This window comes from Puntigrus tetrazona, chromosome 7, assembly GCF_018831695.1.
Source record: "Puntigrus tetrazona isolate hp1 chromosome 7, ASM1883169v1, whole genome shotgun sequence".
Taxonomy (NCBI): Eukaryota; Metazoa; Chordata; class Actinopteri; order Cypriniformes; family Cyprinidae; genus Puntigrus; species Puntigrus tetrazona.
The window spans coordinates 22,154,838-22,276,733 of NC_056705.1; the positions used below are offsets into that span (position 1 = coordinate 22,154,838).

Below are 121,896 nucleotides of genomic sequence, written 5' to 3' on the forward strand. Positions count from 1 at the left end.
GGGGTTTAACCTCTCACCTGAAAGGAGCTCTTGATTATTCTATCATCTGCATAACTGAGTGACTATGCTGTGTTTAGAGTGACACAGGTGCAAAGAGTTCTTACCCTCATCCATAACACACACACACACACAGAAACACAGAGAGTAATGCTATAATCACATCCCACTCAGAGTGTGCACTGTAGTCTGTAATTATGGAGCGAAGGCTCAACGGTGCTTTTTGAAAAAGGGATGATCATCTCTGCTTCCTTCACTTTGCGGTGTGCGTTGCAGTGTCACCCGTGCCCTCTGGATAGCAGTGCGTGTGAGCATAAATGGCTGTGCGTGATTAGTAAAGAATATGAAGAACGGAGGAAGTGGAGATAATGAATGAATAAGATGAAGCGGTGAGAAACGAGAGCAGAGATGTCACACACTGATGCCACCGTCAGCTGTATTGTACTCTCAAAGCCTTTCATCAACACACCCCTCACAGACCTGCAAACAGTGCACAACCATAACCTTACACCTCGGCCACATTAGCATTAGCGGAGCAGCAAGCGTATTAGTCAGACATCTAATTGGTTAATTAGGAGAAAAGAAAGCTTGAGTGGATTATACATCGACTGTTATGTCCTATTCCCACATTCACCTGTGTCCCCCAGTAGCACTGCAGACATCACCATCACCTCAAATTTATCCGATTAGCTAAAGCAGTACAGTGATGCATTAATACGTTTTTAGTGTGTGCATGTATTAGCTAGTATAGTGCTCATAAATACTGTTGTACGCTAAAGTGTAGATATTGTTTTCTAAGCAGTGAAAATTAAGCTTTTTCAACAACCTGTTCTGAATTTCTCTTCCTCATCCTTTTTCTTATTCACACGTATCTCTGTTACACAGCTGAAATGCCATTATCACCCTTATGATAACAGGATAGCAAAACTCCATCAAACCTTCGATAAAAGTGGACTGTGTGCATTTTTGGCACCATTTTTGATGCCAAACGGAATGTCACAAAATTATGCATTTTCAAACAGGTTTCCCAAGCAGGTTTGAAGAATGTTTCAACTGTTGTTTTTCCATACAATGAAAGATAATAAAGACAAATTACAGACTTTTGCTGCATCAACATTTTTAGTTTTAGAATATTTTGGTGACCCAGTTGAAGACTGACTTGGAAGTGAAGAATTGTTGAATAAAGTTTTTTTGTTTGTTTGTTTTCTTTGCACACAGAAAGTATTCTTGTAGCTTCATAAAATTACGGTGAAACCACACTACCTTTCTGTCCCTTGGGAGTATGGAGGGCCAGAAAGCTTGTGGATTTCATCAAAAATATCTTAACTTGTGCTCCAAAGGTGAACAAAGGTCTAAAAGGACAAAATTTGCAATTTTGGGTGAATTATCCCTTTAAGCTTTGAGTTAGGAGAAAATATTTTGAAATGAAATACACACTTTGAAAATTTTTAGAGTGAAAATGGGAAACACTTTTGAGAGTGGAGAGTGGATGATCTGTTCAAAACTGTAGTTAAAGGGATTTCACTCTTTTCCTTCTATTTAACCATATACTTAACCCAAAGGGTAATTTTACTCTCTGATACCATGATGTCATTTTAGTGCTTTCCCTAGGATTGTAATTGGAGCTGGCTTGTATGACACTTTTGGCATCATTTTAGTATATTTAACAGTATTGTACACAGCAAACATCACAGTGTGACTAAAAAGCTGCTGATCGGAGAGGCGTGTGTGGGGATGTGGATGGGGGGTTGGAATTTGCAGACCATGTGGAGACACAAGGCAGTAAATAAAGTGAAACCTCATGGTTGCTTTGCTTTATGGTGTTTTTCCAGCATGTCACCTTCTACATACTGTTTATGGGATGTATGTATGTGTGTGTGTGTGTGTGTGTGTGTGTGTGTGTGTGTGTTTATTGCACAGGGGGAGGACGGAAGCTTCACATGACCATAAAAACCATACGGACAGGAGAGCTGACCAGGTGTGAGGGTTACCACGACAACTACAAAGAGACAGAGAGCTCTCCAGTGTTTACAGGCTGTTTGACGTCAGAGAGATTCTTAATCTGTGGAAATAAGGAGGATGCAGTTTAGCTCAAAATATCACCGCTTCGCCTGCATCACATGCACATTTTAGAGGACTGTGGTGTGGTAGGTTATTGGTCATCGATCACACACTATGGGACTCTTTCACTGACATTTCTATGTGAATCATTTATAAATTTCTCCTGGAGATGAGTGAAAGCGGGTAAAACGGTATTGATGTTTTTGGTGTCAGTCAGGGTGTTAGTCAAACATGAACCAAGATTCTGGCTGATCATCAGCGTCAGTAACATTTGTGTCTGTCTCATCACATCCTTTGATGACTCTTTAGTGTTTGCTCTATAAAAAATAAATGGCCTTTGAAAAGATTCATTAATTAGCTGACTTTGTCACACATCCCAATTTCTAAAGTATAAATATATACGTGTTTTGATACCACAACCCCATAACATGTAACCCTGCACCACAAAACCAGGCTGAGGTCGCACAGGTATATTTGTAGCAATAGCCCAACAATACATTGCATGGGTCTAAATTATACATTTTTCTTGTTTACCAAAAAACATTAGCATATAAAGTGACAAATCATGTTACATGAAGATATTTTGTACATTTTCTTCTGTAAATATATAAAAACAACATAAAAAAGTTGTACCTCAGCCAAATGTTGCCCTATCCTGACAAACCAAACATCATTGGAAATCTTATTTATTAAACTTTGTATAGATGTCTTAATTTCAAACATTGGCCCTTATGACTGGTTTTGCGGTCCATGGCCGTATATAATGGTTAAGCCCTTGGACTGGAGTAAACAGGACTCAGGTACAATCCCAGGTAAGGTAAACCTGTAAACTAGAGACTTGCTGAGACAACCGTATCACCATTATATCCTTGAGCTACCATCAACTTGGTCCATAAACCTAAACCATAACAGCCTTGAGTAATTCATAACAGGTAATGGATATTTCCACTTTTGCTGGGCAAACCCCCAACAACAACTGGACTGCTTGGAGTTACATAACAAAATTATTTTGTAATCGTATGTAATGTGTAGAAGGTAGGATGTGAATTGAAAAATGACACCCTTCACTGCAAATAGAAATTCCATTATTGAGGAGCAGGTTTCTATAAAACTAGGGCACCTTGAATAAAAGAGAAAGACAGAGAAAAAGCAGGAAAGAGAGCTGTAACAGTACCTGAGGTAAAGTTACTGGTGAGAAAACTGCCAATGAGGAAAGAATTGCTAAGTATTAGGTTGCATCCTTATAAACTCTTGTGTATCCTGCACACTTGATCTGAAATGATTTTTCATCTCTTGAACTGACTTAGCACTCCACAGACAAGAGCAAATAATCTAAAAGAGATGGGTGAGGAGCCAAATTAGTGAAATGATTCAATGGAATCAATCTGTAATCAGACACTGAATCATCTTCCACTCATGTGTGTGTCTTATCCCCCTATAGTGAATTGATTTACTGCAATTATATAAAAGGAAAGTTAGCCAGACAAATATTATCAGACAGAGATCATTTGTCATTCAAAATGATGAAAAAGAGGTTGCATGAAGAATGCACGCTTTAAAGGTTAAATCGATCTGGTCCACTGCCTTTTAATGGTTCAAATTTCATAAACAAACCTTCTGTAATTTATAATCCAAAAGAGTACACTAACAGAAGACATCACACTCTCTATGTGGGGTCTTAGCACATCACCACATATTTAGATTTATCTGTTCTTATATGATTTGGTTTTAATGTCAACACCTAAATGTCCTCTTTATTCTCGTATGACAAAAATGAGATCATTGAGGCCAGTTCACGTTGGAGGGGAGAATTTAACAAATTCATCAAAACCTATGAGGTTATTCAGTGATCGCATTTTTGCCCTTTGTAATTAACTTGGAGAGTATTTGAGATCCATTATAATCTCCTCCATTAAAGCATCTTACATGAATTCCACATGACTAAATTAGTTTCTGTTTCATCCTGAAGGATTTCTAGCTATTTTGTGGTCATGAACATTGTACTATTACTTTCAAAAGTGGAATTCAGGTTTGCGTAACAGGCAGCCAAGGCTGTTACAGTAATGGATTCAGTCTTTCGTGTGCGTCAATGGCTGAAGCGCTCGGAAATCAATGCGCTGTCGCTTTAAACGAAGTGAAAGGTGGGTGTTACCATTGGCCAAAGAGCGAGAGAAGGGCGGGGACAACATTAATATGTATCAGTCTAGTTACCCCTTAGAGACTCAACGCAGATGAATGAGACAGATTTTGAAGAAACACGCACGGCCACTTCGCTTTAATCACGTCCAATTTATCCGACACTTCCAGAGAAGTGTAAATGGGCAGACTATAGACGATCAGTGGATGAAGGCGACTTGACAGTGCAGACGAGCGCGCGTCGCTTAAGCCACAACACATTACTGGTTGCGAATTTTGAATTGGATTTCAACAGTTTTGCAACCTATCTCACCTTTGAGATATTGTTATTTTTACAAGCCTTTTTAACTCACAGCCGATATGGACACCATATTGGACAACTTCGCCTCGGACAAACTTTTTCCCAATTCCAACCTGTTGGACCTAGAGGATCTGAATGAGAGTGATTTCTTATCCAATGTGGTACGTCAAACCTACGCATCTTTCATCATTATGAACAGTAGCAGAGAGGTTAAATGTGCACAATCTGTCTTAAATTGTGAATGTCTTAAGAATTTTCGAATACTTTTTCCTGTCCTAATATTATGGCATTTAAACAATATTCTCTCACGAAACTATAAATATTTATGATCGTATTGTTATTATTACTAGAGAAGATAAATATATGTCTATACTATATATATATATATATATATATATATATATATATATATATATATATATATATATATATATATATATATGCATGTATAGAATAATATAATATGCATGTATGCCCTATGCATATATGAAGGTGATTGTTCAGTTTATTTGTCACACATCGTCTGGGGTGTTGTGCTGCAAATTAAAAATAAACAAGGGCAGGAGTTCTCAAACTGTGAAGTTTGCCCAGCTGCACACAGATAGGGGCACTTTCCAACTTGAACCGGACCTTTGGGGAACGGGGGGGAGGTCTTCGTTAATGTTGTTTATTTAAGCCACGCCCACACGCCGCATCGTTGTTTAACCAAACCACGCCTACACAACGCTTCCAAGCCACGCCCACGGATCGCTTCATCCTGTTTCTCGTGTCCGGCCTGAGCCGGCGAAGCAAGATGCTTAAGTTATTGGACTTCGTGGTATATTTGCTGTTTGGAGGCCAGAGACGCAATCTACGAGTTTACCTGGCACAGAAAGTGGGGAACCGGTACTGTCATGCTGTGTTTGTTGTTTGTTCTGAAAGCATCTGAATAATCAAATCATGCCATCAAAAACACTACCTCATCTTAGGTGATATTGACAGTTAATCATATAGGTCTATATGTGGCTATATGTGACATGCAAAAATAAACAAAATAAGTATAAAATTTATAACTAAAATGTACCATATCATGTTGTTCCAAACCAAAAACTTGGTTTTCCATGGAAAACTGAAGGTGAAAATAATGAAAGTAAATGACTGCCTACTGGAGCAGTTGAATTCTAAAATTAAAATGAAAGGTGAAAAAAAGTATACTATTATTAAACGTGGTCTCACATATACAGACTTCATTCAGTTCATGGAAATTGCATTATTCCTAAAGTGTTCCACATAAGAAAGTAAGGTTTGGAGTGCTGTGAGTGGTAAATGAAGACTTTATTTTCATTTTTGCATTACATATTCCTTTAATTAGGTCAGTAGGAAAGAAATGTTTTGGTTGTTAATGCATTTCACTTGAAGCTAGCATAGTGTTCCATGTGCATATGATCCATTAGGAGCCCAGGACACTTCTGCAGTTTCCACAGTGATTCAAACAGTCCTGTGGCATATGCTTCTACTGACACACATTCATGATGAGGTCCTTTTAATCCCATCGCAGAGACACAGAAAGAGATGGAAGGAGACATCACAAATACCACTATTATGAGACTCAGACGAGATGGAACAGTTTTGACCTTTATTTTAACAGAGAAGCTGCAGCGTCATCTTAAGATCTTTTGTGGATAGACAGACAGGAGACGCATTCTGTAGCTTCTTATGAGCAACCTCACTATACAAAATATATATAACTATAATTTAATGAAGATGCAGTTGTCAGATAGATTCACTTAGCCTGACATAGCCATAACTGTATGGCTGACTTTCTTCTGCGGAATAGAAAAAGAAGACCAAATGGACATGTTTGGGTGAAATATCCCTTTAAATAATGTTTTCACTTTCTTACTTGGTTATACATTTATGATTGTTTGAACATTTTGTGTCCTCATATTAATTAAGAGTAAAAATACATGTCTCACCACAGGACCTTTTAATATTAACTTGTGTATTTGTTTAATATCAGTGAAAATCTTTAGATGAGTAAAGTTACAGGACCCAAAATATACACTTCGTACATGTAAACTGAACTTACAATCTAAGAGAAAAAAAGCTAAGAAAAATGGATAGCTAGATAATGTTAGTCACCGTCTGGCTGTGTATCTCTACTGAAATCTTAGTCTTGTCTTATAAGGATTAGAGTCTTAGGGTTTCTTATGAAGATTTTGCTTTAGTCCCTCTCTATTTTTTTTTCTGCTGGTCTGTTGGTTGCTGAGGGTATTTATTGGGTAGTATTCAATCCAGATGTCCCTCATTGAGTACCAGCTGTGTTCCAGTTTGCTCTGTAAGGACCTGACTAAGGGGAGAGTGATGATAGAGAAAAGAGAGAGAGAGGCTTGTGAGTGAAGGGGGCTCATTCACGGCTCCTGATAGCTGTCTGTGTATGTGTGCATGAGCGTATGCATGCCACTGTGCTCCTGTGTGGGTGTGTGAATGGACGTCTGTAAAAGACCACTCCAGACCCTCCATGGTCCCCCACTCTACCCCTCGGCATATGTGTGTGTGTGTGTTTGTATGTGTGTTAGAGAGACACTGGCCCTTGAAGGCTCAGTGAATAACTGCCTTGTGCCCTCGCAGAGGAAACTGCTCCTGGGTTACACACACCGGTTTCTGACCTCCTGTGTGTTTTTGTTCATTCATTCTGCCATTATGTTTATAAATGTTAGCGGGTCAATCCAGCAGTGTTGCAGTAAGATATATTTATAACCTGGAATTCCTCCAGAGTGTAAATTTGTGTGCGGGGGACCAAATATCCCTATAAGGATAATGGCAACTTAAATCATGTTTAAATGCAAAACAGTTTGAACTGATCATTTATCAAAAAATGAGCATTTGTGGTCACTGCAAATCAGAATGAATTTCCAATAGTGCAGTCTTAAAACAGTTGAGTATCATAAAAGTGGTTCATATAGGCCTATGCTCATGCACTGTATAACAAGTCTTCTTTTGCAGTGAACAGAGATTCATTTAAGTCATTATACATTGTTCCCTCCAGTGATGATTAATTCAGTGACAATTCGTTCAGACCGCTTATGTGAACTGGATTAACCAAATAATTGAAAAAGTCTGGTTTTAAAAGAATTGTCAAAGTTTTCAGTGACTTAAAGGTTTATTGTCTAGAAATTATGACTTTTAAGATCTGGTATGTAGTTTGCTTTGGGCCATCATATTGTTTTGCTTTTGCATCCTTTTTGTCACTAGGATGCTTAATTTTCCTTTTGTGTTCCACGAAACAAAGGAAATCATATGGGATTAAATGATAAAAAGATTAGAGGAGTAGATTATTTAAATTTTTGTGCAAACTGTGTAAAATTGCCTTTGGAAATAGGGGAGAGAAAATATTACTATCTCAGAATAGGAACTATAGAAGGCAATGGAAAATCCCTACAGTGATAGAAGAACGCATGTGTGTGTGTGTGTGTGTGTGTGTGTGTGTGTGTGTGTGCACGTCTGGCTGTTTAATTCACGGCTTTAGCGTAATTGCATGGCTTGCGCTAAAGGGTGGAAATCAGCACGTCTAACTCAGCTGTGTGTTAAAGGTAAGATCACAGAGAGGATCTGTGAACCACAACAGTGCAGAAAAACCTCAGGCTTATTTCAGTGACTTTATATTATATATCTGCTGTATTTCTTTAGTGCATCCTTCATACAAAGGGAACTGTTGTGATTCTGTCTTTTGATTTATATTGTTGGTATTATACTGCTGTTTTTTGCCCAATTTCATAAACTGAAAATGGTTTTGGTGACAGAGAATGATTCACCGTGTTAATCTCATAAACGGGATACTGTGATCTGTTTCTTTCGCAGTAAAAAAGAGAAGCCATTATTAATATGGAAATAAAATTCTAACAAAAAAACGATTAATGTGCATCTGCTGATTATATGAATGCCATTTGATCTCAGCTGACGTAGCTATATCTGAGCTATATCTGTGATGAGCTACAGAAAGATGAAATATCTTTCTGAAATAATTTTTTACGTTTATGCATCATACCAACATTCTGACTGTTCGTATTGCTTAATCACTGACGCAGAGGACGTCATACTACAATATTGTGAATGTATGCAAAACATTCTGAAAGGAAATTTGTAAAGTACAAAGTCATTTAGCAGTCTGACATCTTTTACCTGTTTAGTCACTTCCCACACGTGAGGAAAAACAGAAACCTGAATATCAAGGGTGGTCTGATGCTTTCTCTCCATCTTCAGTATTCTGAAGAGAAGATGATGAGTCAGATTCAAGACCATTCTTTAGAAGCACATAGCGTGTCTGAACCCTAGAAGAAGACTGGAGATGATATCTACAGGTTTGGCAGGTCCCACCTGTCTAAAAAATAGTTTCTGCTTTGCTTGTACGTATAGTACACTGAAGGGTTAGGCGGCAGAGACGCCACATGTAATATCTGAAGCAAAGCATTATGCATTTCATTTGTATCCTAGCAGGCAGGGGAGTTCTCTCAGCCATGTTCTTTTTATTGGAACTGAAATAAAAAATGATGGTCTTTGATTAGTAGAGGCAGAAAACTTCTACCAAGAGTCTGAGGTGAATGTTGAGGGTAGGGGGAGGTGAGGAGCATCTGGAGGGGAGGATACACAGCACATTCTTCCAGAGTTTTCTCTCAGATGTAGTGGATGCTTCTGTTGACATAAAAAAAGAGAAATAGAGAAAAATAAAGAGAAGGAAAGTCAGAAAAGAGGGGTTGCATAATCTTCAGAACGACTGGGCCAACGATAAAGATAGTAGTGATACAGCTCTAACTGTTATTCTCATCCTAACTCTCAACATCTGTGAGCTACAATTAAGATGACTGTAAAGAATGAAGAAGTTATGACACTCTCTGGGTGTGATACAGAAATAGAAGTTTGACTCTGTGATCATGGAGTTTGATTCATCAGGCAGCCACATGATTTAAGCCAGTCTGCCACTGAAATAAAGCTTTTAATCAGTCAGTTTTCCCAGTCTTTGTGAATATAGAAGACTAATCCATCACCTGATCTAAATTCAACCACTCTGTAATTTTCATTATGCTTAGTTTTCACGCACATCTTTTCTCCGTTCTGAACAGGACGATGTATGGCGATCACTCCCATGCATTGCGTAATTTTGTCATGTATAGCTCGGTAAAGGTTAAGTATGGCTGCTATTGTCATACCTTTGGCTTGTGTTTTAAATCTGTTCACATGATGCACATAAATAGAGAAAAAGAGTTCACTGAGGTGTGTTCTTACGTGAGCGTACAAAATAACTAAATCAGCAGTTAGTGTGTAGAGACTTAAGGGTGTGTTTGCTTTGGTCCTGTCAAACCAGATCCTTTCATTTTTTTCTAATTGCTAGATGCTTTGAATAGTTTTAAAGCATTTGTAAAATACATTATAGACAAGCAATTGCTCACCGATAATAGTGGGTGCTGATTCTTTTCACCCGCCTACACTATTATTGTGAAAGACATTGTAATATGTCTGATAACAAATAAAACAAACCCGAATTAGTATCTCTGTCACCACTGATTATTATTTGATCTCTTGCGCAAAAATGAATTAATTATTTCCAGCACTGTCCTTGCATTCAATAGTGGGTCCTTGGCCTAAAAAAGGGCTAAAATCTACAATTTATACATATTTTAGTGCTATAACTCCGTGCCTGTGTTTGAAGTGCAGTCAGTTGTCATTTTAAGGTCAATTGTCATTTAACTTGATAACTCAAATACCCCAGATCATTTTTTTCTTCTTGCATTCCTTTCCTCAGCTGATGTTTTAGCAGGAGTTCCCTGACATGCCAGAACTCCTCCTGCTCTCCAGGCACTCTCTCTATCTTTCACTCTCTCTGTCTTTCTCCCGAGGGGCTGCCGTGAACAGAACTGTGGATGTTGTAGAGATGTCAGCCAACTGCTCTGCTCAGTGACCCCCTGAAGTGTACTAGATTTAACCTCCAAAGAGAGTCCTATCTTGAATTATAGAAGCAAACTGCAAACTGCCATCACAATGGAAGAAACATTGCTATATATCCAGTTTAGAGTGTCTCTGTCTTTCCCTTCATTGAGAAAATGACCAGCAGTGGTCGGAAGCAAGTCAGGTTAATGTCTGATTTGTATCTGGTGCACTCGTCTAGCTTTGGTCAAATCCTATCAGATTGTTATTTGCGACTCAGATGTTGGTCTGAATTGCTGCCAACTACTTGATCAAACAAGAAAGTCTGAGCTAGAACACATTAGGTTACAAAGGTACAAGGCCTCGGAGGAAAGATGGGCAAGAGTTTCCAGAACTTTTTAAACTGTGTCTGCACTCTTGGGTTGTGTTTTGACTCCTAACCTTTGCGCTAGAGGATGCATAACTTATTCTTCACATGTGGAAGACATATTCTTAGCCCCTTTCTAAGGCAGTGAGCCCTGCAGAGACATATGTGTACCCACCCTTAGCTCTGTTTCACCCCTCAGGCTCTGAATAAACATGTCAGGTGGGTGTCAGTGTTTGCGGGAACATGTCGTCAGCTTACCTTGAGGTCCCCAACTCAGATATCTAGCATTGTTTTCCCAGGCTCCCTCTCTACTGAGGATCAAAGACCCAGCTGAGTATGTTAATTACATAATGACTTTTAATTCTAGGGAACAGTTTTGAATATGCAGCATAACAGAGATGCTAATGAAAGTTAATGTATTTTATTATAACCGCAATGGATAATATATTTAATTTATATCAAAGCTACAGTGAAGCATGTTTCTACCTTAGAGTAAAAAGTAAAATGTAATTGTGATTTTGTAGTTGCAACACTACATTGCAGTTCTCATAATTGCAACTTTATATTTCACAATTGTGACATATTTATTGTCTCACAGTGCCACTTTGATTGTAGCTTTATATTTCATTATATATGATAGTCTCACATATATTACTACTTTTAATATTTACTTTACTCGTAAAATGTATATCTCATCATTGTGACTAATCACGATATGACTAATATATTAGATTTTCACATAGTTGTGACTTCTCAACATTATGAATATTTCAAATTCTTCCAATTTTATTTCAAAGTCTCAATTTTTTTCCCAAACTGTACTTCATTTCTTGCAATCATCACTATATCTCATAATTGCAACTTTATTTAGTTAACAGTTGTGACTTTGGGTCTCTTTATTGTGACTTCATATCTCACATCGTGACTGTGATTTGGGACTATATCTTTTAAACTTTTCAAATTTTTTTCATTTATTTTTCACAGTGTGAATGCCAAATTGAACTGTTTCTTGTAGTTATAGTTCTATCTCACACTTACAAATATTCGTCTTTATTGTGATTTACAATTTCACAATGTGACTGTCTTGCAAATATATTTTATACATGCCACAGTTGTGACTTACTGTCAATAGTCATTTTAATGATATATTAAAAGAGAACATCGAAAAATCGAAGCCTCATCTTTTCCTCTCTGTGGTCAGACAGGAACAGACTAGACTAACACAGTTATTTGCTCTGTATACAGGATATTCTTCTGCCCAGGGCTGTGTTGCCACAGGCTCTTTTGAGAGAGCCAATTTAGCCTGGCAAAATTACAGAGTACAGGGAGTCCTCTGAGGGAGGGGGATGGGGAACACATCTGGAGACCCCATCCCCTCCTGAAATGCACCAGTAGCAGAAAATAGAGGATGGTTATGGGGATTCCTCCCTCCTTAGGATATCCCTCTAGTTCAGTTGTGTACTTGGATCCTTTTCACTCTTCCTATAAAAGTTGCAGTGTCTGTAACTCACTGTCTTTCAGTTTCTTTTTCACCCCTTCATGAAAATCTAGTTCAGATATGTCTATATTTCTCCCACCCACTGTTTCACCTCCAGAAGAGCTCGTCTGGTTTGTGGCCCTCAGTGGCTCCCGTCTGGAGGTGGGGCTGAAGCCCAACTGCCTTCTGTGGTCGTGGTTCTCTTGCTCTGCGGCTGACAGCAAAACGTAAGAAAAATCTGGAACTGGAATTAAGAAACCAGAGGAAAGCAAGAGGGGGAAGGGACCTAAGAGTTGTATTTGGAAAGTTAGAATGGGAGGAAGAAGAAATGACAAAGAAAGAAAGGAAAAAAGAGGGTGAAGGGAGTGAGGGAGCAGGAGGAGAGCAGGGACTAGAATAAAACCTCTCATGCAGACTTTAGATACATCGCCTCATTCTCCATACTATCAGTACTGCAATCAAAAAGTCCTCTGCTTTTTAAACACAAAAACTGGCTTCTTTGAAATCCTTTTGGTGAGAAACCCGTGTGACCCGATCTCCAGAGAGGTGGGTCGGATGGTGGTGTCTGTGTCTGGTGGCAAGTTTACAAAAGTCGTAGACTGCAGCTGTGAACTTGACGCCATGCCTGTAATCTAAATCAGCCCTCACCTGCGAACACCTGCAGAGGCCTGGCTCCCTCACCTGCAAGCGCCCCCCCGCCCCCCTGCCTCTCTCACGCGCCTGGCTCATCATGCATGCTGAACGGATCATAATGAGCGTTAGTTCATGACTATCCTCCCTGACCCATCTCTGATCTTTCACAGCTGCCAGCTGGAATCCGAAACTGAGAATATGAACAGACTTAAAAGTGCAGATGTGCTGGTTTGGAGACAATATGATAAAATGCTAAAATGCTGAAATGCATCTTCACCCTACGTTCACACATTAATGCCCTTTATATTTAGGTACAAAATGTCAGATCCAGTCCAGATGAGTTAGAATAGTTCATGCATGCCTATTACCTAAATATTTAGATATGTAAATAAATAAAGCTGATCAGATCATGCTGTGGCTGAAGCTGATGCTCATGCCTCACATGAGGGAAACATATTTTAACCACATTTGCATCAAACGTTAACTAGTGTAAACACAAAACATCTGCAAAGTCCGTCTTCAGATCAAGAACTTCTCTCCTTCTCTCGTTTTTGCCACTCTAAGAATGAATCTTTTTGCTGTGACTCATTGTTCTCAGAAATAACTCCTTTGCTCAGCGAGAGGCACATATATTCCCAAACATTGTGGGTTTGGATGTATTCCCAATTCCACTGCTGCTGAATGATTTTTATCAGCGTATTTATTTTTCCAAAGACTATTTTCTTGTGCACCGATCTGCTCCGTGCGCACCCTGCACTCCAGCTCCAAAATGACAAGCTCCCCTCTCCTCATTTGCATACTGAGCTCTGATTGGCTGGAGTGCAGCTGGAGGTCTGGAATAAGGGAATGGAATGCGATGAGTCGAGCAGCCGTGCAGTTTACCAGCCCGCTTAGACCCGGACATGACCCAAACGTTACTTCAAGAAAATGGATCAGATGGAAAAATAGGGCATTGCTCAGCCTGCGCACACATGCTTTGCACTGCTGCAGCTGTGGTCCATTTTTTAACATTTTAGGAAGAGCGCCCAAGTGACAAACCAGAAATATTTTAAATGACAGTATTGGCTAAGCTGAAGAAGTGTATTAAGAATTGATTTATACTACATTGTGTGTGTACATACATGCATATATAGATATATATATATATATATATATATATATATATATATATATATATATATATATATATATATATATACTGCTTGCATGCACTTGTCTTTTCTCTTTGATATGTGATAGCTTTGAATGACATGAGATGCCTGCTGGTATGTGCTTCTTGTTTCAATAACTTTTGAACCAGAAGTACTGTTGGAGTATTTCTTCTAGTTAGAAAATGCAGAAATATACGACTCTCTCTTCCTTGTAGTCAGTACAACATAGATAAAATCATTCTGTGTGTTTATTACACAAGACTAATGGATGTCGTAGAAATTAGCTCAAAAGCCCCAGCTGCAGTAATCATTGTGAAATGTCAACAGAAATGTATAGTGTACTTTAGTATGGTAAACGTGTGCAGGACCTGATAGGTCTGCCTGATCCAATAAGGCTGCTTGAACAAACCACCTGATGGGATAGCTAAAAACATTTTTTCATCATTTACTCAACTGTGGGGGAGTTTCTTTCTTCTGCTTAACACAAAAGAAGATATTTTGAAGAATGTTGGTAATCAAAAAGGTTGACAGTAGACATTGACTAGTATTGTTTTCTAAAAACAATGAAAGAAATTCATACAGACAGGTTTGGAACAGCATAAAGGTGAACAAACGTTGACAGAATTTTCATCCTACTTTTTATAAAGGTTTACCTGTAAGCCTGAGATATGACTTGTTTTCATTTCTCCTCAAATTTGACCCTAATGACAGAGGCTCACGCTTCCATTTCTTCCAAGCTCTTCTGGAATTCTTCCTCTGAAGAGTCTTCCAGATGTGGAATTTCAGGTCTCTTGCATCAGCACCCCAGCATTGCATCATTACCGTTGGCCCCTGTAAGGTCAACCAAAAACCAGACAGACACCACATAAGAAACTCTTAACTGACACTTGTCAAAACAGGAAAGAACATTACTGAGAGATAAAACCGATTAGAGAAGCATTCTGACTGTCTGCTCTGATAACAGATGTACAAAGACCACACAGACAGGGAAGTTGCATATGTGAATGCAGGTTTCCATCGAATCCCACTCATAACAGGCATCATTTAAAATTGCATTTAGTGTTAAGCTAATGGTTTACTTGACAAAATTGTCAAAGCGCTGTATGCAAATTAAAACACACGTGCAGCTTGCAAGCATACCGATTCCCTACGGTCCAGATTAATCAAGTTTGTAAATATTTCCACCCCACACATCCAGGAGCAGGAACATTTAACAAACTTCAAAGTTTTAGGGTGGAATTGTTTATACTGCCATGTTCAACCGTGGTGATTAGCCCAGAACTGACAGCAGGAGAGCTGCGTCATTTCACAAACTCAATAATCAGGGTGTTCCCAGGATGTCATTCATCAAACAATACGGATAACTGCCATTGCAGGGTTTGTTTCCTGTTCCTCTGCTTGTGCATCCATATGGTGAGAGCAACAAGTTTGACCAGATACTGCGAACTCAGGCATTTTGCTTTGAAAGCTTTTTGGTCGAAAATGGACAGCCAGAGTAAACATTCATAACAGCACTGCTTTCCCATTCCCCTCTTCAGAGAGGTCTTGCGGTGGTTAGGGGTTTGTGTGGGAACTCATACAGGTGCTGCGAGTCTGGATGTGTGCACGTGTCCTTATGTGTGATATGTGCATAGCGGCTGGTTTACATGCTCTCTGCGCTACAGGTGTGTCATTCACACACCTGTCCCCGTTCACCAGGATGTAAACACGATCAGGTCCTCTCACACCTTCGTCACACCCTGGCTCAGCAAACACACATTCGCATACCCCTACAGCAGAGACGCACACACACGTCCTTCCATCCGCAAAATGACGACATGCATTCTAAACGCACTCATGCATGGAAGAATGTGTGTCTTTTTTTCCATCCACATGCACCTCAGGCTAAATAACAGAAGGGTTTTATCAGTGTTCCTCTGAATTTCAATTGTGACTATTTAAATGATCATTTGTAAAATGGCTTTATATCAACTGAGCATCTCAAGATGTTATTTGAGTTGATCTTTGCTTATAATAACAAAATCAGGGAGTGGGGTGAATTCAGCCAAATAATTATTTGTTCACGCATTATGGTTAGATAGGCTTTGAAAGTTTATGGTTGGTAAGGTGTTACTGAAAGTGCTCACCAAGGTTCCAAAAATACAGTAAAACAGTAATTATGTTATTACAATTTAAAATTACTGTTTTTTAATATGCTGGCAAATGTTTATTCCCAGTCTTTAGTTCCACATGATCCTTCGGAAATCATGCTAATATTGATAATATCTTTGCTGTTGATTTTGCTCAACTGATTGTATCTTTGCTTAAAGTATTCATTTCATTTAAATAAAAAAATGTCTTTATGGTCTCTTCCCAGCATTTCTCAGAGCAGATGGAGGATTTCTCCAATGACCTTTTCAACAGTTTCTTTGATGATCATCTGTTGGCGGAGAGGAACCCATTGTTGGATATGGATCTGGACCCTCCAAACCCTGACATCCAGGCAGAACACAGCTACTCTCTCAGCGGGGATTCTGCCCCCCAGAGCCCCTCCATGCCCATCAAATCAGATGATGATGCAGGTTAGCGAGCAGCTCTTTTAATACCTCTTCTTACATGTCATCCATTCACGCAGAAAATCAGCTCTCTGTCTTAGATTTTACACTCCTGATAAACGCCATAGTTCAAAGCATCATCTATCAGCAGCTCTGCTTTTCTGTAAAGTCTCTTTCTTTTCTCTGCGTCTCTCCTCCTTATCTCCCGGAGCACCCGTGCAGCACAGGGTTCCTTGACAAAGCTCTAGCCAAGAGCTCAGTCTACCATTGGAAGCTGGGAATTCCAGGAAGACAGCCAACACTCACACTCGCTCACTCATTCTGTCAGTTCATCCGTCTGTCTCTCTCGCTCTCTCTCTTTCTCACACACGCCACGATCGGTCCAGGGAGCTGTAGACATCCATAAAATAAAAAGGGATCTGGTTTCCAGCTTCGGATGGAGAATTTGGTGGGGGTGGCTAAGAGAGTTGCATCATCCTGAACTTAGGTTGACTATGCTAGGAGTGTGTGCGCAGACTGCAGCTTCTTTCCAGTCAGGCTTTAAATCAACAAATCCTTAAAGAAGCATGAAGGTACTGCAGGATTTCTCGATCCATTTAGCCAGGCTACAATGCCCTGAGCATCCAAAATGAAGGTCTTTCGGAAGACATTCATGCTATTGTTTCTTTCTCTCTCTGTGCTTTCTAGCTCAGAGAACTGAATTTTCTGAGAAATGTGAATATGTAGGGTTGCAAAAAGGTGCATATTAGCAAGGTGTGATTTGTTAAAAATGAGTGTAAAATAAATAGTGACATGCAGGATATAATATTCGAATTAACAATTAACTTACTGACAGTGTATTTATTTATACAGTTTTCAGGCCTCACGAGATATTGAGCTGTCAGACATTTCAAATATATTTCAACCATCTATACCCTGCCATCTGTACCATTAACATGCTATTTTAGAGGTAATTTTAGAGGTAAACAGGTTACAAAGGTGTCCTTGTATTATCCCTGTGACAATATGTTGTACCCCTAAAAGTATAGCTTTTGCTCATTTTTTCCCCCTGACAGTCTATAGAGTTCAGATGACCACAGTGGGTTCAGGTGTTTCAGCTATGTGTGATATCCCCTCTGATCCATAAACCTGCCCCTATAAAGACTGTGAGCGGCTTTAGGGGGCAGTTAAAGTAAGCACTGGCTGGTTCACTACTTTGTCTCCTGTTGCTCTGTAGTAACTTTAAACCTGCTAATGAGCATCACTTTTCCGTCTCCGCCGGCCTGGAGTCACCCCACTATGATACCTGCTGTCCTGAGAGACATCAAAGCCTTACAGTGCCCTGTGGGCAGGACCCAGTAGCTTCTGTAGAGTATAAGGAGGGACTTTTGCATGTAAAATTAAAACATCTTTTGTACAGTAATATTAGCTCTAAGCTACCACATGGAAAAACGGAGAGAAGAAAGTTTAAATGTGCTAATATAATCAAACTGCTACAGGTTTTTGTCTTGTCTTTATTTATCTGTTCGAGTACACGACACAGTACACTGTGTGTCCCCTCAGTCTTTCAGATCAAGCACACAACACAGAGGCTAGTTGTAGTCTGATTAACATGTACTTGTGCTGAACAAAGCTAACCTATTGTGACGTTATCTAGGTCTTTTCAGTCTGATAAAATTGGCTGTTAGAATTTTAATCAAATTTTAAAGGACATGTTAAGAAAGATGATTTACTGCTTTAGGCGGGCTGAGAGCAAAAAAAACGCATGTTAAACTTAAAGTGAAAGTCTATTTTTGAATCCAAAAAATGTTGGTCACCTGCTTCACAAGGAAACAATCAATCCATCTAGGTTTATACTGGTTAGTGCTGATTTGGTTCAGCAGGGTCCATAACTCATCCTGATTTAAAAAATAGAGATATAGGCAGTGAGAACGAGAGGTACCTTTATAGATCCGAGAAACACAGATGACCCCTCTGGTATACCAGATCCTTCAGAAAGTGTATACTTTTGGTTTAATCATGCTTGAAAATCTGTAAAGACGACTAATCCTTTATTCACAATAGAGGTTGTGCATGAGAGTGTGTTTGCTTTAATGCACCCTGGTGAAGGACAGACTCTTATGGTCTAATCTGGTGTACTAAACTGAAGGGTTAGGCGCTTTTACAGAGGTTCCCCACAGACCGAGAGCTATGAAGTATAAAACCCAGCGCTCTCCACCGAACAGCAAAACTCCTAAAGAGCTTTGCTCTCCTGTTGTAATCAAACTCCTGCTGATGTCCTTCCCTTACAGAGGACTAACATGAAAAACCTGCCATCCTTCTTTTACAAGGCCGCATAATGTTTTATCGATCCTGCAGTGGAGCCTGCACACGAATGCTACCGAGGGCGATGTGATAACGAGGGCTCCCACTATACACTGTGCTTTCCTTCCCTTTGAAGCGTCCAGACATGTCGAGCTGTTCTCTAGCCACCCTATATGCCCCCAATCTCTCACCTGCCCCTCCCACACCGTAGGCTTTTGTGTTAACAGCATAAAGAGAAGCTGGTTTGCTTTACCCTTCCGGTCATTAACCGAGTCTGTCTTCCTCACCTGCATCTGTATGAAACCCCCTCCATGGGGTCCGGAGTGTGAAAGTTGTCACTTTCTTGGAAATATCAGTCATTGATTGCAATGTCCTTCATTGTGTAAACATCCTGCATGATATTTGCCTGTACGGCCCTTAAAAACAAACACACACACACACAGATGCCATTACATTATTAATTATTGTCTAATATACAGTGATTTCTAAAAAAATATTAATTTACATAATCTTTTTTTGCTGTGAATAGATATTTTTTAATTTGTTAATTCCTGTAAACATGCACGTCAACTGTCGACTTCAACTGTGTTTTGAGAAACCTGCGTTCAGTTTTATTCAGTAGCTCTGCTTTTAACATCTGATTGATTGAGTCTTTCGAGAGGCTTAATCATTATCATTCCATGTGTCGCTCCCCAAAGCTTTTTTAACAAAACGTTTCAAATGTAACAGTAAGTCCTTTTTCTCTGTTTTCTGTTAGTTTGAGCCTGTTGTTTGTTTCCTCAGACTCCGAAGGGATGTGGTCGTTCAGTCAGGATCTCACAGCCATTCTAGTGAAGCAGGAGCCCAGCCTGATGTCAGAAAACTGCCCTGATACATCGCCTCCTCTGGCCAACACCAGCACCTGCACACACCCCCTCACTCTCGCCCCTCCGCCACAGAGAAACCACACAGGGGAGAAGGTAAAAATGGCCAATCTTACACTGAAATGTGTTTTTTTAGTCAGGTAGTTGTTATTTTACAATGGATACCAACAGATGCAAGCGAGCTAATGATGGTGAACCTTACACACACTGCACACCAAAGGGACCATTGTATTAGTATGACAATAAAAAACATGCGCGCGCACGTGCTTCTTGTGCTCTTTTGCTCAGCTGGCAGCTTGCTCCACTTCTCTGCCCAGTGAACATGTTCACAGTATGAGTGCGAGTGTGAGGAGTTGAACTTACTGAGGCATGGGAATCGGCTCCAGCAGCATCAGTGCTGAGCTGAGAGTAGATTAGTTCTTTGTGGCTGCTGAGGCCTCTCGAATCTGGCACCGGACTCTCTGAGCATCGGAGCCATGGAACTGTTCTCTTCTCCCTGACTTGACACTAACTCAGGCCAGACTTTCCGCCAGCTCCCATAAACTCTGCCCTCTCCGGGGAGCCGGACTGTGCTGTGTGAAGATACCTGTCAACAAAATAAGCAAACTCACAGAACAAGGTTTGAACATTTTTGCTAGAAGTTAACGAGTGAGAAGCGCTGTCAAGAATAACTTGGCTAGATGAAATAATATTCAGGATGGATGGGGTTATATAAGCACATGTCCTTTATTTAAGAAGGGCAGCAAGACACGCACATGGTGCAAAGCTGTTCTGACATCCCACTGGGTTCTTCTGTCAGAGTGCAGCTGTACTGGAGAGCGTCCTCATGGAGACACTGTGACCATGTGCCACAGGAAGAGCAGCTCTCACCAGATAAACACAAACCATAAATAACATGGCGTTAAGACATGGAGCACCATAATAACTATAATTCATGATCTGCATATATTGCATAATATTCAGGCAGCTTTTTGGAACCTTTTGAGGCCACCTTGGAATGTTGAATTAGTCCAACTTATTGGTCCAACTAAAACAGAATATGACCTGATTTTGCTGTAGTTTAATTTTAATGAAGCTTGACTAGAAGAGGAGAAAGTGAGCAACTGACTCAACTGATTCAATAAAGGTTAAGCTTGCTGATTTTTAACCAGCTTTGTATTGTTATAATGTTTGCAGTGTATATAAATGAACAGTCTGTACTCTTGCTCAGTGTTACCTGCACCCAGATATCCCATTTATTTGTCAGCAAAAGTTGCATTTTGCATAATCTTGCAGAGTTTTGCTGACAAATAAACAGGGATGTCTGGTTGCAGATAACAGTACATTTTAAATGGTGCTGTTGCGTCTAAAATCCACATTTTTCTATGTCAACTCGCATCTAATAATATCACATTCGCACTTTTGCAATAGCATATCAATAGCATATCAACGGTACTCTTGCTTGTTTGATTCTGTGTAATGGTCAGTCTCATGATACAGAAACCCTGAACACAACAGTAAAGTGCAAGTTATAATACAGCCTGACAACTTTCCAGCTAATAGCTCACCTCGGAAATTTTTACAGAACAGTATTTCAGTCCCTTTCTTTTGCCAGCTCAAGTTAGTGGGGAATACCGTTCACTGACCCAGAAAATAATAAGAGGGAGGCATGAGGAAAAGTGAAGGGAACAACAGCCCCTCTGATCTGAGGCTCATGTCACCTCACTTTGTACATGATGCTTGGTCGCTGACCAGACTGTGTGTGGTTAGCAAGCGGGTAGCCTTTGCTCTGTCAGTGTAAACAGTTTGAGTCTGCCTTCAGCTGTGTTTACTGTTTTAGACATCCAGCATGGAGCACGTTTAGTCCAGTACCCTAACAGTTGAGTACCATCAGAAATCATCAGATACTACAGACCACTGCAGCCTGATATCATCAAAGGCTCTCAGATAAAGCTGAATGATGTCTCTGTGCCTCATATTGCTGTAACGTGCATTGAGAAATCACGGATGAGATGCTTTTTTCACAAATAATTCAGTGAATAAGCATCTGTTGCATGTTGTAATGAATGAGCATTTAATTTTACTTTCCCTTCTTGTGCCATATTTGTGAGTGATACAAAAAATGTTGGGTGAGACCTGACTTCATCAGCAGAGCCAGAAAGTAATTTTGGTAGTAAGAAAATTTTGAATGAATATTAAAATATAGTATAAAGACCAGGAAAGTGCATTCAATTTTGATGTCACGTTGATTTTTTTGTTTTGCTCTTTGTTTTTGTTGTGATAGAGTTCCAAAGGCTTGAGCTCAAACTCTGTTCCTGCCATCAAAGCAGAGCCCAGAGAGGTGAACCAGTTCCTCAGTGTGCCCTCAGGTGGGTGTGAAATTTCTCTTCAGTCCTGCTCCTAAACAGCGCGGTCTTTGTGATGAGACAGTCTGACCAAGTCCTGTGGGTTTAGCTAGTTAACATGCCTAGTAGTGACACTAGCATTCAAGCAACCTATTCTAGGGCCTAGCACTGAAGGCATATCAGTTCTGGCCTTTTAACTATGACTGTCCTCTTAAAGTAGTTACTTTAGATACACAACAACAAACTAATGTACTGAACATATAGCACTTAGTTGCCACATATTGCCAGTGCAGTTCTCCCGCACTAGTTTAAGGATGGCAAAACTAAGCAAATTAGCCCTCTTTTATTCTGCTCCCTCACTCTACGGTCAGTTCAGGGTTATAAATACTCTAATGGTGTGTTCCTTTTCCAGAGGAAATGAGGCTTAGTGTGAGTGTTTCTTTATTTAACTTTTGCATGTGTTTGACAATCTCTCAGATCTCAACTTTAGCCCTTTCTGAATGGCCCATTGATGAAAACCAAGTCTGATGTAACCTCTGAGCATTTTAGCCCGTTGTATAGAGTGAATTGTTTGCACATTGTTTTCAGTTGTATTTTAAAATTGTAATATTTTTAAACATTGAAGATTAGAGACGTTTTCTATTTTGATGTATTTTAAAAAAACTTTGGTGTTGGGATGGAAAAACAGAATTTTCTGCATCATTACTTCAGTCTCACATGACCCTTCAGAAATCACACTGAAATGCTTATCGTGGTGCTTATAAACACTTCTTGTCATTATGTTGAGAACAGCAGTGCTGCTTAATGTTTGTGGAATCTTCAAAACATTTTCAGGATTCTTTGATGAATAAGCAGTGCATATTTTTGCTGAATACAAGTATTAATTTCTTTAAAAAAAGACTGAAAAAATTTGGAACGGTAAAGTAACTGGATGGTCATTTTTATTGATAAGTCTTATGACATACACTTTGCTGGTATATAATACAGTCATTATTGTTTGATGTTGGTTTTAGACAGTTTTCAGGATATGAGCTCGTAAGACTTAGATTACAGGTTTAAGTTAAGTCATGCTCTATCACTGTTGTGCTGCTGAAAAGAGACCCATGACCTGTCGTTTCTCCAGGGTGACTGTCCCCTCAGTATGCCACACTTAATTTTGGATAAAAATCTGCTAATGGCAAGCGACCTATAGCAGCTGCATGTGTTGTGTGTGCGCCATATGACGTCCTTTCATTCTGCTCATCCAGAAACAACAGCATTAAACCAGTTCTGTGTATATAATGGATCATGGCCAGACCAAACACATGATGAGTCCAAAACTCACCACACTCAGAAGCATTGTTCATGCATGTGCTGTGTGCGAAATGCCTAAAAGCTTCCAACGGATTAGGCTTTATTGGCTTTTCCTGATGACAGGTGAATAGGCTGAATTTTTTGGCCTGGTTCTGCTCAAAAAAACCATTTAACTCTATTTTAATGGGTCGTTGTGTTTGTGTAGCATATGTACTGAATCAAACCAGATCATTAAGATGTGAATGTCACCAGTGAACGAGTCACAGGTGTTTGTCTCATTTGTCTCAAGCTTGTCTCGTGTCTTTTTTTCCCCAACAGATGAGCATCTGCGGTTGCCGCCCACTCCTCCCAGCAGCCATGGCAGCGACAGCGACGGATCCCAGAGCCCACATTCACTGCCACCGTTAAGCCCTGGCCACCTGCAGAGCCCCCATTCACTGCCACCGTCCAGCCCTGCCCGGCTACAGGCCCGAACCTCCACAGCCATCTCCTCGTCCCCTCTCCTCACTGCCCCGCATGTGAGTCAAACGCAGTATCATTACATTCATTACAGTATATACAGTCCAAATGGATATCCTTACATACATACAGAGAGTAAAACGCTGACCTGTGTTGTAATGCAGAAGCTGCAGGGAACATCAGGCCCTTTGATGCTGACAGAGGAAGAGAAGAGGACTTTGATCGCTGAGGGATATCCAGTCCCCAACAAACTACCGCTCACCAAAACTGAAGAGAAAGCCCTCAAACGGGTGCGCAGGAAAATCAAAAACAAGGTATTACTTATGATCACATGCTATTAATATCGAATACGTTCAGTTAGAATCCTTCTCTCATATAATATTGGTGCATATACATATATAGACATAATACTTCAATGCTAAAGTATATGCATTTTTTTCTTAGATCTCTGCGCAGGAAAGCCGCAGGAAGAAGAAGGAATACGTGGAGTGTTTGGAGAAAAAGTAATTGCCTCCTCTACTCTGCCCCTTTGTTCTCTCTACCTCTTCTACTCCCTCTCTCCCTTTCTGACAGCTCTTCTTTTCTCTCCTGCTCTTATTTTCTCTCCCCCCGCCTTGCATTGTTTGTCTAGCATCCACTGTCCTCTGTGTTTTCTTGGTGCCTTCATCCCTCTTTCTCTTCGTTGACCTCCTCTCCTTTAATCCCCTCTTCTCTCTCACTCCTCGCAAAATACTCTATATCCTGCTTGCTATTTTATGGCTTTTGTTGTGTGAATGCGGCCAATGGCTACTGTCCATGCGCTCATTGGGGTGTGTGTGCGTTCGCATGAGTCATTTTCCCTTTTATGCTGCTGTTAGGCTCTCAGGGTTTGGATAATGTGCTGGAGAGACTGGACTCACACTGGACACACACACACTGTTTTTTCCACCGTGCTTTAGTCAGTCAAGCCGACAGGGTTATGTATGGTCATATGTATGGAAGCGATTTATTTATGTGTTTCCATCTGTCATTGATACTGTGTGCAATAACACATTTTCTCTCTCCTCCTCAGAGTTGAGAACTACACTTCAGAGAACAATGAACTGTGGAAAAAAGTAGAGACTCTCGAGAATGCCAACAGGTGAGATACCATATGTGTGTGTTTGTGTTTAATCAAAGTGAATATTTTATAGGTGGATTTTAATAAATGTAATTGTAACCGTACTTGCGGTAAGCAGCCTCTTCGCAGTCAGCAGGTGTTGCTAAGTCAGACCAGATGCACGCAGGTCTTAACCTTCTCTTCCGATCATATAGAGCAGCACCTTTTCATTCTCTCCTGGGTGGCCTAGTTAGAACATAGGCGCTGCCGACAGGGTGCTGTCTGTTCCTACTGTTTAGAGAGACAGAAAGAGAGAGCACCATGGGGGATTGTGTGTTATCAAAGTCAGCTCTTTTTCTGTGGATTAACTGTAAAACCTTATTGAAGAGAACAGCTCTTAAAGGGGTAGTTCACCCTAGATGCAAATTCAGTCGTATAATTCATATTATTGAATTATCTTCATATTGTTCCAAGCCTGTATCGGTTTCTCTCTTTAGTTAATAAAATAAGTTATTTTGAAAAATGTGTGTTTTTGAAAAATCTGTGTTTTTTTTTTATTTTGGAGTATGCCATATTGTGTGCTATTTTTGGAATAAGCTTTATAGGTTTGAAAATGTTTACATTTTTGGAATTCTCTATTAAAACAAACTAAATTTTTTTTTAAGAAATTAAGAAAGAGATCGGAAATTAGGATGCACCGTAAAGTGATAGTAAAGACATCTATAATGTAATAATGTTTATAGATCTATTACAAATAACCACTGTTAATCTTTCTTTTAAGGAAGAATACAAAAAAGTATTCTAGTAATACTTCACACTATCACTTATCACTAGTTACTGTTACTGTATTTATGATCAGATGTATGCAGCTTTGGTGAGCATAATAAAGAGTCTAATACACACAAAGAAATCTTACTGACTTTGAACTTCTGCGCTGTTTATATTTCACCATTATTTCAGGTTTTGAAGCGTTATTGTACCACGCTACCGTCATCAGTGCTTTTAGTATGTAGGTAAGAGTGACATAAGTATGTGTGCAAGTATATAGTAATGCTTTTTATGGAGGACTGGCACAGGCCCCTTATTAACAACACACTTAAAGTAGCACGCAGCACGGTGCCGGCCTGCCCCTCATTACAGGATAAAGAGACTGTGTGTGTTGGCGCTCTGCCGATTCTTATTAGGATAGAGCCTTCTAGAGTTATCTAAGAGAATTCAAAGAGACAGCAGGAGGGAGTTTGTGTTTGTGTGTTAGTGGGTGGGTTGTATATTAATCTGAAGAAAACCACTGTTTAAACAATCAAATTGAGATGATTATTGCTAGGTTAGTAGGGCGGTCTGAGCCCCTCTCAGTGCTGAAAACATACTGTCTAGAGAGCTAGACTAGTCTACAGCACTCATTATGAGTGATTCTGTATGCGTATGTTTAGATGAAAACTAATATATAGGTTTGTTTCGGGGTGATCTAGTCAAGTGGAACAGCACTTAACTCCAGGGGTCCAGGGGCACTGTCTCTGTTATAAGTGTACTGTATGTCGCTTTGGATAAAAGAGTCTGCTAAATGATGAAATAGCGAAGTAGTATTTTTTTGTTTTGTTTTGTTTTCCAACATGTTCCAATGGCTCTCTCTAGTGGTGGTGGTGGTGGTGGTGTTCTTCATCACTGCATGTGATGTTGCTTCTTAGTTACTCCACTAGAGGGAGCTCGATGTCGTTTTATATTACAACTGAATCATTTATTTTGAGAAAGTATGCTGTTGAGATATCATGCACAGGTTCAGATGTTGCTGCTTGTCTACGGTATCCTGTGGGGAATATAAACGTTTATCGGTTCAGTTAATAAACAGAGTTATTATACATTTCCTGCGTCATTTTATGTATGATTGTGATCGTGTAATCAATAAACACATTTTTGTACTAGGTCATCAAAGTATTCCATACATAGCCTACTATATATAAAAAAATATATATGTGTAGAATGGCAGGCATTATATCATACCCACAGATCCTGTGGCCGTAAGAGTTGCAGTTTTTTGACTTTGTTGCTCTCTCACACACTTGTTAATGTGACCCAAAACAACACAGAGGAAGCGCATTGATTGGCTGCTGAAGAATGACATAATTGAAGGGGAAAAAAATTAACACCCACTGCACGTATGCAGCAGTGTTGAGGAGGAGGTGGAAAACGAGAGACTGTGAGTGGTGTGAAGGGGAGTTCAGTTTATGTAACACCGTGGCGAGTAAGAACTGTATTATCCTCGTATGCTCTCTGAGTTTAAGAATAAGATCCCGCTGTTACAAAACGGCTCAGAGAAGAACACGCATAGCCTGCAGACAAATATGCTGCCTACAGCCTGATCTAAAGAATTTACTAATCAGTCTTCTTTTTTAATGTGTTTTCTCTATCATCTTTAGGTCCCTACTACAACAGCTACAAAGACTTCAGGCTCTAGTGAGTGGAAAAGTGCCTCGATCCTGCAAAATCGCCTCCACGCAGACCGGAACCTGTCTCATGGTATATACACACAGGCCATTTATGTTCATTTATTTCAACCTGCTCGTATTCACACACACACACACACACACACTTTCTAACGAACCAGAGCCTTAGAAAAGTTCATCCAAAAATTAACATTCAGGCCATCCAAGATGTAGACGACTTTGTTTCATTATCAGAACAGAATTGAAGAAATTTAGCAATACATCAACTGCTCAGCAATTGATGCCCTGTAGGGAATAGGTGCCATTAGAATGAAATGAAAGAATGAAAGCTGAATAAAAGCATTAGAATAGTCCACAACACGACTCCAGCCCATCGTTTAACATCCTGCGAGGAGAAGAGCTGCAATTTGCAAGAAATAAATCTTTATTAAAACTTTTTAACTTCAAACGGAGTCCGCTATCCGTAATACAGACATATGCACAGATCAAGTCCAAAACTCTCATAAACAAATATGTTAGTGGATTCTAATTTCAGGGGACAACAGGGTCATTTTTTTTTCATTGGAAGAAGCGATATTATGGATTGCTATTTTTTACAGAAGCAACATTTTAAAGTTATAACTTAATGAATTTGTTTCTTATAAACATGCAGTGTTTCGCTTCACAAAATGCTAGTTGATGGAGTTGAGTCGTGTGGATTGCTGGATCATTGTGATGTTTTTATTAGCTTTTTTAACTCTAATGTTGATGGGACCCATTCACTGCAGTGGATACACTGTTGGGCAAGTGATGTAATTCTAAATTTTTCCGATGCGGAAAACAAACTCACTTACATTTTGGATGGCCCGAGGAGAGTAATCTTATCATGTTTGGTTGAACTATTCCTTTAGTGAAATATCTTAAATGTCTGTTTAGTTTAGTGCTTTAATCCTATGCATGTAAAGGCAGGTCAGTGCTGCTCTGAGAGCTGTAGTGCAAGTAGATTACAGTGGGGCGGTGTGCTCACCGTGTGTGTGGTTCCTCCTCCTGGCCAGGTGGTGGCGCTGTGTTTTGTGTTGGTGCTGGGCTCGCTGGCTCCCTGCCTGCCCGAGCTCTCCCTCTACTCTTCCTCCTTATCCTCATCATCCTCACACACGGTGAAGTCCGCACCGCTGCCCTCAGGTGACCTCTACACCACCAGCCAGGGTATGTTTCATCCCTGTGTAAACCGAGATCAGCTTTCATTGTGTACATTGCATGCCATGACAACATTTCTCTGCACATGCGCAAAGAAGCATTTATTTGTAGGTCATCCGGCTTTCAGACACATTGAATTATCCAGGCAGTTAATAGCGGTGTGTCTTTGACAGCACTTATTTCACTCCCCCCTCCCACGAGAGACTGAAAGAGCGCCATCTCTCTTCTAAAGGTTATTAACGAAGCTCCTGGGCCGACAGTGCCCATTCTCACCCTCAAATTACTGCCAGACAACCCAGAGAGTTTTAGATTGAAATCATTACTTCCCTTTGAGCAGATTTTACAATCCTCTTTCAACTTTACAACACACAGCGAGCCTCATCTCTTTCGGATCTATCAAAGCTGCGCTTGAAAGGGGCTTCAAATGCCTCATCCATTTTCACAAGGGCCCTACAGGCTCGGCCCTTGGATGATGGTGGCGGGGTTGCTGTAGCAACCGAAAATGCATGTTGTTTCGCCTAAGAGAGTGGCCCACTCCAGATCTTGCTCTTTCTTTCTCCCACTCTCCACAAAACTCTTCACTCTGCAAATCTCATGAAAGTCAAAACAAGCATACAGTATCATGCAAGACACGCGAGATAGGTAACGCTGTTCTCTGTGTGTGTGTAGTCCGCTCCCGCAGCCTGCTCTTCTATGACGAGGGTGCCCCAGTGGAGGACGGCCACAGGGGCTTGTTGAGTGTGGAGAGGATGGAGGGGGTGCCGCGACATGTGCAGGACCTGAAAGACAGCCACGAGCAGGATCATTCTGCTCTTGTGAGCAGGTACTTGAGCCAGGCACAGCCAGAGCCTACAAGCTACAGCAACACATCCGCGGCCCCACTCCGTCCCCCTGAACCACACTACCACTCGAGGTGAGACACGCTTTTAATCCATTCAGTTTGCGTCATCTTAATTATTAAAGATGTGCTGATATTAAAAATCTGGTGATATAGATGGGCTGTATCTGGTGTTTGAATTTTATACCATTCTGTCTATAGACAGAAAAATAGATACTGAAAACTAAAAACAATGATTTGTTAAAGAATTTAGGCATCATAACATTAAAATGTACGGTACAGCATTAAAAAAATATACATTTTGAGATTATGAGATTTGCCAAATATTATATGAATACATGTTATTTAATTTTTGTGTTTTTAAAGATTAACCTAACATGTTTTTTGTTCACTAAGATTTTTTGTGAAAGCAAAGACGTGCTAAATTGTTCAAAACTGACAGTAAAGACTTGTACATACACTGAAAAAAAATTGATATACAGTATATATTGTTTAAGATAATTGATTGCAAATGGTTGCAAATTTATATTTAACTACACATAAAAAAAAAACATGTTGAAAATTATATACTACTTACCTTAAAAAATGTAGTGAATTCAATTAATCTTTTTCATTGTAGTTTAAGATATTAAAAATAATGCTGCTCCTCGGAGCTTTCAGCACACTGTTTTCAACAATAATAACTTCTTTCTTGAGCCCCAAATCATAAGAATTATCATATGACACTGAAAGGCTGTTCAAAATTCAGCTTTGCCATCACAGGAATAAACTAAATTTAAATATATTAAAATACAAAGCAGTCATTTTAAAATGTAATATTACAGTTTTACTCCATTTTTGATCAAATAAATGCAGTCTTGATGAGCATAAGAAACTAAATAATAAGTCTCTTTTTCTGTCAGAAAGCGGGATCCTGAGGGAGGAGCTGAATATTTCTAACCCCTCTGGGTGGAGCTGCCTCATCACGCAGGCCTCCACTGACGTCCGACGATCCTGCACTACTCGGCCCTCGACCCTGACCGTTACAGACCCTGAGTCTCCTGACCACACCCTCAAAAAACCAACAAGCCTCATGACCACCAACCACTTGACACACATTCCAATGACATTTAGCCCCAGAACTGTGAGAGAGATATGGGTCCATCCATACACTGAAACTCCCCTTTACCAGCAAGCACTGAGTTTAAGGACTAAGAGAGAGAAGAGAGGATGTGGGCGGTGGTAGATGCTGCTCTGTTTTAGATGGATGTGAGCCTGCGGCTCTTAATTCACTAAACACTTCACACGCAGGGTGTGGGAGGGAAAGTTCATGAGTGTTTGCTTTGATTTTCTTAAAATGCCATGAGACTGTCCATTTACTACATGACCCTACTTAAACCCCAAAGAACTTGTTTTTCTTCTTACGACTTCTTTTTAAATCTCTGAATGTTTTCCAGCAGGTGTAATCACAGGTGCCTGACGTACTTTGCAGTTTTGCAAAGCTTGCTTCGACAGGATTTTCTTCCTCTGCCGTCTTGGCTCGTTTCTCCCTAATAAGTTTAAGCTGGATTGCACTTGTTTTGCACTAGGAAAACTAATTGATTTAAGTGCCTTCTCATTCTTTTTCATGTAATCATATTTAAAAAGCTCCTAACCGCATAGTTCCCTCTTCAAACCTCTTTTACTCTGCTTCCTTTTTATTAATGCATTTTATTTTTGTTTTCTACTTTTAAAAGGCAGAGGCTTTTGTACTGAATTACAAATTTTATCCATAATATATTCTAGTATTTGCAGCATCCAAAAAAAGAGCATATTTATTTTATGCACAAAAAAATTATGAAAGTTATTGTTTTTTTAAATGAAAGATGATGTAAGGTTTACATGATCTTGTTGTCATAACTGTTAAACAGTTTTTTTCTGTTATCTTTATTTCTGTGTAAAGAAAGTTTTGTATATATAGAGAAAAATGAACAGGGAAGATCAAATCCTGTGTGTGTTTAACCGTGTTCAATCTCCGAAGAATTCTGCACAATCCACATCAATCCATTAAAAACATTGGCTATAATGCATAAAAAAAAGTGAAAACGAACAGTTATTGCCATTAAGAAAAGGGAACCTCTTTAAAAAATAATGTTATTTAAACATTTTTCTGATAATGGAATGCATCTTTTTATTGTTAGTATAGACTGTCTATATTCTGTTCATGAGAGAACTGTTTGACCACTGTAAAAGTCACCACAAATATCTGGGACTTGATAGTGCAGTTGTGTAAATATGCTTTACAAATGTCTTTTTTTTTTCTTAAAGGAGAGAATTTTTTTCTATGTCACTGTTCGGAAACAATTTGTTAATCACAAAATCTTTTGTTTTTGATTTTTTTGTCCTTTTGTTAAATCATTTTTCACGATGTCCTCTAATGCTACAGCCACAATATTAATTTCTATTGTACAGCTAGAGATAACCACTGATTTTAATGCATATTTTCCCGCTCTGATTAAATTATAGTAATGAAAGTGGTTGTCACCAAGTAATCTGTCACTGTCCGTTTTCATAAATAACTGTGGTATATGTGCCATAACATGATGAAACGTTGTAGGTAACATCCTGTTATCAGTGTAAAACTGAATACACCATAGATTTAAAGAGCCATAAGTTTAGTGGCAGAGCAGTCCTCATCATGGCCTCTGTCTCACCCATCAATATGTATTTCTGTAGTGTAATAATATTGAACTGGAAAAAACATTTTGTTGATTTGTGTATTTTTAAGACGTTAAATTGAAACGTTACGAATTCATTGCACATAATTTTCACCGAAAATGAGTCTCAAACTTGGAACTCCAGAATATCTGAACGCTCTGGATTGAACCTAATGCCCAGTCTGACGATGGAGTTTATGCTTTAAATGTAATTGTTGCTGGTATTACCTGTATCTTTGCCCTTTTTGCCCCTTGTACATATGACTGATGAAAAATGTTGGTTGTAAATATGGAGGACGTATTTTTATATTTCCAATGCGTTTTGGTAATCACCGTGCGGCTTGGGTTGATTTGTATCCTTGTATGGATCTGGCTCTGTATGCATCTATGCTCTGAACTTCTTGCTATTTCTGTCTTATCTAAAGTAGAGTTAGAATGAAGCAAAATACAAAATTTGCAGATGCAACAATGACTCCTGTCTTATTTTCTGTTTTACACTATCTTATGCATAATTATTATTACTGTTATTATTATATTCGATTTCTTTATTGTCCACAAACAATTACATTTTTCACAGACTGTACCAGAGCAGTACACCTAATGCACCACCAATTCATAATATACACTAATTTACACCAACTTTATATATATTTAATTATATAATTATTAATATTCCAAAAGGTTGGGTGTGAAGTGATTTTGTCTGCCTGTCTCATCTGTTCATTGTACTTTTAAATGATGACCACCAGGTGTCAGGCCTGATGTCTGTTCCGTACCATGTACATTAGTGCAGGATATTCGTTTTTTTCTTGTTTCACGGGGCTGTGACAATATAACATATAGTTCATATAGTTGAAATATATAATTGTAATATTTAATAAAATATATAATAACAAAATGTCCGTGAAATGTCATTAAAGTTGGCAAGCGGCACTAAAAGCGAACATTATCTCACACACTGTGCTCTTGCTCAGCTGCGCTGTACAACGTGCGGGGAAACCAGACCGAACAAATATGATTTCAAACTGGAACATCAGGTTTAAAATTCATTCGGTCATAAACAGCGAGGTGCCTTTTAATGATTGCGTAGGACTACTAGAAATAGGTCTGCTGCTTGTAAGATGTAGAGGTCACATTAAAAGATTACAACATTTGAAAAAAAAAAAAATAATAATAATAATATATATATATATATATATATATATATATATATATATATATATATATATATATATATATATATATATATATATATATATATATACTGAATTGTTGAAAATGTGCAAGTAAACACTTGACCAGATGCAGAGGCCAGAGGCATTCAAACACTGTTAAAATGAATCTTCATATAAATGGGATTCATACAGTCGACTCTTGTACATTTCGAACTGTCTAGCAGTGCCGCATTTCACAGTGGTGTAACGGTGTGAAAGATTAGCCAACAACATTAAATTTTAAAATATACAGCACAAGACATCAATGAATATTTTTACATTTTAATGCAGTTCCTGCAGACTTGTTATACGCAGAGAATTTGTTCTGTGGTTTGTAGACATTTTGCTGTGTGGTTTTCATATCGATTCATCCACTTGATGACTTCAGGCCTCATCCAGTAATCTGACCCCGCAAAACTCTGCAGTCCTCAATCCTACAGTATTCATTCTGACATCAAATTATTACGAAAGTAAAAGTAAAAGTAAAAGTAAGTCACTCATTTTGTGTGATTAATCATTATGTGGGGTTACATTGGACTTTCTGATGATAGGTGAAGTTTATGCCTTTTCTATGATCTTATAACATCATCAATTTTGTGCCATAAAGGTACTTACTTTAAGAACACTTAAACACTTCTCATAGAGGTTGTGATTTAGACCCAAAGAGAGAGCAACCGAGTGAGAAAGAGATGGAGGATAAAGAAATGGAGCGAGGAGGAGGACAAAAAGAGCATGGCTGTGTTCTGCCCACACAAATATCCATAGCTCCCCATACCAGTATACAGCATGTGTGTGTGTGTGTGTGTGTGTGTGTGTGTGTGTGTGTGTGTGTGTGTGTGTGTGTGTGTGTGTGTGTGTGTGTGTGTGTGTGTGTGTGTATGTGTATACGTATGTGTGTGTGTGTGTATGTGTGTGTGGAGGTTATTTATTCTAAAACTGATATTGTTTTGGCAACAGTCTGGTTTTAATATGAGCTCTAAGTTGTTAATTGAAGAAACTGCAGGTGTAAACTCATTTTCAAGAAGACAACATCTGTGGCTGTAACCCCACAGGCCCGCACTGTGAGAATCATTACATGATAGCATTTTTGTTCAAACAAGTAATTAATGATGTTGATTCTTAAAGGAGAATGGGGTCTTGTATTGTGAGCTTGTTTAGAGATCCTCTGTTTTTCTTTCAGAAGGGTTCCTTTTGATTTAATTTATCATTTAAAAATCATGTTGCAACAAAATGAACTTTCAATAAAATTCTATCAAAAGAAAAAAATAATAAATAAAAAAAAATATATATATATATATATATATATATATATATATATATATATATATATTTTTTTTAAAAAAATAAAACAAATGAGTAAATAAAAAAACTTTAATGGCAAGAAAACAAATAAAAAATCTCATTATTTTTTTTAGTTTGCACAAATTGCTTACTCACTATGTGTTTTCAGATGGAATATCTGAACATTGCAGAAGTTACAGCAGGGGGTCTTGCAATGGATGTTAGATCATTAGTGCTTAAAACTTGATGCAAGCCACAACTGGGCAGCCAGTGAAGTGCGACATTTACATACCCAGAAATGCTGATGCATTAGAATGCATTAGAATTCCTGCAGACAGTGAGGAGTTCAGAGCTGAAGGTGGTTGGTTGAACTAAATATAATTTTTATTCAGTGTGACAACGTTCAGGTTACTCATTTGATTGTCTAATTTCCTGGATTCGAATCCACACAAATTAATGTTCTAGTGAAATTGCAACCAGTGATTTGTGTGTTGTGTGGTAGTGGCTGTAAAAATGACCTTACATGACTCAACAACACTGTAATATAATTGTCTGTGGAAAAAAAAAAGGTTTTGATTTATTGCACTGAACTGAGTTTCACATCACAAGCAGTTCACACGCATACACACTACTCAAATAGAAAACAATGCTCTACAAAAAGTCACCCTTCCTTCTTCCACAAACAGGCCTAAACAAATTGTCAATTTGTCAACAAACGAATAACGTTGACAAGTTTTTTTCTAACTCAATATTGCTATAATGGTCAAATCTGATAGCGAAAGGAATTTCCTTTTCCCGAGGTTTGTTTGGAGTGCTGTGGTCCCGTGCCAGTCTGAGCCTGTTGTTTAGGATTAGCGCATTAAAGTATGTGTGACAAGGCAAGAGAGAGAGAACTCTTTCTTGTGATTGGATGATTCCGCGGCTGTGGTTCTAATGGGCGGGGTTTATCGGTCTTCTCACGCCTGATTGGCTCATCGTGAATCGGTAGTACATGTGGGCGGGGCCTCGTGACACAGTCAGCTGTGTGTTTGGAGAGGGTTGTTGTCTGCTCCGCTGATTCAACCGTAACTGAAGGTGATGACCAAACCGATGGTAAACTGCATCGAAACAACAATTTCGTTGCTATTTAACTCGTGCGACTTAACGGAAAGCACATACAGCCTCTCAACTCCAGCTATACCTCTTAGTGCAACACTTTGCGCCGTTAGTAAGTTAGTTTAATAAATGGCAGAAGCATCAGTCGCGAGCGTTGACGGTTCGTCTCGCGCCGCGCACAGCTCGGCGGACTCTCCGGTCACGGTCGTGATACCCCCGAGCTTGGAGGACGTGGTGGAGGAGGAGGACGTGTTCCTCTCTGAAAGCGGAGCAACTTTTAAGCAGCATGAGTGTCCGGGGAACGGCACCGAGCGACTGGCGGCGGGGAGAGAAGCGGAGCTGTCTGCTGAAAGCCAAGCGGAGAGCAGCGAGTTCCTTCACCTCACCATCCGGAAACAGGTGTCTTACAGGTAAGTCTCACTCACGGTAAACAGCTAGAGCCGGGGAAGTGAGGTAACGTCGAGCTTTTTGCTTGATTTCAGACTTCAAACCAACTCCCACCTATCTCGACTGGCCTTTGACCAGCTGCAATTACGTTTTAATTGTTCCTTTAGCGTAGTACAGTCAGAGAGCAGTTTCACTTGCAGCTAGTTGAATGTATTCATTTTCTGAAGAACTGTATCTCGTGATACAGGATGATCTTGTCTGCTTCCAGCATAAACTGAAACGGCACATTCTTGTAACTACCAGTCTAACAGTATTAAGGTTTCTCTGAATTGTGTCGAATTTCCATAGACTTCTATTACTTTTATACTAAACCAGACGATGTTTCTATCCCCTAACCCTAAACATTTCGGCCCCACAATATACCATAAACACGAACACACAAACACACACACACACACACACACACACACACACACACACACACACACATTATATGAACGTTTCCATTTGCTGTGGTTCGTTTTGACAGGTAGTGTGGTAGTCTATTAGAAAATAGTGACTAATTATAGTTCATCAAGCCGAACAACATGGCTCTCCTGTCCTCAGTTTGTTATGACTGTAAATTGAATTATGCCAGAATCTCTTTGCACATTATCCGTATCATCATCATCATTAGCACAGCTATCTTAGGCCTCGTTCAGTGTAACTTGTTTTGTGCAAAATGGCATGTCTGTCAATGTATGTAATTATTTACAGTGTTATTTTATTTGAGGTTGCAGTGTGTTTTGCTTTACTGGTCTATTTGCTGTGCCTTGTTGCCCAAAAAACGTGTTAATAAAATGTGATTTATGTGATTGTTTGTAGTGGACACTTTGCTCTTTTCGAGTTTTCTGTGTCATTTTAGTTGACGTACTGCGTTACACGGGCTAAGCAATTGGACTTCTCGTTTCCTTGAATAATAACTGAAAATATTTGTGACCGTAATGTAGGACATATACATATATTGGACATAACAATACTTTTTAATGGAGTCAAATATTTGTATATTAGAAAGTGTAATACATTTGCAGATTTTCTTGTGCAACACTTGCTTTTGTGTTTGATATTGGATAAGGATTATTCTACAGATAAGGATTATGACCTGCTACTTTTTTCATTTTTAGTTGTCCCACAAACGTGTTTTTTCCTTTTGCATTTCTGTAGGACAAGGTAATGTTGTTGTGCTACTGAAAGTCTTGACCTTCGGTGCTCTAAAAAAGAGGAAGTACAGGTTCCTCAGTTTTTCTCTGCCATTGTAAATGGATCTTTGGGAAATAATACAGCAGATTTGCTCTCCTCTCTTGGTTTAATCTCAGATGAAACCAGCAGCAGCTGTGCTGATTATGTAATAATGTTCAGGGTTTTTATACTACGCAAGAGTAAAGTGATGGAACTGCATATGTGTTTGTGGGTCTGATGGTGAATGGGTTCTTCTTTGCTCTGAGTGTGTTATATAAGTGGATGATGGACACTGTGAAATCACAGGTGGTTTTGCATCGGTGAAAGTAGTCAACCAGAGTCGATGCCTGTCTGACCCTGATGCATGGCGGGCAGATGCTGATATAACTACGAAATCCTTGTTACATTTTTCTGTCTAATGATTGAAATCATGAAACTGATACAATTTAAGAAATATTTATTGAAAGTATAAAAAGTATTTTTTATAGGAGAAATTTTTATATATATATATATATATATATATATGAGAGAATATTGTGAAAAACAATATTGTGAAAATTTCATGTATATTTTATATTTGTTACATTTACATTAGATTCAAACATTTAAATGATCATTTTTTTTTGCTCTTGATCAGAGCTCATTAAAAGTCAAAAATCCAGTATCTCAGAATAGTCTAATATTTTGTAAGATCAATCCAAAGAAAAAAAAAAAGTATTTGCAAATCATCACTGACTTCACCCTGGACTTCAAGCAGCTTGGATTCTGTGCCTCAACAGTCTTCCTCCAGACCTTGATTTCCAAATGAAATGCAAAAATGTACTTTTATCTAAAAATAAGACTTTAGACCACTGAGCAACAGTCCAGTTCTTTTTCTTCTTAGCCCAGTTAAGATGTTTCTGACATTTTGTTTCTGGTTTAGGAGTTGCTTGGTAGCCTTTTTCCTGAAGACATCTGAGCATGTTGAATCTTGTGAAGCTCTTCCAAGTGTTTGAATCAGCTTTGCTTGACAGTATTCTCAAGCTTGCGGTCATCCCTCTCGCTTTTGCATCTTTTCCTACCCAGTTTCTTCCTTCCAGTCAATTTTGCTTTTAATATGCTTTGAGCAATCTGTGAACAGGCACCCCTTTCTGTAATGACCTTCTCTGAATGACTTTCTTTGTGGAGGGTGTCAGTGTTTGTCTTCTGGACCACTGCCAAGTCTTCCCTATTATTGCAGTTTCAAACCATAAATGTTCATTTGCGTTTTCGTTTTGCAGAATTTATTGTATAATACAAATTTATTTACAGTAGTGGGGATTAATATTCAAAAATGTAATTAAAAGAAACTTGGCACTTTCATTGTGGAATTTTGCTAACAACTAAATGTAATTATTTTATTGTTATTATTATTATTATGAAGTACATGCGCGCATATATATATATATATATATCTCACAGTGTCTTTAACTTAAACCTTTTGAGTTTCTGTACAAATGATGATAGTTTTTATCAAATGAAATGTTGAAATGCTTGTGAAGTGTCTCTCAGTGCAGCTCTGGAAGTGAAGTTCATGTGTTCATGTTCATGCAGTCAGACAGCAGATACCCGCTTCAGTATGTGTAGTGGATGAAACTGCGCTATTCATTAACACAGAGACATGAAGAACATGAAGAACTGCACAGAACATGCAGATTTCATATTCTTTTTGCAGTTAAATATGTACACTAGTCCATGGTGAGATCTGAAAAGTAGATAACAACCCTACTTTTGATCCAAAATTCCAAATTCCACAACATTCCGTTGGATTCTAAGATTCCTTCAAATTATAAGGATCAACCCTAAAAGGGTTGAACAACATCCTACACCAGCAGCGGCGGGACAGACAGAGGAAATCAATGCTTGGTTTAGAGTTAGAAAGAAAGAGGATCTCCATTGAAACAGTCAATAACAGGCGGAAACACAATAGCAACCAATCTGTCCCTGTAGCCCTCCACCTCAGTGCTGTTGTTGTGACCTCAGTAATGTGTTTGGGGCAGTCAGCCGTGGATCATCATCATTCTAGCTCTGATTAGAGTGGGAGTCAATTAGCAGCTAAAAAAGACTGAAATATGTGGACGGCTACCTGTGGGAATATTAACAAAGCAAAAACAATGCGATGCATGACCATGTAGTCAACCGTCTAGAGTTTGTTGCGCTTGCTGTGTTTTGATGTAATATCTAGGATGTTATATTGTAGGACTAAAACCATAATATTGATCTGATCTCAGTGCCTCTGCAGTCACAACTTGCTTCTTTCAGCTTTGTATTCTGGTATTTGCATTTAAAAGAGCCTTTTATGAGTAGGATAGTATGTACATGTCGAGAAGTCTTTGTGCTAGACAGATATAGGTTTAGATTATAGACAGTTGCAAAGCAGCCTCACCTTTAACTTTAGTTCAGCTTCAATTCTTTTGAATGTCTGCGATTGTGAGACGTAGTACATGTTTTATCAGTAAGAGATTTATTGTTTTCGTATTCCACAAATACCAAAAAGCATGTTTCTAACACACATCAAGGTCATTTTCTTTTTTGCTGGGAAAAAAATATTTTATATCTACCCCAGGACGTCTTTGGATGCTACATGCACTTTTACAAGTAGTTTGAAATTAAATGTATGTTGGCAGTGTCTGTACACAACCACCCAATAATGACAAAATCAGTGTTTTTTTGTTTTTTTTATATATATAAATCCACTAAAATCTTTACCCCTTTCTTAAATCACAGCTGTCATTAGTCTGTCATTATTTCATGAATGGAGCACATGTAGACAAGAATGACTCCTGAGCGATTGAGGTTCTGTTGTTGGATGTAATAATGAACATAGCAGTAGTCATTTAATCCTGACATCTGAGTGGTTAAAGATGTGGAAGGACTATGCTTGTTTTTGAAGGGAATGCACCCCCATCTACCTAAATTCATCTACAGTATGTTTACGCAACTCTCATGCTTCAGCTTAATTCTCACGCAACACATCCATTTTTTATGCAGAATTCACTATTTATTTTCTGCTGTGTTTGTTGTTAGGGTGATTTCTAAAAAAAAAAAAATACCCTCCAGACAGCGCTTGTCAATGTCAGAATGATATAGATGACCAATCAAATCAATGAAGGGCAGGGCTTTACTGTTCCAGCGCAACACCTTTGCATTAATTTAACTGTGAAAGAGTGTGTAATTACGTGCTGTAATTAAGCCCTGTCATGTAGCAATAAGTTATTTGTTAGTTATTAACTACGAGACAAATATCTGGGCATGTTTAGGTAATGTATGTTTAGTTATTTATTTTTTTTACAAATCACCAACCCCCACAACCGCCAGGGTAAAAAAAGAAATTTTAGCCAAACTAACTTTTCATCAAGGCCCTAAAGAATCGTATCAACTAAGCTTATATATATATTGGATGGCCATTTTGCACAAGTTGATACGATTCTTTAGGGCCTTGATGAAAAGTTAGTTTGGCTAAAATTTCTTTTTGTTACTATATATATATATATATATATATATATATATATATATATATATATATATATATATATATATATATATATATATATATATATATATATATATATATATATATCTCCATGGGCCATAATAGAGAAGTCATGAATTGCAGGGAAACTAGACAACATGACAGATAGAATGGTCTATAATCAAATTTGATTTATGCTACTCTCATGTGTTCGCATCGCATGTAGTATTATGCAGTACTTCATTGTCAAAACCTTTCCTCTCGCTATACATGTTGTTTATGTATGCAATAAAGTAAGAACACATTTTTAGAGATGCAAATGTTTTGGCCATAAATAAGAAATCAGTTTTTTTTTTTTTTCCCAGTCTCCCTTCTGGACCTGCAAACACACTGCATCGCAATGTCATATGTTTCAAAATATTACAAAATCTGTAAATGGGACGTTAACAGGCTAGAAACATATAAACAAAACACCCATCAACATTCTGAGTCAGTGGTATTTCTGTTGCACATTGTAGGCTATATATATATATATATATATATATATATATATATATATATATATATTGTGACACATATCCTAGAGGAAATTCATGAACAAGCAACAGTGATTCAGCATAATTTACTGCTTCTCTAAGAGCAATATTCAGATAATTCACTGCTCTGTCTGACAATCAGAGCCTTAGATCACTGACAAGCTACTCAATATCGGATTCAGAATTGCAAATGAATCACTTGTGAAACTTACAGTGATATTGCGTAGCTTGTCAGTGATCTGCGGCTCTGTGTATTAACGGCCACTCCATTTGAAAACAGCTAATGGAGATGTACTGCTGTTCAAAGAACCGCCTTTACTGATGAGATGTGCATGAATATATGGTCCGATATATGGCCCGTCCCTATCTAGTAATACATCACATTTTAGGGGAAATCAGCAGTTATCTTTAACATTATCAGAGCTCAACTTTACACACTGGTGGTGGTTGAGGAGAGATCCCCTCCTGTCAGTGTGAAACGCTGCGTGCGTATAGCAATACACATTAAAGTGCTAGCTTTACATTTTTATTTATTTTTTGGTTTTCTAAGGAAGGAATTCTAATCAGATCTAATGCTCAATATGTTTAATTAAACATTTTCTGTTAAGTAGATGTTGTAGAACATGCAGTATTTAATCTTGTGTAAGGTTTTCAGTTTTTTTGTGTGTTAGTTTTATGAGGTCTGGTCAGGACAAACAGAGGAAGTTTTATGTGTTATCCTCTGTGTAGATTTACACAGATGACTAATCCAACTCTGGATTACTATCACAAGAGCACACGCACACATAGCTTCACATCAACATATCACTTAGAGATAGGCGGCTAGCCTAAATAAAATTAAAAAAAAACTAAAGATATTTTTTGTGTATTACTATTTGCTTCATATGTTTTCAAACATTTTTGTTAAAAAAGGAAGAGGCTGGCATTGATGTGCATGCTTTTCCATAAAGAATAGTTATAATAAAACAAACTCAAAACAGTTAAAACAGCCAGTTTCACATTTATAACATTCAGTTCATGCAAATTGGATAATTGTATTACTTTCACATCATTGTTAATGTCATGTGTTGAGACTCATTGTTTTTGACAATTTCAGATCGAGCACATGAAGTATTTCAGGGAATTGAATATTTGTCATTATTCATTAGCCTTGGCCAGTTTAACACACCAGTATCACAGGCTGTACAGTCTCATTGTCTTTAGACTCAATCCTTAAATTTAGCTTACAGATTCCTATATGGGCACCTGCTTATGCATGCGTCATCATGGTTCATCATGTTGATTTATAAAACTGTAGAATCATTGCTTTGTGCCCATCACAGCTCTTGCATCTAACAGCACTTTTTACAAGATGTAATAATTTGAGTATCACTAGAATGTGTCTGTGGAGTTTCTAAATTACAGCTAGTGCCTAGTTTAGTAAGGCAGCATAATACATATAAAATTTGTTTGTTTTTGATTATCATCTCTATCGCTCTCATGCTCACATGACATTGCAGTTCTTAGGCGGTATTAAAAAAAAGTTTACTTTTTGCATGTTTAACAAGAATTGTGTTTTTTTTTTTTTTTGATATCTGGTTTTCTAAGTTTACGGACATGTTTGTTTGTGTGTGAGACTAAAGTCTCTTGGACACAACTATTGGTACTTATTTTTATTTAGTTATTTTTTTGGATGGCGATAGACAGACATGCTATTGGTATTTCATGCATTCTGATAGGCAGAGCGAGAACAACAACATACCCATCAATGTGCTTCATTCTGGTTACAGAAGTCATCGGAAGCACTTCACATGACTTGCTTGAGAAGGATTTGTCATTTTGTTTTTAGACCATGAAATCAATAATGTCATAAAAAAAGTGTTTTTTGGCTGTGAGGGAAAGATAACCCTGTTCAGTTTCTCAAAGAATTGGATACACTTTGTTTCTCTGGGCAGCAACAGAGTTGTTCAAGTGTGTTCGTTTATTCCTAGCATTTTGGTGACACACATTTTTTTATGAACAACTTAAATTTGAAGTAAATGTTTCTGTTTTATATCGATGTCTGAGCTTGCAGGCGAGTGCCAAGCAAAAGCTGCATATCATTAATGACTCTTTGCTTTAACTATGGTAAAACCACTATAACATTTAAGCCTTTTCAAATAAATTATGTAACACAAATGTTTTAACATTTATAGTTTTACCTGAATGCGTGGATTACACGATGAGCAGATGATTACAATATATTATTATAGTGGTCTTGGAAAAGTGTTTGCCACCAGAGAACAAAAGAACTGTAGGAGGGCTGACTTAACAAATGGAACATCATGCACAAAAATGTGTTATTGTTCTTTTTATTTTCGAGAGAGCCTATCTTGTTAATCAAAGCTCAATGGCATGGGACACAATCCAGTACGTCTGTCAGATGGCTCAGACCTTGTTTTTGAGATGTACGCGGAAACTGTGCAGATCTGTCTTTTTACAGATGACACACCACCAGCTGGTCTTTTATGAAATCACACATGGCCCATTGAAACAGTCTAATGACATTAAAACCACCAGACCTACATGAATTATGAATAATGGGCTTTGTAGTCTACCAGGCCTGATTAAGATGAAGGAGATGGTGATATGGTTGAAGAAGAGTTACTCATGTCTATATCAGATTTGTCTTTGATGAAGTGGGGGGGGGAGGGCTGTTGCTGGCCCTGCATGAACTCTGTATGCTATGCGTTGCATTGATTTTTCCAAAGCAGTTGTCTGTTTTACCAGGGCTGTGTTTTGTATAAAGGGATTGAATTCACCACATTATTCAATATGTAATAGTATTATCAGAAACCTCATGTCCATTCATACGACACATACCCTGTTTGATTGTTGAACTTCCAGTCCGTATCTTTGCTAATTAATAGGTAAAAAAAGTCAAATTGGGCCAAATCAAAGATCATAATGGGTCGACTTTGCCCTGCGGGTCCTGGTTTTTACACCAGTCTTACACCATTAAAACACTAAGTGTAACATACTAAAACATTAATATCTGGAGAAATTAGTAAGCCATTTGTAGGTTATAATCACTGCAGTCTGTAGATTTTAACTGGTTTGTTTTATATTTAATATAATAAAAATTTTAGTAAATGCTGTTGTAAAAGACTATCGGCCAAATAGAGGAGGAGGGATGACCGCGTTAAGCGGCAGAGTGTACGTGACCTTTGAGACCATGAATCTCCAAACTGAAGATGTTCTCAGAACTACAGCCACAGTGGGGATTTTTGGTTTCCCAGAAACCAGAACGCGCAAGACTAGGGCTCATTAAAGCCAGATAATGACCCAGGTTTTTCTGTACTGCTGAGCAGTAAGAGGATCAAAATGGGAAGAAAATCTGTTCTTCTGCAGAATAGGCCGCCGCTGCAGTAATGAGATACCTGAAAGGTCAGGTCATAAAGGGGAATGATGCGGTAATATAAGGATAATGACTGGCAGGAAAGCCTGTTGCTGTAAAAACATTACGGTTCTGGTTAGAGACAAGTACATGTTTCCTAAAGTGGAGTACAGATCCTATATGACAGGTTTTTCATTTTAAGTAATGCGACCGAACCATGTTTCTGTCTCAGTCTGTCCTGTTTCTCTTCCTTAAAGTGAGAGTTTTTTCCTGTCCTTTCTGTCAGTGTGCTTCTGTGGCCTTGAACAGTGCACTGAAATGTCACTTCTCAACTGTGACGGAAAGTGAAAGTGCTGTTGTTTAGGTCAACGCTGAGCATGTAGTTGAAAATCAGGCACACCTGGCCGGAACAATACCCACCAAAGTTTCATTGTAAGCCCTGCTTTGTTTGTGTGTGTCCAATTATATTATAATGCAATTATATTACACCATTAAAATAGAGATTGATGTAGGCCTGTGTAGACCTATTTTTTGATGGTAAGCTCAAACTAATAAGCAGAGTTTTGACCGATTAAGTGCAGTCACTTTAGATTGTAGCCAGACGTCTGTTTGCTTATGAAACCAGACACAGTGAGACCCTTGAGTTTTCACTTCATGTATGTGTGTCTGTTCTTATTCATCTGTAAATACCAAGCCTCATGCAGAGCAACACATTAAATATAAGCGATATAATCACAATAGCTTTGATGCATTGTACATATACAATGGAAATATTGTAATTATAATGATAATGAGTATAACTGCTGCTTTCAAATGCTCCTGTGCTCCTGTGCCGTGTCAAAAGTTTCAGATTACAGCATGTTTTTACAGCATTGTTCGTTGTGGCCAATCAAAGACACACAAGCACAATGGCCACTCACAGTTTTTTTTCTGGGTGTAAACAAGTGAGCATAGTCACATGTTTTTACCGATCAGATATCTGTCCAATGTGTTAAAATTCCAGCACTATATGCTAATTGAGTTGTCACCAGTGAAAATAACTGATACAAGCAAGCAGCATTTTATTTATCAGCTAAGCTCAAGATAAAAGACTGCAGTTGGAGAGAGCGGCATAAGCATTGGTAAAATAATTCAGTTTTACTACTTTTAATGAAGATAGTTTTCACCTGGTCTGATCAGTAGAAATACATGAAGTGACCAGGAGTAAAGAGGTCTTTACACATTTGCCCACCGGTTTGATTAAAAAAAAAAAAAAACTCCATAAAAACACAAAGTACTAAAGTACTGAGACAGTAATATTTAAAGACCAAATTGACTAAGCACCTATTTTAGATTTGATTAGAATTCTGCAGCCGAATGATGTGTTAGATCACAAGTAACAACAATGTGTAGTATAGTATATTTTTGTATGTTGTTCTTTTGAGATGAGGTCTAAATATTAATGGAAAACTGAGGCCTGTGCTGGATGTTTTGCCCTTTGACACACAGGTATAGACAGCCTTAAACTGCCTTAAGCCTTAAGTGTGACACAACAATGCTTGAACCGCTGATGATGTAAGAGTCATGCATGAACATTTAGATAGAAGCTACACAGACCAGATAATGTATGCAGTGTGCCCTTGTATTAGCCTCATGTTTGTACTGTTCTTCAGACAGAAGCACCCAAGTTTTTATCAGCATTGGTCTGCCAGTTTTTCTGTTTGGCCAATTTATTTTTATCTTGACAGCACAAAGGACTTTTATTTTAGTTTTTAATGCACTGAAAACACCAGCATCTGAAGACATGGAGCTACTATTATCCACCTTTATTAGTTTACTAATAAATGATTTAATGACGGATCTTTTATTTACAGAACTGTTAAACCAAGAAAGTAAACGGCATATGGAAAAGTACTATAGCATTTTCTTTTTCCAGTAACCACCATTTATGTTCACATTTAGCAAATATGTATTAATATCGTTTAAAGTGTTATGTCTTTAAGTGTTTAAATATGTAACACTTTGTTCAAGTGTTCATTTGTCATCTGTCTGTGTGAAATGGATGCAGACAAGAGAATTCAACTGATTTGAAACAGTGTTCCTTGTCTTATATAAAGAAATGAATTCAAATTCAGCAGTTGTTTCTGCTACTTTTAAATCAAATAATGTGGTATACTAGTGACTAGTGGCTTTATATTGGCCATCAGGCCACCATACTTGCTAAAATATCAGCATTAGCCACCAAAAATCCACATTAGTCGACCACTACTCGAGTCTTAAAAGGCTGGATAAAGCGTTGTTTCGACAGCATCACTATAAGAGCTTCACTTTTATGCTGCTCCATCTCTTAAATCTCTTTCAGACGCTGCTCTTTCTCTCTCTTTACAAAATCTGGCCATTGTAACCCTAGAGTGTGAGATTGGCAAAAATAATATTCACACCATGTGCATGTTCTTCTGAAAAGAATTGTAAACGAGACTACTTCAAAAAGGTGATTTTAAATAAGGGGTCATCTCGACAGTGATGTGGTCCTTGGGATGTGGGAAAACATGTTTTAATAAAAAGAGAGGGAGTGTTTGTCATATAGTTAGTTCCAAATAGAAAATAATGGAAATCGAGAGCCTCTGCAGCCATTCCTCTGATAAGATTGATGGAGAGGACGTCCATTTATGACCAAGTAAGAAAATAAATAAGCACAGATCTCCACAGATAATCTCAGTAGAGATTATTTTAGCCATCAGATTAGTGAGCATTTGATCGTGTCTGACAGTCATCTGTGTGGGCTTGTGGGCTGCTCCAGAGGATAATGCTGCAACCACAGACAGTAAGGAAGTGGGCGTTTGTTAATTGAGTCTCTCTTATTCTCTTTATTCCTCCCCCGCCTTTCTATTCCTCCTTTCTCTGTATAACTCCCTGTCTGTCTTCATCTTTCTCAACCTCCATCCATTTCTAATTATTGTCACTCTGTTTCTCTCAGAGGAAATCTGTGTGCAGACTAGGAGCAGATACTTTTATTTTTCTGTTGACAGAGGTATAAATACACCCCCCCCCCCTCTCCCCTGACCCTCATATTTTCATTATATTTTATAGAAATATGCCATGCCAGTCACTAGACAACTATGTTCAAGTTATTTTTTTATGATGATACATCAACAAAATCCTATTACTAATAATAACAACTTGATGTTTGACTGATTTTTATGTTTTTTTACAACTTATAATGGGATATGCCATATACAACTTATAATTGGATATGTCAAAAGCGTATTTGTTGTTATTTATTATTCTACTTTTTATTGCTTTCAGCAGTCAAAACACATTCCAATCATTTCAGTGCAACAAACAAGACTACTAGCATCCTACTAGAATAAATCATTTATTACTTCAAGTTAAACTGTTATCTCATTCTTGCATACGCATGAACATGTTAGATGTTTTTCTGACACTGTTTATATCAGATGCAAAGACTAAGGATAATAAAGATTATTAGAAATTATGATTCTGAAACTGCATGTGCACAATTTGTTGTCTCTTGAAAGTAAACTGACATTTCTGACATTTTTGTGTTTCCTCAAAGTACAGCGATTTGTGTGATTTGTGTCACATGTGGTGGCCTATATATTAATCATTGCCTTTTTTTGGTAAATAGTGTCACAGTATATAATAAGTCCCATTTTTTTGAAAATGTTCAAATGTATATCTAGACTAATCTGAAATCAATTTCTCATCGGATACAGTATAAAGTATTGCTGGACATGTGCTGTACGAGTGTGTACGGCCTTCTGTGTCTGTCTGTTGTGTGTAAGAGTGAGTTAGAGGGTCCCAGCTGTACTGAAGGGTGTGTATAATGGCTGCAGATTGGAGTGTATTTGGAGTGAGTCAGTGTGCCCTGCAGGTGCTGCTTCACCGGGAGCTCTCCTCCCACAGTCTGAGCCATCACAAAAACACCTCCTTTCCTCTGCTTTGAGCACAGAGAGAGCGCTTCCCTAAGTTTTGACATTACATGGTTTAAAAGGGAGCGAAAGAATCACACCAGGAACAGATCCCACAGCACCATTTGTGGCAAAGCACTCTAGTTAGGATGTGCCGTTTCATGAGTCATGTTCATTAGTTTACTGAAACCAGTTCCTGTAAGTGTTCTTAAAGCATCAAGTAGACGCTCTTGAGAGAGAAAGCAGCTGCTTAGATGTCAGAAAACCTAATCCTAAACCAGTCCTATTGTGTGCTTGAAAAAGATCTGAAACAAATGCAATCTCTCTCTCTCTCACACACACACACACACACACACACACACACGCTTACAGAAAGTTAAGACACAAGAGAGCCTGTGACTGAGTTCAAATTAATTATTCAAGCCTTTTCTGTACAACACAGATTACAAATGCTGAAGTGTGTGAGCGATATCAGAGTAGATGTAAACTGTGTGTACTTTATAATGTGTCCAGACACACACAGTTTCTGATATATTGCGGTTTTGAACTCTGTAAACGTTCAATAGGCCATGTTTTATTAGACCAACTCTCTCTGCTCCAATTAGTCTTGAGGTCACTGTATCACGTTGTCATGACAAAGCTGCAAACAAGCTAATAAGAGCCAATCACAACCGACCTTTACTGTTTCCTAGTTAATCGATGCCTGTAGCTGATAAGCAGTCACTACAGTGACAGACGCCATGGTAACTTTGGCCTTGATCTCTCTGAAGCTAGAGTTCATGGGCTGGAACACAATGTCCAACACACTCGGCTGTGAAAGATGCAGCAAACGCTGCCACATCACACACACACAAAACCAAGTTGTGCACGTGCTCTTTTTGGCTGACTTTATTGTTTGCTTCTACGGATATCATACTTTAGTACCATGAGCTCTGTGATATATTTTATACCATATTTAAATCCATCTGGGTTGCTGATAATTGACAAAAATTTTTTTTTATAAATTTGTAAGAGCGCCAGTGGTCTAATCCACTCTTTGTGTGGACTCTGTATGTTTTTTGTGTAAATATGCAGGATCTTAAAACACCATTATGGATATACCATATACCATTTTGGAATTTGGATATATGAATATGAAATGGTATAGCTGTAAACTTGCCATGCAAACTGTATTAAACTGCAAACAAAAACCCTGCAATTTAAATATGTCTGCTACACACATACTCAAGCATGCATGACACTCGTGTTTTTAGTGATTGCCGTCTTACTGTGTGAACTACGAAGACACAAAGGCATAAACCTCATCTCCTCAGTCATTTTTGGTGAGCATTTCACCATTTCATTTGTTCAAATTATTTTCACACAGGTCTTCAGTACAACCTACAAAATAAAAGTTTAGTTGGAAGAAATTGACATGTGTAGCATATCGTAAATGCATGGATAAGAGCACCTAGCACAATACATCAAAACATCCTTCTTTTATTTTTTTTGTTCCAGTTGAAAAAAGCAACAATGGCAGAAATGGTATAGCCAAACGGATTAAAGAATCATCAGGGAAGAAGAGTACATTCTCCCCCTAGTGGAGAGAGGGGAGATGACAGCATTTTACATGCTCTTTTTGTACTTCTTTTCCCTGTCATATTACATCTCAAAGTAATTCTTTGGAGTTAAATGAAGTTTGGTCAGTACTAGCAAAAATCTGCCTTCTTGCTTCCACTAAGGTAACAATCTGCAAACCCAGTGTTTTGCAGAAAGACAATGAGAGGAAAGTCAAAATAAACAATGACTGTGTAACTCTTTTAACACTGAACAAATTTCAGGACTACAAACAAATATTTTTTTCAGTAATATTTTGGATGAGACTTTACAGCAGTAAACTGAAATTTGTGAGGCGATGATAAAACCAAATATTTTGATAAGCAAAATGCATGTCTAATAGAAAGGCAGACAGTGTAAATGGAATACAGGCTTTGCTTCATTAAATATCATGCTTTATAAAATATACGCATAAGATACACATCTGCGGGTAAGTGTTCAATGTCCGTTCTTCATTTTTGCGTCTTATAACGCCTTGTGTTCTTAATCTTATGAACAGAAATATATAAGTTCATTAGTCATTTTACTTCATATGAAGTAGGGAAAGCTGCCTGCCAGTTGTGTGTGTGTGTGTGTGTGTTTGGGGCTGTCCTTTAAGTGTACTAAAAATAGTTTCCTACAGTATCCTGTTCACAGTTTGTGTGTTTGTAGTCGTTAGCTCATATTCTATTTAAGGTGGTTTCTTTTACAAGAATCAAGCTTTACCACTGACCCATCTGTTTGTCTGTCTGTCTGTCTCTCTTGCTCTCTCTCTCACACACACACATACACACACATACACACACAGACACACACACACACACACAAACATACACTCACATAAGGAAGTGTCACAACAGGAAGTTGGGGGTGTTGGGGAAGAAAGATTTAGCTCAGAGAGGCACAGACTGCGAGGGTCAGTTGCTGTCTACAGTAGCTGTGTGCATGATTGTAACTAGGCACTCTGGCAGGCCTGAAAGATACAGAGAAATGTGGGCACACAGGGGGAAATGGGTCTTGCCCCCCACCCCTCCACCTCGGCCTTACCACAGGTAAGACTGAACTAAACTCGCTTATGCCTCCATGTTCTTAACGTTTGATGGCCCATGCTACTCCAGTTCTTTTAGATGTAAGAATGACACTCTGATCTCTGCTCAGCACTATGAAGACATTGCAGCATTTGAATCTGAAGCCAGCTGCAAGGTTTTGCAATAAGAACATCATAAATTATAAATTATTGTCATATTGCATAGAATGCAAAGGAGAAGTATGTATTTTGAAAAAACAATAGGCCCAGGTACCTATTACTAGAAAAATTCTGGAATAAGTATTCCATGGACACTCTGCTATCGGTGGAAGCCAAGGGACAGGATTTGGACAGGGCAGTGTGCTGGTAGGTCATATGACAGTGACACTTTCCAGTCAAAAGTTTTTGAACAGGACGATTTTTATTATTATTATTATTATTATTATTATTATTATTACTATTATTTATTTTTTTATTTTTTTAAATTCTCGTCTGCTCACAAAGCATTTATTTGATCTAAACTATAGCAAAAGCAGTAATACTGTAAAAGGTTTGAGGTAAAATTTGAATATATTTTAAAATGTAAAAATAAATGATAGGAATTGATACTTTTATTGAGAAAGGATGCTTTAAATAATGATGAAAACATTTATAATGTTACAAAATATTTTTATTTCAGACGAACCTTTTAAAAAACCTGAAGTTTTACTCAGCTGTTTTCAGCAACAACAATATTAAAAGTAATAATTTTTTTTTTTTTAGCTTCAAATTGGAATTAATTATTTGAAGGAACTTGACCGGAGTAATGATGCTAAAAATTCTGCTTTGGAATCACAGGAATAGACTACATTTTAAAATGTATTCATATACAAAATATCAATATTTTACTGCCTTGTATCTTTGATCAAATGAATGCGGGCTTGTTAAGCAGAAGGGGCTTCTTTAAAGACATTTCAAAGTCATATTGTAGAATCACATACTATAGAATATACCTTTAAAAAAAAAAAAAAAAAAAAAAAACCTGTTAAGACCTACTAGAAAGTATTTTCTAAGAGTTCTGATTCAGCTTTAGTGTCAGTGTTCCAGCTTGTGTGCAGTAACTATCAAACTTATCTGTTACAAATACAAGAACAGCACTTGTATTTTATCAACTTAGCCAGCTAAGGGCGTGCAGCTTTTTTCTAAAGTTGTGCCTGTGTCATCACAAGCAGATGTCAACTAAAAATAAGCCAACAGAGTAAATGCATGCAGAAAGCAGCATCTTGACCCATTATGTAAATGCAGGTTAAGAATATTTACATTTCTGCTTTTTAACCAAAGCAACATACTTTTGCATTGAGTTGCCTTTTATCAATCATGCTTTCTACGGAGTCGAACTCCTGACTTTGCCAATGCTAATGCAATGCTCTCGTGATAATAAAGTGCATGTAAATGGAAATACCACACTTGCATCTCGGTATAGGTTCCAGAAATAACTGACATTCTGTGTGCATGTACTGTATTTTTAGTTTCAGTGTCACTGTCTGGTTGTTCTGTGTTCTTGAATGTAGTTATGCCATATATAGTTAACCATCAAATGTGCATATGGAAACCATCTGTGACCACCAGCTCTCATCTTAGAATCTCATGACAAGTTTGTGTTTGTGTGTGAGAGACAGAGGAAGATGTTGGGTTGTGAAAGATTGCCATTTTGTGAGTAAGTGGATTACAGAGGTTAATAATGAAGTTGTTGTATTTATTGTGAGAACAGCGTGACAGATTTTTATTTGTTTATTACTATTTTTTTTTTCATCATAGCCACTCATAGCCAGCTCATAGCCACTTTCGCTTTGTTGTAAATATCATCATCAACTAATGCACAGCTTGTTATCACACGCTTTACCTGAGTAAATAAATCAGTGGTTTTTTAAAAACTGTAACCATGAAAACCCCTGCAGGCACACTGTTACTCAATGTAACCACAAGGTGGAGATATAGCCTAGAGATGCACAAAATCATCATTAGTTTTAGACTCAAGGGTTAACTCGAGGGTCAAAAAAAGATTTGATACTCGAATTAAGGTGCTTTACTAGAATGTGTCCTGCTGAGGTGCTACAGTGAAAATGAGTATGGATGGATTGATTTCTGCCGTTTTTGGTGGTATATTAGATCAGGCTGAATCCAGGTTAGAGTGAATCCTACTTGTCACTCCTACACAGTTATATTTCTTACGCATTATTTCAGCTGTCCTATTTTCACCTCCTCTCTCCCTCTTCCTTCTTTATGTATTTTGCTGTCTTACACAAGCACACATACTAAGAGAAGAATAGCAGGAAACAATATCTGGTTTGTGGTCCAACCGTAATTGTGTATGACTCCCATTTTTGTGACATCATTTCCTTCCTTCACAGGAAGTCTGTAGTGAGTGTGAACAGTAGGTAGTGGAGAGGAACCTTTCTGCTGGCTTTCTTATTCTGTTGTCACGTATACAGACAGTCACAGACACAATATGACCTAGTGACAATACTTTCCTTCTGGTTTTTGTGGTTCTGTCCAGAGTGTTTTGATATCGCTGAGATACTATTACAGCTTTTGTTCTTATTTTGGAGTTTTTCTTTTAACCTTTTTTTTTTTAATATGTCTGTATGTTTTTTTTTATTAGTTTTAGTATATCAAGTTAAAGTGAAATAATGATAAAAGTGAAAAATGTTTTTCATCTGTGATTTATTTTCTTTCAAAATGGGTTTAGTTCGCTGCATTGGGGGTTGTTAGTAAATATGCAACTGAAAGATATAAAAGAAAAACCTTCAACAAATGTTAAGATACAGCCTTCTAACACACAGAGTGGCAGAAATCAATAACAGTTGAGAACCTGAGGCTATATCTCTTTCCATTTTTTTTCCCTTTACCTTTTGCTTTCTTTCTTTTCTCAGAGTCAAACTGCATTTATTGACTACTATAAAATCTCCCTCCTACCTTCTCTCCTGATAGAAAGGCTTTCACACAGCTGTAAACGTATTGTTCTGTGTGTGCGTTGTTTTACATTTTGCTTTATATATATATATATATGCTTCTGTGACCTCAGACTTTTTATCTTTGACCGGTTCTGCACAGAGATCTTCAAAGTAACCATTTGTCTGTGATAATTGAGCATAACTAGATGCAGTTTCGATCCGATCAGTAAATGGTGAGCTGCTTTGTTCTGTTGTCTGAGTTATACCTCATTTTCTTCAGATCAGACAGAGAAAGACAGATGCAAAGAGCTAAGGTCAAAAACAATCAGGCACCTGGAGGGGCAGCTACAGTTGGGGTCCTACAAATGAGTCTCTTCTGAGTTTGACACTTCCTGGTGTGGTGTAATGTCTGTGAGTGCAACCGGCAGCTAGAGCGTATGTGTATGCGGCTGCATAGATGCATGTGTGAGTGTAAGCGGCAGCCGCTGTGGGAGGAAAACAGGAGATGAGCGCTTTAAGACATGAAGAGAGGACTGGAGGAGCTCTCTTTGCTTTATGACTCTGCTTAGACTGGGACTGTAAGAACTTCCTGAGAGAGAGAGAGAGGCAGGAAGGAAAGAGAGGAGGGGGGAGAGGAATGTGGTGGTTTGCTTATAGGATTAAGTGTCTTGAAGACGGAATGGGAAGCGGATCACACGTGGAAGTCTGCAAGGATCTGGAGGACTGAGCGCTCTTTCGCGTTGTCCTCCCTCTCTTTCCGAGAGGCAGAGAGCAGGATGGTGCGACCCTTCTCTTCTGGTTTTTCTCAGCATGAGGGCTCTCTGACTCCTTAAGTTCGGGATTAGTTTCCTGTGTTTGATTGACGGCCGAAGGCTCCTGATGGAGCAGGAGTTAGCAGCAGGTTCCCAGGACAGGGAAGAGGTCGCAACCTCTCTGGCCTCTACGTCCGCTTCTTCATCCAACTCTGACCTCCCGTCAAACCCACAGCCAGAGGGGGAAAGAGTCGCAGTGGGTCGCCGTCACAGCAGTAGGACTTTTACTGGGTTACGGCTGTTTGGAAGGAGGTGAGTCAAACACACCTGATGAGCGTGTCATGAGCTTGTTTTTTTTTGTCCATGCGTAGATGTAAAGAACGATTGCATATTAATGAGAACTTGCAGAGGGTGCGTGTGCTCAAGTTTCCATTCAATGTTTCCATCTCAGACATGAGTCTTGTGCTGTGCGTTTGCAATAACAACACGTTGTGTTCTGTAACACTGTGCATGATACCTAGCCAGACGCTGGCTGTGCGTTTGTTCGCTGACACTTTGTGTTATGCTTAGGCTGACTTCTTGGATTCTGGCTGTACCAGCGTATCAAAAAAGCCTAAAATAACTGACATTATCAGCTTTGGTTATTGATTATTTGTGTCTGTGAACAATGAATTGGACTAGAAGCATCCGTCAGTCATGTCACTTTTTTTTTTTATTTGTTGCCTACCCCATTCTTAGCCCCTAACGCTTTATCCTTTTATCCAGTTTTATCTGTAAATTTTAGAAAGCCATGTGAATGTTTTCTTTTTAGGCTTATTTTGTCGATAAGCACTCCATGGACCTCAATGAATGAGCTCTGGGATGAGCAGATGAGCACATCAGACAGAGCATTATAGAAATAAAGAGTGCAATAATTCTGACTAAATTAGACTTTTTGAAACATGTATTGTTAGACTTTAAATCTAAGTTGGAATGGTATTTTTGAGAGCAGTAACGGTAAGGATCTGTTGAGTATAAATGTGATATGCTGAGATGAGTGAATGTGTTCCACCTTTCCTTACACACTGTTTTGAAGGACAACATTGTGCACATGTGGGGGGGGGGGGACTATTTTGTAAATAAAGGACTAAAATGAATGTACTATTTATTTGTTAATACTTCTTTACTCCCTTTTCCTCTTTAATTCAACTGAAATCGTACCAGCCTTTGGTTTTTGTGAAGTTGTGTTAACAGACCCAGATAATGTGATTGTAGCTTGGTTTAATCACATGAGTTGACCTCTATGATGCACACTTGCTCCTTGAAGTGATGCTTAATGTGTATTTAATCATTCAAATATTTGAGTGTTGGGCTGTAGCTTTACTATGCAAAACCTGCAAAACCGTGAGTATAAACACATTCGCTCATTCTGATAGAAAAGCAGCATTGTGTCAAGACTGTGTGTGTGTTTGTATGTGGATAGGTTTACTATAAGCTGCTAATATGCTTAGATTTAAGTTGGTATATCACTTGCTATTGTTTTCTTACATATTGTTGACAGCGTGAGATAGTAGTGTGCTTGCAGAGAGAGAGAGGGAGAGAGTTTGTGTGATTGATTTTGGACTGGTTGTTGTCTGGTGTGGAAAGACACATTGCTTGTCACATCACGTCTGGCCAGAATACTGTATTTGACAGATCATCCATCCAGGATGTGCCCCTGCCTTCGGCCCAACAGTAGTATGTACTGTACGTTTTCATTAGAGCATGTTTGCTTGGTAAACACGAGTGTGTTTGTGCGCGTCTTTGTCCAAATCCTCAGAAATCGGAGGTGAGATCCCGGTTCTTCTGCTGATTAGTCACCATCTATTTTTAATCTGTTTTTTTTTTTTATCCATCGAACGGTTTCAGACAGCAAACAACGTGATGGACTGATAAAAGAGTGAGAGAAAGAAAGAGGTGGAGGAAGATATGCCATCATCACCTACACATGCAGAATATACAGTCATAACTTAATAATGATGCAGAACATGAAGAGATCACCGGGTGATTAGTTATGTCACCATGTGTGGCAGAATGGGAGGATTTGCTCAGCTAAAACGATACATGGTAATGCCAGCTCTGGAAGGTTTGACAGAAGCTCTTTCAGCATGACAACATTTTTATCACCTCTATTATCTCTCGCCTTCTCAGCTCCGCATGTGTTCCCTCTGATGAGACGGCTCCTGCTGCGCGCTTTAGTGAGCATGATTGTGTCAAGCTTATTAATTGATGCATGAAGATGAACAGAGATGTGAGAAGAGGATGTCAATCAGACTGAATTATTAACTTTCTCTGGTAGAGCTCGGTTTCCGTGAGATCAGTTTCTTTTCAGACAGATCACAGGAATAATTAAGACTACGGCTGCCAGAGCTGCTGTATAAGTGTGTGTGTGTGTGTGTGTGTGTGTGTGAATTGTAAAGTGTTTAGCTTGTTATGTGAGATTACTTTAAAGATTTCGCAATCAGCTTTAAAAAAAAAATGGAAATCATTTATTTTCACTTCCTCTGCTCACATACTCTCTCGCTCAGTATTTATTTACTCTGTCGTTTTTGTTTGTTTACATTTTCATGCCTTTTGTAAACGATCTCAGGCAGGCTTAAGAAACCCCACCCACTGTTTGTTTGTTTGTTTGTTTGTTTGTTTTCTTTAAGTACTCAGTTGAGTTTACATTTAGAGCTTCTGTGACATCAGAGATGACGTTAAGTGCAAATGAGAGTGAGTTGGTTGCGGTATGTGCGTGTGTAAATACGTTAACTTTAGAGCACTATAGAGCATGACGGGATACATCTGATCGTGTCCTGGAACTCTGCTGTACAACGGCAAGTTCCTCTGTGTCACCATGGCAACCCTGTGTCAGGCTGGAAGAACTCATCGGAGACGCATTCATCATGTCAGACTCCAGCTATCTGGGTCATCTCTACATATAACCCTGTGATGAGTGACAAAAAGCCACGTGATGGGAACTTTTAACACTACTGACTCACGTATGTGTCAATGTCTGATGTTCTCAGTCTAAACATACTTTCTTTTATGTGTGTGTGTATTCCGTTAAAGACCTATTATGCCCCTTTTTACAATATGTAATATGTCTTCAGAATGTGTCCGAATTTTCAGCGCAAAATACCCCACAAATCATTTGTTCTATTATTTTGAAAATGCCTGTTTTAAACGGAAGCACAAAAAACTGTTTTATGCATGTCTCTTTAAATGCAAACGAGATGCTGCTCTCCGTCCTCTTTTCCAGAATAGAGCTCTGCCTTTACAGCTCGTACATGAGATACTCTGCAATAAAACATGTTTGATTTTGATAATCATATATCGATATATTATGCACATCTCATCAGTAAAGCCAGTTCTGTGATTAGCAGTAAATCTTCATCAGCTGTTTTCATACGGAGCGACAGTTAATAAACAGAGATATGGATCACTGACAAGCTACATAATATCGCATTCAGTTTCGCATAGTGGTGCCATGGGTGAGAACTTGCACAAAATTGCACATTTTTCTAAATTGCCGGGGGAGCAAAATCTGAGTGGCTTGTTTTTTCACAAGCTTGCAAAGAAAGGCTTACCAAAAATTTAAGGGGTTGTTCTTTTTCATGTTTTCTGAGTTTTTAGATGCACCAGGGACACAATTACAGCGTGCACTTAAACATGGAAATATGTCACCTTTAATGTAAGAGTAATCTAATTTCCATGCCATGCTGGGCTTACTGCTTACTGTAAAGGAAAATGATATCATTTCTCATGAGATTTAATAATCATAATATTTTTGTATTCCAACGGTATAGAGGTTCATTAAGTGAATCAGATTTTCAGAATTCAGTACCTTCTGGGCTGCTACTATGGATTCAGTAAGTGAGTTGGTCAATAGACAAACTGATAGCTCAAGAGTTTTAGACAAGTTTGTGAGTGTACAATTATTTATAAGAAAACGATGTGATGTAGTTACTGCCAGTTGTGACTCTTTTGTCCTATAGCTGCTGTGTCCAAACAGACAGGGCTAAATCCAACACCTTCAGAACTAGATCTGGCACCAGTTTTTATCATCTCCCACACCGTACGCCACTGATTTGTGCATATTTCACAAAAATAAAGCACTTCAATAAGTTCCGTACTTTCGTAAGTTCAGTAATTTACAAATCAGACTGAAAAATCGTATTCACACATTCTTTGACCCTAATGCACTTTTTAAGAAACATTGTCCGTTCACCTCTCATGCATGATCACAACAGTTTTCAAGATATAATCACAAAAGGACCATTATCAGCAATGTGGTCTACTCTGTTTGCAGTGCAGGCAGTTCAATTTCGATAGGAGTGATGCTTAAAAGCACTCTTTTGTCATGACACACATAAACACATTCTTGACATTTTTCTTGAGTATATTTCATCTTATTGCAAAGTAGCAGTGAGAGACAGATGAACAATGGAGAATGAGTCAAACATGTATGATTGGTAGAGAGTGAGAGATGAGAGGAGATGTGGGGAGGATGGACGTGAAGGACAGGAAGTGCACTTGAAGTCATTTGTGGCATTATGCTCTAGCTACAGACTCCTGTGTGTTTGTCAGCACATTTCATTTCTCATTTTATACGGAGGAACCCTGCGTACTTAAAGCTGGATTGAGACCAGAGCTTTATATTGCAGTGCAGAAACATAAAAAAGGAGATATGACAAATAAATATAGTGGTCAGTGTGGAGCAGAAGATGATCTCTCTCTCCCTCTCTCTCTCTCTCTCTCTCTCTCTCTCTCTCTCTCTCTCTCTCTCTCTCTCTCTCTCTCTCTCTCTCTCTCTCTCTCTCTCTCTCTCTCTCTCTCTCTCTCTCTCTCTCTCTCTCTCTCTCTCTCTCTCTCTCTCTCTCTCTCTCTCTCTCTCTCTCTCTCTCTCTCTCTCTCTCTCTCTCTCTCTCTCTCTCTCTCTCTCTCTCTCTCTCTCTCTCCCTCTCTCTCTCTCTCTCTCTCTCTCTCTCCCTCTCTCTCTCTCTCTCTCTCAGAGCTTCACTGCACGACGGCCCTTTCAAAACTACAGCAGAAGCCAGAAAACTGAGCATCCATCTGTCAGTACCTCACAACCTGGCTCTCCCTGCCAAATGCCCTACTTTACACTGAGAGAGAGAGATGGAGTAAAGGAGAGCGGAGGAAGGGTTTTGTCAGTTCATTTAGAGTCAGTGTGTGTGTGTGTTTGTGTCTAATAATAGCCGCGTCTTACAAATGTGTGTCTGTGTGTAAATGTGTACGTGTAAGCTAGCTCAACAGATTTGTGTGCCTGATATGTGGTATGGCAGTTAGAGGTTTTAAATTCGTGGATGCACACATGCTATGGGGCGTGAAACTAATGAAGGAAGACCCTCTCACTGTGTTATTCTGTCAGTGTTGAACAGGAATGCAGCATAATATCAAAGCCACACTGCCTGCAGCTATCCTGACTCGCATAAAGCCAAGTGAGATCAGGAGAGAGGTGCACCTCACTTACAAAATTTGAGTTTTTCTGAAATTTAGAAAGGACATAAAAAAAATCTTTTGTAACATGTCTTACTTTTGAACGACACAGTGTGAATTAATTAAAAAGTAAATGAGCAAGTTTAAATATGTTACAATAAGTTGCAACTGAATTGGAAATCAAGTGAAAACATTTTATGACCTTTATGTTTTACACACATTTTTTTAAGGCCTTGGCTGGCTTGTATTGATTTCTAGCAAGTAGAGAAAAGGTTTTTTCATAGGCAGTTCTCTTTTCTTTCTTCTGTGGTGCAGGCGGCACCATACAGCAGCCGAAGCGAGAAGAGGCGTAGAAGCATAGAGCTGGGAGCCGCGCAGAAAAAGTTACCTGCTAGGTCACTATTCATTTTCACTGAGAGGGGAGGAACGGATAGTGGGCGCAACGCTGTGAAAATGCTGCAACTGAGTGAGAGAAATACATGTGTGGGCGCCCCAGAGAACACTGCCGCTGTAGGATATCGCCTATAACAGGACCCGGTTCTTCTGCTTCTTATATTGGCCTTGTGTTGCTGTTAAAATTGAGATCTGTGCTTACTTCTGCTCAATATGTCTGGGCCCATATTTCTAAAGATATAAGAATCCTCTCAGAGAATCCCAATTTAGTTTACAAAATCTTAGCTTAAAAGTGAGCAACTCTGAGTGAGGAAAAGACAAAAACCTTAGTGTCTTAGTGAGGAGACGGGGCTGACCCCTGTGACTGTCACACAGGGGTATATGACAGAGTCTTGTCTGAGAAGAAAAAAAAAAGAGTGCTTTTAAAGGGTTAGTTCACCCAAAAATTTAAATTAGCATGTTTTAGCACCTTCAAGCCAGCCTAGGTCTATATGGCTTTTTTTTCTTTCAGATGAGTCCGATTGGAGTTATATTAAAAATTGTCCTGGCACTTCTAAACTAAACATGGATAAGCACAGATGAATTAAGGCATCTAGTAATAAATTTATGTCTTTTTGTAAGTAACTTATGTCTGTTGACTGTGGTTCTGGCGGATGTCATCATAGACATATATGACAAAAAAGTCATATATACCTAGGATGGTTTGAGGGTGAGTCATTTTTGGGTGAACTTTGAAATTACAGGAATTTCTTCTGTTTTACCATACTCTACTAAAAGGAGATATGACACATAAATATAGTGGTCAGTGTGGAACAGAAGATGATCTGTCCTTTCTCCTCTCCTTTTGTTATTTTATCTGTCTATCTATCTGTCTATCTCCCTCCCTCACACTCATTACATGTAGCATATATAAATTCTTTCTTTTTTTAAATTTTCCATGCTGTCACACATTTTATAGGAAATGAACAGCGACACAACAAGGTTCTGAAAGTGCTGTAGTTGTTTGTGTGATCACTGTGCTTCTAGAAGGTTGAAGCACATACATACTTGCATTTTTCCAAATATGTACATAGTTAAACATGTTAATGTGGTGATTACTTCCCTTTAAAGGTTTAAGATGCTTTCTGAATTACTTTTTACCTTACTAGTATTTTTTCCTTAATTCTAAGAGTAAACACTGACATTTCTAAGAATTTTCTTAGAATTGTGTTACTAGGAACTTTTTTTTTTTTTTTATGAAACGGGCCCCCTGATCTACATTAAAGTGGCTGTGTGTGTGTGTATATGTATGTATATATATATATGTAAGGACAGTAGTTGGTCCTTCGTTAAAAAAAAGGCCAGTAGTTGGTGTTACTGATAGTGAATCTGTGTTCTAAATTACAAGAGCTCTGAGATAATGGATGAACTAAACCCAAACCTGCACTGCCTGATTAAGAGTGCTTTATGGTTTTATATTGCTTAGTTTTGTACTGATGAACTAAAGCATCAACTAAAGACGTACAAGAAGAACACCACGCACAGAGAAAGTCTTGATCTATGAGCTGAGGTAGTAAATTATTGTTCACCGTTTGTTTTTATAGTGGTGGGTGTGTGTGAAGGTGGATGGGTAGGTGGATGTAGGTTCAAACTTTTGTCTGTACACTGCTACTCTCTTATCTCATTTTTTGCTATCACTGAAGCGATTGAATGTCTTGCACTAAAGAGGATGATGTTCTTTGTATTCTTTGTATGTTCTTCGTAGCAGCAGCCCAACAGAATGGTGTAGATAACAAAAAATGGCCATTTAGCTACTGAAGTTTTATATCTTAAAAGTGGCTCTAACTAATGTATTATATTCCATTTCATCATGGCTTTATGTGACGGGAATTTACATTTGCCATTTAAAAGTCTTCAGTGAAAATGTTTGCACTGTATTTAGCATTTTTTAACTACTTTTTATATAGCATAAATTTAGGAATACCTAAACGTTTGATGCGTTTCAATGCGTGTGAGTTTAACTGTTCACTGCAGAATGTGTAGACGTCTCATGCATATAACATCCGTGATATACAGTACATCCTATTTAGATCTAAAGGCTGTAGGAGAGTTTAGAGCCATACGCACACAGTCAGACGATGTCTTTTTTGTGTCGTGTGTTTGAGCACACCTGTGTTGGTTTAAGAAGAGGTGTGTCTTTGTCATTAATCACAACATTGTGCTTGTCTGTCAGGTGATGTGTACGAATAAACACCACCTCCTTACTGATGTGTGTCAGGCCAGTAAATATCACGGCCATAGAATCAAATGTAATGTTGGGAAATGTTTGAATTACAGCCGGTTTAATCATTAAAAGAAATCACTAGTGTTTGGACAGTTTGATTTCAAGCTAATCAATATCTTTTCTCTCTCTCTCTCTCTGGTTCTCCTAATGGCTAAATCATCTGTCACAGGTAAGTATCCATGTTTGCTTGAAAGCATCTCTTCTGCTGACACAGTGTCTGGGTAAAAGGGGGATCTTGTATCCTTTTACTGTGTGTGTGTGTGTGTGTGTGTGTGTGTGTGTTTTACTTGCATTAGTAGTAGAGTGCCTCTCCGTACTCATTTTTATTCCACTTCTTCACCTCCCACAGGGTTTTCACAGTATCACAATTTCAGTAGTCAACACCAATGGCAGTTCCCCGCACTATTATGTCACTGCGAAAAGTAATTTGCTGTTGAAAATATAAATAAAAAATATACTAAAATATATAAAACATTTTTCGTTAATATTTACATGCAGGTAAATACACTAATACGCAAGGACACTAATGTTCAAATGTTTGGGTTTGACAACTTCTATTCATTGAGGATTCATTAAACTGATGAAAGTAACACTAAAGAATCTTACTGACCCCAAAATTGTGAAGTTTTGTAAAGTAAACATTAATGAAAAACGAAGAAAGAAATGATAAGCAGTGAGTCGTTTTTACTTTTTGTTGTTAATGTTGCTATTAAATAATGACAGTTTGCTGCACATGCACAGGTTGCAAACTATCAACTTTTTTTTGTTTAACCCACCAAGACTAACCTTTTTGATGAAGAACATACTTCAGAGAGAAGGGAACGTGTTCTTCAACACATGGAAATATCGGCTTGATACCAAACTACTGGTATTTTTGACATCATTGTTCTTCCACTGGGAATTGCAGCCATCTGCCACTGAAACGGTCTCTGATCCTTTTCCCTATTAACCCACACACACACACACACACACACTCACTCTCAATAAGGTCACCAGCCACTATTCACCTGTCACAATCTCTCCGAATCTGTCTGTCCCTTTCTCAGTCTCCATGTTTTTCTGATTTAAGAGTTACAGGCTAAAAGGAGTGAGGAAGCACAAACACCAAAAATAATCTCATTCTTCAAAGCTCGAGCTCTTCAAGCCATTGAAAGCCCTGTCTTTTTGTGTCTGTGTCTCTATGTGTGTGTGTGTGTGGGGTGTCTCTTTTTACTCGTCCCATATCTTATTATTTTCTCACTATCGGATCTCTTTTATGGTACCCCTTTTGAAACCGTGAGACTGAGACTTTTTTCTGCTGAGCGAAAAGCGATTGTGTGAAATTGTTGTCAAAAAAGAAATCGATTAAGAGGGGTTTTTGGCCATGTTCGAAATCTCATTACTACATCAAAGAGGAAGCAGGGAGGAGTAAACGATCTGGCCTGTTAAGTGATATTTGTAAGATGGAGTTTGTTTATTGATGTAACCAGACAGAATCTGGGTGATCAATATCTTCCCTTTTCTTTGAAGCTAGAGATCTTGGTCATGATCAGACCTGGATGATTTTCATTTGCTAAAAGCACTGCCATTGTGATCGCTGATCTCGGTCTTTTCAACCGCGTGTTAGCCTCCGTGACATGAGGCAGTGGAGTCTCTGTATGTCAAGGGTCTGAGAGGAGCTGAATAAAGGTCTGTTTGTAAGATGTTGAAGTGTGCTGTTTTAATACAATTCTACTGCACTGACTTCTGCGTTTATGTTTGTTTGTGGAACTTGCATTGTTATCTTTTTTTTTAGACGGTCATACTTCTGTTTTTTTTTTTTTGGTTAAGTTAGATCAACGTTCTCTCCCCAAGTTGTTGCATTATGCTTTTCTAATCTAGAGGGTTGTTTATATTTTTGTTTATATTTTTTGTATGCGGCAGGTTGAAGCAGCGAGTGGGTAATGTTTGTGAGGGAAATGTCCTTTCCCAAACAGTACATTTTAGTTAACTAAAAAGTTAGCTATCTGAGAATATTCGAATTAAAAAACACATGTGTATATAGTTTTAGTATATACAATATTTATAACATAGTTTTCAATGAAGTAGAAAAGGTTTTCTCTTAAGGCTTAGAAGTTTTTTACACAGTGTTTAGAATAACTGTTTTATGAAAACAGATTGTCTTTTGTATGTTCACTTTTAAATAATAAGGTAAAGTATCCTATAGGTGTCAGTAGGTATTTCAAAATTTAACATGAATTTACACTGTTAATAATTCAGTGTTATTCTCTGGACATTATCCTGGTGTACTATACATTATGTTGTTATATGCTGCCATCTGGTGGATAGGTATACATCTTGCAGAATGGAAATAGTGTATAATACCATTCAAATGATTTAGTTGTTTTCTCATGCTTCTCAATAATGCATTTAAGCCAAACACATTGAAACTGAGAAAAATAGAAATATAGCTGTCTGGCTTTGTCCTGTTTGAAGTTATTTTAACAGAAATTCAAAGCCAGTTTTTTTTTTTAAACGTATTTCATGAAATTGAAGGCCTCAAAATCGGAATTAGAGAAGCGTACAGATACCTCTTAGGGATTATCATATAATTAAAGAAATTAACACCAACAACTATTTAAATGGCAGTATTCTCCCAGTTTTGACTGAGATTGCAAAATGGTGAGCTGCTCGAAGGTGCCTGAAAACCTGCAACAGATGAAGGCCAAAGGGATGACACCAAATCTTCTAAATCTGTGATTTCTTGAATATTGCAGGTTTACAATGACATTAATTCATTAACCCACAAAAAGGCTGGTCATCTTTGTAGGACGAATGCATCAAAAGAAAAGATAATGCAGAGACTCTGATCAACAGAGCCGAACATTGCTTGCCAATTCAGTGCTGAAAAGCTGCAGAAGAGTAATCTTCTTTCGTGATACAGTTGTTACTGTTCTCAATTTTTAATTACCGTGTTTTGCACAAAATAAAGTAGTTTTTTTTGTTGTTGAAGTGCTTTTTAGCAGCTAACATGTTAGTTGAACACTGGAATACCTACAGATAATATTCACACTTCACATTTTGAGCGATAAAGATTAATAATACTTCAAGTATGTATAGATTGTTCTCCAATTTGGATCTCCACTGCATTTCAATCAGTCAATCTGATTTGCTAATCCACTGCATCTTATTCTAGTGGATTTTGATGTATTTGTCTGAGCACACAGGAACAGAATGAAGCACTTTAACTTAGCATCCATTTTTTGATACGCACCATGTTTTTAAGAATTTGTTAGGCAACGCTATTACACCTGTAATGTCAGCTTCTGACCAGCAGGCGCCTCCCTTTCTCAACGTCTGCAGCAACCTGTGGGCTGAGTAGATGCTGTGTAAAGATTGAGCCGTCAGCGGATATGACTGACATCTGGTCTTAGGTGGTAGCTCAGATGACTATCAGGTAATGATGTGCTGTGACACCCAGACAGAAGCAGCGACGGTTGCTGTGGGATGCGGTTATCCGACGTCTGAGACAGCGCGTTCAGTTCACATACGGAGAATAAATATACAGACAGGTTTTGCTCGCGTCCCTTGTTTGCGTGGTGACTCACACTCTCTTTCCTCCCACTCCGGCACTCAGTTCTAAATATAAGCTCCTTGTCTGGTTTATGAAATGCTAATCTAAAAGCCTTCTGTCTCGAACTATCAAGACTATCAAACCTCCGTGTCTAATTCGTGTTTTGAGCAGTGTAACATCAGCTGCCACGAAGCCTCTAAGCGGCACCTTTACCTTATATGGCAGACGCGCGCGTGAACGTTCACGCAGCGACTCTTTGGTGAAGCATCTGCATAGAACAGACTCTGTTTGTGTGTGTGCACATGCATGTCGACAGAGGCAGAGTGAGTAAGTGTTGTGTGGGTTCAGGTGTGGGGGAAGGAAGTGTGCGTGTGTGAGTGCATGTGCGACCGTTCACATGTGTTTCAGTAGAAACGCCTTTACAGTTTCTCAGTCTCATAGCTCAGAGCATCACTTGTATTATGTTGTATACACACACACACACACACACACACACACATATATATATATATATATATATATATATATATATATATATATATATATATATATATATATATATATATATATATATTGCCCATTTAATACTCCAGTTTCATTTTTGAAAAAAAGTGGTTTGAATTAATTATTAATCGAATCACTCATAAATCCTTCGTATGTGTAATTACTGAATGAATCAGCGTTTTTGAAGCACTCTTAATGATTCAATGACAAATACATATTTGTTGCCACCTAGTGGCGGAACGTTGTAATCGACAGAAACGCTATTTAATGCGACAGTTACTTTTAAAAGGTGACTTGCTCTGTTTTGATCGCTTCTGTAGACGTCAGTGTTTATATCTAAACTATACACGTTCATCCCAGTATGAATGACTGTAAGACAGAAATAATACTGTATAGTTGAAAACACTGTTGAAGCTGTTTCTTAACTAATCATTCTAACTGTCCGTGCATGAGTATTTGAATTGAGATCACCGTCTTTTAACCATTAACTATTAAAACAAGCTGTGATTTTTTTTTTTTTTTTTTTTTTTCCAAAAGTGTTGAAAAGATACGGTAAAGCATTGTAACCTGAACTCAGGATTTTAGTATGGTAATAGATATTTTAATGTTTCTGGATAATAGATGTACTGCTACTGCCGATACATACACTGATATAGTTCTCTGAGTATTTAAGACATAATGCTGCTGCACAAACAGCATGTAAAATAGATCTGTACAGGTGGAGCTGAGGAATGTGGAGGTTTCCGGAGGGACTCTAAAAGCACACTGCAAAATGCTCTGGTAAATGCTAGACAGCCATTGTAATGTAAAGCAGCAAGCTTATTGGCTGTATATGTAACACAAGTCAATCAGCTTGTGCCAAGTAACTTAACATTATGAATATAAGCACCCATCAGCCTGTACCTTCCAGTTTCATGATGCAACTTTGCATTTAAAAGGGTCTTCCAATGCATAAATGTAAATGCACTTTGCAGGCAAATTTATGAACCTTAAAATAAAAGAGAAACAGTCATAAAACTACAGGGAATAAGTAGGTTAACTAGTAGAAAACTGACAAATTACACCACAGCATTGCAACACAATGTAAGGTTTTAAACTTTCTTTCCTGACAAATTATAGTTTTTCTTGTGCATTTCGAGAAACCGAAACTATGAAACTGAGAGCGTGGTTGTGTGTATGCTTGCATGTTTCTCTGTGTATGGTAGATGCTGTAAACAGCTCAGTCTGAGCTAGGTCTATCAGTCATCATAGGACAAAAAAGCTGTTGTGGTCCAAACCACACGGGCAGCATTTAGACGCACACACTGTTTGCGGCAGTGGCATCACACTCTGATCAAAGGGACTGTTGTCATCTCTGTCACATCAGAGTTAAGAGACAACACACACACACACACACTCATACAAACTCACTCACACACACACACACACACACACACACACACACACACACACTACTTTCCCCTAGCACAAACACACATACCCATATGCACACACACACACACACACACACACACTTTGACACATATACAGCTGGCTTGAGGATGTTTGTGGTTGATGTCCTCCCCATAGGAAATGGGGTGTGTGTTTGTGCGTAAGATAGTAACCTTGCTCATGGGCTGGTGGGGAGTCGAGAGGATGTTAGCCGTTTAAGACAAGAGAGTCGGAGATGATCGCTGTCTCTATTTGTATTGCTCTCAATATGTAGTGATGTTGAATGATTTCCCCAAAAGTATAAAAATGGTAGCACTTTCAGAAGATTTGTTGCTGTTTTAATCTGTCTGTCCAGCAGGCGCAGTGAGCGTGAGTTTGGTACTGGACTATATGTTTGTCCAACCAGCGGCCGACAGAAGGAGTGTTTGGGGAAAATTATTGGAGTTAATTATTGAGTTATTGAAAAAGCTAAATAGAATTACAATATAATTGCATATTGCTTTGAGACTCAAACAAATTGCGTTTCAGATGGATTCACAGCATCTTAAAGGAGCAGTCAAAAAACTAATTCTGCCTTCATTTACTCATCATCATGTTGCTGAATCTATAAAATAAATGGACGTTCTCTTTCACTTTCTTCTGTCCAACACAAAAGTAGATATCTTAGAAAATATCCAAGTTTTTTTTTGGCCTGTGGAATAAAAGGCAAAGGGTCCAGCGTCGTCTGGACCCTCTCCAAAATTTCATTTGCAGAAAAAAAAAAAATCACACAGGTTTGGAACAACGCAAGGTTGAGCAAATTATAGAATTTTTTAACTCTGAGATTAGAGTTACTGTAAAAGTTATTGGTTGACTCTGATCTGCATATACGATAAGTGTTTGTGTCAGAGGAAGCATGCTTCGTCAATAGAATCTCTGTTTCTGATCCCTCTCTTTCTCTCTCTCTTTTTCTCTCTCACTAGCTCTCTTTTTGACCCTCCCACTCTCTTAGGACAGACTGCATGCTCTCTCTCTTTCCCCATCCCCAGTCAACCTTCTTTCTGTCTCCATTCTCCTCTTTCTTTCTTTCATTCTCTTCCCCCCTCTCTCTCTTGCCTTCTCTAAAAGTTATCTGGTGAGGAATCGAGAAGACGTTTGGATGATTTTGACTCCACCATCAGGTTGTACATTTCTCTGAGCTTGATCTTGACATTTAGGAGTTGTAGAGTGCAGTGCTGTGTCCTTTAGACCGTGATTTGTGCTAACGGTGCGTGTGGGAGACTGAGACATGTGAGCTGTATTAGGTGAGTCTGGTGAATCTCAAATCATCTGCGGCTTAGTTACAGTGACTCTAATCTCATTGCTGTTTGATTCTGTCATCAACTGTTGCTGCTGTTGTTTTACAGCGTTGCGTTGTACGGTCCTGCGGTTTGTAGCTGTTTATGCCAGGTGTTGTAATGTATGTTATATTTGTTCCAGAGAGCAAAGAGGATATCGCAAGCTGCTGTTGTTAGCAAAACTGTTACCCTGTCAGTGAAACTCTAAAAATAGTGCACTAATGCACGTACACTTGGGTTTTGTTAATAAGACACCTTGGTGCACCTCAGTGAAAATAAAGGAAAGGCTTTTAACAAAGTCAAGCAAATGATTAAACTGCTGTGGTTATAGGCCACTGACTGTGTGTGTGTGTGAGAGAGAGACAGAGAGAGACTGTAATTTCTAACATGCTGACAAAGAGCTCACTCAAATATTTATATGCACAAACTTCTTATTGCAGACTAGAAAGGCTATTTATTTAGAAAAAAAGATAATAGTGCTGGCTATAATTTCTGATTGCATGAGACCCGTCTGAAGCGTAAAATGCAGATATATTGTACATTTAAGCAATGTTGTGTTATGTAGTGATCGGAAAAGGGCACCGATAGGAATGTGTTTTCATCAAAGTTAAGTACTTTTTTTACTACGGGCAAGTGTTCTTGGCACTTTAAAATGGGGTTTTGAGTACAAGCGTGGACACGTACAGTTGGTGGAAAGTTCTACTAAAGAAGAAAATGAGAGCAGAACGAATGAATGAATGAACGGTGACAGCATGGGAAGAAATGAGAGAGAGGAACAGGAGCGCAGACGGTGTCATAAACCGAGACTACCCAAAGTACAGGGTTACTGAAATTCACGTTTCATAAACTCAGAAACCGTCATTTTTATGACAGATTACATTTTCTAGACATGTATTTATGCGTACATTTTTAAAAGCAAAACTCTTCTGAAATGTTTCTTAGTCTTTGTGTGTGTGTTCGTGTTTGTGTGTTTGTGTGTGTGTGAGTGGACATCTGCAGTAATATTGTTTAGATTTTGACTAATCATACTAGGAAATTACCTAGTTTTCCATAGAAGATAATTAATATAAGGTAATCTATTTGTCAGTCCAAAATTGGGTTATATTTGAGGACAAAAAAGAAGCTAATATTTCACCTCTAATAATTTAGTTTCTCAGTCACCATGCAGACATACACATCTCCGAATCAGCTGCAGAGGCACAAGCTTGATGAGCAGTGATGATAAAACTAAAGACTCTGGAGATATGAATGATGCAGTACTACTCTGAAAGGACACAAGATTAAAATTACACTGAGCAAAACTGCTTGTTATGTCCCTTTTAAATTACCAGGCTTTGTCAGAACTGTCAGAAATGTAGGTGCATAATGAGAAATTATGCATAAAAATGTCTAAAAGCTGTCTGCTGAATTAATAGATGTCTCTGCTAATCATAAAGACATACCAAACCAGAAACCAGCTTCAAAGCTTTATATTTACCCCCAAATATGTTGAAAATACCCATGGAAAAGTCGATTTGCAGAAATGGCAAAATAAATCAGGATGGAGGTGGAAGATTAGGAAATATATACTTTGAAATTGAAAACAGCTTTCCCCACCTTTAATATATGCTGCTTGTAAGAGAATATGAAGTGTGGGTAGACTCGGGTCATTTTTGCTCACATTTAGTTGTAACCTGCAAGCGCCCTGCAGTGATCACCATCGCCGTGGTAATAGAGAAGAGGTCGCTTCTGACTCATCCACTCAAAAACACACGGAATTGAATTTTTGAATGTAGTTTCAGCGAAATTCACAAAGGGTTTTTTAGAAAAGGGACACAGCAGCCCTTAAGCGCACACACACGGGGCTATTTTTATGGCGCGCACTTCACAGAGTTGAACTGTGATGTTGAGACAGAGGCAAGGTCAGAGCTTCACATGTATAATGGCCTGCAACAACAAGGCAGAAAGCAGTCACAGCACCTGAAAGCGACTGCTGCAGCCGAGCGTTTCTATGAAACCACTGACAGCTAAAACCGACCACCAAAAGTAGGCGTTAATCTCATCATTGCGGCTCTGCTAGCTGGCGCCTCATCTAACTTTGCTTTTCCCTTGTAAAATGTGTGTGCTGTGTGTGTGTGTGTGTGTGTGTGTGTGTGTGTGTGTGTGTGTGTGTGTGTAGTTATTAATCAACTTCTTTGTAGCCTCTCCTTCAACCTCCAAGGCCTCCTCTTATCCACTTTCCTCTGTTAGATTGTAGTACAGTTTAACTAGCACAGGTGTCACATTATGTAATGCGTTTGTGTGGAGAGGTGTAACCTTCACTTTACAAACAAAGCAACATTAGCACTGTTAATTTGTTCCACTGTGGATCTGAGAGTGTGTGTGTATGTGACACAGAGGCATGTCATATCCAGAAACTGCCTCAGTGCTCTCATGTAAATATTTACTCAAGCTGAAATGAGTCTCCCCCCACCCCTCTCTTTTGCCTTTTTTCTCTTCCTCTCTCCTTCTTTCTGTTACGTTTGTGGTGAGCTATGGTAAATTGCAGACATTAGATTGGAGCGAAAAGACATCTAAGTGAGATATTACACTGAAAAGCAGTACATTAACCTGAACACCAACAGTAAATGACCGATACAGACTTGTCTTTCAAGGTGAATAGGTTTGTGAAATGGATCCAGAGGCATTTCCTAGTTGTTCATTGCACGAGGTGAAACCACACAGTGTGTGGTGCATTAAAACAATGTGATCTCTGCTAATAGTCTAATAGTAAATCTGTGAGTATAATTATTGATAAACAACGTGACCCTTTGATGCTTAGTCATGGCAATTCAGTATGGTTTTTTTTTATTGTGATATTTCTGTATGCGTGATACGACTGTATATATGCTGATTTGGTGCTTAATTATTAATGTTGGAAACTATGCTTTTTTCAGGATTCTTCAAAAAGTTAATGGAAAAAGTTACAAAAAAACCCCAAAACATTTATTAATATTTAAATTTCAATATTGTCTCTTTTTTTTTTTTTTTTTTACATGTGAAATTGTATACTGTTTAAATTTCATTAGTCATTACATTTACAAAATGTATTTTTTATTTTCTTTTTTTATAGAATCTTGTTAAACCAACATGAATGCACATTTTTTGTCATCTATCTATTATTTGTTAATGACCCATAAACACATAACACTTCAGTGTAGTGTGTGTGAGTGTGAGTGTGAGTGTGGGGGGGGGGCACAACTGACCGCAGACAGTTTAAGCGCTTCCTCTTTCCCATGGTCTGGGGCACAACCCGAGAGGGATAGCACTGTCATAATCACGCACATCTCGCACACATCACACAAAATCCCTAATGGCAAACAGAAAAAAACCCAACTGCAAACAGAGAGTTCAGTTTCCCTCTGGACAAGCACACATCCAGTCATACACAGTGAAGTCCAGCTCAAGGTTTTCACTGATAAGTGTGTCTGAATATCCTCCATTTAAACTTCAGTATCTTATAATTGTACTTGTGTTATGATGGAGTTTAAGTGATTAAAATAAAGAAAGCTTTGATGCTTTAAAGGGGATGAATTAAGAGAATTGACTGATCTGAGAGGATTTTAGACTGTCAGCGCTGTCAAATCTCAAGAAATTCTCTCCTGATTTGTTCCCTTTTCAAGAATCAGTGCTACAGCAATCAAATACTGCTTGTGTAACAAAATCACTGCCTTCAGCAGCACATTTAAAGACAATTTGTAAGCAAAAGTCTTTATAATATAGGTTAACAGTTTTGTGCTCTATGAATATAGTCTTTTTATTTGTAAAGGGAAGGGGTTCATTTGGTCAGCTCTTTTTGTATCAGCCACACTCTGAATGGACACAAAAAGTGTACACAAGCTATCACTAGACTGTTACTCCTTTAAGAGATACTAATATGTAACCTTAAGGAAGTATATGTACCCTTTAGCAGGAAACATGTTCAATGGTGTACCCATCTCCGTGACCACTTCAGCTACGATTTGCTGTATAGTATGTGAAGTTATATATAGGGTAGTTTAACTATAAAACTATTTTGAGATCCTGTTTGTTGCACTGACAACACATTAGATTCATTCACTTTGGGTCTGACTGTAATTATACAGAATTTTAAGACCAAGCAGTAGACCACTCACACCTATGTTTGAGCTAGAAAATCTGTGGTTTTGCACACTTTTCCTTGTTTCATATTTAAACACCTTCTTTCTTTTTTCTCCATTTCACCTTTGCTTTCTGAAGCGCAGTATTTCACATGTTCTCCATTTGTTTAGTCTGGCAGTCTTGTTTAGAATTTGGTTCATGCTGTTTAATGCATTTTGTTTAGAGCAGTGCCAGTCGCTTCTGGACATGCTCAAATCATTTACTCTTTAACACGTCCCGACTGTGACTCAGTGCCTGTGTGTGCTTGTGTTTCTAATGTTGTGAAACTGCAATTTTAAAGAAGCATAACAAACATAATGCCTTACTGGTGGTGATGATGAGATCTAGAAATAAAATCTGATGTATTGTAACTCTAGGTCATTGTAAGCAGTTCCTGAAAAGCCTTGATGGTTGGGTTACGCGTCACGGTACGAGAATGAGTGGACACAGCGTTTAAAGGTGGAGACCATCTATTTTTAATAATTTGAGGTTGGTGCTGACAACAATACCCGATGAAGATTTCAGCGTAGCATTTGTGTAGCTTTTATGCAAACAAGAGGGGGGTCTTTGCATCTCTCACAAGGCTCTTTATAGCAGATGAACAATACCGCACTGTTAACGCCTGCATATGCAAATCATGGTCACAACACCAGCACCACTCCATTGGACTGATCGACACGTGTGTTCTTTATGTATTCATTTGGCTCTTGTTTTTAGCTGTTTACTCTTAAATTGTTTTGATGGTACGTTCTTACACACAAGCGTTTGAGCCGAATCACTTGAGATTCGGCCGACTGCTTTTCTGATATCTGTGAGCATGATGAAGGAGGGATCATCTCTATCCTGTTAAGTTGTGAAAACGTAAGCGTTCACATGCAAAACTGTGCATGACGTGAGAGCGAAGTAAAAAAAAAAAATGTTGATGTGCTGCCTTTACTTTACTTGTTTATTTAATTTATTTTTTTTAAACCGTGTGAATTTATTTAGTGAATTTTCAGTCCTGTAGCATATTTGTTGAATGTGTTAATCGAACTGAAATGTCAGCATTTAATAAGTCTAAAGTACAGGTGTATGGCAGGTGAAGCATTACGGCTCACTTTAGGCATCAATATGAATTCAAGCTCTTTTTCTCTATTTGTTCATTTCAGTCAGCTAATGTAATGTCAACTATTAATTAGATGCAACAAGAAGAAAACGACAAATCAGTATCAGCCTAAATGTAATTATTAAAATTTTGTACTTTTTGTTTAAAAAGTCCTATGTAGTGATATTGTAGACAGTTTTGTTGTACCATATGAAGGGTAGACAGTGGTATAAAATGTGTCAGAATGTGTGCAGTTTTTCTAAGAAGTGTTAAATGTGAGGTTTCTATTTAAAGTAGCCTCTTTACCGACCTTAACCTTTAACTCTAGACCACATCAGTTTATCATGCAATACTAACCCACCCACACGCCATCTTCTCTGCTGCTTTCTTGCTCTTAGATAGGGCTTTAATCTGGTCATGGTATAAGCATTAGCTCTGCTGGATTACATGCACACACACATACGCGCACGCACACAAAATCCAGCCCCTTAAGACAAGGACATGAGTGTCATCTGGTGCAGTTGTGTGTTCTGGAGAACAAACAGCCTGAAATGCTCAAAAGGGTGAAGTGACAGGCATTGTAGAGATTAATTTGAGATGTGCAGAAATGTATGTCTCATTTACGATGTTCGCTGTACCGAGTACAATAGAGTTATCCAGTTTGTCACAATTTGTTTTACCAATGCCATAGTGTGTGGATGTTAAATTGCTATAAAAAACCTAGTCAGTTCATTTGTGTGTGTGTGTGTGTGTGTGTGTGTGTGTGTGTGTATGTGTGTGTGTCTGCGTATGCGCGTGCTTGTGCGTTTGTGTGGTCGTCTGTGCGCATGTGAATGTGTGTTTGCCTGACTATGAGCTGTATTGTGTTCTCTTCTCTCAGTATGCGATATCTGAATTAATCTTTATCATAATTAATATCATAATTAATGATTTCATAGATTTTATATAGGGGTCTAAGTCCATCCAAGATATCATGTGCAGGCCTACACCTATTTGAAAACCCATTTTGAGATTTTATTGTATAAGGTATCTATTTTCATATGTTTTTAACAGCAGGATAGATAGATACAGAACAGGATAGATAAACAGATTTGTTTTTTCAGTGCTCAAGAGAGATAATTATGAAAGACCATTAATGCTACGTTGAATTCAACCATCATACAGAAACAATACAGTGATAGCAGTAATGTAATTACTTATTTAGCTGTATTTTATATATTTTGGTTATTACTGCTCTCGTGCCTTCATTTTGACACGGAATCTGCTGAAATATGTTTGAATTCACGGCAGTGCTGGGCGCTAGGCAAGTAATGATTGATCACTTATTTAAATGCCATGTAATTAAAATTATATTCAATGATATAATTAACATGAGAGGTGAAAGCATCGAACTTTAGCTTAGTGTATTTGAGCAGTTAATTTTAGTGCAAATTAGTCATTAAAATGCTTATTTATATGAAAACATTGCTTTTGCTGTGGAATGATTTCGGCAATGAAAATCGTTCCAATATATTGAATATTCTCTGCCATAGTGAGAGGACAGAAAAACAGAGGGTGTGGTACAAGTAGCTGAAGTCAGTGTGGGTTCAGTATCTGAGGGATAGGGAGTAGAAGTAGCAGTATCAGAGGCTCAAGGGTAGTCTTCAAACTCAGTTCTTCAAGTCTCTATTAAATGAAGTAGATTTAATAGTATAGTAGTTTATGCCACCTTCTTTTGCCATAGATCATCTGAGGCTGTCACTGACTGACAGACAGTGTGTGCAAATATATTATATATATTATATAATAGGGGTGTACTTGTACAAACATTCGTACTGAAAAATTTCACGTGTTCAGAACTAATAGGCCACTGCACTAGTGAAACTTGACTGGAAACCTTTAGCTTTATATATAGTTACCCTATCAAATTTTTCAAATGATGTAATTTTTTTAAAAAATTAAAACAATAAATGTTGTTTTGGCGCTCTTTGATGTTGTGTGAGAGATAGCTGTATAAGCATGCCATTATAAACTGCAGCACAGAGTGTGAGAGTGAGAGTGGTCATCCCTTACTATTTACTAGTTTTAATATGAAATAAACATGAATAGATGTCTCATGCCTCATGTAATCGCTTAAACTGTGTTTAAACACAGACAGACGTCAGTAAAACGGCTTGTAAACAAAATGTCATGTAGCAGTTCATTAACCACAGGCAAGTCATCAGTGTTCACAGCTCGACACGAACAGGCGTAATCATCTTCTTCCACGTTAAGAACAACTGCAGCAATCATTCAGCGTTAAACAGCTTTCTTTAAATTGACAGATCACCCTTATATTGTTAAATCATAAACCAAAAACCACAGTGTAATATGATACAGTATTAACTTTCACAATCTTATCAAGAACAACTTCAAACCTAGAATAACTGATGATGATGATGATGATGATGATTTAAAAAAAACTATTTGTAAAATTGTATTAATATATTGTTCGGTGTGGGTTTTTCTTCTTTCTTTACACCAGTCAAGTAGTGGTCAGTATTATGAACTGTGAAATGTTGACGATTGAGCAGGATGAATACAGACACATGGGTCATATCTATAAATTAAAGCATCATGAAGCTCTGTCAGAAGTCTTAAGAGACTGACAGGGATGTATGTTTATGCATATGATTGGGGAATAATAGTAGTATGCATGACTTTGTTTTAAATAAAAAAAGATTTGAGGTGTTAAAACCTGCAAAAACAAACACTTGTTTGAAAACGTTTTTTTTTGCAGCGTTGTTTGCATTTTGCACCTTTCACCAGATTATTTAGTGTGTGTTATTTTTGGTGAACAAGCTCAACAAATACAGCAGCATCAGATATACAGCCAGCTTCAGAATGCAGTGTCAGTGTTTCGATGTTCACTGTGCAACGCGTTTATTTTTTTGTACGTTTGTTTGTTTTGTTTTTTTAATTTAAGTCAAGATTTGGCTTAGTGCATTTATCAAATAGCGAAAGCCTGCAATTTAATTATGAATCATTTGATGAGGTTTTTATTCCATAGCGATGTACTGCTTGGTGTTTGCATCGTGTGCTGCACACATGTAAAGGGTGTTTTTGGCTGCTACACTAAATTCAGACATATATTGTGAACTGCGTGTTTTATTGTGGTTTTCCACCAAAATAAGAGCATAAAGGTTTAACTGCTTAACAATGTAAATATTTAAGAAATAATTGACAACTTGCTGTTGAATAATTCAAACGTATGACACACCCGAGTAATGCTTAATTTTAGAGCTGCTGGAAACGAGAGAGATGGAGCATGTGCAGTGTTCAAATAACGGTACACTAATTGTTTTAGCAGCAGCAACTCCTCTGGCTTGCTCTGAAGGGGCAGTGTGTAAATTTTAGCTGTATCTAGTGGTTGAGTTTTGTGAATCGCAATAAACTGCTCTTTCCCTTCTTACCCCTCCTTTAGAGAAGCTACGGTGGCCGTTACAGGGTTATGTCGTAGTCTAAAATAGCAGAGAGGGACCGCAATGAGGTTTCTTTACAAAGGTAAATTAAGGAATTATATTTACTTAATTATTCAATAAATCGATATGGTGTTGTAAAGAACAACATAGTTGCGAAACGCACTCTGTTTGTACTATAACGGTTACTGTACAAACATGATGCTGACATCCACGTAAGCGGACCCGCGGTGTATGTAGATCTAAATAGATCATTATAAGGTCATAAAAACATAACAATGTTTGAAAAAAATAGTTACATGTATTGCATTTGTGTTAAAAGATCTTCCTAATTATTAATTAATTTGTATTGATTATTGCTATTAAAAATTATTTAAACTAAACTGAGCTAGACCTTGATGTCTCTGAATTTAAAAAAAAGAAGTACCTTTAACTGAAAATTGAGTGTTTAATCTTGTCATTATATGTTACTGACACTCTATTCTCCAATTTGATATTGTTCAGTGCTTTTGGCACAATTTGTATTGTTAAAAACACTATATAAATAAAGGTCACTTGACTTGACAATATGAGATGATTTCATATTGAAATGAAATGTTTACATTTGCATTCATGTCAATTGCAGTACGTAGTATGACAAAAAAAAAATCACAATATCATTTTTTTGGCTAAATCTTATAGCCCTAATATATATGCCTGAACAATTAGGAAAACAGCTGCATAATTCTTTCTTTTGTCTCTGTCTCTCTGGAGTATCACCAGGTAGCTGACCCTGTCTGTGTGAGATTTTGTGAATCAGAGCTAAATTATAAATACCATTGTGTTCTTTCTACACATAATTTGTGTTATTTGAATTCATTGCATGCTTTTTTTAGTTAATGAGTCAAGTTTCCAGTTACAATCTTACCTTACATGAGTCACCAAAACCTAATTACCAGTCTCCTGCTGACTTCAGCCCACAGACCTTTGAGAGCTATAACAGTCGAGTATGTGTTGAGTTGTCTTTTCCCTTGAAGCAAGTTAACGCTCTCGGTTGTAGGTAGGCCCTCCACGCGCTCTTTGTCTTTGTGCCTCCACTTCTGTGTTTCTCTGTTGAAGTGCAGTGCAGAGTATATAGTACGGCAGTAACGTATAACAGTAGATGACATATCAGCTTATTATATAAGGCCAGCAACACACTAAACTCAAACTGGATTATTTGGGACAGACTAGACTGTGTAAACAGAAACTATCATAAGAAAACACTACCAGGTTTCATAATTTATTATTAGAAGTAAATGTGGGTGCATGTATATAAAAATGAAGTGGAATGTTGTAACCTATAAATAGAAGATGGAAATAATGAGGATATAACGACGTGAAGTCAGAGTAAATGAGATCTGGACTGTTTGTTTAGTCATTTTACATTTTCAGCTCTTGCTATTTGCAAAGTCTATACTCTGGAAATATGTTAAATATGTTTGAATGTTACTGGTTTTAAAAACATGCGGTATGTAAGTGGGCTGTTGCTACGGGGACATCTCAAAATGTATGTATAAATTTGTTGACAGTGGAGTCTACTGTTCATTCAGGCCCATACCTACTTACAGTATAGACCACATGACCACACAAAGCCAAGCAGTGCCTCAGTTTCCTCTAAGAGTTTAGATCACAGAGGTACAGTTTATCTTGTCACCTCTGCCGACCTTAGCCATGATAAAAAGAAAAGAGTGACAGTGAGTGAGAGTTCTTCCACCGCCATCTTCACATCCGATTATTCGGCACAATTCTAAAGATCATTTTTAGACCAGTCAACTTATTAGTTTGTTACAGTATACTTGTGTAGCCTTTATTCATTATAAGGAGACGAGCACTAGTGTCGTCCATACTTGGCTGTCACTTTAAAATCTTGCTTAACTTTGAGAGTGCCGTGGTTATATTCGCAGACTTTTATGCAAAATGAATGTTTGCAGTAAGACTTTTTTTTCTTTTTTTCTTTATCGTTTATTTGCATTGCAGAATGTGTCAGTCATGTGTATTTTTGAGAAACAGTTGCTCACTGGTGACCTTTAGCAGTGTGGGAATCTGATAACAGGCCTTTGAGCTCACATGACTTTTGAAACTTCAAGTTCTTTTTCGAACGAGATCAAACGCTGCTGCTTGAGTTATAACTTCAGAAATAAATCCACATATTTTCAGCGCTGTTTATACTCTGTAGTACTTCATTCGTTGGTGTCTTTAATTACAAAAGTAGTTTTTCATTAGATTCCACAGTTTTTATTATCTCTTGTTATATATAGAGAAATAGTATGCTAGACTGTGTTTTATCATACTGTATTGTAGGTGGTTTGTGAATGTGCTAAATAGAATATCATGTTATGAGCGTTAATCTAATTTTATTCATTAAGTGTTCCACAACATGTTTCTGCTGACACATTTAGTTGGATATCATTATGGTTATGATCATGTATTTAAAGACTTCTTCAGGCTGGCAATCCAAATTTTATTTTCGTGCATATCTGATAGGATCGGATCATATTTTGGCAGCTGTGATTGGCTGACAAAATATGATCCGATCCTATCAGATATGCACAAAAATAAAATTTGGATTGCCAGCCTGAAGAAGTCTTTAAATACATGATCATAACCATAATGAAATATGATTTTTACAAATCCGTTTCAAGATATAATCATATGAAATCTTGCTTACATTTTTCTTGAAATCTGTTTCAGATGTAGTGTAGCTTTTCTCACACCATATAAAGTATAAACATGTCAGACGTTGTTTCTGAAGTTGTTTGCAGAAATGCATTTCTGCACTTTTCTGCCACGTAAAAGATGCCAAACAAAAATAAATCTCTCTCATGTCCATACTATACAAGTCATTTGTGTGCAGTATTATTTTGGTCCCTAGTAATTATTATTTTTTTTGGTAAGTATCTCTTTATGTTCACTATTGAGAAGTCTCTTTGAGAGATGACTTCTATAAATATCGCTGTCAGATACACTTTCTCCTGATAACGTTACCTGAGCGCAGTCAGGTATATCATGACCACATTGTACCCCTGAATCAATTGTTATCGTATGTCATCCAGTTACATAGCATTGCTGATTAAAGGAGGTTTCATTTGCTTGGTTACGATTCAGACAGATACTCGGATGCAGAGGATATAGACGCCTAGGGCAGATGGTTTTCTTCAGCTTCATCTGAGCTGCTAAATAAGTCACACGGGTGAGAAGAATAGAGTTGATTGGCATTGAATAGCACTGAATAGAAACCGATTGGCGTGATTAGTGGTGGTCTCATAAACTATCATTGTTATTTCAAATAAGGTCAAAGGAACAGCACTGCATTGATAGAGCCCGTCGGTCCCGATTTGTTCATGTGTGTGTTGTCTGTATTGCGTGCGCTGACCGACTCGCTCTTGCACCCACAGCGTCCTCTGGGGAAGACATCAGTCGTGGCACATAACGTCTTCTTTTTTTCAACGAATCCAATGGATGCATTGTTTGGCCTGCGTTTCAGACGGAAAGCCTGTGAGCCAAGCGGACACAGGCGCTCGAGCCTGTCACTTCCTGTGAGTAAAGCACGCCGGCGGTCCAGCGTGGGCCTGCCGTCGGCCGGCCTGGCTCAGAGACGCAGGTCTAGCGCTCAGCTCCAAACCGGCCATGTGCCGCTCGGAGTCATACAACACAGAAGAGGACACTTCACCAGACGGAGGTCGAGCGGTGCGACGGCCTGCCTGACCCCTCGGTTCGCTATCCGACGAAGACAGGCTGCCAAACACCGCAGCATTCACGCCCAGCTCCTGGGACCATCGCTGCTCTTGGCTAGCGTGGTGCAAATGAGCGAAGATCACGAAACCGAGAATAAGAGTGCAGAAGAATACTCCTCTCTCTCTGATAGTGACTGTAGCCAGGAGGAGCACAAGCAAGCAGGGATGGACTTAGAGTCTGAGTCTGATAGGTGTATGACGTGGTTGGCTCAGGGTTTGTTGGCGGGAGAAAGTATTCAGCCCCGTCCCCTCATCCGTGCCCCGCGTTGCCTGCGGCGAAACTCCTCACACCTGCTTCCTGCCGATGCTGTTTACCGGAGCCCAGCCTCTTACGGGCTGTACGGCCGCTACCGTAGGACCAGTCAGGCACAGGGTCTGTCTAATGTAGGTGGAGTGTGGACAGGGAGGCGCAATTCTCTTGCAGCTCGAGGATCAGTTGCATTGTACAGTACGAGCTCCCCTTGCTGGACAGATCACAGTCATTCGCACACACTGCAGGAAACTTACTACAACCCACAGATTGACACATGGAGTGCGTTCCTCTCGTATGTAGAGCCCTAACTACAGCTGTATGTCTTTAGTATGTGTGTGTTTTTGTAATGTTTGCACCAGAAGCTACTTGAACATTTTTGTTGCTGTGGGTGTGTGAGAGATTATACTGTATATCCGTTTTCAAGCTTTCTTTTTTTTTTCAGCACCACATAGTTTCTACCCTAAACTGAATTGCATTAATTCTAGATTTAGCACTCCCAGCAGTAATTGTAATATAAATGTTTTTAGGCGGGTGAGGCAGTGGAGGTTTGTCTCTTGTGTTCTTTCAGATAATTTGTGACCCTGGAACACAAAAAACAGCCATAAGAGTCAATTTTAAGCAATTGAGATTTATACATGATCTCAAAGCTAGATTAATAACCTTTCTATTGATGTATGGCATGTTAGAATAGAGCATGTCATATCTGGCTGAGATGCAACTATTAAATCTGGAATCTGAAACCTGAAGGTGCAAAAGAATTGAAATACTTAGAACGTCGCAATTGTACAAATAAAGTCTCTAATGGTGCATATTACTAATCCAAAAATGTTATATATATATATATATATATATATATATATATATATATATATATATATATATATATATATATAAAATATATTTATGAAAATATATTTAATACCCTTATGGTTTTTGCCATAAAGAAAAATGAATAATTGTGACCCATACAACATATTTTTGTTTTCATTTGATAAAAATGAAAGTAGAGAGTAAAAATAAAAAAAACAGTGACATTGAACCTTTGGGTTCAGTTTCCACACTGTCACTTAAAATAAACACACTGCTCTCAAAATCCATTCCAAACTCAACTTTCTTGCATATAGAATTAAAGGAATAGGTCACTGTTTTTTTAAATGTGATAAGTAATACCATAATGATTTTTGGCATTAAAAAAAAAAAAGATAATTGTGACCCATAAAATGTATTTTTGGATATTTCTGTAAATTATTTGTTTCGGTTTTATTTTTACTCTCCACTTCATTTTTGTCAAATTGAAATATCTCTCTTCTCCTTTTGTACTCCTGTACTTTTTTGTACACACACTGTTAAAGAACAGTATTCTGGATATTTTGTTCTGTTTGGCACTTTTACGATTCTTCTGTGTGTGTGTGTGTAGCTGCGATCTATACATTGAGTTCTTGGAGGGTTTTTTTTTTTTTTTTTTGATGTTTTATGGGACTTCTGTTTTGTGTTTGTTTGTAGGAAGGCCATTGCCAAGTCCGGTCTCCAGCACCTCTCATGCCAGCCCAGTGCTGCAGTGTTGGCCAAGGGGGAAACTGACAGAGAAATCCGCAGCACAGTGGACTGGAGTGTGAGTAACACAAACCCAAATAATCTGGACTTCAGATCTCTCTTCATTACTCTTCATAGAGCTACAGTTTCTTTCTCTGGTTTCACATTTAATTTGATGCTTTGTATTTGAGCAGGAATCAGCCCTGTATGGAGAGCACATCTGGTTCGAGACGAATGTCTCTGGGGACTTCTGTTACGTCGGAGAACAGCACTGTTACGCCAAATCCCTGGTGAGTGTTTTATAAGAATGTCAGCATGTGTTCCTCTTTAAGAAAGAGTGAGTAAACGGGAGAGTGTATAGAGTGGTGAAAGTGAAAGGTGACAAATTTTAGATTTACATTTTTTTTTTTTAAGATTTAAAAATGTAAGATAAAGTGGGGTAAAAGAATCTCTTTTTCACTTGTATTTTCTCTCTTAGTGTGCTGCCGCCCCCTGCTGGCTGGCTTGCAGAATGCAATGCAAAACTTTGACAAACTCAAATTTGTTTATTAAATGATGATTTTGTTCTTTTGGTTGTTCATTTTTTATCAACAAAGATCACCTCGGTTAGAGTAAATCTAACTTTTTCCTGTTTTTTGCAGCAAAAGTCTGTTGCTCGGAAAAAGTGTGCTGCTTGCAAGATTGTAGTTCACTCCATCTGCATTGAACAGCTGGAAAAGGTGAGTGTCGTTACCAGCGGCAACACAAAGGTAGAGACATGATCTGACACTGCATCATAGACCATACGTGTTCCTCCCTTCAGTTATTGGACTGGAAAGCTCCGCCTCATGGGGAGGGGCTTGATGAGGTGCCTCTCAAAGACCCATCATTCAGAGTGAGAAACCCTCTAGCTTTTTCTCAGACTCGGCTGGGGCTAATGGATCACTCACACATCTGATCTTAGCAAAGACTGGTGACTGTCTGGCCTGATAAACCTGTAACAGCCAAATAACAGAGACCTGTGAACATCAGGAGCCACTTTAGCTCTTAATCCATCCAGACTTTGAAGGGGGCGTCCAAATTTTAATATAGATTAGATTTTAATATCATTTTAATATAATTTGACAAATAATCATGCGGTTCAGAAAGGTTTTCTTGCCAGACATATTCTATTTCTTATCACTACCTTGTTAGTGTGATTGGGCAAGTCAGTGTCGGGATGGTGTTGTATTTGAGCCACATGGCACAGATTCTATGCGGTCAGTATTGAAAAGGGCTGGTGTCTTCAACAGTTTATGCCTGGTCTGTGGGGCTGATTGTGGTGAAATGATGTTTGATCGGGAATTATTTTAATCATACCTCACACACTAATCAGTTTAACAAACTCAGAGAAGACATAAAGGCAAGTGGGTTTTGTTCTGTTCTCATATACTCTTTTAAAATTCAAAAAATTCCTTTTCCCTCTTTAGAAGTGTTGAGCTCAGTTGGGATTCTCCAAATCTGAACATGTTTTCTGGAAAACAATCCATCAGTTTCTGGCTCTAAATGAGCGACTGTATGTTTAATTTTTAGGGTTTAAATTAGGGTAAATTCTGAATGGTGTTGTAGAAAATAAGATTTTTTTCTATTGTCTTTTTTCAGATAAACTTCAGATGTAAACCATCTTTCAGGGAGTCCGGTTCACGGAACATCCGCGAAGTAAGTTTTTTCTTTTCCTCTTCTTTTCTTTATTTTCTAAATATCTCTCCCATTCTACCTGTTTTCCGATTCTGTCAAACTTATTGCTGTAAAACCTTCATAGCTTGATATAAACAGCCAACAGCAGTCTGCTAAGAGACTATTTATTTATTTTTTTGTCATTGTATTTTTATTATCTATAAAGTACATTTTCAGTTTCATTTTCATCATTGTTTTTTGTATGTTTAAGATGTATGAGAAGCTGTCTGAATGACCCCAGACTGTTTTACACACATTTTAGGGGGCAAGTGCTGTTTGCTGTTTAAATCTTTCTTTTGCCCTTTTTACCCTCCGTTTTCCTTTTTACACGTCCCCTTTGTCGCTCTCACCGCTGTAACCCTCGTCTCCTCGTCCCAATCTCTCCATTGCACTTCTGCTCCCTCTTTGTGCCCTGTCTCTTCCTGTTTTCCATCTTGCCTTGGTGGGTTAGCATACCTGGCGACGCAGAGCTTTCAGAGGTCGCCGGGCTTTGGAACAAATGAGAGGTGCTGCAGCTAAATGTAATGCGCACCCCTCTATTGCACAGGTATCACACACACTTTCACACAGCTGGGATGACTCCTTCACTTAGCTAAATGAGTTTGAATCGAATAGAAAATGATCCACAAATAAATGTAGTATATGAAAATGATCATTGTGTGAAAGTTTCAAATCTGTTTGTGCTGTCTGGTGCGAGGCCAGTGTGGGAAGTGTGTCAAAAATTGAACAGGTTATTATGGTCATTATAAGGGGAATTACAGCGTGCTCTATTTTCTGTAATTACGTCACTTTTACAGACATTGTGCCAGCCCCATGACGTTTCGTATTAGTATGCCTAATGGGGTTTGTACCTATAAGTTTTTAAGTATTCATTTTCCAGCACTCATACAGGCATCTCATCATGGTGTTTAATTCATTTACAAACATTTTGAATACATATCCAGAGATCATTTGTTCTCATGATTTCTGTTCTGCTGTCTTCTTCAAATTTGATCTCGATTCCCCAGAGCATAACCCCACAACATTACTTATTTGATGTGGCATTTTAGCACAGATTGTCATAATCTGTGGATGGCACGGCTGTATGAAATCCTGTGTATGTTTTTTTTTTTTTTTTTAATGGCAGCCTGCAATAGTGCGACACCACTGGGTCCATCGGAGAAGACAAGAGGGCAAATGCAAACAGTGTGGAAAGGTGTGTATAATGGCCGTGTTTGAGACATTACAGGCTAAAGAATGAAGTCTGAAGTTTATAACAGAACCTGGTCTCCGCCTACAGGGGTTTCAGCAGAAATTTGCCTTTCACAGTAAAGAGATTGTAGCCATTAGCTGCTCCTGGTGCAAACAAGCAGTAAGTGTCTAAGGCTTATAGCAATAGCGTGTTTTCCTGTTGTTGTGTATGTAAATATGTGCAACTTTTCTCCCTTTCTCTGTCTGTCTGCAGTATCATAATAAGGTGACATGCTTCATGCTGCAGCAGATAGAAGAACCGTGTTCATTAGGAGCACATGCCGCCGTTATAGTACCTCCTACCTGGATCATACGGGTTCGCCGACCTCAGGTATTATACATTACTTCTCTGTTTGGGTTGTCGGGCAGTTGCATAGGTAACAGTTACAAGTTGAATTAGATAACGAGTTGAATTGGGTGGCTTTGTAAATGATCAGTGGCAGTGGCATCAATATCTATATGGCTAAATTAAATGTAAAACGTGACATTGGCAATTTCTGCAAATGGATGGACATTTTCAGATTGTGCTCTGTTTTATGATCTGAAATGTTTTTGTCTTGTTGAATTGTTTAAAAACTCCAACATACAAAATGTATGAGACGGCATTCTTTGTTCAGCATTCAATTAGAATATATAAAAACTTTAAAGGAATAAATGGCTGTTGTCTTCTGTGTTTTCCGTGTATTTTAAACGCTCAGAAACTGTATAGAACCAGAACAATTAGAGCCATTTTTATTTTTTATCCGCAGGTATTGTTGTTTTCCATTGTGTTATTAATGAATGGGATTTCGTTGTGGAGTGCTTTTTGTAATGTTACTGTGTAACTTTTTAATCGCAGTCCTCATTAAAGTCAAGCAAAAAGAAGAAACGAACGTCTTTCAAACGCAAATCCAGCAAGAAAGGAGCAGAGGTATGAGCACAATCAAGTATAGTAATTGTTTAGTTTGCTAGGGGATGATTAAATTAAATTACATCTTCACCACAGTCACTTTCTTTTTTTTCTTTTTTTAACAAGGAGGCTCGATGGAAGCCCTTCATTGTGAGACCTATTCCCTCTCAACTCATGAAGCCATTGCTGGTGTTCGTAAACCCAAAGAGTGGAGGAAACCAGGTATTATTTTACATGCTATAGGAAAAATAAGAAGTAATTTTTTTTATTATGAATTGTATTAAAGTGCCGCTATTATGAGTAGTTAAGGTTCATATTTTGGTTTTGGGAGTACCAGACAGCAGGTTGAACATGTATTCAAGGTCAATAAAACATAAATTCTCTTACAATATTTGTTCAATGACTCACAAATGATTCATTTAATGATTAAGTATTCCAAACCCTTCCGGATTTAAGTTAAAAACGACTCATCTCATTGATTGACTTTTTCTTTTGAGAGACGATCATTTTATGCACAGTACTCTTTCAGATTTAAAACTTTGCAGGATGTTTTCATTCACTTAGAGCTGTGACACACATGAAATGAAAAGGTGACACATGCATGAAAGGTTGTTTTCAAAATACATAATAAAGGCACTGTAATAATAATTAAATAAAACAAAAATAATCACTGATTTTAACCCCCCCGTTCTCTCATTTTCTCTCAGGGATCTAAAATCATCCAGTCCTTTCTGTGGTATCTAAACCCTCGGCAGGTTTTTGATCTCAGTCAGGGGGGTCCTCAGGAAGGGTGAGTACCTGCATGTGGAGTACTACACAGAAGTTTCCTGTTTTTGTCATCCAAACCCCTTTCTCAGCTTTTATTAGCTTTGCATAAACAAAGGCAGTTAGCTCCATCATGGTTTTTAGGGTAGCACTGCTTCAGAAGAAAAATAATTATCTGCCCTATTTTTACGATGTGTTTCAATAAGATGATTGCTATTTTGATGTATTTTTTATAGCTTGGAGATGTATCGCAAAGTTCACAACTTGAGAATTTTGGCCTGTGGTGGGGACGGCACGGTGAGTGGGAGGCTGTGCGTGTGTATACAATATGTGACCAAATAATCTACTAACAAATAATGTGAGATCCCGTTTTATAGCCGTTACTGTAGGAATTATTAACCCCTCCAGTAGGAGGCAGCACTTATCTCCCTGCGTGTCAGGGGCGCGAGAGATGATTCTCTTGAGTCATAATACTATTCACTGTTTAGTTGAGTCATGTGTTTGAGGAGTTTTCTGACATGTAGTGCTGATGTGTGTGTCCTGGTTTACCCCATGCTGTCACATCTCAGTAATCCGTTTGTGTGAGTAATTAAGAGTTTAAAAGTGGAATCTGAATGCAGTCATATTTCATACCCTGACTTTGATCCATGTGAGAGAAGTTTGGGAATAATGCCTTAAGCCCAACTGAAATAAGGAGTTTTAATCCAGCCTTCCCATCACTCGTCTTACACCCTGCTGAACAGCTGAGCCGCTGTTTCCTGACTTAAACACTCCATATATTCATATTAAAGTTCTCTAGCATTGATGGGATTTTACAAAACAAGATATCTAACTCTATCTTGTTTGTTATTTAGTTATTATATGATTTTAGCCATATGGGTATCTGATAGGAACATATAGATTTTCATGGATTTTGTCTACATTTTTATTTTTTTTTTGCATTTCTTTTGTGCGTCTCTTCTCTTTCTCTCTCTCTTAACTAAATCTTTGTCTCAGGTGGGCTGGATTTTGTCCGCTCTTGATCAACTGCAGTTAAACCCTTCTCCTGCTGTGGCAGTACTTCCTTTGGGCACAGGAAATGACCTCGCTAGGACGCTAAACTGGGGTGGGGTGAGTGGAACCTAGGTTTAAACTCTGCACAGTCAGAAGCGTTCGTTCCAAACATCAGCATAAATTTCATTGCAGTTCATGTAGTATAGTTTGCTCATCCATTTATAGAATGCTTTGATAAATGGGCATATTTTGTACAACCTGTGCATGTAGGGTTACACAGATGAACCTCTGAGTAAAATCCTATCTCACGTTGAAGATGGGAATGTTGTACAGCTGGATCGATGGAACCTTATTGTGAAGCCCAACCCAGAGGCGGGGTCAGAGGAAAGAGATGAGCAGGTGACAGACAAGGTACAGTAAGAGCTCCACCTGCAGTGCTGTTTCTGTTCAGTGTATAAGCAGCCGAAGAATGATTGATTTTTCTCTCCTCTGCAGCTCCCTTTGGACGTCTTCAATAATTACTTCAGCCTTGGGTTTGATGCTCATGTGACTTTAGAGTTCCATGAATCCCGAGGTTGGTGTAAAAGCACTATTTTGTCTAATAAATCTGACTATTTAATAGCAAGACAGTGGCTATGTAAGAGTTAAGGCTTGAGTTTCTTCTGCATGGCCAGATTTATTGGTGCTAATTGAGATTAATTATGGTTTGTCCTCTTACTCTTCAGAGGCCAACCCTGAGAAATTTAACAGCCGATTCAGAAACAAAATGTTCTATGCAGGGGTAAGTGAAACCCACATAGTGCTCACTTCTTCTTGATCTAATTGTGAATGATTTATTTATGGACTTCTCTAATTATTTAGTCTATTTTATCTCCACCTCTTTTTTACAGTTGCTTCTAGCTAACGTTCCGATATGCTGAATAAATAAACAATGCATAGAAGCAAGTCACTGCCCAACATTTCTTTTGCTTTTCAATAGTCTGTTTCACTTGAATGTACATCACAATACAGAGTGTCTGAGGCTCTGTCGCTGGTTCTATCACAACTTTATTCATTCCAAACCTCTTCGTTAACCACAACATTAAAAATGTGACAGCGAGTTGGTGTCGACTGAAATGAAAATGATGTTTCCTTTTTCCACAGACAGCGTTTTCTGATTTCTTGATGGGCAGCTCCAAAGACCTGGCTAAACACATTAGAGTGGTGGTACGTATGGCGTTTAACTAAACAAAGACCCCTTTGTGCAGAACAAGAGAGAAAATATGTGTGCATGCCTGTGTGTGTTTTGAAATGCAAATGAGTATGCTGTGTTTTTTTTTAGGTTTGACTCTAAGTCTCTGTTTTTGCATGCTTGTTTGTTTGCATTTCTTCCTCTTGGGCTTTAGCACTCAGAGATAGTGTGCCTAAATTTGAGTTGCAACCCTTTTTCTGCTGACTGTTGGTTTGTTTTTGCTGACGTATTCAGTTTATACCACTTTCTTCTCTTTCTCATTTTCTGTAGTGTGACGGCACAGATTTGACCTCTAAAGTGCAGGATTTGAAGCTGCAATGCCTGGTCTTCCTCAATATCCCCAGGTAACACGCTAAATCATTTTCTGTGATTTTGTTCTTTCTTGCGCTACCTTTCAAAGTCTTTAAGATGTTTTTGAAAGAAGTAAACTGTAAAATACCGTGAAATACTTTTACTATTTCAAATATTTAAAAATGTATTCCTGTGATGGCAAAGCTGAATTTTCAGTTGTGAATAAATCTGCGTGAAGAGTCATGTTTGGATGTTTATGTTAATCGCAGGTACTGTGCGGGCACTATGCCATGGGGCAATCCAAGTGAGCATCACGATTTTGAGCCTCAGCGTCATGACGATGGCTGCATTGAGGTCATAGGATTCACAATGACGTCACTGGTATGTTTCACCCACCTGAATTAGTTTGTATAGTACGAGGTTTTATAGTGAATTTTCAGTCCCTTTATTGTTTGTTGTGACTGTAGGCCACGCTGCAGGTCGGAGGTCATGGTGAGAGGTTAAATCAGTGTCGTGAAGTCACCCTCACCACCTTTAAGTCAATCCCCATGCAGGTGGATGGCGAGCCTTGCAAACTAGCCCCATCTGTTATTCACATCTCCCTGAGAAACCAGGCCAACATGGTGCAGAAAACCAAGAGACGCACATCAATACCACTTCTCAATGAGTGAGTGCAACATACGGAGGCTGTGTGTATAATGCGGTCTCGGTTGATATATAATACACGGCCACAGTGGCAAAAACATTAATGTTATTGCAATGTCTAAAATGTTTAACAATCCTGTTCATCTCAAAATTCATTTTTAACGTTGTCTCTTTGTGGCCAGTTAATCCCACTCAAAATAAGAGTGTTAAAAGGCGGACACCGTTAAAAACTATAATTGAACAAAAATAACTTGTTTAACGCCACAAACAACTTTTCTTGGCTGTGGTGTCTTGCTTCCATCTGTCATCTCTAAAGATGTGACATTTTCTTTGGCAGTAGTAATAGGTTATTGCCGCTTGATTCAACCAGTAACAGGTGATGGATTATTATTGTGTGTAGTATTTACATTGTATTAAATAACACAGTTTTCAACAGTACAGTTATATAGCAAAATGACGGGTATGTATGTGGTATCAAGGTAAAGGTCTGCAATTTCTGAATGAAATTTAAAAAGCATGACTGCTCTTTAAAAGGGCGCCGCATCAAAATGCGTGTAGACACACGCATACATTTATTTGGTGTGAGCTGATGGTTAAAAAAAAAAAACCCCAGTAAGATTAAGCAGAAAGTTAAACTGCTGGATTGATGTCTCTCTCTATTGAGCTGTTACTGAAAGTGTGAAAATTTAGTGTGATTTATTCACTGTAGCAGTCTCATTTCTTTTCCTTGACACTTGAAGTGAATATATTACCCTCATAAATGGCTGCTAAGGACAGACAAGCTTGCTTAGTCCTGCTTAAATTAGATAATCGCTCTCTCTCTCTCTCTGAGGTTTTGTTAATTTCACACTTGGCTGATTCAAGGTGAACGAATTGTATCGACGGCAGATAGGCCCGTAATGAAACCTCGCTTAAAAAGCTAAATATCGGAAGTGGGGACAGATTTAATTAGTATGGCGACACTGTACCTAGCCAAGACAGCACACTCACTGTTACACACAGCTGTTATCAAAAGCTTCATTTTGTGCTGTACATTTTTTGTGTTTCCATGGTTTTGTTTTAAATTCCATGATTGTTTTTTTTTTTTCATCCAGCAGTCAGCAGCCATTTCCAGAACGATTACGGATCAGAGTGAGCCGTATCAGCATGCATGATTATGAAGCCCTACACTACGATAAGGAGAAACTTAAAGAAGCTTGTAAGTATGAAACACACATTACAGATTACACCTGAGAACCCTGGTGTGCTGTGATTTTAAAGGGTTAGTTCAAAGCCATAACCGTGTCCTGAACACCGGAGGGGGGAAGGGTTGTTGTGTTCTTTCTAATTAAAGGAATTAAATTATTAAAAGGGATTTAAGAAAATATAGAAAAAGAAATAAGAATTTAAAAGAAATTGTAGGTCTAAAGGCCTGTTCATATCAAGAACAGTGTCTGTTAAGATGGCATGTTATGATGAATATATTAGTTTTCACAACATTGAACTACTACTACATTGATAATATTCTGTTTATTATAATCCACAAAAGCAAGTGGATTCTGATCGACTGACAATGTTTTTATTGTTTATCTGTTGGACAGAAAACATCCTGAAAGACATCTTAGCAATTTAATTTCTCTGTGTTATTGTTATAGTTATGGTGTGAACGTCCTTATTTCCAGAGAATTATGTTAAAATGAAGCTATAAATAATCAAACTTTTTGTTATCCCAACAGCAAACAGCTGCATGTGCTGCGATGCAGCAGGGCAACATCAATAATATCAAATTTTGGCCATTTCTAATCATTAGAGGCAGAGGGGGGAAACTTGTCCTCATCAGTTCACTTGTTAAGTCTGACATCATGCATGCTGGTTTGCTGGTTTCCAACTGCTCTATCACATCCTAATAACAAACAGCATATGGTGCTAATATACTATAATACTACCGAAATCGCAATCCTAGCCTTTATCTCCATACAGAAATCTCCATCAACCAGACAGAGATTCATCTTTTTGAATCTTTAAATTGCCACCATCTGGGGCGCTGTGAGCTCAGATAGTGTAGTATATACCATCAATTGTTAAAAGTGTAGCTTAAATCTGTGCTACAGAGTGGAGACTTGGACAGTGTATTTATGTTAGGACTTAACAAGCAATAGTGGTTATGACTGTATGTTAGTTCACTTAAAAGTGGGCAGAAACCTTTTGAGACTTTATTAAAAATATTTACAAGTTTCAAGCTGCAGTTGTATTTCTCAGCACTAGGTGTCATCCCATCTCTTCAGTGAGTGATTATTGTGTGTACTGATGAAATTAAATGGATCTTTGAGAATACATTCAGATGCAGCTTTATGCTCCTATTGTGTTTTGACAGAGTAATTTGTGCCAATCTATCAGAGATTTTAATGCTACACATTTCCAGTTATGGCAATACATCAGCAACTGTTTCCAAAATCAATTCTCAATTCTGAGTGAGCAAACAACAGTGAGCGCATATACAGTACATGTGCAGTTCTAATCAATATCTTTGTCCAAGTATACATGACACAATGCGTAATCAGGTAATTGAAGTATTAAATACTCATTGCACGTCACCTCTGTTTTTTAGAAGCGCTCTAAGCTGAGACAAATTGTGGTGCGATTAATTGTATATATGCTGCTCGAAACTGAGCGACAATCACATTATCTAGGACAGTTAGTCAGACTGCCACGGTGTTCGTTTAACATCATAAAAAGGCAAATAATTGCTTTAGTTTGCCTGAAATGAAACTTTTAAAGTGCATGTCAACTCCGAGAAAGCGATTAGCTCTTTGGTGTTCATACAGCTGTTCTGCACTCTCTCTTTTGTGATACAAAAATATACCACACATCCCTGTGTCTCATCTGCTCACTGCTGTCAGTCCCTCTTCACTCTTCAGAAGAGGCTTGACAATACCTCCAACTGAACAGAAAGAGAGAGCGCGCAACAAACCTGAATTGAATTTGGGAACGACTGTTCAGATGTTGCTAAGCAACCCAACATTCCTCAATGGAAGAGACCTTTCCCATCTCTCTACTATCTCTGCTCGTTTCTTCCTGCTTCCCCTGTTGCTTTCTCTCTGTCTGATTCTCTCACTTCCCACTTTGTCAGAGAAACTTGCCATCCTCTTGAGAATGCTCATTTAATTTGGAAATATTACCCTGCCTCTCTGAAGCGTGTGAGACTCTGCTCAGGGTCGGGCATGACTACTGCTCCTCCAGCTTTCAAATGTAACCTACTGTATCTTCATAGCGCTCAGGGTGGTTGAGTGCATCACGCTACAGTTAGGATCTCAGTGTGGGATCTATGCTTTTTACCCTTTTCCTCTGAAGTGACTTAGACTTGAGAATATCCATATGCATGAGAGGACACATATACCCTCAGCAACCACTGCGGAAACATCATATTTCATCTTCTTCTCTCACTGACAGCACATGTAAGAGCGGGCCTACAGCCATGTGTCTTTAAAATGCCTGCAGTGGTTTAAACCCTAGTGCAGATAAAATTGCCACATCCTCCCCATCACGTCCTATTACTGTCTGACCTTGTTTCATGAAGAATCTGTGGATTAGTTTGAATGAGTTTCATTGGGTCTGAGCCCGTTTGTGTTGCATACAACTGCCTTAAATCATAATCGTCAAAACATTCGCTTACAGAGGTGTTCACAAAGATAGAGATGAATTATACCTAAAATTATAAAAAAATTCTTTCTTTCTTTTTTTCTTTCTTTCTTTCTTTCTTTCTTTTATTTTATTCTTTCTCCCACTGCTGATCAGTATCTCCTGAGAGGAATGAATGTGGGCCAAGTTTTTCACAAAACACAGCAGACTGTTACTGTGAGAGTGATAGAAAGATTCTGTTTCTTCTCCTCTTCCCTTGTTTTAACTTCTCTTTTCTTCTCTTTCTTTTTTCACAGCAATTCCTCTGGGTCTCATCGTTGTCCCAGGAGACAGCGATTTGGAAACCTGCCGAGCTCACATCGAGAGACTACAGGAGGTAAAAAATGAGAGGGTGGGGTTAACAGATGGAGTGGGGTAAAAGTGAGAAATGAAGAGGATAGGAAGAGAGAGGTGTTAGAGTTTGATTAATGATGAGAACAGTCAGTCAGAGTCAGAATATAATGATGAGGGAGAAGTTATACAGCACTATAGTACACAGCAGTGGTGCTCAATTAAATTGTGCTTTAAGACTTAGACTACACATCCAGTGCAACACAACACTGTATCTGATCTGCAACGCCCTTATTAACAACTATTAATGAAGTGGGTATAATGAAATCAAATAACAAATCATTTCGAATCATTTATTCACTGTCATGTTGGAATGTGAATATGTGGCTAATTCAACAATATGCACAATTATTCAAATGAGAAAACTTACAGCCTTTGAATTCTGACAATGCCATGCTATCTAGATAACAATTCGCAGACTAAATAAATTGGAATGTGCACAATGTTTTGAAATCATTTTTGAAAATGAACCCATATTCAGCCTTATATAATAATGTATTTTGAATCCATGCCAGCATCTGCCTCATGTAGCCTTTTTCAGTGAAGTGACAAATGAAATACGGTAGTTTAATCAGACACACAGTCTCTGACATCAGCAGCTCAAAATAATGCAGTTTTCTCATTATTTTTTGTGGTTTAAAATATTTTTATTATTAGACATTCTAGCAACCAGTTACTTGTCATTACAACATGCAAATAAAACTTTTATTTTAACAGATACATTTTTTTAAATAATTTTTTTTCAAAATCCACCCAAAACTTGACCCCTAAGTGCTATCCAGTGGTAAAAGTAGGTACCGATGGCATAATAATTATTATGAAAGGGGACCAATTATTATTTTTATTTTTAGTAAAAAAAACTAAAACTAAAAAAAAGTATTCTAATAATTTACTTTTGTGACTAAGGTTAGGTGAGCATTCCTATATGCATTTACCATTGTTTTTTTCCTACATAGTTTTTTGCAATCCACCAGTATAGATTATTTGATTCATTCATGGCACCTCTGCTTTCGTTTAGAGGTATGTAGGTATACAGTAAATGTTGGTTTAATGGTTAACCCTTCTCAGTAAGGTTGTGTGAGTGTCTGATGCCATATTAAGCATTCTTAAAAAAAGAAGAGTAGTCTCAAATTTACATGTTCATTGACATGCTGAGGGCCTTCTCCAAGAAACACCGTTGTCCATCTGCTTCAATCTATATGTATCTGAACTGACGGCCTGATCTGATGGCCCTGTGTGTGTATCTAATGTAATGGGGTCTCCTGCAGGACTTTGTGTCGTGTCACCCATCTCTACAGCGGCTGGTGCTCCAGGTGGGTGAGACGCCTGCGAGAGGTGAGACAGGCACACCTGGAGCACTTTCAGGAACAAGACTGGAAATACAGCCTGAACAAAGAATCAAGAAAACCCAACAGAGTGCTGTTTGTACAATCAGATTTTGATAGACATGCGTCCACAAACCCAACCTAGAAAAACTTCAGCAGCACATTTGTGTACTCTAAAAGTATGCTCGGAGGCAGACATGTTTACCGCGAGAGTGCATAAACCCCTAGAGAGATAAAATAAGCAAGAGAGTTTGTTTTCACATAGAGCTTAACATGATCCCTAAAGCAGAGTATTCTGAAATTCATCCTAAATCTCTCCCACATCTTTCTCAGTGTGATTAGAGCACTCTAGCGCCTCCTAGACACTAGTCTGTTTGCAGACTTGAAGAGAGCCCTCGTTAGTACCCCATTTCCTCTTGACTGATGTTATGGGTGAAACTTCAAATAAGCACAAATTACAGTAAGCACTTAAGTTAAATCCATTCGTTGAGAACGTCATTCTCTGAATATTTCCCCTGGGTCCTAAGTGCTCCCGTGTGCTTTGTTTGGATGGATGCCTTGGATCACGTTTAGCCTATGTAGAGAATGGCAGCTTTCTTTATAGCGATGGTGCATGCAGATGTTGTGTTTATTGTGTGCTGTGAGTGTAGTCTTTGTAGTGTGTATTTGACTCCGTTGCATGACTTATGTAGATCTTCGGTTGGCAGTTTGGTGCTTTAGGGAAAGAGTTGATGTGGCAGAAAATAATGACAGGTCTGTGTGTGTGATAAAAAAACGGTAAACTCATGCCCTGTTCATATACTGATCATTTGCTTCAGAAGAAACTGACACTAATCGCAGTTCTATCAACTTTTCTTCTCTTCCCATGTCCTAACCTATATTTTCTGCTCCTTTCATTCACAGGAAGGTGACGGGACCAAATCAAAGGCTTTGTCGTCTCAAAGGCTGTCGCCAAAATGGTGCTTTCTCGACTGTGAGTATTCTTTTCACAGTAGTTTGGAAGCTAGAATCCAGAGTCAGATCTGGGGTACTGAACAGCAAGTGTGCCTTGGTGGCCCTCAAGGATGTGGGCTGGAGTTGTGTTTATCTGTGCACAAAGTTGTAGGTGTTTGCAGTGAATAAAATGGCAAAGAGTAAAGGTCAGAGATTCAGAACTGTGAGTCAGACCCACAAAATATTCTCTTATCAGTGCCAGAATCAAAGCCGGGAAAAGAGAAGGAGTCATAAATCTCCATACTGAAGAACAGAATCTACTCTGGCATTTCAGTGCTAATAAAGGAGTGCCAAGATGATTACTGTCAGCAGGAGAGAATTACAGGCACAGGAAAAGAGGGAGGATCTGTTTGCGTCATACGAACTGCATGTCTGGAACGCTACACTCTGTGGGAATGTGTGTTTTCATCAGATCACGCCTGCAGATCAGCAGGAGCTCTGAAAATTTAAGGTGTAACCCAGGCATGCATTTGATTTTGTTTTTGTCTTTTTTTTACTATTATTATTTTCAGTTTAAAAAGACTACCATTCAAATGTTGGGAATTACTAAGATTTTTTTTAAATACTTTTATTCAGCAAGGATGCTTTAAACTGTATTGTGAAGACATAAAAAAAGTTGCTGTTTGTTTTAACTCTTACTACTTTTATAATAACTGCACACTATGAATAATTTAATAAGCATTAGTAAATTATCAGTACATCCTTTATAAAGTGTTCTCTCAACATTAATAGTCATTAGTGAGCAGTTTATAAATACATCTATAAATGCCTTGTTCTTTATACGAATATCTGTTACAAAAATGATTTAAAGGCTCAGTTATATTCCTAACAGAAAAAATAAACAAACACCACAAAGAGGCATACAGAACTCCAGACATGTTTATTTAAAAAAAAAAAAAAAAAAACTCTGCAACTCTATACCTTATTTAATTGTTTTCTATGAAACTTTTATTATTATTATTATTATTATTACTATTATTACTATTATTAGAATTACTTTTTACTGTATTTGTGACCAATTGAATATAACCTTATTATAAAAACAATAAGTTATACTGACCTCAAACTTTTGAATGGTAGTGTATTTATTTAAACAGTGATTGTTTGTACATTCAATTCTACAAGCCCATTATTGGCAGTATGCATACCTTTATGTGAACAGTGTGAAGATGTGGATTAATGTCAGCTCACTCAATGAAAAGTGGAGAATCAGGCTACATAAGTCTTGAAAAGAATATAACGATGTGTTCACAGCCTAGTAGTATCAATGCGTACTTTATATAGTGTAATAAAATGGCAACTACTTTAAAAAGATTAAAAAGGGGGAAAAGTAATTTGTGCTTCATGGAGTTGAGACTTTTTGATGACATTCTTCATACAGTATGTAAACACTCCATAATGCACTGAACTTTCAAGAAGCAAAGACATAATTACACACCTTATGTATGTATGCTATGAGAAGCGATAAATAAAAATAAATAGCTTTTTGCATACAGGTGTCGCTTTTGTTGAGAAGCCCTGACTCGAGCTGTGTTGAAAGGGCCATCAGGCTTTCATTTGACAGCATCTCAAGATGTGGGGAGTCAGTCATCATTACGCACAAATCCTCTGTGACAGCTGAGTCACATTCACATAGATCCTAAACTGCTACACATCAAACCAGTGAAATAGTACATCACATTCCCCTGTTCAATACTTGCATCTTTCCACCCTTTTTTCATCCTTTCATTCCTGTCCCTCCTTCCTCTCTTCCCACCGGCCCAGAGGAAAACTCATCTCCTCATTTTAAGACTAAAAAGCTTCCGAGGGCTTTATTACCAGAGCAGAGATCTGCAGGATGAGTCAGAACTTTTCAAAGCGATGTGGCAGTATTTCTGATCTCAGCTCAGTGTTATAAAGTTGCTGTCAAGTAATTATCAGCGCAAGTCTGATCCGAGACCAGTGTTACACACTTTTCCTGGATCATCACAGATTGTTCCTGCCCCAGAGCAGATATCAGCAGAGTGTGAGGAAACGCATGCATTCATTACTTTTGCTGCAAATGTGTTATTTACAGGTTTGAGGCTTGTGGGACTTTATGTGTGCATTCTCAGCACATGCATTCTCTTTGGGAGTAATTTGCTTTGGTGAGGTGTAAGATCCACAGCAATCCCTTTTCGTAGCAACGCAGGCTATAGTAATTAAATATAGGTAAAATATTATTGCAGGAATACAGAAATAGACAAAAATGTAGGCAAGAGTGAAAACAATGTGTACAAAGGAAAAAGCTCAGAAAAGAATGGCAACTCAACAGTTACATATCTTATGCAGTTAAATTAAGGATTGATGAATAAATGCTAATTATAATTTCTTCTGTTTTCCACACGTTTTACTGCAGACATGGATAGATGTGGCATTGAGAAATGTTGCAACGTGTGTGACATGCATATCTTTCACATCTGGAGCACTGTTGAGTTACTGATTATGAGCAATTATTAACCCAAATTGGGTCAAATCAACCAAGCTTCCTTACCCAATAGTCTCAATCAAGCGTTTGAGACAAAAAAAATAACCCTGGTTTTTATTGAGTGTAGATGTTGAAACAATACTGTTTCTGTATTGTAAGATCTAAATATTAGAACAAGGGATATATTGTCATCTCTTCTGTTTGAACACGCTCTGAAATGTCTGGTGCCTAATCACAAGCCTGATTTGTCTTGGGGTTTTTTTGTCATGTTTTGTGTTTGCAGCTACAACAGCTGATCGATTCTACAGGATTGATCGAGCTCAAGTGAGTCCTCAGCACAATACCTCCTTTAGAGTAATTCAAAGTGCAATTGAGCAATTTTGAGTATCCACAAACAAACCATTTACATTTTTCTGGTGTCTGTGTCCTCCCTCAGGAGCATCTTAACTACGTGACTGAAATTTCTCAGGATGAGCTGTTTGTTTTGGACCCAGAGCTGGTTGTGACGGAGACGGTCAGTACATCGCCAGGCATGCCAGACCTGGTGGACTCTTCTAGTGACGCCCCTTCTGACCCACGTAAATTTGCCTTCCCATCATCCTCTTCTTCTCCACCAAACTCGCCCGGACCCAGGTGAGATACACGGACAAACATAAAGAAAAACCGTTTAATGTAACCGGCGCCTTTCTTGACAATATAACAATGTTTTGATAAATGAGTTATTTTATGCAAACTTTCATAAAGGAGACGTTTTCATTATCAGAGGCAGCTAATAACTCAGATGGCTGTTAGCTGACAGCAGCTTCTGCTCTGTAATATCAGCCAACAGGGAGCTGATGAGCGTCGATCCTGCTGGTGGCAGTGTGGTTCTCACAGCTCAGCTGCTTTCTACAAATGCTACATTAACAACACTAATTCTTATGCACAGATTACTGTGTTTAACAGCCACCTAGGATGCCTTATAGTTGTTGCTTTTAGGATAGATAGGATAACGCATACTTGTGTATAAGCATGATCATACATGAATGTCTGTGCAAATGAGAATGTGATTGTGATATTGTGTGTGTTTAGCAGGATAATTGTGTGGTTCAGAGTGAATAAAACAGAGCGTTTTCTGCAGCACAGAGCTTGATCCGATCCTCTATTTATAGCTGCCTGAAAAAGTCATACAGCACCGCAGCCCCTGCTAATCTCCTGTGTGTGTGTGTGTGTGTGTGTGTGTGTGTAATAGAGCTCAAGACAGAGACAGAGAATACAGACAGTAAATCTTTTTTCAGTTTTTTTGTCTTTGTGAATGTTACATGTTTACTTATTAAATTATTGAAATTGTGTTAAAATATTCAGCTTAAGCTTCATCATCACACATCCTTTCTGTTATTCTGTTATTATTAATCTCCATCACCTGTTTTGAATGGAGCAGCAGTTAATACACAGAGCCGTAGATCACTGACAAGCTACGCAATATCTTGTTCAGTATTGCAAATAAATCGCCTATGAAACTGAACGCTATATTGCGTATCTTGTCAGTGAATAAGCAGCTGTTTTGAACCAATTCAAAACAGCTGATGGAGATTTAACGCTAATCAAGGAACCGGCGTTACTGATGAGATGAATATGAATATATGAATATATTAATGAATAAATCACCCAGCCCTACCAGCGTGATCATTCTGGTTATGATTATTGATCATGGAAATCTTACTGGTTGAGCTAGTTAAGAAAATACTTTTAAATCCAATTGCCCAAAGTGACACGAAAATATGAAACAGATTTCCACATTTGATAATAATCAGAAATGTGTTTTAAGCACCAAATGGGCATATTAGAATCATTTCTGAAGGATCGCGTGACACTGAAGACTGGAGTAGTGACTGTTTAAATTCAGCTTTGACATAAATGGAATTAATTACATATATTAAAAACACATATAAAGCTTATGTTTTCAGGAAGAGGCTAATAAGAAACTGATTGATTGGGATAATTAAATATTTAGCTGTGTGATGTTGGAGTCATTATCTTTGTCCTCCCAGCTCTGTTGTCATGTGTCTGTGTCTGTTAAAACCCAGACAAGCCGCTGCACTGGGCATAGCTCTCCTGATTATGTCACGATTGTATAACCCATCCGATATGAGCTTTTGTTTATGGCTCCCAATGGAAAACATTGAGCGGCCCCTCAAAGCACTGTTGCTGTCATGTGCGCTGTGATTGTGAGATAACAGTCAGCCTTTTGTCTTTAGGGGCTGTGGGTGCTTGAGATGTGCTGATACATCTTTTATCTTCCTGTATTCGAAATTCAGAATGTTTTTGTCTCCCGTCGTACTTTACACTTTTATTGTAAACGTGTCATTTGTCAGCCTTAATGATTCAAATACTACCTTTTCTCTCTTGGGTTCACTCTAAGCCACTTGCGTTTTCACGTCAAAGCCGAAGTGTTCTTTAATTAGTGTTGTTTACTTGGATAATTGTGTGTTGTTTTTTGAACTCTGTGTTAGAAACACCAAGCATTCAAAACTACAAAATGTCACCATTCTGTTTGGTTTCTGGCTGTGGAATGAGTTTTTTTATACTTATATACGTCTGAGTTCTTTTTCTTGTAAAAACAGCAGCATAAAAGACTTCAGATATCATTATATGGCCATTCACTTTGCTTTTGTTACAGTAGGGAGGCTATTTTCTTCCTTGTCAATACATAAATATAGTTTCTGCACTCCTAATGACATGTTTGAGAAACAGCAAGAGTCTTTTAGAGTTACAGAGAACTTCTTTTTCCACTGCTCATCCTTTTCTCCTTCCATTTCTAACTTATTTATTTCGCATTGCATTCGTGCAGTTCGTCTTCTTCGTGTATGTATTTTAATCGGTAATACTTTTTGTTTTGGATGGGATTTTTTTGGCAACTTTTCTGCTCCTGATTTGTTGTTAGTCGCACAGACTCGATCAGTCACACAGGCGTGCTGCCGCTGACGCTTTTGGCAGGCATTATCACATCGCTTAACTCCCTTGGGCATGAAATAACGATCTCTCGCCGAGGCAACATTGAACATGCTTTTGTTCAATTCAGAATCACACAGAATCGCTCATGAAAGGAATATTAAATTAATAAAAAGATGTAATTAGCCTTTGTGGTGTTCTCTTTGTGGTGTTAAGTGCTGAGTTTGCTAGGGTGAGCTGTGGGTGAACAAAGTGACAGGAAGCATTGTCTGTTTGAATTTCTAGAAATGGTGGCTTTCTCTCTCCCTTCTGCTCTCTCGTGTCTTCGTAATGTTTTTTCCACCGGTTATGCTTTTTCACCAAATGAGATCAGACTGCTACAGGGTGATACACGCACTAGTGGAGATCAAAGGATACTGTCTCTATCTTTCTCTATCTCTGTCTCCACCTTCATCTGTTCCCTCACACACTATTATTATATACTATAAACAGATACAATGTACATCTAAACATTTTTCTATGTTTTAGGGTATTCCCCATCTATCAGAGGTGGTTTTTTTATTAACCAGACTGTAATTGTAGGATTTTGCATGTTACTTTTTTATATGACAAAGACTTCCAACATTAAAGGAGAAGTGCACACATCATTATGATTTGTTAGCAGCTATACTGTGGTGCGTCACAGCATCTGTTATTTGTTGGCTGCAGATATAATGACTGACCTGCTGTTTCAGTACCAAATATTCTTCTTGATAATGTCTCAGTGTGAGTCTTTTTCAATGTTTCTTCAGGGTTGCAGAGCTCCAGAGGAAGCGTGTTTCCAGTGACAGTTCTGTGGCAGAAGCTCTTGCACACAGTGACTCGCTCAGATCAGCCAAACCAGCTCTCAGCAGGTAAGAGCTACACAGAGAACGATTACGATCCTCTAGAACACATCTCTGAAACTCCAGCCACGTGGATCAAGCCTGCTGCCATGCAATTTTTTTTTTTTTTCAGGCTGCATGTTCTTTCTGATCTATGTCTGTATGGCCCTAAGCAGAATATTGAGTTCTGTGCTGGCATGAGAGATGCTGATCTTCGAATGTTGAGTAGTTATGTGAACTACTAACTAGCTAATCTTTGCTATAGTAAAAAAAAAACAACAACAATTCTTTTTCTATACCTCTTTTTATGTTTTATTGATAGTGTGTACAGTGTGTAGAGCTGGGCAGTATGAAGTACATTTGATGGGCAACAACACAACTAATGAGTGTATATCAGTTTTTCTGTTTCATTTGTAGCTTGTTCAGAGTCAGCACCACCAAGTATCTTTTTACTGCATTCATTTTAATGAGTGTTTTGTTTTTAGCTCAAATGCTAGATTTTTGTGTAAATGTGTTCATCTGTATGCTTGAATCTGTGTTGGATCATTTGCAACTTCAACTGTGGCCACCAGGCATTTTTTGTGAAAAGTATGACATCTCATTTACTGTGCAGAAATACATTTTGCATTTTCCTTGCACTCGTAGTGTGTGTGTGTGTGTGTGTGTGTGTGTGTGTGTGTGTGTGTGTGTGTGTGTGTGTGTGTGTGTGTGTGTGTGTGTGTGTGTGTGTGTGTGTGTGTGTGTGTGTGTGTAAGAGTCTGTCTGTCCAAGGGGTTTTCATGAAGGTTTTTTAAGGATGCATTTGATAGTTTCCCATGAGCATTTCATTAGGGCTGCGTGAAGAGATTAAACCATTTTCACATATATTTTATTACAGTACATTGAAGGGAATGCTGCAATGTTTAATTTAGTCTCTGTCTCTGCTAATTTTTTTATATTGTTTAGAAAATATATCTGGCAGGACGGAAAGACATTAGGCTACTTCTTCTTGTGATGATGTTTAGATCTGCATATGTGACCAGGATCCCCTTTAGGATCCCAGAGCTCATAACGGCGTACAGAGAATAGAAGCAACCACTGGAAACAGGCCAAGAGATAAAAAATGCAAAAAGCTGCTGGCCATGAACTGTTAGGTTTTACTGCACAGAAGACATAAGGGATATCACTGGCTGACTGCTTTCTAGTCAGAAACCACAATCACAAATCTCTCTCTTGTGTGAAATCAGCTCTGTAAAGCACAGTGAGCTGTCCTGGACTCATACACTCCTTTGTGTTCCTAAATGATGGGCTCTTTGGGTCCTATTAAGTTTCTCCTAGGGTCAGTGATATCTCGGTAAAAGAAACTTCAATGTCTGCCAGTGGTACATTATATAACATTTGTGCTGGCCATGAATTGATATGCTCCAATGGGGTCCAGGCCACAACCCTGCCTGAGGGGAGGAATATCTGGCCCGACCAGAGATAATAGAACCACCCCTGTATGTAATGGTGAAATATGTCTGCATTACATCATATACTTAATGCATTAAAAGTCTTTAAAATGCCACACCAACTCACTCTGCAGTCCTTTTAATTTTATTGCCCTGTTGTTTTTATTTGTGTTCTTTAATTTCCCATGCCATGTACTGTATAACATTCAGTTTTTTTTTTCCATAATGACATCAATTTTCTTTAATGCAACAACAGTGAAATCATAATGTATTAGTGAATTGATTTGGTATTTTTAGCTTTTTTGATTAGCCCTTTGCTTTTGCATATGTTTTGCATATCCAATTTTAAAATACACAGTAAATATATGAGCTGTGTGCAGCCAACAAAAAACAATATTGTCATTGTAGTGACAGAGCAGCTCTAATAAAGTATTTTATTTACATTGAACCAAAGCCTAAGTATTTCTAAAACTTTTACACTTTTTTTTTTTTTTTACTGTCATATGCAGATTTCATCTGTACTATATCACTGTTATGTAAAACGATTATTGTTTGTGGTCATGTCTTTATCATTTTTGTCTTCCCATTTTTTTTATTTACTTATTTTTTATTCTTTTGTTGTATTGAAGGGTGGGGGGTGTTCACCGCTCAAACACAACAGCAGCAGATTTCAAACCTACCAGCAGGTGAGACAAAGCTTTACAGACTTGTAATGTTTCTATATTCCTCCCCTCTCTGTACTTTCTCAGTTGTGTCTTCTCAGAGCTGCTATAGATGTTACTGTTTAAAGTGTTCAAAGAGCAGCTGCACTCTTTTAATCCCAGTGGGGTTATTTACCAGTGGCCAGTGGCTTTTCTTAATGTGCACTATGAGTGTCATTGCTGCAATGAGGAAAAAAAACTCTAGCACAGCAGGGCTTCACCATTTGTGCTGCTGATTATTTTCACTGGCCTGTTCTGTCCCTTATTAGGCCCAGCTGTCTCTGTTGACACGACATTAGAGGCTAGAAGAGAGATGCACACACGCACAAGAACACACAAACTGCCAAAAGTTCTGCAGTGCAATTAGAATAGTAATTTACCCTGTTCTGGTTTAACCTAGTCTGTGCTGATCCAGTGTAGTCACTCCTAGTCTGATTTGTCTTGTCTGGCATTCTCCAGTGTGTTGCCTGTCATCGTATTTGAAGTGCCGGTTCACAAAGAACGCGTTTTTGTGTTCCACTTCAATGCTTTTTGTTTTTCTATGTAAATAGCTGCTAAACGGACGTCTTTGACAATTGCGGTATGTCTCGCTGCTCGCACATAAGCTTTCTGTTTTGAAGACACTGTGTAAGGTTAAAAGAAGTTCAACTTTTAAAAACACATCTCAAGACCTTGGCTTTCTTTCATTCGTCAATGCTGCAGCTCTGCAGTTGAATACTATTGTGTGGCATTTTTTTGAAAGCGAATATGCATTCTTGTGTGAACATCGCCACTTAAAGGGATAGTTCATTCAAAAATGAAAATCCCGTAATCATTTATTTTGAGCAGTGTCTTCACTGGTCTCCGTAGATGGAATGCCAATGGAATGAGTAAATGATAAAAGTCTTTATTTTTTGTTGAACTGCCCCTTTAAGGGATGGTTTCAGCATAGACAAGCACAAAGATAGCTTGTTTAAAATTGTGACAGCCTGAAACAATCATTAATCTGTTCTTATATGACACTATCTCTTCCAGTACTCATATTGTACAGCTCATCAATACCTAAAATCAGCTTAACATGCTCGAAAGTTTGATTAAACCAGCAGCTTGTGCGCTCTCTCTCTCTCTCTCTCTCTCTCTCTCTCTCTCTCTCTCTCTCTCTCTCTCTCTCTCTCTCTCTCTCTCTCTCTCTCTCTCTCTCTCTCTCTCTCTCTCTCTCTCTCTCTCTGAATCTCTCTCTCTCTCTCTCTCTCTCTCTCTCTCTCTGAATCTCTCTCTCTCTCTCTGAATCTCTGAATCTCTCTCTCTCTGAATCTCTGTCTACCAGGGAAATTGATTAGGTTTCTGCTATTGTTGGTTTAATTTTGAATAGGAGCCGTAATTAATTGATGCATGTTTTATGTTGTTTTTCTGTCATACATAAATGAGGGATTTGCATTTTCCTCTGTAATGGAATTATAGCTGAGCCCATGAGTAACTCTCATTCTGAGGCAGATTTACATCTGAACACTGATACTCAAAGCAAATAACAACAGAAGGAAGCAGGAGTGTGAGTGAGAGATTAGCCCCAGTCTGAGCCAGCCATCTTTAATGTGGTGTCTGCAAATGGTAAATTGGACAGAGCATAATAAAGGTTATATTGATGAGGAGAAGCAAAGAAAAGATACTCAAGAGCAGCAAGGGCAGTTTAATGGTGCATCGCAGCCTTCATTATCAAGCTGAGGTCCCGTTGATGCCAAAGTCTGATTGGTCCCTGGTGAGCTGAACTTTGACCCTTAAAGCCTTCCTACATTGAAGCATATTGAAGTTTCCTCTAATGGTACTGTATTCACAGCACGGACCATCAAGCGCCCTCATTAAGACCTGCTTTTGTTTAAAGAAAGACTTCTGCTCATAAATCTCGGTAGTGATTAGAGGAGAAAATTCCAGTCCACAATCAATAATAAAGCTGGCTTGCAAATGTGATTTGTTGTATTTGTGAGAGCTGGTGAGTAAACACCAGGCCGTTCTGGAATCAGATTGCTATTTCTCTCTGGAGCTAATAAGAGGTTTCTGGACTCATATCGAATAATTGGCCCAATGTCACTTTTCTACCCTTTTTCTAAATGTGCTAAATTACTAGCAATTACAGCTAGCAAAAACTCAATAACCCCATTAAAGCTGCTGTGAGCATGTGTGTGAGTACAGGGTGCATGTTAGCGTGTCTTAGTGTGTGAGTGTGTTGTGAAAGCAGGCTGAGGTACATCAGTAATTACAGCTGCCGTCTGGGTTACATGCCAAGGAATGGTTCAGACATGTTTAAACACTGGCTGATCATTTAGGTTGGGGGAATAAACCATTGCCAGATTTTCTTCCAGGACGTGATGGTTAGGAGAGATGCATTTGGTCTAATTCTAGTCACATGCACCAAGCTCTAATAACACAGATTTGAGTGCCATTGTCAAATCTTCTCTCCTCGTGCACTGTAATGTGAGTCCCAACTCAGCTATTCACAATTTTCCATCCAAAGAGGAAGAGATCGTACCTCAGCATAGTGGATAGGGCTGAAAATGAATGTGGATACTGATCACTTCAGCAAGAGTATAACGCAGTGATGTGAATCTGATCAAAGTGCTTAAGTTGTGTTTTTCTCAATTGTAGTGCTGCTGTGAACTTTCAGTCACACAGGAAAGGATTGGCTGCTCAGAACATGCCCCACGGCTGACCAGAGATCAGTGTATCTGAACATCATTTGTCATGATAGAGCTATATGAAAAGATAAATTGTGATTGATAGAGATGGTTTTTAATAGCTGAGAGTCGCGATTTGTGGTTTCAGGGATCTGAAATCCACTTACCTGAGCAAATTTCACTGCCTGAAGGCTGAACCTCAGCTGCAAGGCTAGAGGAGACATGCAAACATTACAGCAAAGGTGTGTGCGTGTGTGTTGGAAAGACATGCAGAGCCCAGATTTATGAGCCTGCAAACTGCTTTTAATTATGGGGAAACACTCTCTCTCTCTCTCTCTCACACACACACACACACGCAATCACTCATAGACATTATCACAATGGAAACAGTGTTTAGTGACTTGAGTGTTCGTGAACTCTGTTACCTTTCCCTCCCTCTTTTTCCTGTCTCACTTAATTTGAGATTTGTATTGGAAGTGAAACATGTTTATTATTTTTCAATTGACATCGATCTGACTTCTTTTGAGCTCTGACCCCTTCATTGCACTTTATGATTTGTAAAAATCATCTCAGACCCACATTGTTCAAGAACAAAGTTCAGAATCCAAAGCCCTGTGCGCCACATGTCTCTTTTTCTTAATGTCCCAGCCTTCTTGTTGTGTGGTGGGGAACTCTTTGATCAAATATTCTTTTAGGTGAGAGCGCACAGAAGATGCTCCAGTCAGGGGAAGAGACAGAAAGGAGGTGTAGTGTGGCACCTCGATGGCATCATCATTATCACTAGGCAGGTTCGACTTTGGCTGCGACTGCCTTTACGATCACTGAGATTTTTGGGGGGAGGAGTTAGAAAAAGAGCCATCAAATCAGACAGAATATTTAAATTTTAGTGATGTGCACACAGTGTTTGTGTACTTTGTTGGAGACATAGTGAATTAGATAAAATATTTCTCAGATAAACCGACTTTTTCAGCTAGATGCTTCCTAATATAGAGAAGAATGTTGACGTACTTTTATCAGTTTTATTTTCTTGAACAAAACATTTGTAGCAGTATGACATTAGGATTTCATGAAAAGAGTTTTAACTGTTATAAAAAAACTGATATATGAGCATTAGTGGAACTTGAGTGATCAGATTAAATACGAATTGCACACCATCGGTGAGTCCGTCCAATCGTGAAATGGATGTCAGCAACAGACCTCTTGCAGCCACTCTGGAAAAATTATGCTGGCTTATCCAACCGACTGCCCTCAAATCACTCTTGTGGTACTTTGATGGCATCAGCACCACACCAAGTCAAAACAAAATTTGTTCTGACATGCCCTGCTTAAGACTCAGATGCGCAGTGCCACACAAAGTCAAACAGACCTCATGTCACTCAGATAACATTGCAATGACATTCAGTGAGTTTGGGTTCCCTCCTCAAATTATCTTTTGCTCTTACATGCTAAAGCTCATTTGAGGTCATATTCTTTTGTCCATTAAATTTGTGAGATGTTGTATGATGAGAGGCTATAAAAGAGTCTGCATGCATGTGCATTGTAGCCATACTTTAGGATAATTTTGACAGCTTCATCAAGAAAACATCAGGAGATGATTCAAGTTGAGATTAATGGTTTTGCGCAGTGTGTGCATCAAGAGCTTTAGTTTCAGATACGCGCTGTGAAGAATCCTCTAAAAGATTTGTGTCAGTTGATTTCAAGTGTATCACTCAGATGTTTCTGTTTCTCCCACAGGTTTGACAAGAGCAACCTGAACAATGCAAACTCTGGTAAGTAGTTTAAGTAGTACTCTAATTTTGCTTTGATCTCTTCAGTAAATGAACATCAAGTAAATTTCGTCCAGAGTTGCATTGGTCTAATTCTGAATGAATAAATGTACCCAGTGAGGGCAAAATTTAAGTCTTTAATCAATCAATCAGTCACTTTTATTTATATAGCGCTTTTAACAATACAATTTGTATGAAAGCACTGACCAGTATCAAATAGAGTGAGAGAATAGAGTGATAGCAATGTATAATGACAAGATACTTAAAATACTTCATTTTTATTAAATGCAGAGATCTGTGTAATCAAATCGACGATAATGTTCCCAACTAATCAAGCCAGAGGTGACAGGGCAAGGAACCAAAACCCCATCTGTGACAGTCCTAGTCTTTTCTTGTGAGAACAATTTAAAGTCGTACAATGTCTCTGGTCTCAGCGAGAAGCAAATTGGGAGCGCTACATGTAGTGGAGGAACAGCTTTTGCTCTGCGAATGGTTTCTGACTTTCATTACTTGTAAGTTGAGTGTTAAACGCTCCTTGGTCTTCGTTCTTGTTCCTTTTTAATGAGCTGCTGCCTGTCAGGAGAATGTGCCAAGGCTGTGGTGTTTTCCGCTCTCTTGGCATTGGTAGAGGAGGAAGAGAGCGAGGAGGAAAGGACTGTCTCACAGTCTGTGGGGTGCAGCGAGGCAGAGCAGGTTATCATCACTCACATTGATCCACATTAGAATTCAACGCTAGCTCCAAAGCTTCCTGGCATGAGCAGAGGAGGGATGCGTTTCCGAAAACCTGATTTGGCCCTGTGCACGCTTTCTCTAGACAGGAAAAAAGACTGTTCAATTCCATAAAGCGGCCGAGTTTTGAGAGCTGGATTGGAGCGGGCATATCTTTAGACACAGGCGTAGATTTAGCCACGCAGTGCGCTCTACAGCGGGTGTTTGCCCGACATCCCAGCTGGGTGTTTTCATATTTTACCTCTCGAGGTTTGTGAAGCAACACACAAGATTGCTGGATTAGGAAGGCAAATCTACAAAGGGCATTGCAAAGCTTTGAACACAGATTTAGCATATTGAGACTGAACCCTCAGAGCCAGCATCAGCTAATGTGATTAACACCCATAATTAAAATGGTATTTTTACTCCCTTTTTAACTGTCTGCTCCCAGAGCATTAAATAAACAGAACATCTTCTTGTGTTACTCCGAATAACTTAATATTGAACAAATATGCATAAGCGATTTGTGCATGTAGGCAGTTTCTGAATAATAATACCTCTAAGTAATAACAGAGTCATCAATTGCCATGAGGAAACTACAACACTAGTACTTGCACATTTTCTGGTATCACAGCTTTACAAATCTTTTACGAATAATGCATGTCTTTTTATGCTGATGCTATACAAATTCACACACATGGTGACAATTCATCTTTTGAATTTTTAAAATAATGACAGATTTATTTTCATCCTCTCATATATTTGTCTTCCAAACAGCGTTTTTGCCTTACTCTGAATCACTACAGTAAGCCTATAAAAATTATATGTATCTACCAAGTTGGATTTAACGGCATGCCTTCATAATTTTTTGTGCTTAAAAAAAAAGGTCTATTTGCCTATAACTAATCTACTTGCAAAGTTGTAATTGTTTCCATGTTAACTTAACTTGCTATTCTGAATGGAAGCACAACTAGTGTCAAAAGTTACACAGTGCAGCTTTAATTGCACACAAGTAAAGTCATTAAAATGAGATCAATTAAAATGGCTTCATCCAGTTTAGCTACCAAAAACAGCAATTATACAAATTATACTTCAGTCTCAATTAAATATGGTTTAATGCTAATGGCATGCTGTCCTGATCACCTGTCATCTTGGTAAACTCAGTCTTTGCTTTAATTACACTTAAATAATCATATCAAAATAAGTTCAGGATCAATTAAAATGGCCTTCTACAGTTCAGCTATGAAAAGAGCAAAAAATAATGTTTCAGTATCCATTAACTCAGTTTTAGAAGCTGATGACGTGCTTTTTCACACATCTAGTCACATTTAATCTTAGTAAACAGTCTTTGCTTTGTAATTATTTGTCAAAATAAGTTCAAGAACTATAAAAAAGAAAAATACCCTTGAATCTTCATTAATCGAGTGCTCTTGCTTATTTAACAGTGTCAGCAGACAGTCTAATTGAATGTGTGAAGAAGAAGGACCACCAGAAGGTAAGAGCATAATTTGAACGCATTAAGCACAAATTCAACAAGCTTGCTTTCTCACCTTCTAGGTTTCTCAGATTTTGGTGTTGACTTTTGGCAGAAGGCTTTTTAATGGCTTGCATGCACAAAACGCTATTATTTGAGTAGGTAGCTCGGATGTTGTGTTTTGACAGTGATTTAATATGCAAGAGAGCATTCTGTGTGCTTTTAGTTAAATGTTCACTCGGCCTAAAGGATATTCTGTCGTCTCTAACTCAGGACTGACCTCACCATTAAATGTCAAGTATCTTGCAGAGCGGAGGCGGAACCAGATAAATGATCCTGAATATTCTCTTGACCTTTCACTCGTTCTTGGTTTCTATGGTGACCAAACAGGCCTTCTCTAGAATAATAATCTCTCACACCCAGCCCAAAACCTGTTCCCACTTGTTTACAGAGAGGAGACGAGGGGACATTTCAGATATTAATGAGGTTGTTTGGCACGTTGCAGTAAACAGCATCCTTTACATGTCACAATATTTTTTCTTTAAAAAAGCATCTCGCTGCCCTTACAGCTGGACCATAGAACTATAAACAGCCAACTCTGACATTTAAACTTGCATGAAATATGCAGAACTACACACAGATTCTCTCTCACACACACAAACGCTCAGGTGTGTCTGTAATTACTCGATTGTGGACTGTGCGGTGTGTAGATGGTGTCTTCTCTTTCCTCTCAGGGCATTTATCATCAGGAATCTCCTCCAAGTGAGACTGAAAAGCTTCTGATGATACTAATCTTTCTAGACTCACCGGACTGGTGATAATGCCAGTATTTTATGCCCAAACTCTCTCTGGTGTAGAAAAGACCCCTGGCAAGTTTCTGACAGATTATGGGCTTTATCGCATGGAAGGGTCCTTTGAAACACTGGCATGTTTGCTATTAGCCTCCAGCCAACCTCCTTAAGCACATCTGAGCCCATCACTAGGTTCTGTTTGAATAACTGTGTGTAAACCAGTACTTTTTTGGCCCTTTGCAATAATTGATAAGACTCAGAGATCAGGGTACCATGTGGCTTCCCGTAATGATGCTCTCTTTGGTTTTCTGTTGTTTGGGATGTGTTTATGTCAGTGTTTGTTTGTATGACTGGCAGCTTTTTCTCTGCAGTTGAAGGAGCTGCATAAGAAGGGGGCTGACCTGTGTGTGCAGGACCCTGTGGGCCGGACCCTGCTGCACTATGCTGTGGAAGTGGGAAGCAAGGAGATCGTCAGATACATCATTGATAATGGTAAAACGATCACGTAACACATGCACGTGACAGCATTTAACGCACCCCTGGCATAGACAAACGGGCTTTATCTGTGCAATTTTTTTACGTCTGTATGTGTAACAATCAATTTGAAAGCTGCATAACAAATTTTAAGCTTCCAGGCCTTTTGATCAGCAGGTCTCTGTGATCATAAAAAAACACATTGTGGTGTGTCCATACTTCTGACTGGTGTTGTTAACTTTCAGTCGCTGTGTGTTATCTGTAGTGTGTGTGTGTGTGTGTGGGGGGTGCTGTGTGAAGCAGGTCATCTCTCTCTCCCACGCAAGCTTTTTACAGCTCTTCATTAAGCAACACACCATCACCTCAGGGCACATGCTTTAGTGTGGTTGCAAGGTTTGATTTTTTTTTTTCCTCTTTTTCCATAGCACCCACCGATATCCTGGATGTAACGGAGAGAGAAAAGTGAGTGTCATTCTGAATGCCATTTTTATCTGTTGCCAGTAAAAGTTCAGATTCTATTTTATTATACTGTAGTCAGGAATGCCATGCTTTCTTAGGAAGGCTTTTTAATAGCTTCCAACTTCTCTATCTCTTGCTTTCTCTCTCTTTCTCTCTTTCTTTCTTATTCAGTGGAGAGACAGTATTGCACAAAGCGGCCTCGTTGTGTCAGAGGACAATCTGTCATTACCTGGTGGAGGCAGGAGCATCTCTCATGAAGACAGACTTACAGGTGAGCTATATATGTAGAGAAATACACTTCATGTTTGATGCTGGAATAAAGGGAATAGTTCTCCTAAAAATTACATTTAATCAGTCTCATGTCATTCCAAACCCATAAGACTTTAAGGTTAATCTTCAAAAAACAAAATAAGTTTATTTTTTTCAGATTGTTTAGATAAGCACATAAAGAGATCTTATGTTGTATATTAAAGAAACATGCCAATTTAAAAAAAAAAAAAAAAAAAAAAAAAAAAAAAAACTTTTTCCAACTCACCCAGAGTTGGAACAGTTGAGTTATACCATTTTCTAATCCATTTAGCCGTTGACTCTGAAATGAAATGACTAAAGCGTTTAAATATTTTTCCTATTTAAAATTTGATTCTACTATAGTTACATCTTGTGCAAAGACTGACAGAAAATGAAAAGTTGCCATTTTCTAGGCCGATATGGCTAGGAACTATTCCCTCATTCAATGATCTATTGGCTGAATGGACTTGAAAACTGTAAAACAGATCTGTTTAAGTCTAAGTGAGTTGGAAAAAGAGCCTATTTAAACAAAAAAGTTTCGTGTTTCTTTAACCAAACTTGGATTAAATGGTTTGATACATATGGATTTGTTATACAAAGCACCTTTTTGGATCTTCAATGTTTTGGTTACGTGGCCTCTCAGTGAAATAACAGAAAAATCTCAGGTTTCATAAAAAATATCTTTGTTGGTGTTTCAAAGGTTAACCAAAGTCTTATGGGATTGGAACAACATGGGAGTGAGGAAATGATGATGAATTCCCTTTAATGTTCATAGCGGTCCACTTACATGCTCAGGGGGGTCTCATGACCAGGTCTGGTGTTGTTCCTGACAAAAAAAAAAATTGATACTCTTTCTGTCAGAGTTTACTCCCTGTTTGTACTTGATATGAGAATTTGGTAAGGAATCATTTGGATACGTTCTGAATACAAACTCATGTCAAGCCGGTTCTCTGTAGACATTTGTGGCTTTTGGATCTCTCTCATTTTGGCTTTAGACTCCAGCTGGTCTCTATTCCTGAACGTCGCTGTACTCAACTGCTCTGTTAGTCAGTGCTGACTAAGACCTCCGCATGAAACAAGGAACCATTCTTTCCCCCCCAGCAGCCCACCCTCTCCCCCGCTCACCTCCACAGATCCAGCCAAGAGACTCAAGATCTCCTGCAGCACTTCTGATTGGTGTACCGCAAAATTACACACAGCTGTAGACACACTAGACTCTAATTACTCCCTCTCTTCTTTTCAGAAGAAACATCAATTTAAAAACTACTTATTTGAAGAGATCTGTGAGGGAATGATTTTCCACAAAGCACAGAAATCTCATTTGTGGTTAGAACTCTCAGCAGTACTTTCTATCGCTTATGCTCGCTCTTTTTCTTCCTGTAGTTTTGTACCTTTGCACCACTGGGCCTCAGTGTAACGGTCGTCTCTAAAGCTCACAGCAGTCTAACGGACCTTTCCCATCTCCCATCTGATAAATGTGTGAGACGGCACTGATTGGGTCTCCTGGGTGCCGATGGACTCCAGTCTGTCTGACAGCCTTCAGTTCTATCTGTGTAATTATCAGTAACTCATGAGCTGTTGAGGGAGATGAAATGTGTAGAGTCACCGGTCTGACACGGTCTGAGAGAAGACCAAGATGAAGATTTTTCTCTTCAGAGGATAACCCATGATTTTCATCTTCTCTTCGGGGGGAGACTGTACTCCTGCGCTCCTGACAGATTCAGTCTGAACAAGACCAGATTTAGCGGTGCCTTTTTCCTGGACTGTAGTCTGTTGCGATTAACAGCTCCATCAGCACTTTTCTGCTCCGCTTTCCTTCTGTTTCCATCAAATCTTAGTGTCCCGCACTCCTGATTTCATTCAATCCAGAAAACATCAAATCCAGGATAGAGTGAGTCATCGCTCGTTGCCCTGTGATGAAGCACACTCCTCTTCTGACTCCCTCTCACTTACTTTCCTCTTTTTCTCTTTTACATTCTATCCATCTTTGTCTTTATATAATAAGCATCACCGTTATCCTTTCTATCATTTTTCCCCTTTGTGACTTCTATGAAGATGAATGCTGGTTTTTAAAAGCACTATAAAAGTATGATTATGTTTTTGTTGGGCATGCCCTGCAGGGATCAGTCTCTTAACCACAAAGCTTTTTTTTCTCCCATGTAACTCTTCTCTTTTAGTTCATCATGGCTAATATTCTCCATTGTGACTCTGTAGCTTTTGACAGCTCTTCCAGAACTGCCTTTGTTTGCATCTGAAAGGCTGAAAATGGAGAGATGCAGCACCGCGCTGGAAGTTGCGCAGTATGAAAAGGTGCTGGTGGCCTGTCGTACTGTACTCTACTGAACAAAAGCTGCTTCATCTGTGCCGCAACAATGAAAGCGCCTGGCGGGCAGTTTGAGTGCTCCGAGCTCTGTCCAACAAGAACAGTCCAGGCCTTTCTCTCAGACTCTCTGCACCAGGCCTGCCTGCAATTAACAACAATTACTATTGAGCTATTCTGGCACCAGCAGCACGGAAAAAGAGGGGCGTTTTCTGAGAGAACATGTTTACCATTAGAGGCTCAGTGCAATCTTTGATTTTCTTTTTTAATTGTCCATGAAGACTTTGTCTAAAAGAAGCAGTCCCTAATTAGGACCTGGAGCAACCATAGATGTTCTCTGTGTATTTTGCTTCAGTTCACAAAGCATGTTCTTGAACTTCAGCTTGTGTTTGTATTTGTAATTGGAGTCTCAATGGAACAGAGAACAGTGTAATAAATGAATAATATATATATCTATATCTATATCTATATAGCGCCAAAATTAATGGAGCATTAATTGAACCTCTCTAGCATTTATGTTTAGGGTTAACATGTCTCTTTATTTGCAGGGCGACACTCCAAAGCATCGCGCTGAGAAGGCGAAAGATGCAGAACTTGCGGCGTATCTCGAGAACCGCCAGCACTACCAAATGATCCAGCGTGAGGACCAGGAGACTGCAGTTTGACCTTTAATCTCTCACCCTTCACCTCAACCAGTGTCCTCCTTTTTGTGCCAAAACAACAATAACCAAAATTGTATCACTAAACCCGTCGTAGGCTCTCTGGACTGCAGGGGAGTGATACATTTCCAGAGAGGGGAGATGGCCGCGCACTTAACTGTCTCTATAGAGAGGTCCCAAGCTTTCATCTTCTTCTTCTGAATGACCTGTTGGACTTAATGTCTTTCATTTCATTGCACTGCCAAAACATCTTTGAGTTTGTATGTATGAGACAGAATGCATTTCCCTCTATGTTAATGCACCCATCAAGCTTGCTTTTCTAGTATGACGATGCTGAATGTTAAATGAATACGGTGAGGATTTAAAGATGCATGGGCTGGTGTCTGTTTCCAGATTCATGTCTGTCTGTAAGAGTGTCTGGAGTATTCACCGTAGCCCTGACTCCACAGCCAGGTTCAATATTGCTCTGTTATGGCTGAGCATTAATCTGGTTAGTGGTACAGAACATGAACCGGAATCAACATTTCAGTTAGCGGACTTATTTGCTAAAGACAGTAGAGCCATTAAATGACATGTTGTTAATATATAATGTAACTTTTTAGATTGCCCTGCACTGAAAGATTTCAGGTTGGTTCAAAGATAGGAATGTTTCCTGATCTGAGGTATCAGAACTATTTAGATATTTTTCAGGTGTGCTATTGGAAGGATTTTGCATTTTCATAGATTTCTGTGCTGTTTCTAATAACATTCGGTACTGTAAATGTATGCGAGTAGCTTTCTGTTTAAGAGGCATTTGCACTGTAGCTTTGATTGCCTTCTTTATTCTATACTCTGGATTTATAATTGATGTACTAAAGTATAGCTTCTTTCCTACAATATTTTTAAGTAAATAGATGTTTATATAATTTGTAGCTAAAAGATGTGTTGTCATGTTTGTATTATAAAACTCTGTAAATTTAGATTTTGGTTTATTGGAGTTGAGAACAGATCTCTCTGTGACTCAGCTCATTTTTCTTAAATCTTTGTGATAAAACAGCGCACTCTATAAGAGTTTATTGTTTTGTTTTGTTTTTGTTTTTTTTTAGTGCTGATGTCTTAATACAGATTCAGGATTTTAGGATGCATATATTTATTTTCCTAAATCATTATATATTGAATTAATTTGGCCTTGAAAGCATACATGTTTGATAATATTAGTAATTTATGACTTATTTTAATGATTTACATTATAGAATGAAACTCCGTCTAGAGAGTTACTACTTCATTAATGATATGTCCCACTGGTTTCAAAGTTCTTTACAATGTAATTATACAGTATGTTTGCATATTCATATTGTAAATAAGTAACGCACTGTGTTCGGGTGAACACACTAGCATCTTTAGAGCTATTCATTTGCTCTTGGAAATGCATTTTCAGCACCCTCGATTGTCTAAAAAAAACCCATCCATCTATCCGTCCATCTATCCATCTGTGTCGCCCTTTTACCCAGAAAGCTGTTTGACAGGAGCCTTGATGAACGAGATTATATGATTGACATCATATGCCATAAACACTGAACTCTTTCAATAAACATGTGATATGTCTTAATGATCGGTTTTCTTAAACTCTAAGACTTTTTTTAAGGGTTAGAGATCCCCCCCACAGGCTTTTTTTTAGCAGTAAAAATCGGGTTTGTTGTACACGGGAATGTTCTTTTTTTCATCCTTTCATCCTATTCTTTTAACGTCCCATCTGAGAAGTGTAATACAGCTTCATATATTTTAGACAGACACTGGTTCACAAACGCATTCTGGGAGAAAACAAAGCTAGCAGATGGGCTGACACTGTAAACGGTCTTCAAGCCAACAGAGCTTTTTGCTCAATCATGCCAAATTCATTCCTTCACCGAGGAATTTTGATCATTTAATTTTACCGTTTGAGATAAACAGCCTACAGGAACCTCTCGCGCTCACGGTGATTGAAGGGATTAAGAGACAATTTTGTGAGTTTTGAGGCTTTCAATTTCTGCATAATTATCATAATCCTAAACTAGAGTTTGTCAGAGTAAAAGGCAGAACAGATGCCGCAGATTTTTCCACAAATGTTTGAACCCATTCACCAACACTTAAAGTGAGTTGTTCTGTGGCAGTTTTAAACTAATTGTAGTGTCGTTCAAATCTTAGGATTCATACGATGTAAATTCAGCTACTTTGTTGCATTGTATTTCTTGTTTAAAATATGTTCGAACCTTGCCACAACACCCAACGCTTGATCTTTTTTCTGTAAAACATCTCATTTGATTTGAAGTACAACAACCTTAAATTACCGTATGTCTGCAGTTCCATACCTGATTACTAGCGATATGAGTTTTTGACAAGCATGAAGATGTTCCAGTGCGTGAACTCGGTCCACAGCGGTTTACTCAGTGAAGTGGATATTTTAATGGCAGGTTTTTAATGCCGTTGACTGCATTTAGCATATCATTTCTATAGCTCTAAGGGGAGGGGGGGATCGATGCCCTGCGCCAGCCCACTGCTACTTTTACTTTAGTCTGGTTTTAAGATTTTATCACCCAGACTTTAATGATATGGTTGTTTTGTTTTGCTGTTGATCCATTTACTCTGTGGCACATTCAGAAGAGATTGAAAGTGATGCTGGCAGCATCATATTACCCTTCGGTTTCCCCTGCTAAGATTTATTTTCGTCCAACCAACAGATCATGATTATGATTCTGTACAGTGCTTCATTATAAATAATTCATGCTTCCATGTTTTCTCAAGCAGCTATTTACAGCTGGACCTTAAATGTCCTTCCATTATCTTATTAAGACCAAGTTTTTAATCCATAGCTTATTTCACTGTCGGCAAGAACCTTGCCGCTAAATACCTATCTGTAATTTCCTAGTTTTCTTTATATAGCGGAGACACTATTGAAGTGTATTCCATGTTCAGTACTTCATCTTCAATGTTATGAATGCACACTCCATTTTTTACAGCATTACTTAAGAGATGAGATTTTCCAAGAAAGCTCACATTTTTCTATTCTTAAAATCTCCTTACTTTTACTTTCAAAGGGCAAAGCAATGTAATATGTATGTATTTTGAATTTCTGAATGTGTTTCGTCGCTGTGTAATTAAGCTCTTAAGCCTTTAGCCATCAAGATGCATGAAAGCAGTAAGAAAATGAAGAACTGCCTCTTTCATCGAGTTACAGGAAAAACAATCTGACATTGACACTAATTTGTGTCTGGTTTGATTTTTTTTTTTTTTTTTGAGTTGCAGTGCAATTCAAGGCTAGAATTTGTTAGAGGTTCTGATAAGCAGAAAAAAAGGCAGAAAAGAAAGCATGGGTTCCAGTGCAATATATTGGGTTTTAAAAAATGTTTTATGAATATTTTGTTCTGTAATGTAGTCGGTATCTATCTCTTCAATGAATTTATTCTGTTTCTGTCTGGTTAATAAAATAATAAAACATACTGAATATTTCATACTGAACAGCAAGGTCATTTGTTGCTTAAAACACATAAAACATAATTTAAGAAACTGGATATTGAGTTTCTGTCCTTGTTCTAATCTTTCAAAGCCTATGAATAAGCATTTGAAAAGCGTACGTTTTGTGATTCGTTGTAAAGAATGAGCGTGACATCTGATCCACCACTCAAAAATAATTGTTTAATGCCTTAAGAACAGTTCCTCCTTGAATACATTGATTAAATGATGTAGCTGTTTATTTTAAGGTATGGTCTACATCAGTACTGAGTTTTTATGTTTGGGGGGTTTTTTTTCTATTGTGTGTTTTCAATAAGTCAGCTTAGTACTTCAACTTAAAATGTTTTCTCAAACATTTTTATTTATTTATTTTGAGGAGCCTGTGAAAAATTGATATTCTTCTGCATTGCATTCAGGTCTCCCTCTAATCCACAGATGGATGAATGTGAGGCTTTGCAGTCTGGAACAGCTCAGTGCTGTTTTAATTTTAATATAGTTGTATCATCCTTGGAATGTATTAACAACATTTCACTCAGACTCTGATA

At 38.4% G+C, this 121,896-nt stretch overlaps 2 protein-coding genes across 14 annotated transcripts; both read left to right on the forward strand.

Annotated features, from left to right (window-relative positions):
* The first annotated feature begins 4,303 nt into the window (after positions 1–4,303).
* Positions 4,304–32,454, forward strand: creb3l1 (cAMP responsive element binding protein 3-like 1). 3 transcript variants are annotated; one of them, XM_043243283.1, is made up of 12 exons: positions 4,304–4,656; positions 16,381–16,585; positions 19,625–19,800; positions 21,968–22,052; positions 23,640–23,839; positions 23,945–24,094; positions 24,225–24,283; positions 24,832–24,900; positions 27,273–27,372; positions 28,334–28,484; positions 29,145–29,388; positions 30,220–32,454. In XM_043243283.1, exons 1-12 carry the CDS (start codon positions 4,555–4,557, stop codon positions 30,536–30,538), a joined length of 1,860 nt encoding a protein of 619 aa, XP_043099218.1. In that variant the 5' UTR covers positions 4,304–4,554; the 3' UTR covers positions 30,539–32,454. The 3 variants fall into 3 exon arrangements, with proteins under 3 accessions (XP_043099218.1, XP_043099219.1, XP_043099220.1); XM_043243284.1 differs by having other exon boundaries at positions 30,216–30,390; XM_043243285.1 differs by lacking the exon at positions 30,220–32,454 and having other exon boundaries at positions 29,145–29,392.
* A 3,058-nt stretch (positions 32,455–35,512) lies between these two features.
* dgkza (diacylglycerol kinase, zeta a) lies at positions 35,513–121,348 on the forward strand. Of its 11 annotated transcripts, none has more exons than XM_043243072.1 (36): positions 69,352–69,505; positions 81,736–82,619; positions 83,831–83,939; positions 84,055–84,150; positions 84,502–84,579; positions 84,663–84,734; positions 85,481–85,537; positions 86,682–86,750; positions 86,835–86,906; positions 87,000–87,116; positions 87,624–87,695; positions 87,801–87,896; positions 88,382–88,464; positions 88,676–88,736; positions 89,436–89,549; positions 89,703–89,843; positions 89,928–90,006; positions 90,158–90,213; positions 90,576–90,638; positions 90,934–91,007; positions 91,224–91,335; positions 91,422–91,621; positions 92,697–92,797; positions 95,514–95,593; positions 96,876–96,920; positions 97,836–97,905; positions 100,655–100,695; positions 100,808–101,004; positions 104,094–104,195; positions 106,225–106,281; positions 110,679–110,713; positions 112,864–112,913; positions 114,055–114,175; positions 114,583–114,619; positions 114,788–114,887; positions 117,773–121,348. In XM_043243072.1, the coding sequence occupies exons 2-36, from the start codon at positions 81,796–81,798 to the stop codon at positions 117,887–117,889; spliced, it is 3,798 nt and encodes a 1,265-aa protein (XP_043099007.1). In that variant the 5' UTR covers positions 69,352–69,505; positions 81,736–81,795; the 3' UTR covers positions 117,890–121,348. The 11 variants fall into 11 exon arrangements, with proteins under 11 accessions (XP_043099011.1, XP_043099012.1, XP_043099015.1 ...); XM_043243070.1 differs by having other exon boundaries at positions 69,353–69,505; positions 92,694–92,797; XM_043243076.1 differs by lacking the exons at positions 69,352–69,505; positions 81,736–82,619 and adding an exon at positions 35,513–35,988 and having other exon boundaries at positions 92,694–92,797.
* Positions 121,349–121,896: the final 548 nt, after the last annotated feature.

What these genes read in the sequence shown, in the direction of transcription:
- creb3l1 (XM_043243283.1), top strand. Translation starts at nt 4,555, where the DNA reads ATGGACACCATATTGGACAACTTCGCCTCGGACAAACTTTTTCCCAAT. An exon ending in GCAGGAAAATCAAAAACAAG is followed by an intron (nt 24,095 to 24,224) that starts GTATTACTTATG and finishes TTTTTTTCTTAG; the next exon opens with ATCTCTGCGCAGGAAAGCCG. An exon ending in GTGGAGTGTTTGGAGAAAAA is followed by an intron (nt 24,284 to 24,831) that starts GTAATTGCCTCC and finishes TCTCCTCCTCAG; the next exon opens with AGTTGAGAACTACACTTCAG.
- dgkza (XM_043243070.1), top strand. Translation starts at nt 81,796, where the DNA reads ATGGATGCATTGTTTGGCCTGCGTTTCAGACGGAAAGCCTGTGAGCCA. An exon ending in CAGGGGGGTCCTCAGGAAGG is followed by an intron (nt 88,465 to 88,675) that starts GTGAGTACCTGC and finishes TATTTTTTATAG; the next exon opens with CTTGGAGATGTATCGCAAAG. An exon ending in AGAGTTCCATGAATCCCGAG is followed by an intron (nt 90,007 to 90,157) that starts GTTGGTGTAAAA and finishes CTTACTCTTCAG; the next exon opens with AGGCCAACCCTGAGAAATTT.